The sequence below is a fragment of the Musca autumnalis genome, unplaced genomic scaffold (genome assembly GCF_047663935.1).
Source record: "Musca autumnalis isolate F117 unplaced genomic scaffold, ASM4766393v1 scaffold_5, whole genome shotgun sequence".
NCBI lineage: Eukaryota > Metazoa > Arthropoda > Insecta > Diptera > Muscidae > Musca > Musca autumnalis.
In genome coordinates, this window is record NW_027412088.1 from 61,672,183 (window position 1) to 61,816,361 (window position 144,179).

The window sequence follows — 144,179 nt, forward strand, 5'->3', positions numbered from 1 at the left end:
CATTTTTGTAAATGTCAATGGCTTCTAGATAATGAGTTCTTAGCTTATTTTTGTCAATTTCCTTTTCACCTTCCCCTGGGACATGATCCCTGCATTCTTCATACGCTCTTTTTACATGGTCATAAACCGAATCTAGCTGAACTCTTGATGCCTCTAATCTATGAATATCATCTTCGGTGTTCGCTATACTTAAAAACGCTGCATAATCTTTTAAATCATTAAGACAGTTAACAAATTTTTCACGATTAAGTTTGGCCATCTTTCTTTGTAAATTAGATCTGACTTTAGAACAAATTTGCTGAGTCGCAAGAAATGACAAAGTAGTCCAATCAAAGGGTCAAACCTTTTTGTTATTGGGTAAAAAACAGAGTCAGAAAATTTTGTCTTAGCAAAATTTTGATGTTAATTCCCAAATAAATTCACGACAACTGGATATTTTGTAGAGTAGAGTAAATGTTTTGTGGAGTACGATAAATGTTTTCTCCAATGTGAGTACAGAGAATTAAAATTATTTGATGCCAAATATTTTCATTCAAAGAACGCAAGAAAAAGTTTTGAAAGGTCGAAAAATTTCAATCAAAATCCGAAAAAAATTTCCAAAAATAAGTCGAAGAAAAATGTGTGTTGGGTTATCCAGAAAAAAAGTCCCAAAGAACAGCAAATTGCAGAAATAACAAGGTTGTAATAAAACCCTAGTTAAACAGCAAATTTTATCAGAAAAAGTGAAATGATTTTTTGTACGCAGTTGTTTTTTGAATAATTGTCTAAATCCACAACTATTTTAGTGACGCTTTTGTAAATAAATTGTTGAGAGAATGATTTCGCTTTAAACACAGACGAAAATTTTTTGTTTTTTCCAATAATAATTGGTTTTGGGTGGAAACAAAAATGTCTTAGTAAAGAAACGAGTCAAGCCAGAGCAAAATCCCAGCAAACAATTTCAAAGGTGAATTATTTTGGGTCCAAAAAATCCAAATTGTTAGCGAAAAATGCTTTAGAATGTCGTATTGTTGTTTCAAAATGGTTTAAAATTAAAAATTAATTAATTTAAAATCAAAAATTTTTTCAACAAAATATTGCTTATTTGCAAAAAAGACAAAAATATTTTGTGTCTAAATCAAAAATTTTCATCCAAAAAATTTCAAAGATGCTGTAAAAATGTATGAGTATCAAAAGTTATATAAATTTTCATAAGATAAGAAAAAGTTTAAAGTGTCGAATGTTTAGGTTAGTTAACCTCAAATTTTTGGGCGCTTGTCCACCAAACGCTTATGCTTATGTACGTAAAAGGCGCAAAATGTTTTTTTCCAATTTTTCCCAAAATGGATGTATTGGGAAATCAATATGGCGCTTATGTATAAATTGTTTAATATTGTTGTTTGTGTGTATGTCGCCGTATAAGATTTTTTCCAAAATTTTTGTAAACGTTTGTAATTTTTATGTTAGTAATTTCAGGTTATTTTCCCATAAATTGTGTGTGTTGTATGTGTTTTTGGGTCAATAACCGACAGAAATTATTTAGCTTCCAAAAATAATATGGTTTCCAAGTGACTGATGATTTTCCAAAATATATATCGGGTCAGACTTCCAAAATTTCCAAATTATTGAACGGACGGACAAATATGTATGAGCGAAAAGGTCGACTTTCCACAAGTCTCTCACTAAACTTTCCAATTTTTCCACAAAATTTCTCTTTTTCTTCTTGTATTTAAAAATGCATGAGAAAATTTCCAAAATTGAGAGAATTTTCCAAAAATTCCACTATGTTATGCTTGAACTGTGCATGTATTTGTAAATTGTTAGATTTCCACAAAATGATCTAACCAAATTTACACAAAAATTTACCTTTTTAGAAATTTATGTGGATAAATTGAAAAATCTTTGTTACAAAATCCCAAATTTCACTAGGTTGTATGTGTTTGTGTGTGTATGTGTGGACGTATATGTGTGTTCCCACTTTCGCTGGGTCAACTTCAGTCCGCTTTTCTAGGGTTATGTAAAAAAACTTGGGTCTTTGTATCCAAAGGTGTCAATTTGTGATGTAATAGCGAGTTATCGTATAAAGGGACAGTGTCGGGAGTCAAAATTCGCCGTACCCTGTGTTCCTTTTTTGATGCCACGCTCCAAATCAAAAAACTTATTTGTACTCACTTTGCTCTGTTTGGTTATAGGGTCTAGGTAAGTATATGGGGGGGTTTTAACCTTTTGTCCGTCTGTCCGCCTTTCCAAATCCTCAGCTCCAACTCTCCAACTGATTGTTTGTTGTTGTTTTGTTACGCGTCACCGTATTCGCGTTTAGTTTATATTGGTTTGTTTTGTAGATATTGTTGTGTGTTGTAGAAATTGTATGTTTTAATGTTTAAATGTTCACTTTTGTTTCAATGTAATTTGGGTTTTTTTTTTTTGATATTTATGTTTTTGTATGTGAACTTTTTTGTTTAGTATTTTTAAAACAAATTTAATTTTAATTTTTTCTTTCTTGTAAAATAATTTTTTTGTTTAATCACTTTTTCCACGTCCCACTGTAATATTCCACTGTCTGCGTTCCACTGTATTTGTTTTGTTTTAAGTTTCCACAAATTGTCACTGTTTTGCTTCTTATGTTGTTCTCTTTACAAACTTTATTTTTTTTTTTCAATTTTGTTCACTGCGTTTGTTGTTGTAATTTTTCAATGTCACTAGTTTCACAATTTTGTTGTTGTAAAAAACTCTTCCAAAAAATTCCACTTTTATGTTGTATTTGTTTTTTGAAAATGTTAAGATTTTTCTTAACCACACATATTCGGCTCGACTAGGACCAAATGTTTAGCACTTTACCTTTTTTCACTTTTTTCCATAGAAAAGATTTTATGTTTTTTTTTGTTCAACTTTTAATTCAACTTTATTGATAATTTTGATAGATTTTCAAGGTAAGTATTTACAATGGGTTTCTTTTGCATTTAGGTGTTCACAGATAAGTATTTAGGATTTGGTTTTCAAGGTAAGTATAAATATTTTTCTTTTCACAGGTTTTTCGTGTGTTTCAAAAAAGGTAAGTATTTAGGTATGTATCAAAGGTAAGTAGCAGGTTTATGTACAAAGGTAAGTATAAGGAAATTCACAAGGTAAGTATTTTATGGTTTTTTGTACTATTCAGGTATATGTATGTTTTTAACACGGTAAGTATTATATGTTTTTGTTTCAGGTATAAAATTATAATTACAATATTGTTTATACACATTCGATTATTAGGATTTGATTTTTATGCAAATTCACTTTAATGTTTTAATTATAATATTTTGTAAGTTAACACTTTTGTACTTCTCACTTCGTCACGACGGGGGTGGTGCGTGTTGATCGTTTTGATGCTCAAACTTCGATTGACTTTCTTCTGTTTTGCATCGTCACATAAAACCTGTTTTGCATTCCAATGGTTTTGGAAATGCAGAAACAGAAATGGCAAAATATACAAATTATGTTCTCGCTTGCTTGTAGGTATGTGTGTATGTACTAAAAGCATACCGCTATGCTACAGTAGTGTACCAAATAAATAGCACACTTAATGGGCAACAAAATAGCACACCTTTATAATAAAATTTTTGGACCTTCATGTACATATACTGCATGTGTTTTGAAAACCAACACCCATATTTTCACCACCCTTTTCAAAGAAGTCATAATATTTAATATTTTCTATTGGCACATTGGCAATAAGTTATCAGATCCCAAAGGAATTGTATTGGACGTTGTGTGACAAACCCACAAATGTAATGACACACCTCTATATCAATATCTTGTATTTTTTTGACAGCCTAAAATAAGAAGAAAACACACACCTTAACATTGATATTGGGCGAGGATAAATTTAACAACATTGGAAAAATAGGTTAAGCTTTGTGTTTTTAAGCCCTCCCTCATAATACGGGGGGTATATGAAGTTTTTTTCTGTTTAGAACTCATCGAAATAAAAATTTACAACCCTATAAAGTATATACATTAGAGAATCCGATAGCCGTAGTCGCTAGTGCTTTTAGCTTTAAGTTTATTATAATTATTAATTGTAACAAATATTTAATTAAAAAATTTAATAAATATACTTTAGAGTGACCCAAAAAAACTAAAATTTTTTGATTAGATTTCCTACCATCTAATTTTTTTCCATTTGACCCAAAAACCTTATACATGAAATTTTATGACGATCGAATTTTCGTGAAAATGCATATTTGGCTCCATACAAATTACATACTGTGGAAACAAAGATAGGTGGGTTGGCACGGATTAACGTTAACAGATCGTCATAAAATTTCATATATTAGGTTTTTGGGTCAAATGGAAACAATTTAGGGTGTAGGAAATCCAATAAAAAATTGTTTTCTGTTTTTGTTTTTGGTCACTCTAATATCATACATTCTCGCGAAAAAAAGTTCTTATTGCACTCCATTCCAGAAAGAACTCCATTGGAAAAATTTGGGGACTCAGACCACAAGTCATATTCGGGACTTTTGGTGGCAAGCATTTGGAAATAAGGCACTACTGCCTAAACTATCAAAGGTGCAAAGGCTGCAACAATTCTGGTCATCGGAGTAATAACAAGACTCCCCCACAACAGTTCAAAACATTTCGCTAAAATGGTGCGCACGATAACTCTCGAAGGAAGTAACCGACTTGATCCCTACTTTGCACATCGTGATATTTCTACGTGACATAGTTTAGGACATCCTCTCGAATCGTTTTGATTTTTCTTACAACAGGTTGCACTCAAGGTCCCTATTACTATGGTACAAATTGTTTGAGTAGCAAGTTCATATTTGTTGAGAAAATGACCAGAAAGTTGTAACAAATCCATATGTCCAGCAAGTGTAGTGGCTGGTGAGCACGACAATTCTCGAACCAAATACTGAGTTGGTCTACACTTTGCATATCGTAATATTTATTCGAATATTAGATAATATTCGAAGGTGGTCTTTATAGGTCCACTCCCTCCTGTACCTCCCCCATAAAAGTTCGAAAATATTCGCTAAAATGTTACGCGCGATATCTCATAAACGGAGCACCGAATTGGTCCAAACTTTGAATCTCAAAATATTATGTTCAAACATAGTTTAAGTTCACCCTATCGGTGCACTGCTTGCCCACACAAATGTTCAACATTTTTGTTAAAGTGTTAAAGTTAAGGGTCAGTTCGAGGATACTTTGGAAATTGCTACCGATGGTACTGCTAGTGTCCCTGTTTACAGCGATAATATGTTTTTCGTGGGCAAGTCCATGTTTCCAGATATAATGGTCCAAAAATCTAAATTATATGGTGACTAACTGAACTAGTAGGCGCGACATCTATCGAAAGGGATGTCTCCCAAAATAAGACCCACTTCCAAAATGAACTATTTCGTCCATTCCTTTAGGTACCCCCTCTGCAAAACTTTTGAGCTTTAATCCAAATCCATATTTTTGTAAGCAAGTTAATACGCCCAAAATTCTGAATACATATAATTATTATACCCTCAGTAATTATGCTAACGAGGGTATAACGGTTTTAGACCCCAAGTATGTTTGGAGGAAATCCGTTTCAGACAATTTGAGTCGATTTTGCAAGGTCCGTCTGCCTGTCTGGCTGGCTGGTGCGCCCGATAAATCTAGAACGGGTGAACCAATGTGGTCCAAAATTTGGTTTTGGTAATATTTTGTCCAAACTTAGTTAAGTTCGAAGATGGGCCATATTGGTCCAACAATTCAGGTACCTCTTCCACAAAAGTTCGAAAATGTTCAGAAAAATTGTGCGAACGATAACTCATAATGTTAGTAACCGATTTGGTCCATACTTTACACATTGTAAAATTTCTACTAGACATATATTAGGTTCCAATATGGACTCTATCGTCTCACTCCTTCGGGTACCTCTCACACAAAATGTTCAGTTTAGGACCTGCTCTGGAATCGCTTTGATTTTTGTTGTAACAACTTGTATTCTCTGCCCCTATACGACGGTACAAGTTCCATCAGGGTCAAGTCCATACTTCCTGAAAAAATAGATTGAAAGATGTAGAAAAAACCCTATGACCCCGTGTGTAGTGTAGATCTGCCGATTTTGTCCAAAATTTGGCCTTCGTAATATTTTGTACAAACTCAGTTTAAGTTCGAGGATAAGCCATATCGGTCAACTCCTTCAGATACCTCCCCCACAAAAGTTAAAAACGTTCGGAAAAGTTGTGCGCACGATAACTCTTGAAGAGAGTGACCGGTTTTGTCCATACTTTACACGTCCTGATATATCTACCAGATATATATCAGGTTCAAATATGGACTATTTTGTCCACTCCTGCGGGAACCTCCCACACACAATTTCACTTTAAGAACTACCCTCGAAACACTTTTTTGAAACAACTAGCATTCGCTGCCTCCATTACGACGGTAAAAGCTTTTTCAGGGGTAAATCCATACTTCTTCAGAAAACAGCCCGAAAGATGAAAAAGCTCCATGGCACCATATGTAGTGGCTGGAGAACACGATAACTCTCGAACTGTTCAACCGATTCGGTCCAAAAAATTGGCCTTCGTCATATTTTGTCCAAACTTAGTTTCAGTTCGAAGATGGGCAATACCGGCCACAAAATTCTGAGAACCCCTGACTACATTCGATCTGTCCGTAGATGAAATTTTCAATTCACATAGGCTGAGGGTATATCTCTGTCGGCAAAGCCGACTGATACTTTTTTACTTGTAAGTACATAATTTTTTGGGAATGAACTGTTTTAATTAACACAGCCGACCGATACTTCATTAGTTGCTTCTGTTTCCAAAAAAAATACAAGTCATAATCGGGAAGCTCGATTTTCACGGTAGACGTACGGTCTAGAGAACATTTTTCTCAATACAATCCCAAGACTCAGAAGTAGTATTTTAAATTGGTTTTGGGCAAAATATTGTAAATACATACCAAAAATGAATGTTTCGATGAGCTGAGTCGATCTGGCAATGTGTGTCCGTCCGTCTGTCCATTTAAACCTTGTAAAAACGCTACAGGTCGCAATTGTGATCGGAATTTTGGGGGTTGATGGGGGTCCTGGAGGGGAAGAAGCCTATTGATTTTCGTGATGGTCAGATACTATTCGGGTCGGAATGACCAAAAAAACTAATGTGTAGAAAAATCCAACGATTTGTTCTTATGTCAATGAAGGTTTTGGGGGTTGATGTGGGCCCAGAAAGGAAGAAGGATATTGATTTTAGTGATGGTCATAATTTCTCATGCTAATATCTCCGCATCTAATAGGTGTATTCCAAAAACAAGTATAGCCTTTGTTCACTTATTCTTTTCATAAAAAGTTTTAGTGCGTGGAAATGCATACAAATTTTGGTCCGTGCCTAATTTTTTAGGCACGCGTTCATCTCATGTCAAGTTATCCCAATATTTGATTTTTTGCCTATGGTCATGTTTTCTGTTGTTTTTATTTATTTTGACTAGGTGTAGCTTATGAAATTACCTTGTATACCATTATGCCATCCTTCGCCATAGGCGTAATCGATAACTGTGACTGTTTTCATGTCAATACGTTTTAACGAAGACTTTTAGGTATTTGCTTAGAAATTTAGATGATTCAATGGAATGTCTTACGAATGACGTAACTGGAGCTAAACAATATTGGTTGCTTTTGTCCAATTTTTGTGCACATTTGCCACCTTTTGATGTATTAATATTGGAAAAGTTGATTGGGTATGTCATGTGTGATGTGAAATAAATATCCAAGTTGACAAACAACCGGATGGTGCTGGCAACCTTGTAAGATACGAAGGAGAAAAAAGACGAATGTATACTATTATATAATCGATTCGGCCTAAATTTTTACTTTTTTCTATAATAAATAGTTGGTGGGCCTAAGAGAGGCTACCGAGATAAGGGTTAGGTGAAGAGCAATTGAAGTGTCCACAAATGTCAGCGTTTTTATACCCTCTACCATAATATGGAGGGTATATTAAGTTTGTGTTACTGTTTGTAACACATCGAACTAATCATTTGCGACCATATAAAGTATAAACATTCTTGATCAGGATAAAATTCTAAGACGATCTAGGCATGTCCATCTGCCGTCCATATATTGTAATCACTCTAGCGTCCGGAATAAGTGAGATAGAACTCTTAAATCAGGCACCCCACTGTCTTTTTTCCATACCCCATTCCAATATTTCCATGGGCAGGTTAAGTTAGAAGATGAACTATATAGGTACAAGTTTTGGTATGGTCCCCATATAACGACGTCTCCCGATTTAAGGTATTTTTAGGATTTTAGCTACATTTTCCGCCCAAATGGGATCAAATTTGGCACTTGACACTTTTTGACAAAACTAGGTGAAATTTGACATTTGAGCTTCCAATAGCCGAGAATGTTTTTCACTAAAAATTGTCAAGATGGGTCCTGGTTTTGGTATAGCCTCCATATAATGGTACCTGCCGATTTAAGGTATTTTGTGGATTTTAGCTACATTTTCCGCCAAAATCGGAGTTTGAAGAGGTAACAAAACTTCTGCATCAAAAATGGCGGAGATAGGTCCACGTTTTGGTATAGGCCCCATATAATGGTACCTCCCGATTTAAAAGTATTTTGAGGATTTTAGCTACATTTTCTGACCGAATTAGCTGAAATTTGGCATTTGATGTTCTCAATGACCAATAAACTTCTCCATTAAAAAATACCACGATAGGTCATGGTTTTGAAATAGTCCCCATACAACAGTAACTCCCGATTTAAGGTATTTTGGGAAAATTAGGGACATTTTTTTACTAAACTAGCTGGAATTTGACATTTCAGGTTCTCAGTGGCCCACAAACTTCTCCACTAAAAATCGTCAACATAGGTCCATGTTTTGGTTTTGAGGATGTTAAGCTAAAATTTTTAACCGAACTAGCTGAAATTGTACATTTGTGGTTCTCAGTGCTCTCGAATCTTCTCCGCCAAAAATCCTGCACATATGTAGATTCATATTGTGGTATAGCCCCCATATAACGGTACCCCCGATTTTCGGTATTTTGAGAATTTTAGCTAACATTTTTAACAGAACTAGCTGTAATTAGACACTTGACCGAACTAGCTGTAACTTGATATTTCAGGTTCTCAGGGGTCCCGAAACTTCTCCCCTAAAAATCGTATAGCCTCTATATAACGGTACCGCCTGATTTTCGGAATTTGGGGATTTTTACATACAATTTTTAACCGAACCAGCTGTAATTTGACACTTCAGGTTCTCAGAGGTACGAAACTTCTCCACAAAAAATCTTTAACATAGGTCCGTGTTTTTGGTATAGCGGCCATATAACGATAACCCCCCGATTTTCGGTATTTGGAAGGTTTTAGCTTCAATTTTTGGCCGAATTAGTTGAAATTGGGTATTTCAGGTTCTCAGTGGTTCCGAAACTTCTCCACCAAAAATCGTCAACATAGGTCCATGTTTTGTTATGGCCCACATATTACGGTACCCCCCGATTTTCGGTATTTTGAAGATTTTAGCTACAATTTTTGACCGAACTAGCTGAAATTTGACATTTGAGGTTCTCAGAATTACCGAAACTCCTCCACAAAAAATCATCCATGTACATAGGTCCATGTTTTGGTTTATCCCCCATACAAAGGTGCCAACAGATTGAAAACGTTTTTAAATACAACTTTATACCCTCAGCATAAGGCAAAATGTGCCTCATCGAAATAATGGTTTTAGACCCCAAGTATGTTTGGGCGAAAGCCGTTTCAGACAATTTGGAGTCGATTTAGCCATGTGCGTCCGTCTGTCTCTCTCGCACGATAACTCTCGAACAAATTAACCGATTTGGTCCAACATTTGGCTTTCGTAATATTTTGTCCAAACTTAGTTAAAATTCAAAGATGGGCCATATCGGCCCACTTCCCCACAAAAGTTAAATTTTTTTCGCAAAAATTATGCGCACGATAGCTCTTGAAGGGACTAACAGATTTGGTCCAAACTCGTAGTATTCCTATCAGACATAGACAAAGTTCGAATATGGACTATATTGGTTATTTCCTTTGGGTACCTCCCACACAAAATTTCGGAAAAGTGCAGTTTAAGACCACCTCTCGAATCCTTTTGATTTTTGTTTAACAACTTGTATTCGCTGCCCCCATTACGACGGTGCAAGTTTTTTAGGGACATGTCCATACTTCCTGAGAAAATGGTCTGAAGGCTATAAAACCCCGTTATGGCACCATGTGTTGTGGATGGAGCGCGTGGTAACTCTCGAAAGGATAAACAGATTCGATCCAAAATTTGGCAATTGTAATATTTTGCCTAAAGTTAAATCAAGTTCTAAGACGGGCCACTCCTTTGGGTACCTCTCCCAAAAAATATCAACAATTTTCGCTAAAATTGTGCTCACGATAACTCTCGAAGGCAGTAACCGATTTGGTACATACTTTGGACGAAACATAGAGCAGGTTAGAATATGGATTATATACATATGTCAACTCCTTCGGATACCTCTCACACCAAATTTCGGAAAAGTACAGGTAAGGACCTCCTCTCGAATCGTTTTGATTTTTCTTGCAACAGGTTGCACTCAAGGTCCCTATTACAATGGTACAAGTTTTTTAAGTGGCAAGTCCATACAACATAAAAAATCCTTACGGCCAGAATGTGTTGGGCTGCTGCGCACGACAACTCCATACCCGAATACTGCGTTGGTCCACACTTTGCATACCAAAGTACTTCCCCCACAAATTTGAAAATATTCGCTAAAATGGTAAACGCAATATCTCATAAACGGAGCAACCGATTTGGTCTAAACTTTGGATCTCAAAATATTTTGTCAAAACTTAGTTTATGTTCAAAAGTGGGCCCTATCGATCTATTCCTTAGGGTACCACCCATACAAATTATCAACATTTTTATTTAAGTGTGGTTAAGGGTCTGTGCGAGAATCCTTTTGGAAATTTTTACCGAAGGTACTCCCAGTAGTACTGTTTACAGCGATATGATGTTTTTCGTGGGCAAGTCCACGTTTCCTCATATAATTGTTCAATCGAGAGAAAACACTCCCAAAATAAAACCCACTTCTAAAATGGATTATGTCGGTCCATTCTTTTCGGTATCTCCCCCGCAAAACTTTTGAGCTTTAATCTAAATCCATATCTTTGTCGGCAAATTCATATGCCCGAAATTCTGAAGACCCCCTAAACATATACGTTTTTTGGAAAAATGTGTTTCAATTCACACAGGCTGAGCGTATACCTCTGTCGACAAAGCCGACTGATACTTTTCTACTTGTTACACCCTCCGCCTTTAGGCTAGAATACGACCAAAAATGTGCCTCATCGAAAAAACGGTTTAGACCCCAAGTATATTTGGACGAAATTCGTTTCAGACAATTTGGAGTCGATTAAGCAATGTTCGTCCGTCTGTCTATCCGTCTGTCTGGTTGATCGAACGGATCAACCGATTCGAACCATATTTTGGGTGTCGTAATATTTTGTTCAAACTTAGTATAAATTCGAAGATGGACCATATCGGTTTACTTCTTCGGGTACCTCACCCCAAAAGCTCAAAATTTTTCTCTAAAATGGTGTCAACGATAACTCTCGAAGTGTGCAATCGAGTTGGTCCAAACTTTGCACATCGTATTATTCCTTCTAGATAAAGATCGGGTTCGAATATGGATTATATTGGTCCACTCTTTCGGGTACCTCCCACACAAAATTCGAATAAAGTGAAGTTTAAGAGCTCCTCTCGGACCGTTTTGGTTGTCCTTCAGTTGATTGTCCTTGCAGCTACCTTTACGACGGTATAATTTTTTTCTTGCGCAAGTCCATACTTCCTTACATATTGGCCTAAAAGCTCCAAAACCCTGACGGCACTCACCAAAATGATAAATCCGCAAGATAATTCTCGCAGCAAGTTTCTGATTGGTGCCAACTTTGCATATCGTATTATTTTATCTAGTCATGTATCATGCAATGTGGACTATATCGGTCCACTCCTTCGGGTGCCTCCCACACAAAATTTGGAAAAAGTGAAGTATAAGATCTCCTCAAGCATCGTTTTAATTATTTTCAGTATTTCAGTAGTTTGTTCTAGCGGCCTAATTTACAAGGTAAATTTTTTTCCGGAGTAAGTCAATACTTCCTGAGATAATGGCCCAAAAGGTCCAAAACCCTGCCGGCACATACTAAAATGACTATGATGCAAGATAACTGTAAACATTTTTCAAAAATTTCCTCCAAACTTAGTTTAACGAAATTTAATATTTCGGGTCCTTTATGAAGAAGTTTGGTTACTAAAAATGTTTGGTATATGTCACATTGCGGTACCTACAGATTTTAATGGAAACTCGTGATACAAAATCAATATAATTTATATACGGCATAATTATCGTGTTTGGTTTAGTTTTGTCGTTTTTTTTTTTTTTTTTGTCAGTGGCTGAGGGTATATCTCCGTAAACACAGCTGACTGATACCTTTTTACTTGTTTGACCTAATTTAGACATTTTGGGTTTCCGAGGTCGAACAATTTTTGCACCTAACAGAAAACTAATTATTCCATTTTAGTGCAGAATATTTTATGGTGGAGGGTATAAAAAGTTCGACCCTGCCGAACTTAATGTTTTTTTACTTCTTATTCCTAAATTCATAAAAAAAACCTATAAAAGTAATAACTTAATTGTGCCAAAAATGATTTCATTCATTAAACGGAGCTTCCCCTACCTTTGTTTAACTTCGTCATTGTTTTTCTGCAATAAAACATTCAACAACAACTATGCCAATAACTATTTATTTATTATAGTGTATGTATGTCTACAGTATTTAGAGCCTTTATTTATTTGTAAGTGGTGCTGTCCTACCAATATTTGTATACTTTTTTATCAGCAGAACTTATTAACGACAGGACATTGATGGATTGACAACCAAATGACAGAATAGATAGAAAAAATGAGAAGATCTTAAGAAAAAATGATAAATCGAAATATTTGTTCAATGAGAAAACTATTTCAGCACCTTGGAAATGTAACTGTACAATCCCTGCAATAATTCGTTTTAAATTTGATCTCGAATATACGTTCCCAAATTACTTTAATTCTTGAATTAAACAAATTCCCATTATTCCACTATAACCAATTACAACTCTATTATTATCTCATTAGCAATATGAAGACGGGAATAAGTCATGGTGGCTTAATGCAAATTATATTTAGCCAAATTGAAGTCATAAATTTTGCTTTTATAGATTTAACACTCCTTCGTTTGATGGGCACCATTAAAACTTTATCCTTTGTTTTTGGCTTTTATTGTAATGTCTTAATTTGAGTTATATTCGCACTCTTTATGACCTTTTTTATGAATTGTGTTTCAGTAATTCAGTCTTTTTTATTTTGACAAGTTTTTGCCAGTGATGAACGTGTATTTTATGGCCTTTGGTCAGACTCATTTATTCGCAAAATATGTAAATCACCATCTGAGCAGCAGTCGCATCGGATTTTTGTCATAAAAATGAAGCGGCAGCCCGAAAAGAAGTACCCTGAAGGTTGATTTGTCGCAATGCAGCAGCAGCTACTTGTAAAATGATGAAGTCGCATGTTTTGGAGAGAGATTTCATTACAAATGATATTTAAATTATGCCATCATTCTTCTTTCACTCGATATTGGATTTTTGCACAGAAATCTCATTAGAGTTGTGACAAGAGTGATTCGTTTTGTTATTATTGTTGGTTTTTCTTGATTATTTGGCAAATGCCAAAAAATGCCCGGATAATTTACGTAAATGTTATTTCAGGGAACAATTGAAACGAAATTCCATTAACTTAAAAATTCGTTCAACCCCTAAAGGGATTTGTTATACCCTACACCAGACTGTGGGGGTGATGTAGGGAATGAAAGATACCACACCACGGTCCTGACCATAATGGAAAAGTCCAGGTTAACTACTTTTAACACCCGTTAAAGATAATGAGCTAACATGTGCCACGACGCTGACCTCCCCGTGGTGTCACCTGGGTAATTACCTTTAACATCCGTTAAAGATAATGAGCTAACAACTTGGGTTTTCCTATACAAACAAAAAAAACAGCTTACTATGAAACAAGTAAGAAAGTATCAGTCAGCTGTGCTGACGGAGATATCCCTCAGTCACTGACAAAAAAAAAACGTTAAGTTCGGCCGGGCCGAAATTCGGAAGATACCGTTATATGGGGGTTATACCAAAACATGGACCTATGTTGACGATTTTTGGCACAGAAGTTTTGTGACCAATGACGTCAAATTACAGCTAGTTCGTTTAAATATTTTAGCTAAAATGTTCAAAATACCGAAAATCGGGAGGTACCGTTATATAGGGGCTATACCAAAACATGGACCTATGTTAACGATTTTTTGGTGGCAAAGTTTTATGACCAAATATGAACCTTAAATGTAAAATTGCAGCTAGTTCGCTTAAAAATTATAGCTTAAATGCTCAAAACACCGAAAATCTGGAGGTACCGTTATATGGAGGCAATACCAACACATGGACCTATGTTGACGATTTTTGGTGAAGAAGTTTTGTGAACAATGAGAACCACAAATGTAAAATTACAGCTAGTTCGTTAAAAATTGTAGCTAAAATTCTCAAAATACCGAAATTCGGAAGGTTACCGTTATATGGGGACTATACCAAAACATGGACCTATATTGACGATTTTTGGTGGAGAAGTTTCGTGGCCACCGAGAACTTTAAAGGCCAAATTACAGGTAGTTTGCTTAAAGTGTTTAGCTAAAATCCTTAAAATACCGAAGATCGAGGGGAACCGTTATATGGGGGCTATACCAAAACATGGACCTATATTGACGATTTTTAGTGGAGAAGTTTTGTGACCACTGAGAACATCACATGTCAAATTACAGATAGTACGTTTAAAAATTTTAGCTAAAATTCTCAAAATACCGAAACTCGGGAGTTACCGTTATATGGGGGCTATACCAAAACATTGAGATTTGTTGACGGTTTTTGGTGGAGATGTTTTGTGGCCACTATGAATCTTAAATATTAAATTACGCGTAGTTTGGACAAAAAATGTAGCCAAAATCCTTAAAATACCGAAAATCGAAAGGTGCCGTTATATGGGGGCTATTTCAAAACCTGGACCTATCTTTAAAATTTTTAGTGAAGTAGTTTTTTGACCACTGGGAACCCCAAACGTGGAATATCAGGAAGTTCAGTCAAAATATGTAATTAAAATCCCCAAAATACCGAAAATAGGGAGGTTCCGTTATATAGAGACTATACCTAAACATGGACCAATGTTGACAGTCTTTGGTGGAGTAGTGTTGTGACCCCTAGGAACCCTAAATGTCAAATGACAACTTGTTCGAATAAACATTTTAGCTAACATCCTCAAAATACCGAAAATCGGGAGGTACCGTTATATGGGGGCTGTACCTAAATCTGGAAAAATCCGGGTAGTACCGTTATATGGGGGCTATACCAAAATGTGGGCCGATATAGCCCATATTCGAACTTGACCTGCCTATGGAAAAAAGACACTCGGGTGCAAAAATGCACTCGCTCTAGCTCAATTATTGTGAACGCTAGAGAGATTACAACAGACGGATATATATATATATATATATATATATATATATATATATATATATATATATATATATATTCTTGATCAGGATAAAATTCTGAGTCGACATAGCCATGTCCGTCTGTTGTAATCTAGCGTTCACAATAATTGAGCTAGAGCGAGTGCATTTTTGCACCCGAGGGTCAGAAATGTATATTTCAATGCGTTTCAAACAGAAAACACAAACTTAATATACCCTCCATACTATGGCGGAGGGTATAAAAAACAACAACAAAACCAAACACAATAATTTTGCCGTATACAAAATATATTGATTTTTTTAGCACGAGTTTGCTTTAAAATCTGTAGGTACCGTAATGTGAGGCTATACCAAATAATTGACATATACCAAACATTTTTAGTAGCCAAACTTTTTCATAAAGGAATCGAAATATTAAATTACTTTAAACGAAGTTTGGAAAAAAAATTGAAAAAGTTTTAGAGGTATCTTGCATTATAGCTATTTTAGTATGCTGGAGCTTTTGGGCAATTATCTCAGGAAGTATTGATTTACTCCGGAAAAAATTGTACCATTGTAAATAAGGCGCTAGAACAACCTACTGAAAAAATAATCAAAACGATGCGAGTGGAGCTCTTATACTTCACTTTTTCCGAATTTTGTGTTGGAGGTATCCGAAAGAGAGGACGGAAATAGTCCATAATCCGACCTGATACATGGCTGGATGAAATAATACGATGTGCAAAGTCTGCACCAATCAGAAACTACCTGCGAGAATTATATTGCGGATTTGCGATTTTGTTTGGTGCCGTCAGGGTTTCTTGGAGCTTTTAGGCCAATATCTCAGGAAGCATTGACTTGTATAAGAAAAAATTGTACCGTTGTAAAGGGAGACTCAATGACAACATGCTACAAAAATGTCAACACGATCAGAGAGGAGGTCTTAAACTTCACTTTATGCGAATTTTGTGTGGGAGGTACCCGAAAGATGGGACCAATATTCGAACTCGATCTTTATCTAGAAGGAATAATACAATGTGCAAAGTTTGGACCAAATCTAATGCTCCCGTCGAGAGTTATCGTTCACACCATTTTAAAGAAAAAAATTGAAGTTTTATAGGGCAGGTACCCGAAAGAGTGGCCCAATATGGCCCACTTTCGAACTTAAACTAAGTTTGAACAAAATATTACGATACCCAAAATTTGGTTCGAATCGGTTGATCCATTCGAGAGTTATCGTGCGCAGCCAGATAGACGGACGGACGGACATGGCTAAATCAACTCCAAATTGTCTGAAACGGATTTCGCTTGGGGTCTAAAACCATTATTTCGATGAGGCACTTTTCGCCCTATGAAAGTGTATATACCCTCGTAAGCATAAATGCTGAGGGTATAAAAACGAAAGAAAAGAAAACAACCCCCTCTAAATTTAACGACCCTCGCAAACGTTTTAGGGATCATGATCCGCTAATCTGCACCTGGAATGTTCGCAGTTTACGCATACAGGAAATACGATGGATTGGGAACGGCGTCACAACAACTCCTGAAGCATGAATTTCGTTGCGAATTTGTCGTTGGTCGGAGGTTAAAACATCTCCATCTTCACCCCAGTGAATGAAAGACTTGTAACAATTCCAATAAAAGCAAAATTCTTCAACATCAACTTTATTTGCGCTCATCTGACAATGGTATGAGGCTGACAGACTTCGCAGAGACATTCATAAGGGCACCTGGCTGTCTCCAGATCTGAAAACAAGAAATCAAATTGATGAGGTTGTGATAGATTGATGGATATTCAACATAGGTTGTACATTCGTTCCGAGGAGTAAACCTAGTCTCGGACCACCACATTGTTGCAGCAAAGGTACGTATCCGGTTAAACGTAGCAAATAAAGTACGAACAGACACAACACGAAAGTGTAAGGTAAGCTGCAATCACAACAGATCGCCACAGCATATTCCACTCAACTGACCCAAATGCATATCAGCACAATGGCAAAGTATTGTCCACTTCATGTAAACAACCGCAAAATCCACCAAGGACTCTATGGTATGACCAGGAGTTTCGTACTGCTACCAAGGAGAAAAATGCGTCAATCAGTAGCTCACGAGAGAGGTATCGGAAGATAAGGAGAGAAGAAACGTCTTTTCCGCAGGAAAAAGGTAGAAAAGAGAAAAGAATGAAGTCCGAAAATTCTACCAAAGGCTTCAGTACAGGTACGTTCTCCTGTAGAGACCAGCAAGGTAATTTGGTAATAGTGTGCTCAGGATATGGAAAGAGCATTTTTCCAAACTGTTGGTTAGAGTTATGACTTTTTGAAATTTTGTTCACAATAAAAATATTTGATTTTTCAAAATAGTCTGGCTTAATCCCTTTTGTTGTTTTAATATTTAAAACAACAAGTTTATTAGTGGAGAAGGTTTGGCATTGTTCGCCAAGGGGTAAGGCAAGGAAGACTAGTTTCGATCCACGCCACAGGATCTCATCAGTTCCCTTTGTTTCTTGTTTGTGGATATTCTCCACCGAAGTTATTTTTCAATAACTTCTTCAACAAGAAACTTTTTATACCCAAACATCAATCGTCAGCTCGAAGTATAAACGTAAACAAAGAAAAACATTCAATGAGAAATAAACGCCACCAATGTTCCACAATAAAAATAGGTAAAAAACTTTTTAAGTTAAACGGTTTTATGTTAAACATACATTGCAATGTTTAAGATAAATGTACTAAAAACCAAAAAATAATAAAATAGATACAGTCGTGGGAGTTATAAACATATGCATAGACTAGACTAAAATAAAACCGTGGGGTACGTCAATTGTCGTACAATCGTTGATTAAAATGTTTGTTTTGTAATGTTACACTATAATTAGGCAGTTGTTCAACCGACAACGATGGACGTGTGATAAGTAGGGCTAGAATGTGGAAACAAGCTAGCAAGCTCGATTATAAGCGAGTTTTAGGGTTTCATAGTGGTGAGCGAGTAGTACTTTGTCGATTAAAGACAAACTACGAGCAGTGAAACGATTCCTCGCCAGCCAGCAGTGTGAATTTCCAACGATAAACTAGTTAAAACATCTCTTTTATTTACATGGAGTGTATAACTATTGGAATTTCCATGAGCTAGAAAATAGTAAGTAATTTCCTCACCGTCTGCGGGCCAACTGCCTAACGACGAATTAAACGATTTTTCTATCGCACATTAAGTCGATAATTTGTAGACAATTGACGTGCCCCACGGTTTTATTTTAGTCTAGTCTATGCATATGTTTATAATTCCCACGACTGTATCTATTTTATTATTTTTTGGTTTTTAGTACATTTATCTTAAACATTGCAATGTATGTTTAACATAAAACCGTTTAACTTAAAAGGTTTTTTTACCTATTTTTATTTTCTAGTTTTTATTTCACATTCTGTTTAATTCATTTAGTGCTTCATTATTGCAAGGTTTTTTGCCCGTTAGTTTATTGCAGTCCAACTCCTCTATACGTAGTCCCTGCAAAGATCTTACTCTACTAAGAGCCACATAGGCTTGGCCTTCTTCAAACAGTTTCGCACCTAAGTATACGACTGCGTGATCCACAGTGCTGCCCTGCATTTTATGTATTGTAGAAGCCCATGATAGTATTAAAGGCAACACACATCTGTGTGTATCGCTCCCGTTGTTTTGTTAACCTGGCTTCATATTCTTCAGGCGTTTCTGACGCTATCATCTGTGTGTATTAGAGTGGGGCGATTTGAACACCATCACGGGCGCCTGGAGTTTCTGATTCTTGGGATTGTGCTGAGCAAAAAAGTCAACTAGACCATATGTGTACGGTGAAAATCGAGCCCCCGGATTTTGGCTTGAAGTTATTTTTCAAGGATTTTTGGATATTTTGGCATATAAGAACCAAACCACTGAGATTTTCGATCCAACGCAAAGACAACAATTGTAGCCAAGACAATAATAAAGAACTCTCTAGTACATCGCAAAAGCATTGGAACGCTCCTTCAGGTAGTTATGGCCTCGAGAAGGTGCACATTTTTCGGAAAATATAGTTAAAACCAGTTCCAAAATCGGTTTTAATATCAGAATATCCGATTCAAAAATATAGGTAACCGGATCTATCCTCAAATAAAATTTTTTATTAACGTGTTCGTCATTACAAGAGCTATTTATGGTAAGTATTTCAGAAGCACCACAGACCAATAACGAATATACATAAAAACAAAACATAGTTTTCTGAACAAAAACCGGGTAAATGTCAAAAAGGACCATGAAAACAGGGAAATATAGATTGGTCATCAATGAGAACCGTTCCTAAAATCTTCTGAACAACATTTTTGTAGAATATTTGGATGCTGTAAAATCTCGTCTTGTGTTACTTTTACTACGGTTCAAAAAATAAAGGACGAAAAGGACATGAAAGAAATTGAGTTAGAGGGATGAAATATTCTACAAAAAGATTCACCATTCGATTTGACCGAAGAAATGTAATGTCAAAATGAAGCTACAATAACGCTTTAGAGAGATATGAAGCTATTTTCTCACAAATTAAGGGCCAACATTAAACCATTAATCACGCGATATCTCGGAAACTTGTCCTATGGTGAATATTTCCTTTTGGGTTCTTAGTACACTCACCAAGGGCTTTCATCTCCAAAAGGAATTTTCCACCCACTGACTTTGAGTCCCATTTTGTAGCACAGTGTCATTTATCGATATTTTCCGAAAAATGTGCACCTTCTCGAGGCCATAACTACCTGAAGGAGCGTTCCAATGCTTTTGCGATGTACTAGAGAGTTCTTTATTATTGTCTTGGCTACAATTTTTGTCTTTGTGTTGGATCGAAAATCTCAGTGGTTTGGTTCTTATATGCCAAAATATCCAAAAATCCTTGAAAAATAACTTCAAGTCAAAATCCGGGGGCTCGATTTTCACCGTAGACATATGGTCTAGTTGACTTTTTTGCTCAGTACAATCCCAAGAATCAGAAACTCCAGGCGCCCGATAACACTTTTTTCCTTCCATACAAATCGCCCCGGCCTAGTGTGTATCGCTCACGTTGCTTTGTTAACGTGGCTTCATATTCTTCAGGCGTTTCTGACGCCGTCATATGTGTATATCGCTGACGTTGCTTTTTTAACCTGGCCTCATATTGCTCAGGTGTTTTTGAAGCTAATTGTTCCCGTCGTTTCTGTAATCGACTATTTCTATCGCCGTCACTTTCTTTAGCTCGTTTTGCTTTATACTTTTCTTTCGCTTTTTGAAGCCTTCGTTTACGTTGTGTTGCAGTTTCTGTTTTATTTGTGTTTTTATTTTTTATATTTTTTTACCATTTTGTTCCCACGAGTAATGGACATTTAAACGGTCGACCCCCCAGCGGTCCAATAAGGGGGCAAGGCTATGTACAACAAGATACGCCTGAGTCTTGAAGGGAAAACGCTAACGACATATCATTTTTATCCACCCTAATGCAATACAGTTCTCGGCGCATTTTAACCTTTCACCTTAACTTGGGTGGTGTACCGCTAACGACGTATCATTTTTAGCCACACAGTCCTCAACACGATAAAAAATCTTGACTTGGGTGGTGGATTCAGGCTGGATTAATCAGATACCTAAATTACAGATTCAATTTCTAAATTTAAATCTTAATTATACGCCATTTAGTGGCTGCGCCCATCTTAAATATTGAGGTTGTATAGTGCACTGTATTCTTCTTGTCAAGCCCTTTTATTTGATACCCATGTTGATGGGTTTGATAAAACCTAAGTTATGCGCCATTTTGTAGAGGCCGCCATCTCGGATTTTAATTTTATATAGTACATTGTATTCTACTGGTTGAGCACTTTCATTTGATACCCATATTGATGGGATTGATAAAACCTACGTTATCCGCCATTTTGTAGCTGCCGCCATCTTGGATTTCAATTTTTTATAGTATATTGTATTCTGCTTGTTGAGCCCTTTTATTTGATACCCATATTGATGGGTAAATTTTATCTACGTTATCCTCCATTTTGTAGCGGCCGCCATTTTGGATTTCAATTTTTATAGTATATTGTATTCTGCTTGTTGAGCACTTTCATTTGATACCCATATTGATGGGATTGATAAAACCTACGTTATCCGCCATTTTGTAGCGGCGGCCATCTTGAATTTATAATGATAATGAATAAACATAATTGTATTGTCACCAAAATCCAAAGTGTATACAAAATTTCAGATTAATCGGTTGACAGGAAGAGGGTGAAATTTGAATTACTAAATTTGACCCAAGAATAAATAATAAATAAAACAAACGGGGTGAGCTAAATAAAACCATTTAAAAATGATTTCCTGTAGTGAGAATAAATGAACTTTTGTCTATTAATGCCTAAAATAACATTTATTTCATTTTATTAAAAAAAAGTTCCGCACAAACCACTTTGAAAAAAATTGAAAAAATTAATGAAAAAAAAAATCTCAAAAAATTATTTCCTGTTGCACGAATGAATGGCATTTTGCCTATTAATGACTAAAATAAGTTTTATTCCATTTAAATTTTAAGAAAGGTCCAGCACAAACCACTTTTAATTTTTATTATATATGAAATAAAGTTATATATAATATAAAATGATACAAACGGCATCATTTTGGTTGTGTCGTGTACCGAAAGTCCCGAAAAGTAAAAATTTTAAAAGCTTTTTGTGCAGAATTTTTTTTGTCGAATTTTATGTAGAAACTCATTGCGCTATTATACAGGGATATGAGGTCGTAAAAAAGTCATAACCCTAATAGAAATCATGGGCCGATCAGTAAAAAAAGTAACAGATACCTTTAAGAAGGTCGAAGGAGAATCAGCAAAAGTGGGTCTGGCGGTAAACGGTAAAAAGACAAAGTTGATAGTGTCGACGCGCATTGCGTCCATAGAGCTCGGACCAACTGTTGAATTTGGCTCCTTTATTTTTGAGGTAGTAAAGACTTCGTCTACGTCAGCAACGCCGTAAACACAACAAACAACATCAGTTGTGAAATAAAAAGAAGAATTATATTGGCCTACTTTGACTTTAGTTTAAAAACAAAGCCACATTTCGTCAAACAAAAATGACACTTTACAAAACACTGATCCTTCCCGTGCAAATGTGTGGTTCCGAAGCCTGGGTACTTGCGCAAGCAGATAAGGCAGTGCTTGGTGTGTTTGAGAGAATATCTGTTCGAAAGATCTACGAACCAATCTGCGTTGACGGTGAATATCGACGTCGTATGAACCACCAGCTGTACTCGTATCTGCTGTACAACGACATCAGTACAGTTAAACGTATCGGGATACAAAGATTGCGTTGGCTAGGCCATATCATAATAATGAGCGATGATAAACCCGCTAAAAAGGTGTATAAATACACGCAGAGCTGGCAGGCCAAGGCTTCGATGGAGCAAATAAGTGGAAGAAAAGATGAAAAGACGTGGTATTCCAAAAAAGCAAAGCAACAAACAGAGAGGAATGGAAATCTTTTCTTGGTTCGGCTTATAGAACAAATGTTCTGTAATATGCCAACTAAGTAAAGAAAGTAAGGTGGACCTGATACATAAGCCACGTTTCTGCCTTGTTCTATATACCTTGGCAACAATATAATTCTCTTCACGTCAAAATTAAAAAAAAAAATATCGTAGCATAAGTTTTATATATTTTTATTGGACAAAAATAGATATACACTAAGTTAAGTATAAACTACAACACCACTCTCAATAAAATGCCATCCGCAAAACAAAAACGCTCGGTTTTTGCAAAGAGCCCCAGAAAATCCGGTATATTTGCGGATAACAAATCGAATTCCAAGTTGTCATCCTCTGATGCAACCTCTTTGAGTGATTCTACGGTGACAACATCAGACAAATCTTTTGCGAATTGCGAAGAATCACAACAAGAAAAGAAAGATTTTTTCCTAGAGTTTTATGAAACCGATAGCGAATCTCTAGAAGAAGAGGAAGAAGAACCAGAATATCTAAAACGCCCAACATTGGAAGAAACTACGGAATTTTTAAAAGATTTCTGTTCAATTCCTGAGTTAGACAAAATATCGGAAGATTTTAGCATTCCTCCAATAATTGAAGAAACTAAAGATGATCACTCGATTGAGCAGCAGGCTGATATGGGATATTTTGCGGATCCACTTACCGGAGATAGATTGCGTTCCAAAAATTCATTATCCATAACGAAAGAGCAATCAAGCGATAAATTGGAAAATGAAGAAGAAAGGCAAGAAAGTTTTGAAACATTTTTGGAACTGGAAGAAGCGGATGGGGAGTCAGAAGTTGATGGAGTTGATGAATTGAGTTTGGGTCTTACTCTGGACGAAGATAAAGATCTTACAAAAATAATTCACGATGAAAACACTTTGGAGAGTTTCTTTAAAATGGAAACCCAACAAGAAGCCAGTGATCATGAAATCAATTGGGAGTTAATTTTACAACAGGCAGCATATCGCCACCTTTGTGACAATGTTGCAAAATTAATAGATGAACTTATTGATAAAGTTATTGAGGACGCCGAACATACAACATGCGAAAGTATGCTGCGCAAAAATTTAGATAAACATAAGCTTATGGTGGAGATTTTCAATAAAATCCATGAAAGAAATGTTGAGCAAAGAGTTTGTGAATTTCTTAATCGTAAGGTGGTTGAGTATTTTAAACGTAAAAAAGTTTTCCGCTCAATTATGCCGGACAGTAAAAGATATGTGGAATTGGAAATGCGAAAACACCGACAAGTTGTCCAACATTTGGACAATTTGTTAGCAATGGAAGCCAATGCAAAGTTAATGGCATCAAAAACAAAATTAAAAATGGAGGATAAGTTAAGGGAGGAAAGCGAGAGAAGTCAGCAAGCAATAGTAGATTTTGAAGATGTGGTCAAAAGGAATTTGTTTCATGAAAACCGACCAAAGTGTAATGTGGTAAGATGTGAAAGAAATATAAATGGTATTCTTGATTGAATTTTATATAAAAAGAATATATGAATAGGCGGTATTCTATGATATACAAGCCTCGTTCTATTCTATAGAAGCCTCCTACGGAGGTCTTCTATTCTATAGAAGCCTCCTACGGAGGTCTTCTATTCTATAGAAGCCTCCTACGGAGGTCTTCTATTCTATAGAAGCCTCCTACGGAGGTCTTCTATTCTATAGAAGCCTCCTACGGAGGTCTTCTATTCTATAGAAGCCTCCTACGGAGGTCTTCTATTCTATAGAAGCCTCCTACGGAGGTCTTCTATTCTATAGAAGCCTCCTACGGAGGTCTTCTATTCTATAGAAGCCTCCTACGGAGGTCTTCTATTCTATAGAAGCCTCCTACGGAGGTCTTCTATTCTATAGAAGCCTCCTACGGAGGTCTTCTATTCTATAGAAGCCTCCTACGGAGGTCTTCTATTCTATAGAAGCCTCCTACGGAGGTCTTCTATTCTATAGAAGCCTCCTACGGAGGTCTTCTATTCTATAGAAGCCTCCTACGGAGGTCTTCTATTCTATAGAAGCCTCCTACGGAGGTCTTGTATTCTATAGAAGCCTCCTACGGAGTCCGTGTATTCTATAGAAGCCTCCTACGGAGGTCTTCTATTCTATAGAAGCCTCCTACGGAGGTCTTCTATTCTATAGAAGCCTCCTACGGGGCTCTTCTATTCTATAGAAGCGTCCAGCGGAGGTCTCCTATTCTATGGAAGCCTCCTACTGAGGTCTTCTATTCTATAGAAGCCTCCTATGGAGGTTTTCTATTATATAGAAGCCTCCTACTGAGGTCTTCTATTCTATAGAAGCCTCCTATGGAGGTTTTCTATTATATAGAAGGCTCATACGGAGGTCTTCTATTCTATAGAAGCCTCCTACGGAGGTCGTGTATTCTGGAGAAGCATCCTACGGAGGTCTTCTATTCTTAAGAAGACTCCTAAGGAGGTCGTGTATTCTATAGAAGCCTACTACGGAGGTCGTGTATTCTATAGAAGCCTTCTACGGAGGTCGTGTATTCTATAGAAGCCTCCTACGGAGGTCTTGTATTCTATAGAAGCCTCCTATGGAGGTCGTGTGTTCTACAGAATCCCCCTACGGAGGTCGTGTGTTCTATTCTTCTATTCTACAGAAGCCTTCTACGGAGGTCTTGTATTCTATAGAAGCCTCCTACGGAGGTCTTCTATTCTATAGAAGCTTTCTACGGAGGTCTTGTATTCTATAGAAGCCTCCTACGGAGGTCTTCTATTCTATAGAAGCCTCCTACGGAGGTCTTCTATTCTATAGAAGCCTCCTACGGAGGTCTTCTATTCTATAGAAGCCTCCTACGGAGGTCTTCTATTCTACAGAAGCCTTCTACGGAGGTCTTGTATTCTATAGAAGCCTCCTACGGAGGTCTTCTATTCTATAGAAGCTTTCTACGGAGGTCTTGTATTCTATAGAAGCCTCCTACGGAGGTCTTCTATTCTATAGAAGCCTCCTACGGAGGTCTTCTATTCTATAGAAGCCTCCTACGGAGGTCTTCTATTCTATAGAAGCCTCCTACGGGGCTCTTCTATTCTATAGAAGCGTCCAGCGGAGGTCTCCTATTCTATGGAAGCCTCCTACTGAGGTCTTCTATTCTATAGAAGCCTCCTATGGAGGTTTTCTATTATATAGAAGCCTCCTACTGAGGTCTTCTATTTCTATTATATAGAAGGCTCATACGGAGGTCTTCTATTCTATAGAAGCCTCGTACGGAGGTCGTGTATTCTGGAGAAGCATCCTACGGAGGTCTTCTATTCTTAAGAAGACTCCTAAGGAGGTCGTGTATTCTATAGAAGCCTACTACGGAGGTCGTGTATTCTATAGAAGCCTTCTACGGAGGTCGTGTATTCTATAGAAGCCTCCTACGGAGGTCTTGTATTCTATAGAAGCCTCCTATGGAGGTCGTGTGTTCTACAGAATCCCCCTACGGAGGTCGTGTGTTCTATTCTTCTATTCTATAGAAGCCTCCTACGGAGGTCTTCTATTCTATAGAAGCCTCCTACGGAGGTCTTCTATTCTATAGAAGCCTCCTACGGAGGTCTTCTATTCTATAGAAGCCTCCTACGGAGGTCTTCTATTCTATAGAAGCCTCCTACGGAGGTCTTCTATTCTATAGAAGCCTCCTACGGAGGTCTTCTATTCTATAGAAGCCTCCTACGGAGGTCTTCTATTCTATAGAAGCCTCCTACGGAGGTCTTGTATTCTATAGAAGCCTCCTACGGAGTCCGTGTATTCTATAGAAGCCTCCTACGGAGGTCTTCTATTCTATAGAAGCCTCCTACGGAGGTCTTCTATTCTATAGAAGCCTCCTACGGGGCTCTTCTATTCTATAGAAGCGTCCAGCGGAGGTCTCCTATTCTATGGAAGCCTCCTACTGAGGTGTTCTATTCTATAGAAGCCTCCTATGGAGGTTTTCTATTATATAGAAGCCTCCTACTGAGGTCTTCTATTCTATAGAAGCCTCCTATGGAGGTTTTCTATTATATAGAAGGCTCATACGGAGGTCTTCTATTCTATAGAAGCCTCGTACGGAGGTCGTGTATTCTGGAGAAGCATCCTACGGAGGTCTTCTATTCTTAAGAAGACTCCTAAGGAGGTCGTGTATTCTATAGAAGCCTACTACGGAGGTCGTGTATTCTATAGAAGCCTTCTACGGAGGTCGTGTATTCTATAGAAGCCTCCTACGGAGGTCTTGTATTCTATAGAAGCCTCCTATGGAGGTCGTGTGTTCTACAGAATCCCCCTACGGAGGTCGTGTGTTCTATTCTTCTATTCTACAGAAGCCTTCTACGGAGGTCTTGTATTCTATAGAAGCCTCCTACGGAGGTCTTCTATTCTATAGAAGCTTTCTACGGAGGTCTTGTATTCTATAGAAGCCTCCTACGGAGGTCTTCTATTCTATAGAAGCCTCCTACGGGGCTCTTCTATTCTATAGAAGCCTCCAACGGAGGTCTTCTATTCTATAGAAGCTTCCAGCGGAGGTCTCCTATTCTATAGAAGCCTCCTACTGAGGTCTTCTATTCTATAGAAGCCTCCTATGGAGGTTTTCTATTCTATAGAAGGCTCATACGGAGGTCTTCTATTCTATAGAAGCCTCGTACGGAGGTCGTGTATTCTGGAGAAGCATCCTACGGAGGTCTTCTATTCTTAAGAAGACTCCTAAGGAGGTCGTGTATTCTACTACGGAGGTCGTGTATTCTATAGAAGCCTTCTACGGAGGTCGTGTATTCTATAGAAGCCTCCTACGGAGGTCGTATATTCTATAGAAGCCTTCTAAGGAGGTCGTGTATTCTATAGAAGCCTCCTACGGAGGTCGTGTATTCTATAGAAGCCTACTACGGAGGTCGTATATTCTATAGAAGCCTTCTACGGAGGTCGTGTATTCTATAGAAGCCTCCTATGGAGGTCGTGTGTTCTACAGAATCCCCCTACGGAGGTCGTGTGTTCTATTCTTCTATTCTATAGAAGCCTCCTACGGAGGTTTTCTATTCTACAGAAGCCTTCTACGGAGGTCTTCTATTCTATAGAAGCCTCCTACGGAAGTCTTCTATTTTATAGAAGCCTCCGGCAGAACTCTTCTATTCTATAGAAGCTTTCTACGGAGGTCTTGTATTCTATAGAAGCCTCCTACGGAGGTCGTATATTCTATAGAAGCCTTCTAAGGAGGTCGTGTATTCTATAGAAGCCTCCTACGGAGGTCGTGTATTCTATAGAAGCCTACTACGGAGGTCGTATATTCTATAGAAGCCTTCTACGGAGGTCGTATATTCTATAGAAGCCTCCTACGGAGGTCGTGTATTCTATAGAAGCCTACTACGGAGGTCGTATATTCTATAGAAGCCTTCTACGGAGGTCGTGTATTCTATAGAAGCCTCCTATGGAGGTCGTGTGTTCTACAGAATCCCCCTACGGAGGTCGTGTGTTCTATTCTTCTATTCTATAGAAGCCTCCTACGGAGGTTTTCTATTCTACAGAAGCCTTCTACGGAGGTCTTCTATTCTATAGAAGCCTCCTACGGAAGTCTTCTATTTTATAGAAGCCTCCGGCAGAACTCTTCTATTCTATAGAAGCTTTCTACGGAGGTCTTGTATTCTATAGAAGCCTCCTACGGAGTCCGTGTATTCTATAGAAGCCTCCTACGGAGGTCTTCTATTCTATAGAAGCCTCCTACGAAGGTCTTCTATTCTATAGAAGCCTCCTACGGAGGTCTTCTATTCTATAGAAGCCTCCTACGGAGGTCTTCTATTCTATAGAAGCTTTCTACGGAGGTCTTGTATTCTATAGAAGCCTCCTACGGAGTCCGTGTATTCTATAGAAGCCTCCTACGGAGGTCTTCTATTCTATAGAAGCCTCCTACGGAGGTCTTCTATTCTATAGAAGCCTCCTACGGAGGTCTTCTATTCTATAGAAGCCTCCTACGGAGGTCTTCTATTCTATAGAAGCCTCCTACGGGGCTCTTCTATTCTATAGAAGCCTCCAACGGAGGTCTTCTATTCTATAGAAGCGTCCAGCGGAGGTCTCCTATTCTATGGAAGCCTCCTACTGAGGTCTTCTATTCTATAGAAGCCTCCTATGGAGGTTTTCTATTATATAGAAGGCTCATACGGAGGTCTTCTATTCTATAGAAGCCTCGTACGGAGGTCGTGTATTCTGGAGAAGCATCCTACGGAGGTCTTCTATTCTTAAGAAGACTCCTAAGGAGGTCGTGTATTCTATAGAAGCCTACTACGGAGGTCGTGTATTCTATAGAAGCCTTCTACGGAGGTCGTGTATTCTATAGAAGCCTCCTACGGAGGTCTTGTATTCTATAGAAGCCTCCTATGGAGGTCGTGTGTTCTACAGAAGCCCCCTACGGAGGTCGTGTGTTCTATTCTTCTATTCTACAGAAGCCTTCTACGGAGGTCTTGTATTCTATAGAAGCCTCCTACGGAGGTCTTCTATTCTATAGAAGCTTTCTACGGAGGACTTGTATTCTATAGAAGCCTCCTACGGAGGTCTTCTATTCTATAGAAGCCTCCTACGGGGCTCTTCTATTCTATAGAAGCCTCCAACGGAGGTCTTCTATTCTATAGAAGCGTCCAGCGGAGGTCTCCTATTCTATAGAAGCCTCCTACTGAGGTCTTCTATTCTATAGAAGCCTCCTATGGAGGTTTTCTATTCTATAGAAGGCTCATACGGAGGTCTTCTATTCTATAGAAGCCTCGTACGGAGGTCGTGTATTCTGGAGAAGCATCCTACGGAGGTCTTCTATTCTTAAGAAGACTCCTAAGGAGGTCGTGTATTCTACTACGGAGGTCGTGTATTCTATAGAAGCCTTCTACGGAGGTCGTGTATTCTATAGAAGCCTCCTACGGAGGTCGTATATTCTATAGAAGCCTTCTAAGGAGGTCGTGTATTCTATAGAAGCCTCCTACGGAGGTCGTGTATTCTATAGAAGCCTACTACGGAGGTCGTATATTCTATAGAAGCCTTCTACGGAGGTCGTGTATTCTATAGAAGCCTCCTATGGAGGTCGTGTGTTCTACAGAATCCCCCTACTACGGAGGTCGTATATTCTATAGAAGCCTTCTACGGAGGTCGTGTATTCTATAGAAGCCTCCTATGGAGGTCGTGTGTTCTACAGAATCCCCCTACGGAGGTCGTGTGTTCTATTCTTCTATTCTATAGAAGCCTCCTACGGAGGTTTTCTATTCTACAGAAGCCTTCTACGGAGGTCTTCTATTCTATAGAAGCCTCCTACGGAAGTCTTCTATTTTATAGAAGCCTCCGGCAGAACTCTTCTATTCTATAGAAGCTTTCTACGGAGGTCTTGTATTCTATAGAAGCCCTCTACGGAGGTCGTATATTCTATAGAAGCCTCCTACGGAGGTCTTCTATTCTATAGAAGCCTCCTACGGAGGTCTTCTATTCTATAGAAGCCTCCTACGGAGGTCTTCTATTCTATAGAAGCCTCCTACGGAGGTCTTCTATTCTATAGAAGCCTCCTACGGAGGTCTTCTATTCTATAGAAGCCTCCTACGGAGGTCTTCTATTCTATAGAAGCCTTCTACGGAGTCCGTGTATTCTATAGAAGCCTCCTACGGAAGTCTTCTATTTTATAGAAGCCTCCGGCAGAGGTCTTCTATTCTATAGAAGCCTCCTACGGAGGTCTTCTATTCTATAGAAGCCTCCTACGAAGGTCTTCTATTCTATAGAAGCCTCCTACGAAGGTCTTCTATTCTATAGGAGCCTCCTACGGAGGTCTTCTATTCTATAGAAGCCTCCTACGGAGGTCTTCTATTATATAGAAGCCTTCTACGGAGGTCTATAGAAGCCTGGCTGTTCAAAGATTGTTTTGAATCGTTTATCGAAGGTGGTCCTTATGTTTTTTTATTTTGTGGGCACAGTGACCAACTAAACTGGCTATTCTTGTTCTATTTTCCAGCTTATAGAGAAACTTTTATTGGGAATGGCCAAATGTCGTCAGGAGGTAAATGAAGTACGATTTGAAATGATCCTGAAGCAGCACACAGAGGCTAGTTTAAAAGAGGTAAGAATTTGAGGAAATAAAATAAAACGTAACTAAAAATATAATCCTTTAGAAATTGTCAGAAATCGATCATCTCGGTAACGGTTTAACAATGAAAAGCTTTGAAGGTCTACATAACGAAACACAAATTCTAGATCGAAAGATTGAAGGTGGGTAGAGTCGAAAGCTATCACACTCACAAGTTATCAATAATTTATGTATATATTTCAATCTTAATCCACCCTCGCCCCTTTCTGTTACAGAACGCAATATCGAATTGAGAAAACTTCACGAACGCGTTCAGAGAGATATCCACGCCATGGCTCACTATAAGGAGCAACAGAAAATGCTGCAGAATTCCATGATGGCACAACGTTTGGCCTTAGACGAGCTAAATGATGAAAAGCAACAACTACGCCAAAGAATCCATCAATTGAGGATGAAACGAACAGCGATTAGAAAACAACTAAGGGAGTTAAGTTTTGATAGTGGTCTCTTGGATAAGCCAGCACTGATGTTGGACTATGATAAAACAAATGCTAATGTTGAAGAGCAACGTCGCATAATCGATGTACTAAAGCAGAAGAGCAAGAAACTGGAAAAGAAAATTAAAAGATTAGAGAATTCGCAGCACTTATAAAATAATTTTATTTGTTTTAGTATATTTTGCATATTTTTACGTGCATTTTTTATATTTTGCATGTTTAATTTTAGCACTATGCGGCAATCAAGTTTGTACATATCCTTATTCTTTCCATCTTTTTAATGGGAACATCACATTGTACAATAATTCTTATTAAAATTCTTACAATCGAGAATGAGATTTTCCTATTTAATCGTAGTCCACTTTTTTATAAATTTCCATTGTTCAAATGATCTTTCTGTTTCGAATGCCTTGATTTGTTCCTCACAAATTGCATATTTATCTTCCAACAATTTTCGCCCCAAAAAGGCATTGGATTGTAGTAGCACAGCCTAAAAGTATACTTTGAATTTTATAAATCAAAATCTTATTTAACTCTTATTTACTTATCAGATAAACATTTATATTATAGCACCTTTACATCAGAGTTTGTGACGTAATGTAATGAATGTACTATTTTTCTATTGAGTACTGAGAATTTAGGAAAATTAATAGTAATATTTCTGAGAGAATTTAGGAAATACTTGTAAAGAAATTTCTCAATGAAATAGAAAATGTACTAAAACAAGTAAAAAGGTATCAGTCGGCTTTGCCAACAGAGATCCTCCAAAGGTTCCTCGAACAGATCATTAACCGCACTTAAACAATAATTTTTTCAGTATTATTATATATTTTAAAATTTTACAAGCTTAAAAACACTTTTTAAAAATCAGGGCTTAAGTCCCAATTTACATTAGGCGAGTTTACTTGCGGCAAGTCTCAGTTTGTAGGAGAGACACGTAAGGGGTATGGAAGTGGAAAAAATTGCTCGTACCGGCAATTTTCGGGCAATTCCTTTTATATTTTTCGTAATTGACATTTGGTCTGTTCCTTTACTTCTGAAAATGGTAAAACCCGCAAAAGTAGTAAAAGTTGAAAACTGTTCCCATATGAATTGTATTGTGTCTGAAGTAAAGGAACGCTTTTCGAGTAAAAAGTTGTAAAACTTGCAGATTCTTGAACGTAAAGGAACAGTGCTATTATTTTCATTGTTTTAAAAACCAAACTTGTCGGAAAGGAATTGCCTTTTTTAAATGCAAGAAGCAAGTTTAAAAAGGAACGAGAAAAATTGCCGCAAGTAAACTCGCCTAATGCAAATCGGGACTTAGGCCATGGTAGAACAATAAAAAGGTAACAGCAAAACCCAGCTGACTGAACTGGGCTGTAATGTTAGTATCAAATTCCATACGACATTTTATACATTTATTTCTATATTCGATGTACATTAGGGATATATATGTCCATATTTACATTAGGCAATTTTCCTTGCGGAAATTTTCAGTTTGTCGGTGAGAGAGGTTGTTGCGAGGCAAAGGGTTGCCACATTCCTCACCCCTCTCTCCATCAAACTGACAATTGCCGCAAGGAAAATTGCCTAATGTAAATATAGACTTTTTTGAAGAAAAAATATGTATGTATGTATGTATATTCATCAGAAAAAAAACTACAGTCGGACCTCGATTATCCGTGATGGTCGGGACCGGAGGCATTACGGATAATCGATTTTCCCGGATAATGGAGGCAATACTTTTATGCAGTTTTTGAACATATTTTTAGGTAAAAATAACATATTATTGTACAATAATAATATGAAAATCTGTAATTTTTATTAAATTTGTTACGGTAATCCACCATATTTTAGAAGGATACATAAATGGGCTGTTCCCGTTCTTTATAAAGTGGTAAAAGTTGTAAAAGTCGTAAACGATTTTCATATAAATTTTGTGTACGGGAACGCAAAATGTGTAAAAGTGGTAAAAATTGTAAAAACTTTTTAGTTCTGGAACAAAGCTAAAATATCATCATCATCAGATTCATCTGAATTGAGTTTGTCCCATGGTTTTGTGATACCATAAATACACAAATAGTGTAATACGGGAGAAGTTGCAGTTTCTGTTTGTTTACCTTTTGTTTGCTTAATCAAATTAATTAGAAACTGTGTTTTTAATCCCTGGTAATGAAGTTTATAACGAAAAATAGAAGAAATGCAAAAAAGTCCAACATTTCTTTTCTATCACGGATAATGGAGGTTCCCGGATAATCGAGGTTCAACTGTATTTCCTATAAAGACTTCTTCATATCAATGACATGTAACCTCCTCCAAGTCAGAACGGCGTGCCGCACACTAAAACCCCGCGGTACAACATTTGTTAATATGGTGTGGTATTTTGATAAGTTTGAAAAAAATGAAGCCCTAATAAAAACGTGTTATTTGATTTCAAAAACAAAATATTGAAACGGCTTCTCCTTTTTCAATGAATTTCCAGCGACCTCAAACCTAATTACAAGAATTCTATTTTTTGCGAGAAATTATGCATATAGTGGAATGATATGGAAACATTCAAATTGAAAATATAACGAGTTTCATTTATGTTTTGCAAAATATTCAATCAAATGTGAAAAAATATTAGTTTTTTAAATTCCAATAATTTATAGACATTTCCTTATTTTGTTTACATTTACTGATGACACTAACATTACAAACAATAAAAATAGGTAAAAAACTTTTTAAGTTAAACGGTTTTATAGCCCGTTTCCACGGTACGTCGTTCGTTCTCTATTCGTTGTTCGACCCATAACTACGAATAAATTACTTATTTCCCCACACAAATTTCTATGAACGAACGACGATTTTTCTACGTTGTTCGATTAGAAATACTCTCTGAACGACGAATAAGTATGTCCCATCCCTAACAAATGAGAGAATTTATCGAAAAAATTAATTATGACATGTCTAAATTCAAAATTGAAAAATTTGTTGAAAACACAATAATTTTTAGAAAAAAAGGAAAAAGTTGAATGAAAATTAATGAACTAAACATTTTATATAGATGCTGAAGGAAGATGGTTGTGTTTCCTTCTTAATTCCACACACATTTCTTGTCCATTAGTGCAAAATCGCGTAAAAAATCAGAAACAAAAAAGAAACAAATAACTGAAAGTCTGTATTCATAAATATTGTTTTGACATGTCTCTCTCTCTTTAATTTTGAAAATAGAAACAAATAAAAATATATTGAAAATACAAAACTATTCAGAATTTATAGAAAAAATGAATGAAATGGGTGTATTTAAATATAGTCTCAATTTACATTGGGCGAGTTTACTTGCGGCAATTGTCATTTTGTAGGAGAGAGAGGTGAGGTATATGGTAACCCTTTGCCTCTCAGCGCCCTCTCTCACCTACAAACTGACAATTGCCGCAAGTAAACTCGCCTAATGTAAATTGGGACATAGAAGATACATTTGAAGGAAAGTCTATTGCTTTTCCTATTCATTTAATGTATATTTTATGTGTTTTCGATTCAAATTTTCGTGAAAACAAGGAAACAAAAATGAAGGAAATTTTGTTTATGTTTCTGTTAATTACGAATGGTGTCGTGGAAACGGGTTAATTCGTGTACGTCGTTCGACAGGCGAACAACGTAATTGAAACGCTCGTGTGAACATGACATTATGTTAAGCATACATTGCAATGTTTAAGATAAATGTACTAAAAACCAAAAAATAATAAAATAGATACAGTCGTGGGAATTATAAACATATGCATAGACTAGACTAAAATAAATCCGTGGGACAAGTCAATTGTCTACAATCGTTGATTAAAATGTTTGTTTTGTAATGTTACACTATAATTAGGCAGTTGTTCAACCGACAACGATGGACGTGTGATAAGTAGGGCTATTAAAGGCAACAAACATCTGTGTGTATCGCTCCCGTTGTTTTGTTAACCTGGCTTCATATTCTTCAGGCGTTTCCGACGCTATCATCTGTGTGTATCGCTCACGTTGCTTTGTTAACCTGGCTTCATATTCTTCAGGCGTTTCTGACGCCGTCATTTGTGTATATCGCTGACGTTGCTTTTTTAACCTGGCCTCATATTGCTCAGGTGTTTTTGACGCTAATTGTTCCCGTCGTTTCTGTAATCGACTATTTCTGTCACCTTCACTTTCTTTAGCTCGTTTTGCTTTATACTTTTCTTTCGCTTTTTGAAGCCTTCGTTTACGTTGTGTTGCAGTTTCTGTTTTATAATTCGTGTTTGTATTTTTTATACCCTCAGCCTTTAGGCTAAGGAGGGTATATACACTAGGGATATAACTTTTTGCACTTTTTTGCAGATATCGAAAATACCACCACATAGCCGTGTAGAGCATGAAAAACTATTATGAAATACGGCGTCAATTTTTCTCTATCGCGAAAAAAGTTTCCGCACCAAATGCATTGAAGTTCAGAAATGCATTTTTTAATTTTATCTGTTATAACAACATGTTTGCTTTTCATTAAAATTTTTATTTTTTTGTATTCTAATTTAAAATCATTATCAAAGCGTTCTGGACCAATTTGATCTCAAATCGCGCCATTTCGGAGCATATTAAGAATTTTTGACACTAGCGCAATATTTGGTTTTTCTTTATAAACTCGTGAATTTTATGTTTATATTTTTTGTACCTATCGGACAAGAGAATATGGTGTCATTTGCAACAAATTCGCGAAAGTTTCAGACCGTTTTTAATGAATTTGCCTGTGAGAAATGTTTTTTTGTCTACAAATATTTATTCAAACAAAGCTAATTTAAAATTATAAGTAGAAAAAATACCAAAAGGGTTTTAGTAATTGCGGTCGGTGCTGAAACTTTTTTCATCGAATCGATCTTAGAAACGCGTTTTCATTATTATGACAAAATTCCCCACATGGTACTGGTTTTGTATTTTTGTAGAAAACAAATACAATTCTCAGAGGCAAGGTCAACAAAAACAGCCTGTAACTTTCGCGAATTTGTTGCAAATGACCCCAAATTCTCTTGTCCGATAGGTACAAAAAATATAAACATAAAATTCTCGAGTTTATAAAGAAAAACCAAAAATTGCAATAGTGTCAAAAATTCTTAATATGCTCCGAAATGGCGCGATTTGAGATCAAATTGGTCCAGAACGCTTTGATAATGATTTTAAATTAGATTACAAAAAAATAAAAATTTTCATGAAAAGCAAATATGTTGTTATAACAGATAAAATTAAAAAATGCATTTCTGAACTTCCATGCATTTGGTGCGGAAACTTTTTTCGCGATAGAGAAAAATTGACACCGTATTTCATAATAGTTTTCCATGCTCTACACGGCTATGTGGTGGTATTTTTTTGGTTATAGCCCTAATATACACTTTGATACGATGAAAATGTGCCTCATCGAAATAATGGTTTTAGACCCCAAGTATGTTTGGACGAAATGTGTTTCAGACAATTTGGAGTCGATCTAGCCATGTCCGTCCGTCTGTCTGTCTGTCTGTCTGTCCTGCTGGCTGGAGCGCACGATAACTATCGAACGGATGAACCGATTCGGTTAATATTTTGGCTTTCGTAATATTTTGCCCAAACTTAGTTTAAGTTCGAAGATGAGCTACATCGGTCCACTCCTACCGGTACCTCCCCCACAAAAGTTCGAAAATGTTCGGAAAAATTGTGCGCACGATAACTCTTGAAGGGAGTGACCGATTTGGTCCATACTTTGTGTAGCGTAAACTTTCTACCAGAGTAATATGAGGTTCCATTATGGTCTCAATAGGTCCAATCCTTCGGGTACCTCCCACACAAAATTTCGGAAAAGTTCAGTTTAGGGCCATCTCTCGAATCGCTTTGATTTTTGTTTTAGCAACTTGTATTCACTGCCCTTTATACGACGGTACAAGTTTCATCAGGGGCAAGTCCATACTTCCTGAGCAAATAGCATGAAACTTGCAAAAAACCCCTATGACACCGTGTTAGGTGGTTGGAGCGAAAGATAACTCTTGAACGAATCTGCCGATTCGGTCCAAAATATGGCCTTAGTAATATTTTGTCCAAACATAGTTTAAGTTTGAAGATAAGCCATATCGGTCCACTCCTTTAGGTACCTCCCCCACAAAAGTTCAAAAATGTTCGGAAAAATTGTTCGTACGGTAGCTCTTGAAGGGAGTGGCCGAATTGGTCTACACTTTATACATCCTAATATATCTACCAGATATAGATCAGGTTCAAATATGGACTATATTTGTCAACTCCATCCGGTACCTCCCACACAAAATTTCGGATAAGTTCACTTTAAGACCTGCTCGCGAATCACTTTGATTTTTGTTGAAGCAACTTGCATTCGCTGCCTCAATTACTATGGTAAAAGTTTTTTTAGGGGCAAGTCCATACTTATTGAGCAAGCAGCCCGAATAGTGTAAAAACCCCCTATGGCACCATATGTTGTGGCTGGAGATCCACTTCCATAACGGTCAATGTCGATCCATTCCTTTTAGTATATCCTCCGCAAAACCTTTAATCTTTAATCCTAATCAACATTTTTGTCGGTTCAAACGCTCAAAAGTTTCAAAACCACCTTAATACATACGTATTTTGGGAAAAAAATTGTTTCAATATACACAGGCTGAGGGTATATCTCTGTCGGCAAAGCCGACTGATACTTTTTTACTTGTTATATATTTTTTTACCATTTTGTTTTTTCAAAATAGTCTGGCTTAATCCCATTGTTGTTGTTGTTTTAATATTTAAAAACAACTATTTTATTAGTGGAAAAGATTTGGCATTGTTCGCCAAGGGGTAAGGCAGGGAATACTATAGTTTCGATCCACGCCACTGGATCTCATCAGTTCCCTTGTTTCTTGTTTGTGGATATTCTCCACCGAAGTTATTTTTCAATAACTTCTTCAACAAGAAACTTTTTATACCCAAACATCAATCGTCAGTTCGAAGTATAAAGGTAAGCAAAGAAAAAAGTTCAATGAGAAGTTTTTCCTTGGCAACCTCATACAACTCCGACGAAAGTGTCTGCGAAAACAATTCAAACCTCTTCCACTTGTATGTGTCGTCGAATTTTGACGAATGCACACACAAAATTTCAAACGCTATCCCAATAAAAAAACGCCACAATGCTTCATATTTTTTTACCATTTTGTTCCCACGAGTAATGGACATTTAAACGGTCGAGTCTTGAGGGGAAAACGCTAACGACCCTAATGCCATACAGTTCTCGGCGCGTTTTAACCTTTCACCTTAACTTGGGTGGTGTACCGCTAACGACGTATCATTTTTAGCCACCCTAACGCCACACAGTCCTCAACACGATAAAAAATCTTGACTTGGGTGGCGGATTCAGGCTGGATTAATCAGATACCTAAATTACAGATTCAATTTCTAAATTTAAATCTTAATTATACGCCATTTAGTGGCTGCGCCCATCTTAAATATTGAGGTTGTATAGTGCACTGTATTCTTCTTGTCAAGCCCTTTTATTTGATATCCATATTGGTGGGATTGATAAAAAATTGTTATCAGCCATTTGGTAGCGGCGGCCATCTTAGATTTCAATTTTGCATAGTAAATTGTATTCTACTTGTAGAGACCTTTCATTTGATACCCATGTTGATGGGATTGATAAAACCTAAGTTATCCGCCATTTTGTTGAGACCGCCATCTTGGATTTTAATTTTATATAGTACATTGTATTCTACTGGTTGAGCACTTTCATTTGATACACATATTGATGGGATTGATAAAACCTACGTTATCCGCCATTTTGTAGCGGTCGCCATCTTGGATTTCAATTTTTTATAGTATATTGTATTCTGCTTGTTGAGCCCTTTCATTTGATACCCATATTTATGGGATTGATAAAACCTACGTTATCGGCCATTATGTAGCGGCCGCCATCTTGGATTTCAATTTTTTATAGTATATTGTATTCTGCTTGTTGAGCCCTTTCATTTGATACCCATATTGATGGGATTGATAAAACCTACGTTATCCTCCATTTTGTAGCGGCCGCCATCTTGGATTTCAATTTTTTATAGTATATTGTATTCTGCTTGTTGAGCCCTTTCATTTGATACCCATATTTATGGGATTGATAAAACCTACGTTATCGGCCATTATGTAGCGGCCGCCATCTTGGATTTCAATTTTTTATAGTATATTGTATTCTGCTTGTTGAGCCCTTTCATTTGATACCCATATTGATGGGATTGATAAAACCTACGTTATCCTCCATTTTGTAGCGGCCGCCATTTTGGATTTCAATTTTTATAGTATATTGTATTCTGCTTGTTGAGCACTTTCATTTGATACCCATATTGATGGGATTGATAAAACCTACGTTATCCGCCATTTTGTAGCGGCGGCCATCTTGAATTTATAATGATAATGAATAAACATAATTGTATTGTCACCAAAATCCAAAGTGTATACAAAATTTCAGATTAATCGGTTGACAGGAAGAGGGTGAAATTTGAATTACTAAATTTGACCCAAGAATAAATAAAACAAACGGGGTGAGCTAAATAAAACCATTTAAAAACAAATTTCAATGTGGTTGTTGTTGAGTTGTATTTGTTGTAGTATTTACTTTATCTTGTTTGTTCTACCATGATTGGAGCCGGAAAAATTAATTGTGTTAAGTTACTCTCGAACCCTGCGAAGATTTAAGATATGACCTCAGTCACGTTTGGCGAACTTATGGTGACTGTTCTGAAGCGGTGTGTACGTTTTTTTAATCGACAATTTGTCGAGCACCATTATGGGTGACAGAACGAGGAAAAGAGTAATACATCGCGTTAGATGTCTTCCTGCCCAAGATAATATATCAAAATGTACAATGAATGGGCCCTAAGACCATGTTTATATTATAGCCTTTTGCATGGTTAACCTCCTTTATTTATTTGAAAAATGAGCATTGGAATTGACATTTGAAACCTAGTGGCTTTGTTTAATCCGGTTATATATAAACGTACTATACCAAAATCTCCATGAATCACGAACGTTCCCAACCTGTCGCAAGCCACCCATATAGTGTCCGAAGTCTGGAATGTAGGCAGGTGGTACCACTACTATTACCAGGTCAAGGCTGCCCGGAGAGATAAGTCGTACAGACCAATTTCCCCACCATCGAAAATAACCGATGACCATTATGCAGCACAGATCTACGACAGCGGTGCACAACATCTCCACATATATAGATGACTCTAGAAACAAGCCATGCGAGAGAACTGTATTTTTGTGGCGCCCGACTTATCAAAAGCCTTTGATACTGTCAATCATTTCATTTAGTTTGGGGCCTTTGATCAGACTACCCTCCGGCCAGATTTGAAATCTTGGATAATCAATTATATGATTCAAGAACATGAGGTCGAAACTCAGTAGAGTGAAATAGGGAGTTCCCAGAACTGTCTAACCTCTAACTTTCTTGTATTCCAAAAATAGTTTGCTTTGATTTAATATTCCATAAATATTAAAAAATATACAGAACTAGAAGCACATACATAATTTATTTTGTAGCAATTTTCTTTCTCTCCAAGATAATATCTTGATTTGAATTTCCTCTATCCACTAACCAAACATCCTTCAAATGTCACCCAAAAGAAAAGCGAAATCGAGCAATGAAGTACCAAAGAAACTTGAAAAGAAATCCAATAATGCTAAGGTTAAACAGTCAAAGGTCGCAAAAGCTAAGAAGGAAAAAGAAGTAACATCAGCACCTACTGCCAAAGAAAGCAGCATACCGGCTTCCGCAGATGTTCCTCTGGATAATGGTAGCAGAAAACGATCCAGCGATGAATCTTTACTCTCGGCTAACGATGAAGAACCGTTTAAACCATCTACCCAACCAGCCAAGAAGTTGCGTTTAACCGAAATCAATCCCTTGGAAAAAGCCATTGAAGAGATGGTCATGGCAGGCAGTGATGGTAGTTCAGAATCGAATGCATCTATTTTCAAAGAACCCAGTCCCCTAAGTTCGACTGAGTCATTTATTACAAACGCCGAAAAATTTTTAGAACTTCCCGGGATTTCTGATGAAGAAGATAGTCAAACTTCAAAAGATGAAGAATTGGAATATTTGAAACAACAAGAATTGGAAATTACACCAGACTTTTTTGAAAATTTTCAAAATATGCCTGATGTGGAAGATGTCTCTTTGGATTCAGTTGTGGATGTGACAAAGGTGAAACATGTGGCTGTGGATCACACGGGACCATTGGATTTGGGCAAATTTGTCAATCCTTTGACCGGTGAAATTAGTTCATCCTCCAAAGAATCTTTGAAACCCAAAATTGAAGAACCTAAAGAAGTGGCGATAACAAAGCCAGAAATCCTTGAAGACGGACAAGAGGATGTAGAGGAATCTCTAGAACAGGTGTCAGTAGACATACCCATATTATCAGATCAAGAAACAGAAGATGATGGCAAAAAGTTGGCCGCCGATGAGGAAGACACCTTTAATCAATTTTTAGAACTGGAAACTCAAGGACCCACTGTGACCGACGAAGAAATCGATGTAGAAGCCTTAGCTAGAGCTGAAGCAGAACGTCTTCTACATGCTCAGACATATGAATTTGTTTATGATCTCATTTCACGAGCTGTAGATAAAGCCGAATATGTTGATCCAAAAGTAGTGTTAAGACAAAATCTCGATAAACGTAAACTCCTGAAAGAGTTGCAAGACAAATTATCCCTGCTTGAGATTGAAAAGAGGGGCAAACAATTCTTAAATCGTAAATGTGTGGAATATTTTCGTCGCAAACGTTCCTTCCGACCTATTTTAGATGATAATCCAAAAATGTTAAATCAAGAACTACGAAAATACCAGGCTGCTGTTAGCAATTTGGACAAATGGTTAATTCGTGAACAAGAAGCCAAAACATTAACGGAAAATAATTTGAATTCTCTGCAAGAGCAATTGAATGCGACACAGAAACAATCTACCAATGAAATTGCCAATTTTGAAGAAATTGTACGAAAATCATTGAAAAGGGAAAATTTCGATAAACTCCAGGCGGTTGTGGATAATTCTCTGGCGAAAATTCAAGCAGTGCGAAAAGAAATTTCAAAAGTTCGATTTCAGCTGATACAAAAACAACACGATATGGCAACACTGGTTGAGGTAAGATACAGCATGGTTGATGGCTGTAGATATTTAGTTGGTTTCCATCTATAGAATACTTGTAGATGATCTTCTCTCTATAGATGACCTCATATTCATAAAAGACCTGTATGTGATTTATCTATAAATACCTGTAGTAGGTCATACATCTTTAGAAGATATGTAGATGATCTTCCCTCTATGAAAGATCCCCTATCTATGGATGGGTTTCTATATATAGAAGACATGTAATGTAAGACTGGTAAATGAGCTTCTATCCACAGAAGACCTGTACATAGTCTTCTATCTATAGAAAAATCTAAGGATAGTTTTCTATCTATAGAAGACCAGTAGATGTCTGGTAGAAGACTTCTATCCACAGAAGACCTGTGGTATTCTATCTCTAGAAGATTTGTAAAATGTATTTTATCTTTGATTTCCGTCTATAGAATATACATATATATAGATATTCTTCCTTCTATAGAATTATATTCTATTTACAGAAGGCCTTTAGATGGTCGGGTAGACGGTCCATATATAGAAGACCTATTGTACAATCGTGGACGGTTGGCCGGGAGTGGACTGTAGATAGATTGAAAGAAATAGCGGTGGCAACTCCCACAATCGTAACACCAGTTGATAGACAAAAAAAGGCAATCGTTTAAAAGGTTAAAGTTGAGCGGTTGAGTCAAAGTTTTATTTTTCGTGGTTAATACAATGACTTTCGAAATCCAAGTGAAGTGAAATATAAAGATGAAGCCATTTGCAAACATTTGCTTCTTTTTTAAAAGGTAGCGAAACAAGTGGAATTAAATCTAAGAAATGGTAGCCTTTACAATTGAGTGAAGTTTTTATTTGAGAACAAGGCTACCAGATCGCGTAAACTAGAAATCAGTTACATTTAAAGCGGGAATTAATTTTGTTCTTAACACTAGTTGCTGAACTCGCTTCAACACCTATAGAAGTTCTTCCGCCTATAGAAGGCGCGTATAAAGTCTGTCATACAAAAAAATAATATGTAGACGGTCTTTTCTCTATAGAAGACCACTTCGATGATCTTCTGTAAAAGAACTGTTGAAGAACCTATGTCGATAAAAGACGCGTATAGTGTATTTTTTAAATATGTATCTTCTTTCATCCCTAGCAATTACGTGATCTGGAAGATTTGGGAAATGGTCTAACAATGCGTAATTTTGAGACGATTCAAACTGAAACTCAGGCCTTGGGCAAGAAAATAGAAGGTAAACACTTTTTCTCATTTACAGATCTCTTTTATCTTATGTATGTATATCGGGGAAAATTTTTCGTTCGGCCTTGACAATTCCAGTACTTTTTTAATGATAAAAGTGTCAAAAGAGCAATCTGTTGAAAATGAGTCCAGCACACACATTTTTCCAAAATGTACGGGAACGGAAAAATGGCAGAAACGTCAAAAAACTGGAACAAATGTCAAAGTCGGCGTGTCAGCCAATCGGAAGCCGGCAAACATGTTGCACATTTTTGCTCGCTCAAAATTTGTCATGTAAAAAGTTTCTAAAGAGAGAGAGCCATTCAGCGCCATTTTTGTTCAAAGAGAAGTGAACATTTTGCAACTTTTTTTGCGTATGGGAACGCATTTCGAGGAAAAATGTTCAAAATGTGTTAAATGTGTAAAAACGTTTTAGTTCTGGAACAAAGCGAATGTTTGAATAAATTTTTGCGTTTCAAAACGTATGAGTAACATCATGAAATATAACGTGTGATATTAAGTATACGCAGTTTGTTCAAAGAAAAAATGTGGACCATTGGAACTGCGAAGCGAACAATATAGTTCTATATAGTTCCTTTGGCACAACTCTATTACGAGTTATAGCTCATTTAGATATGACTTCATTAGGCCATGTTTATATTATAGCCTTTTGCAGGGTTATAGCTCATTTAGACTAGCCATAAATCGTCGACTGGATTTAATAAATCCAGTACAAATCTCAGTGCATTCAGACATACATTTTGGAGGATTTAAATGGCAGTCAGCTGATTTTGGGTCATTGCACAATTACCAAGGTAGATGGATCAGCTCATCTGATCGAATTTGAAACGTCAAAAGAATTTTTTGTAAATTGAATTCGTCCCAAAAAACATACGTGAAATTACAAATTTATTGTTTAATACTGAAAATGTTAGCACATTCTGCTACTAATGCTAACTAAACAGCAAATAAAGAATTATTCTATCGCAGTTTGCCCATCTAAAATAAATAAACGAATTATTTTATCGTTTAGACATCGTAAAATTTAGTCTTGGTTGATTAAAATCAACTTTGTACATCAAAACAAATTAGCTCTGTTCCAGAACTAAAAAGTTTTTACAATTTTTACCACTTTTACACATTTTGCGTTCCCGCACACAAAATTTATATGAAAATCATTTACGACTTTTACAACTTTTACGACTTTTACCACTTTATAAAGTACGGGAACAGGCTATTAATTTTTCCGCCTTGTTTACAAATTTTTACATTTTAAATTATTTTTAAGTTGTGTTCCAGAACTAAAAAGTTTTTACAATTTTTACGACTTTTACACATTTTACTCGAAAAAGCGTTCCCGTACACAAAAAAGTTGTAAAATGTTCATTTCTCTTTAAACAAAAAGGCGCTGAATGACGCTCTCTTTAAAAACTTTTTACACGACAAATTTGGGCGAGTAAAAAATAGTAACATGGTTGCCGGCGTCTGATTGGCTGATACGCCGACTTTGACATTTGTTCCAGTTTTTTTGACGTATTTTCCATTTTTCCGTTCCCGAACTATTTCAAAAAACTTGTGTGTAAGAACAAATTTTTTGCAGTTCTCTCTTTTACGAGTTTTACCACTAAAAAGTACGGGAACGAAGCTTTAGTGTAGCAATTCACCGATGCATCTACCTTCTTTCTTGTGCCACCATGCAACTTTTTGTATTTTCTAGCAACATGTTGCAAAAAACAGAGTTGTATACGAGGATTTATGCCAGATTTAAAACAAATCCACTCAATACGTGGATTTATTTTTGTATGGGAAATCTGGTAGATTTTGGCTGGATTTAGCAAATAAAACCTGATAATGTGCTAAATCCGGCTAATGAAGTCATATCTAAATGGGCTATTAACCTTCTTTTTGAGGATTTATTTGACGTATACGCAAAGGAGTTGACATTTAAAACCCAGTGGGTTTGTTGAATCCGGTTATATATAAACGTCCTATTATTCGCGATATTTTTGAGTCGCAAAACTGTAAAGAAACATTTGATGATATTATTTTCGATAAAATTGGTATGGTTGGTAATGAAATGTTTGGGAAAATAAAAATTTTAAAAATAGATTTGCTAGATGGCTCGAAAAAACGATTAGCTGACCAGATCATTAGTCCCAATTTACATTAGGCGAGTTTACTTGCGGCAATTGTCAGTTTGTAGGTGAGAGAGGGTGGTGAGAGGCAAAGGGTTACCATATGCCTCACCTCTCTCTCCTACAAAATGACAGTTGCCGCAAGTAAACTCGCCCAATGTAAATTGGGACTTACTTATTTGAAAGAAACGTGAAAATGCTGATTTGTTTTCCTCTTTTATAGCATAGACAGACGGCAGTTTTAATTTGCATTAACGGCCTTAATTCAAATTTATTTAAACATTATCCCCATTTTAAATGCACAAAATCAAATTGAATTTATAATGAATGTAGCAATTTCAGTATGGCAATGCTGTTGAAAATCAATTGTCTTTTGTCAAATTTCCATGTTTAAGAAAATAAAAAAGGAAAACAAATCAGCAAATTTCGCGTTTCTTTCAAATAAGTAGTTGTCTTTCGCGAATAGAATAGCAGCTAATCGTTTTTCGCGCCTTCTATCAAATCTATTTTTAAAATTTTTATTTTCACAAGCATTTCATTACCCACCATACCAATTCTATCGAAAATAATATCTTCTTCAAATCTTTCTTTACGGTTTTGCGACATTTTTTAATATTAAAAAGACTCAAAAATATCGCGAATAAATTAAATTTATTTTTGCGTTATCGTGGTGAAAATGTCAATTGTAGATAGTGAATTTGTTTCGCATATTTTGGCGAACTTTTGTAAAACTTTATGAAATGGTCTGCTGGGTACAACAAATAAACAACACTAAAGGCCTGCGTACATAAGCTGCCTTGCCTGCTTACCTTGCTTACTTCTGATAAAAGAATAAAGAAGAAAAGGGCAACCCAGTTCGAAATTTCCGCGGCCTTCTTTATTCTTTTATTTTTATTATGCCAAAAATGAAGCAGGAAAGCAAGGCAATCAGGCAGAGCAGCTTATGTACGCAGGCCTTAACAGCAGTTTCATAAATGCAGAAACTATCGTCTGTCAGGGTAAAAAGTTAATTCAAATTAAGGAATTTTTAACATTACCATTAGTCCCGGTCCACACTAGCGTGAATTTCATTAAAAAATTTCATGAAATTAGGTGTTCTTAAATCGAATTCCCCACTACAGCAATTTTATGATTTTACTCTACTATGGACGTCGACCTAGAGACGCATAATTTCATATCAAAATTTGAGTGAAATTACTGTAGTGTGGCCCGGGACTTAAAAAAGTACGGGAACACAATGAAAAATAGCATTGTAACAAAGTAATGTAATATTTTTTCACATTAGTTGTGTCTTTTTACTTTTTCAGTAATAATTATTCAGTAACTTCTTTTCAGAGAGTAAGAGAGATTTTACTCTTTGATACGAAAATAGTGAAAAAAGTAAAAAGACAGCATTTAGCAAACTTTAGCAAGATAACAGTTGATGACCAAAACAAAAACATTGGCGCCAATGCATGAAAGAAAAACTAACTCCAAAGCAATGAAAAAATTCTTCATTTTTAAGCAAAATAAATAAACAATTATTAATATATTAATAAAATAATCAATAAATATAGCTGAATCGTAATATTTATAGAATTTTTCCACAAAAATATATTAAAAACATTGAGCAGCTGACCATTAGCAGATGATTAAAAACAGCTGTTGCTAATTGTTGCTGGGAAAAATTCTTTTAGCAACTTTTAGCAATTTCTCAGCAAACAACTGTCAAAATTGTTCTCTCACTTCGCTCTCTTTTACTGAACGTTTGTGTAAAAAGACAGCATTTAGTAAAATTTCTTAATAATTATTACAAATTATCACCTAAAAAGACACCTATTTATTCAGAGAAAAAGGAATTTCACAACATAATTTTTGCAAGTTTTTTAAACATTTATTTTCACTTTTGTCATCGTTTGAGTATTTTTGTTTTTCTACAACACACACAAACAAACAAAGACATCATAAAACAGTTGCATTTTTTGGTAGTTTATGACAAAAAAGGCTGCATATAATAAATAGTATGGTGTTTTCGTGTGTTGTTTAGAATAACTGAAGCAGCTATCGTCATTTATTTTTGTATGGTAAATGACGCAAAATGTTGCCTGTTTTAGCAAATAAATGACGAAACAGCTACAAATGACGAAAAAGTTGCTAATGTAAATTGGACATTATTTTTTTATCAGATATGACTTCAGCAAGAATGTTACTTCTTATGTTTCGAGGCCTTAACTCCACATGCACATCTTCCAAAATAGTTTGCTGGGTAACTCTGCATTGCACTACTTTCAATTATTTTTGCTGAGTTATGTATGTCCCAATTTACATTAGGCGAGTTTACTTGCGGCAATTGTCAGTTTATGGGTGAGAGAGGGTGTTGGGAGGCAAACTGACAATTGCCGCAAGTAAACTCGCCTAATGTAAATTGGGACTATACCATGAATAAACACTATCAAAGCTCCAATTCTTCATTCTTTTTTCTAAATTTGTTTCTCTTTGTTTTTGTAGAACGCAACACTGAATTGAATAAATTGCGATATCGCTGTCACGGTGATATTCATCGTCAGGCTCACTTAAAGGACAAACAGAAAATGCTCCATGAAACCATTAACTTTCAGCGTCAATATCTCGAAGAACTTCAAGGCGAAAAACAGCGTTTGCGTGAAGTAGTTTTTCAATTGAAAATCGAGCGATCACGCTTACGAAAAGAGTCACAAGATATTAGTTTTCAGTCTGGTCTACTTGATAAACCAAATTTAATGAAAGATTTCGATACGACTGTCGAATATTTGGAAGAATTACGAGAACGGGTAACGCAATCAAAGCTAGATATTGGGCAATTAAATGAGAAAATTGCGTTATTAGAAAAGCAGCAAAGTTCGTAATATAAAGATCTAGGAAGTGGAAAATTAAAACGGTTATATTTTAAAATAAACATTTTCAAAATCTGGGTATTATAGTAAGTTTACATTTACGAAATCGAGTGGATTTCATCTGTCAATTCCTTTGTGTATACGTCAAATGAAATCTCATCTGAAATCCGTTGGATTTCATTTTACGTTTAAGCAATGGAATTGACAGTTGAAATCGAGTGGATTTCGTAAATGTAAACCTAGCACTAGTGTGCAGTAATGTGATTTCTCTTTATCAAAAATTGTTTGGTTTATAATTTTAATAAAATCACGCGTGGAAGAATGTCGAGATGATTAAAAGGGTGGATATTTATTAAGTTGCATTTACATGAAGCGGCTTTTAATAAAACGTGTAATATAATCAGAAATAAGATTTAATTTTTATTAAGAAATAAGATTTTAATAAAAAAATCGCGTTTTCACATTTTCTGCTTCATATCTGTGCAATTGCAATTAACCTTACGTTTACATTTACGAAAATCACTCGATTTGAACAGTCAATTACATTTGGCCTGTTCCCGTACTTTATAAAGTGGTAAAAGTCGTAAAAGTTGTAAAAGTCGTAAACGATTTTCATATAAATTTTGTGTACGGGAACGCAAAATGTGTAAAAGTGGTAAAAATTGTAAAAATTTTTTAGTACTGGAACAGAGCTATTGATTATACGTCAAATGGAATACAACGAATTTCAGATGAGTTTTTATTTGACGTAGTATAAGCAAAAGAAATTAATATCCACTCGATTTCGTAAATGTAAACGTACTAAAATAGAAGATTTGGATAGCAAATTCGTTTCTACAAACTACTTTAAAATCAACAATTAAAGTAAATGATTTTATTTTCCTCAGTGTACGACATTTACTACTTTGTTTATTCACCTCAATCAACATTCCACCTCACTCACTGATGGTTGAAACTTGACAATCTGGCAACATTTGTTTTTGCAAAATCAAACAGCTGTTTATGCCCGCATTAAAAAGTTTGGTTGTGGCTGAAAGTGAAGTACTTTTTCGACGAAATTCTTTTGTGTTTCTTCTAAACAACTAAAAAAGTGAATTTTTTGTTAAACAAATATAAATTTAAAAGGTGACTAATATAGAATGTGTTATTTTCTTTTATATAAGTAAGATATAATAAGATAAAATTACTTGTTATGAGTATCTTTACAAGTTTCAACCGGATAATATTCGGTGCAAAAAATTATGCAGCATGAAACGAAAAGTGCAACATGATATCATCTAGAATGCAATAAAATTAGAAAACAACACGTAATTATATTGTTTGTGTGCTTACATTTTAGTAATAAAATTAATTTTTATTTTAGTTTTAGTTTATTATCTTCGTTCGGTCTCTAGACGTTTCTGGAATGATATGATGATATGCATAAAAACATATTGTTTGTTTGTTGTGTTGTGGTGTCTTTGGGTTACAAATGTACAGTATAGTATAACCTCACTGTGTGAATTGAGTGCTGTGCTGCCTTAAGATACCAATATGGCATATTGTTGAAGTTATTATATTGTTTCATTGAAGAAATGTTTCTAGGTGATGGTTGTTGAGTAGCTATGACCCAATAATTAACTATAAAGGCATATAATTTTAATTGCTGCAAGCATCAGAATGGTACATTAAGGGGCTTATTTCTCGTTTAGGGGCACCTCTCGGATCGGGCTGAAATTTTTGCCATAGGTAGTCCTTGGCATCCTGATCACAACGATATATAGCTTTCCCGGTGGACGTCTGTACTTCCCGAGATATGAGTCTTGACATTTTACATATTCAATAATGGGTATCGTTTTAAAGCTTATGGAGAGTACTGTTGTTCGCGTTCATAGGAGAAAGCCTTAAATAACCGGCCGAAGGCCGGCTACTTAAGAAAATTTACAACTTTGAAGAAAGTTTTGTTAGCGTAGCCCAATTTATATAAATAATGACGGCATTAGAAATTACTCTTCCTGAGCTTTAAAATGATACCCACACTGCATAGGTTAATTAAAAATTGTGAGTAAACAAGTCAAGACCCATATCTCGGGAAGTATGGACTTTCCCCGGGAAAGCTATATATCGTTGTGATCAGGATGTCAAGGACTACCTATGGCCCGATCGGAGAGGTACCCATATACAAGTCAACAGTGCTACAGTACGATATTTCCGAAATGTCAAGACCCATATCTCGGGAAGAATGGACTCCCCCGGGAAAACTTATATGTAGTTGTGATCAGGGTCCCTAGGACTACCTATGGTAAAAATTTCAGCCCGAACCGAAGGGTGCCCCTAAACGAGACTTGTTCCCATTAAAAGTTTTATGGTTTTACCGTTATGGAGATAGAGAAGTTCAAATTGGGACAATGCATTAAATGGTGCACCTTAACTAGCTTTATGTGAAAACTGCTTTCACCTGGGAAGTTTTTGCGGATTTTGAAACCGCGATGTTCATAGGTGAGAAAAATCCAAAAATAAGAAAAAATCAAAGTTCACATTTTTAGGTTATTTTTAGGAACCGCAAGTCCTACCGAAATGGGACTAGGTTTCACCGTTTTAGAGATGTAGAAGTTCAATTTAATCATTTAGATTTTTTCAGGGCTTCAGGATTTAGCTTAAAAGCCGCATGTCCTATCGGATTGGAACTAAAGAAAATGTTGTAGCTGTGAAAATTCTCTACAAGATTGGCCTTCGTATCTTCTTCCTAGGTTATACCATTTTTGAGATATATAAGTTTAAGTTGGAAAATTGCAGTCATGACATTGTTTTATAAGGAGACGATACATTCAGTGCATTGCACAGTGTCCGATATTCCAAAAAACCTGGCCAAAAATCGAAAAAAAAAATATCAATTTACACTAAAAAGGGTCACATATTGTTTATAGGATCCCAGTGCGTGTAGTTATGAAAAAATATATACATTTCTTGTTTAATAAGTGGGTATAAAAGCAGGTCGAAGTGACCCTATTTGGATTTTTTTTCAATATTTAAGTCGTTTATAAATCTAATATGCAAAATAAACAACGGTTATTAAATATTTTCTTTTTGTAATTGTAATGAAAGGTATGTGAAACGTATTTAAGATGTTCAGTGTCGCCAATGAATTGTGTGTTCTTTAATAATTGATGTCCATACTTGTTAATTTTTTTAAAGATCAATTTTCACAATAAATTATGAAAATAGTTGTAAGTAAGATCGAGTTGGGCCGTGTAATTTATCATTTCATAAAAAAGGAAGGGTTTTTTTACCAATTTCCATCGAAACATCCTGCACATATTTGCACTTTTCGTTTTTATGTGATATTTTGTCTTGCAGGTATATGCAGATTTTCTTTCATTTAGCATGTCAGAATATAGTATAGGGTCACTTTCTGGCGTTTGGGCATAATTTAGAGTTTTGATATATTTTAAGACCTATAGTAAAATTTTATGGCGAACAAATTTCTAGTATATTTTGGTCTGATCTGACCACATTTTATAGGAGATTTTAAAGATTTGTGGAAAAAGGGAACAAAAGGACCCCTTTTATGACTCGCACGAGGGTTATTTTTTTAAGACAAGGATTCCAAGTGATCTCAACTCAAATATTTCTAAAACTGTAGAAATTGTGGAAGCTTGCATTCCTATTTTAGTTTCTTGGTTTTTTTGGCAAAATTGATACCGATATTTCCTTGGTATGTAATGCAAATAGAGATTTCATTTCTTTGGTGACTTATAGTGAAATTTAGCTGAGAACATTTTTGTCTTTGACGCCATTCTTCTAAAATGATTCTTTGTATGACAATTTTGCCAAAACTTTGATGAAGTACGACATTAACCCTAAAATGTTTTTTCCAATTTGCATATTTCTGGAGTTAAGGTAAGATATAGAGTTTTGGTGTATTCTAGGACCTATAGTAAAAATTGATGGCGAAGAAATTTGTAGGATAGTTTGATCCGATAAGATCACATTTTATAGGAGGAAGGACCAAAAAGACCCATTAACTGACCGCCTGAGAGTTAAATAATATCAAAAATGTAATCAGCCTCCCGAAAAATTTAAGAACCAAAGGTTAGGGCAAAATCCATTCATTTTTAGAGTTTTGGTCAGGTTTTTCGGAAAATCGGACACTGTGCATTGTCCCAATTTGAACTTCTATATCTTTGGGTGCCACCGTGGTGCAATGGTATGCACATCCGCCTTGCACGCAGAAGGTCGATTCCGCGGCCAGGCAACATCAAAATGTTCAACGGTGACAATATACCCCTCAGTAATGTAGGCGACATTTCCTGAGTATTTCAGCCATGTAAAACTTCTCTATAAAGTGGTGTCGTAAGACACGCCGTTCGGACTCGACTATAAACAGTAGGTCCCGTATCATTGAGCTAATATGAATCGGTGTGCACTCATTGATATGAGAGAAGTTTCCCCTGTCCCGTCTGGGATGTTTGTGGAACAATTATATTATATATTATATATCTCAAAAACGGTAAAACCTACATAAATACCATAAAGGTTAATTTTGTAGAAAAATTTTATAGCTACAACATTTTCTTTTGCCCCATTTCGATAGGACTTGCGGTTGTGAAAACCTTAAAACCTTTAAAAATGCCGATTTAAATCGCGATTTATTTAAAAAGCGCTCCGGCGATTTTTTTTTTAATTTTCCTCATCTATGAACATTGTAGTTTCAGAATCCGCAAAAACTTCCCAGGTGTAAGCACCTTCCATTTAAAGTTGCTTCAAGAGCACCGTGTGGTTTGAGTTCAAGACCATGACATAATGGGGTCTTAGTCATACAACGTAAATATTATTGTAAAGATGGCCGGGTTACGATTTACATGGGTCCGTGGTTATACTTCTTAAATAATCCTTAAGACATGTTACAGCAATAGTACTAAATGTCCGGGATCAGCTGAGCAGTCCGATTTATCTGTTCGGTAATGAGACCAATACTTTGGTCTCTCTGTGTGTCAAACGTGTCCCCTTTAGTAAAGAACAATGATGTTAATAGTGTGTTAAAATATGGATAATTTAATTGAAAATATACTAAAAGGTGAATAATTTTATTAGTGTTCTACCCCACCCAATAAGGATAACAACCATGTATTTGCAAAATATCACACATAACACCACCACCCACCTTCCATCCTTAAAATATTGTCAAAATTCAAAATTCATTACTGAATTGGAAGTCACTACTGTTTTTTCGTACATTTACAGTTCGCAAGCATAATGGAGAGACAACCTAAAAATCTACAGGACCTCTTGAAGTTCGCCATTCGCTATCAGACAGATGAGGATTGTGGTCCATCCAAATATGAACAAATGGATCCAGAGAAAAGGGAATTTTTGGAAAAGGTACTCAAATCGATGACAGTCGATGTTATGGATGAATTGGCAAAAGCAATACAAATCTTAGAGGATTCCTCGTCCACCGATGATGATAAAATCGATGCGCTCGATGTTATTCGTGATTACATTGACAATATTGATTTTGCCAACAGTTTTGTAAAACTTGGAGGTACAGATATACTTATTAAATGCATCAAAAGTGATGTAACCCCGTTGCGAACAAATGCCATAAAAGTGCTGGCTGAAATGTCTCAAAACAATGTATTTTGCCAGAATCATTTTATTGAAAATAAAATTGTTGCACTGCTGATTGAATATTTGCAAGATAAGGATCAAGAAGTGGTCGCAAGTTCCCTATACGCCCTATCATCTTTAATGCAAAATTTTGAACCAGCAACATTAGAATTTACCAAGCATGGTGGTATTGCCGCCGTTCAAAAATGTCTGAGCAGTTTGAATTCAAGAGTTTTTGTAAAATCGTGCTTTTTAATTTCATCAATATCCTCGCAATTTCCCAACATTTGTGATGAATTTGTTAAGGGAAATACATTTGGAAAATTGTGTGAAAATTTAGAAAGTGTTGGGGATTTTGATGTAAAAGTTGAAGCATTACTAAATGCTATGGCCACCCTTACAGATAGTAGCTCTTTTGAGGCGAAAGCTGTTGCTACCAACGATGTCAATGAAGTGCTAAACACCATGTTGAAAAATATCAAAGGACTACCCCAGTGTGAGGAAATGGAAATGTATGCTCGAAAAATCCAGGAGAAGTTAAAATAAATGGGCATTTGCATTTGTCGAATTCTATTTCTAGATTATTTCTAGATATGAAATTTGTTAAGACTATACACATAAAAAACAATAGATGTAGTAATATATGTAAGTGTGACATTATATTATCAAAATCAAGTTATCTTCAATATGCAATAAACTTAAATGTTTTTATAAATAACTAACGAAAAAAATGATTTTTTTCATTACTGGAAGAAAAGTTTGGCTGCTTTTACTCGCGAAGAAGTATTAAACATATATGTATGTGCTCCAGGTGAGCTGTATATTAAAATATTAAATTTATGGTATAATTCTGATACATATCCATACATACATATATACCCAAACATTTGTGACGTAATCACGGAAGGGACAAGAGACTTCTCTCATGTCAATGAGTGCATCCCAATTCATATTAGCTCTGTGATATGGGTCTTTTTTATTAACGAATCCGAATACGATGTTTTAAAACACCACCCACCTGTAGAGTAGTTTAAAATGACTGAAATACTCACTCATGATATTAATGGGCCGATTCCGTACAGCGAGGCGAGTCATGTCGCGTCGTCTATCGTCTCTGTGACAAAATTTAAAAAATGCACTACGTACAGCGATAGAAAATAATCGTCGATAACAAGTTATTTTTATTTTTTTTTATTTTATTTTTATTCGTTAGTAAAAATGTACGGCGACAGCTAATTTGTTGTCGCCGGAAAATGAACATTTCGGCGACAAAATTTGACGACGTCAGGCGATATTGCCATACGGAATCGAAAAATTGCATTCGGCAACGCGACACGACTCGCCTCGCTGTACGGAATCGGCCCATAATACTACACCTTTTTCAGATGTAATTCGAATTATTTTACTTGTAATTCGAGAATTTTATTTGTAATTCGTAACATTTCATTTGTAATTCGAATTATTCCATTTGTAATTCGAATTATTCCATTTGTAAATCGAATTATTCTATTTGTAATTCGAATTATTCTATTTGTAATTCGAATTACAACTAAAATGTTTCGAATTACGTCCGAAAAAGGTGTACTCAGAATTTAAAAATGCCAATAATTTCTAGTAGTTTTTTCCCTCAGCCTTTATGGCTAGAAAGGGTATATCGGCCTTTTTGTAGAAAAATTACTTATGTTGAAACTGAGGTATGGGATATTGTAACTCGCGAATTGTTGTAATATACCATAACTTTTTAACGCATTTAGGTAAAATAAACTGTTTTAGCACGATTCACCGATGGATTTCTTAATGTAAAAAAAAAAAATAGGAAAAAATCTTTGAAGGAAACGAGTTTTTTTAGTCAATTTTCAATTAGTGGCTTTACAATACAATGTAGAGTATAATATTCAAAGAAGAAGTTAAAGAATACACTTCAGAGATGAAGTTTCTAATGTATGATTTTTTTTAATATAACCACTGCATCAATCTCTAACGGATGCTGACATTTTGAAGACTGAGAAATTTGGTGTTTTGAATTTTTTGCTCTAATCGGGACGCGCAACTGTACTCGTTTAAAAATTCATTATGAGATTGTAGTACTCGCGATTACGCATTTTTTGATGTATAACACGGGCGTGTAGCCTTCAAAGGTTCACAACAATCTCAGCTTAAAGTCAAAATTTTTGTGCCTAAATTTTTATAAAAAACTTGTTTTTATACCCTACACCAACTTGTGGTAAGGGGTATTATGTCTTTGTGCATTAGTTTGTAACATGCAAAAGGAAACGAGATAGACCCATAGTTCCTTTTAGGGATATACATAGAATCACTTTCTGAGTCGATTTACGCATGTCCGTCTGTCTGTCCGTCTGACCCTCTGTCCATGTATTTTTGTAAACAAAGTACAGGTCGCATTTGTTGTCCGATTAGCATGAAAATTGGGAAAGATAGTTTTTTTGGAAGAACGCCATTTATTTTGGTAAAAATCGGTTCAGATTTGGATATAGGCCCCATATATATCTTCGCCCGATTTAAGGCTTTCGGTGCAGGAAACACGCTATATATGTCCGATTTCAATGAAATTTGGAATGTGCGACGGTATTTATTCTAGAAATAAGTGTGCCAAATTATATGGAAATCGGTTCAAATTTGGCTATAGCTCCTATATATATTCTCGGTCGATTTTAGGTATTTTATGCACGAAACGCGCTATATATGTACGATTTCAATAAAATTTGGAATGTTTGTCGGGATTTGGCCTAGAAATAAGTGTGTCAAATTATATCGAAATTTGTTCAGATTTGGATATAGCTCTCATATATATTTTAGGCAGATTTGAGGTATTTGACGCACGAAAGACGCTATATACAGTCAACCAAAAAAGGCTACATACACCCTATAAATCTCGAGTTTTAAGGATAAGGAAGCATTTATATGAAAATCCAAGTACATAGTTCTATTTCATATCCCTAATAAACAATATTACATACAACAAAAATATATTCCATAATACGAATAACGGTAATACCCCGTTTATATACAACCGGATTTAACAAACCGACTGGGTTTTAAATGTCAATTCCATTGCTTATATTTCAAACAAATCCTTAAATATTTTGAGATCCTAGTGCGCTTTGAAGTTATTCTTATGGATAATATATACTCTTGAGCTTCGCTAAATATGCGAATTCCTGAGTTTTTCATAAATTTTATAGTTTTTACAGCATTCCAAGGGTCGAATTACAAGCAAGAATCTGGCTACGCTATGCCTTATTAGAAGTGTGTTTTAGCAGCTGTTCGTTTTTTGTTTATTTTTGGCTAGACTGTGCCTTTGAATGTGAATAAATTCTTTAAATATTATTCCGCGAACTTTTTTACTGTTGGATTGAATGAAATTAAATCGATTTTGAATTGGAGTGGACTAATTGTTGAACTTTTTGCAAATTACATTTTTCAATACGTTGTTGTTGTGGCGGCTACTGTATTCTTATTGCTGAATTTGTAACTGTGACTATTTACTTTTGATTCTTTGCTGTCCACCACCTTTTGTTACTATTCTAATATGCCGACTGCAAGAAGTATGAAATGTGGATCCTGTGATCAAGCTATTAACAAATCGGGCAGCATAAATTGCAAAATTTGTTTCACCTGGCTGCATGCTGCATGCGCTAAATTGTCTGAAGCTGATTTTCAAGCCCTTAAGACTTGTGAGCAAAGATGTATTGGGGCGCAAGATGATTCGAATGTGCCTACTGGTATTAGAGATATTAAACGCAAACTCGATACTTTTATTTCTACAAATCAGTCTGAACTAATTTCCATTAAGGATGCGATTCAAGGTATGAAAAGTGAGATGTGTTCCTGTTTGAAGGAGATGAAAACTGAAATTAGTGAATGCAGTAAGCGGATTACTACTGTTGAGTCCAAGAATAATGACAGAATAAAAGGCCTAGAGATGCAGAATCATGTCTTGCACCGAAGACTTAACAGGGCTGACTTTGTGGTCAGTGGTTTGCCTGAAGGACTGACTGATCTGATTGGGACTGTTGTTGCTATTGCTGCTTTTTACAATATTACATTGATGAAGCAAGATGTTAACCATGTGTGTTATATGGGGACACATGTTATATGGGGACACATCTTACTAGGCTTTTGGACCAGTTGCATACTTTTGTTCCAACCGTTAAAAGGAAGATACCTGTAAGGGGCGACAAGTGGATGGACTGTAATGATATACGTTTAGTGAGATCTTTGCGAGATCTGTCATATCGTGCATATCTTGATAATAGAACTCATAGGAATTGGAAGGTGTATACTAGATATAGAAATAAAGCTAAATCTATTATTAGGAGAGAAAAGAGGAAGCATTATGTGAAACACTTTAGTGGAATGGATGCAAATGGAATTTGGAGGGTTCTTAGAAAATCTGGATGTGTTGGTGGTGATGGTCTATTATATAATGGTAACTTGGATGATCTTAATTCTTTTTTCTCCAATACTTTTCTTCCTGGTGATGCTTATGGTGTTGATGTTAGTATGCTCTCGGATTCAAATGGTTCTTTCTCGTTTCGATGTGTCAGTTTTGACGAAGTTGCGCTAGCTCTTAATAAAATAAAGTCAAAGGCTGTGGGCGTGGACAATGTTTCGGTAAAATTTTTAAATGTGATCTTTCCATACATAGCGGACATAATTGTAGATCTAATGAATACAATTCTTACTGCATCAGTTTTTCCTATGGCATGGAAAACAGCAAGGGTAGTTCCTATTAGAGTTGCGTCGTTCATGAACGAACCGGTTCAAAGGAACGATTCCGTGAACAGAACGAACGGATCCGTATCCAGCTCATTCTTTTATATCGTTCATTTAGATCCCCGATGGACGAGTCATTGCTGCTTACAAAATTACCAGCATTGGTTTTGCAGCCAAACTCTAAACAAACGCTGCGTTAGCGCAAGCAGCACAAATATCCACACAAAACAAACAATGATTCAGAGAGCTACTCTCGCTCAGTAACTCACCTCATTCAATAGCACATCTCGGTAATATCTTTCTTTTGCATCATTCGTTCATCTGGTTCTTTCATATCAAAACCACCACCACTACGTTCAGAAACAAAACCACCCCCATTAGCACACAATGTGTCATTCGTGAACGAACATTTTCAAAAGAACGATTCGGTGAAAAGAACGACGGAGTCATATGTAGCAGAGAACGAACGACTTCAAAAGAAAATAATACAGTCAAATGTATTGTTGAACGAAAAAGAGCCAACGAACGAACTAAACGACCCGGATCTTTTTGGTGAACGGAATGAAAAAGATCGATCCGCTCAATGAACGAGATTGCCCAACACTAGTTCCTATACCAAAAACATCTGCTGTGCATTGTCCGAATGATTTAATGTCATGTTCACACGAGCGTTTCAATTACGTTGTTCGCCTGTCGAACGACGTACAGGAATTAACCCGTTTCCACGACACCATTCGTAATTAACAGAAACATGAACAAAATTTCCTTCATTTTTGTTTCCTTGTTTTCACAAAAATCTTAACCGGAAATACATAAAGTATACATTAAATGAATAGGAAAAGCAATAGACTTTCCTTCAAATGTATCTTCTATATTTAACTACACACATTTCATTCATTTTTTCCATAAATTCCGAATAATTTTGTATTTTCAATATATTTTTATATGTTTCTATTTTAAAAATTAAAGAGAGAGTTACATGTCAAAACAATGTTTGTGTATACAGACTTTCAGTTATTTGTTTCCCTTTTGTTTCTGATTTTTTACGCGATTTTGAACTAATGGACAAGAAATGTGTGTGGAGTTAAGACGGAAACACAACCATCTTCCTTCTGCATCTGTATAAAATGTTTATTCCATTAATTTTCATTCATATTTTTCCTTTTTTCTAAAAATTTTTGTGTTTTCAACAAATTTTTCAATTTTGAATTTAGACATGTCATAATTATTTTTTTCGATAAATTCTCTCATTTGTTAGGGATGGGACATACTTATTCGTAGTTCAGAGAGTATTTCTAATCGAACAACGTAGACAAATCGTCGTTCGTTCATAGAATTTTGTGTGGGGAAATAAGTAATTTATTCGTAGTTATGGGTCGAACAACGAATAGAGAACGAACGACGTACCGTGGAAACGGGCTATAAAAGGCCCATTTCGATTTTGCCCGTTTTATCGAAGCTTTGTGAGCACTTGATGAAGGAACAGGTTATGCTACATATTGATGATTGTTTGTTTGAAAATCAACATGCGTTTCGTTAGGGTTACAGTACTACATCTTTATTGCTTCATGTTACTGAATTGGTGAGATACAATGCTAATGCGGGAAGGTTATCTTCATTAGTTTCACTAGACTTGACAAAGGCTTTTAACTGTATCTCTTATGAAATAATGATTAGAAAGCTACATAGTCTGTTCAATTTTTCGAAATCTGCGTGTCGTTTGATCTTGTCATACCTGACTGATAGATCTCAATTTGTGGAGCTGAATGGTGTGAAATCTAATATTGCTTTTTTGACGTCGGGTGTTCCCCAGGGTTCGGTCCTTGGACCGTTGCTATTTGTTATGTACATGAATGATCTGTCGCAGCACTTGGATCCAAATATTTGTACTCCGTTCTTCTTTGCGGACGACATTCTTTTACTTTTTAATGCCAGACAAGATAGTCCTGATGTTTTAGAGGCTAAAATCAATTCTTGTTTAGAAACAACTTTGAATTGGACTAATAACAACTCTTTTACAATTAACCCCTCTAAAACGAAGGCTATTTTGTTTGGCAATAATAATGTTTCCCTGGATGTCTTTTTGGGCCAACATAGGATAGAGTTTGTTGACAGTTATATGTGCTTGGGTATTCATATAGACAGAAACTTGGATTTTGGGTTACATGTTAATCATATATATTCTAAAATATATGGTATTCTGCGTAGAATTTACTCACGTAGCATATATTTTCCGTATTGGGTAAAACTGAGGTTGGCACATGCTCTATTGCTGCCACAAGTCCGTTATGGCCTTGAAATTGTTTCTGGAACTGGGTCTTGTAACATGCTAGGATTAAAAAGGCTAGTAAATACCGTAGTTCGTTTCGTTTATAATATTAAAAGACGAGATCATATTTCTGAACATACAAAGCGTTTTTTGGAAATTTCGTTCATGGATTATGTTGATCGTGGTAACATGCTTTTTTTCCACAAGATGGTTAGAAGTGGAATACCAAATTCTCTTCGACAAATGTTTATATTTTTCCGGTCATTCCGAAATCCGCAGATAAGAATTCCCTTAATATCTTGTTCAACCTTTGAAAGGTCATTTTTAGTTCGTGTTGCGAGGTGTTGGAACCGCATATTTTCTCACTCAAACAATGTGTTTCGAAGAAAAATTACTGATTACTTTCTAAACCCTTTGCGTATACGTCAAATAAATCCTCATTAAGAAGGGTAACCCTGCAAAAGGCTATACAGTAATTTCTGGTTACCTGCATTACTCATAGCTGCATTTTGGCGTTACCTGACCAAAAATCCGCTTATAGGCAACTATTCTCTAGATTCCGTTCAATATATTATGTTTTAGTGCACATCCAATAGCTGCATTTTCGGCATAGCTGCATCAAAATTTTGGCGATTTTACTTCAATTTGGTTGTAAAATGTACATATATCTGCACAAGAAAAATTTGAAATTTTTTTGCGAACTCAAAACAAGGATAGAATTCAACCACTCTGCTATTGTACTGATAAGAAGTGTGTAAAACAAATACAACACAAGAAAAAATAATGAATTGCAAAAAATTGTTACGTTTTCTCTCCCGAACTTGAAATGTCTCTCACTTTAATATTTCAACATTGCTTATAGCTGCACATCATATGCACGTAAGTAATATTGAAGATATCGGCCTTGTTGGCCAGGTAAGCAAATTTAAGCTTCCTGCATTTTGGGGATTCCTGCACAAGAAGTCGTGCAATTTTTGATTGTGCAGGTAAGCAAAAAATACTGTAATATAAACATGGTCTTGGTGTATGTATTCTTTTATAATCTTTGCTTTTTTATTTTCCTTGGTGCTTATTTTAAATGTTATTTCTGATTCGGACTTTTTAACATAAAACAAAACTAATTTATTCAAAAACAAGTAAGCAAAGGCTATAGTCGGACGTGGCCGACCATGTGATACCCTACACCACAACCTGTAGCAATTAGCTATGTGCAACCGCCTTGCACGCTGAATGTCCGGGTTCGATTCCCATCAAATTGTCTACGGTGGCACAATATCCCGTAGTAATGTTGGTGATATTTCCTGAGTATTTCAGACATAAAAACGTTTCTACAAGTGGCAAATATTTGATAATTATTTTTTCAGATTTGTAATTTTAGTTAGAGCTGGCAGGGGTTTTTGGAACTTCTGGACTATTATCTCAGGAAGTATGACTTACCCAGGGAAAGGGACCAGAATAGGGACCGTAAAAAGAACCTTCTCCAAAAAAATAATAATAATCAAATAGATCCGATACGGGTCCTCCAACTGCACTTTTCCCTAATTTTGTATGGGAGGTACTCGAAGAACGGGCCGATATAGTCCATATTCCTACCGGACACATGACTGGATGAAATAATACGATGTGTAAAGTTTCGACCAATCAGAAAATCCCCTTGAGAGTTAACTTGCGGATTTGCGGCACAAGTACAATCTGCTGAAAAAAATTCAAAACGATTCGAGAGGACTCCTAAATTTCCCGTTCCGAATTTTGAGTGGGATGTACCCTAAGGACCGATATAGTCTTATCCGATCTATAACTGGAAGGAATAATAATATATGGAAAGTTTGGAGCAAATCGATTGCTCACTTCGCCAGTTATCGTTCACACAATTTTTCGAAAACATTTTTGAAATTTTTTGGGGGAAGTGTGGGCCGACATAGCCTACATTCGAACTTAAACAAAGTTTGGGCAAAATATTACGAAGTATAAATTTCGTTTCGAGAGTTATTGTGCGCACCAGCCAGCTAGACATTAAAAGAGACAGATGAACGGACAGCGCTAAATAGACTCCAAATTGTCTGAAACGAATTTCGTCCAAATATACTTGGGGTCTAAAACCAATATTTCGATGAGACACATCTTTGGTCGTATTTTGTTTGTATCCCCTTTACCCTAAATCCTGAGGTATAAAATAGGTGGCGAGGCGACCTCATGCTGCAATATTTGCATTAAAATCCAATTTGACAATTGAACTGAAAATGTCTCTGTCATGATAGAGACAATTTGTAGCATGGAAGGAAATTGTGGTTCTCTACACAAAACACATTATATAACAGGCAGTAGGTGCGTTATCTGGCAGACAAATTATTGCAGTTTGCATCAAGGGAAAGATCAGTAGTTATTTTTCCATATGTAGGCTACTTTGCCAGTATATGCCCTCCAGAAATGAAAATATGGACCAACAAAAAATTTGTATATTTTTCATCCAAATATAATGGTCTATGTCAAATAATATCAGATCATCATGCAAAATTATAGGCATTTTCTTTAACCTAAACTCTTACCTCGTGCAAAATGTCGTGACTAGTGAGCTATAATTGCGACCTCTAGCGGGTTTATGATTACACTACAAACAAAAAACTGGATATATTAGGCTGTAACTCTGTTATCTGATCACGTACATCAACATAATTAACATCAATTGATTGGTCAAGAGATCGTCTTCCAAATATTACTCACAAGTGGGGAATGTGTCTTTCAGGAACAAATATATAAGCTGTTTATTAAAAATTTTCACAATTTTCACACAAAAGTTGTGGTCCATTTAACCCTCTAAATATTATCTGATCACCATCTCAACTTGCAAGCTTCTTCTTTGTCATATACTCTTACTTTATTTACTACAAAATCGGATAAAAATTATGTTTTTGGTCCATTTCAAACGCTAAATTTTGATATGAATTTTTGTTTCAGTAACTTGTCCTTGCGGCTCCCTTTACGACGGTATAATTTTTTTCTTGCGCAAGTCCACACTTTCTGAGATATTGTCATGAAAGCTCCAACAAACCCTGACGGCACCAACGCAAGAAATGAAGTTTCTGGTTGGCGCAGGCTTTGTACATCGTATTATTTCATCCAGTCATGTATCAGGTTGGAATATTGACTGTTGGAATATTGACTGTTCGGATAAAGTGAAGTTTAAGAGCTTCTCTCGCATCGTTTTGTTTCTTTTTTCAGACCGGCCTCATTTACAACGGTGCATTTTTTCCGGAGTAAGTCAATACTACCTCAGTAATGTTGGCGACATTTCCTGAGTATTTCAGCCTTGTAAAACTTCTCCACAAGTGGTGTCTTAGACACGCCGTTCGGACTCGGCGATAAACAGTAGGTCCCATATCATTGAGCTTAAATATGAATCGGGGTGCACTCATTGATATGAGAGAAGTCTCGCTTGTCCCGTATGGGATGTTGTGGAACAATGTTTAAGTCAATACTACCTAAGATAATGGCATAATTATTGTATTTGGTTTGGTTTTGTGGTTTTTTGGTTAGTGCCTGAGGGTTTATCTCCGTCAGCACAGCTGACTCATACTTTCTTACTTGTTTTTATACCCTTCACCATAGTATGAAGACTATATTAAGTTGTTTTTCCGTTTGTAACGCATTGAAGTAATAATTTGCGTCCCTATAAAGTATATATCGTCACCTGAAATGCCCAAAGACGTAACCCTCAAAGGGTTACGTTGGATATTTTGGTATAGCCCCCTTATAACGGTGCCTCCCGATTTTCGGTATTTTGAGGATTTTAGCTAAATTTTTTAACGAACTAGCTGTAATTTGGCATTTGAGGTTATCTGTGGTCACAATACTTCTCCACCAAAAATCATCAATCGAGTGAAAATTCTCTTCAACATATTCTTTTGTCCCATTTCCAAGTAATATCCTAAAAACCTAAACACCATAAAAATATGACCTTTGACCGCAATTTATTTAAAAATCCGTCCGGCAATTTTTGAATTTTTCTCATCAATGAAGATTGTAGTTTCACAACTCGCAAACACTTCCCAGGTGTAAGCTTCTTTCATCCACTTCGCTGAACGTGGCTGAAGACCAATCCTCCTTTTTCCCTGGGTTCGAGAGTGACTCCAGCGTTGTCCATGGTTTACTAGTACCGGCTCCAATGTCGATGGTGTAGCCACTATTTTCCGCTTAACCACAAAATAAAAAACATTATTAAGTTTACTCTTGTGAGTTTTTTAAGTTTCCAGCTAAATATTTTTTGCTTGTTCCTAAAGAGTGGTCTTTCGGTTTGATTTCTAGTGTCTTCTTAAATAACGCCTTTATACAAAATTTAATTTCATGTGGTCACCATCAGTCTGTATCGTGAAGCCATGAGAATGAGAGCAATTATTACAAAGAATGTGTAGCTATGCACAGTTTGTTGCCAATTAACTAAAGAAACTGAAAACTGTTTACATATATGAACAAAAAAAATGTTTACAACATGTAAGGCCAAATTCCAAAATTAATTTTTGCCAGGAATATTGAAGGCCGTATGAAATTAAAGCCACATACGCACACAAACACACTTTAAACAAATAAATGCATAGTACAAATACCATGAATAGCCGCCAAACTATTTGTTTAATTTATGTGTATATACACATAAATTCTTATGAATACAAATTTTTATAATTTAATAATAATCTCCTTTGGCTTAGCATGGGTTAAAAATGTTAATTCATTATCGTCGTCATTCATTATAATTAAAAAAAAGATTTATGAATATAAAAGACATCGCTGCTATTAGAAGCTAATTATAGGAGAGAAGTGCGTGAAAACGCGTGGGTATGTCTATGACGATGGTCTGATTGGAGAAAGTGTTATTGACGTATGTACGACGTACCCCATAGCCTGCTACATGGGTTTTTGCTTAAATCAAATCAATTTTCTGGGAGTTGTTGTAATTTTTGAATGTCATTGTGAGGTTAGTCTGGATGAAAAGATTTAGTGAGTGGGAAATTGGGAAAATGTTTGTGGAATAGAGACTAAATACAGGAGTATATTGTTGAAAATATACGCATATATAGAAAAAATTTTGTTTTAAAAATTTGTTGGTCTCAAAAATCTTCAACAGTGGTAATAACGGTGCCGTGACATAACTCTCAAAACGATTTTGGGAGCTATTCCCGACCCCCCTCGCGGATATATCATAATTTTTTAATGCAATTTTTATTCGAAATGTATAAGAAAATTAAAAAAAAATAACTTGAATTTCATATGTATACATTTTTGGTGAATATGTTTTTTAAAACAATCACGCGATTTTATACAAAAATATAAAGTACTGCTACTTTCAATTCAGTAAGCCTATTCTGTAACTTTTAACAACTATCGATATTGTTTAAATTTCTTTTGTTATTGTAACAAAAACAAAACAAACAAATAAATTCTTGTAAAATACACAACGAGTAAAGTTGTTTAATAGTTACAGAATAGGCCTACTGACATAATTTCGTTTTTAAATAGTTTTATGAAATCTGGAGGATTTTGTGGATACTTCGGCATTGTTCGACACTTAAGCATTCTGAAATTAACAATTCTCTTTGCCATTTTGAAATTAAGAACAAATCGTTAGGAGTTATGTCCGGGCACCGTTAATAATAACCAAGCAGGTACGACATCGACAACATCTTGTTGTTCTGATGCACAGGTAAAAACTTCCGCAAGTAGTCTATAATGCTGTTGTGGTGCTGTGGAATCCATGCCGATGATGGACAACTGAAGAACTGCTTCTCATCATGGGGAGGAGTAGTAGGGCCTCTAGAATCATCGCTACTGGCGACACAGAAAGAAATCCACAAGATTTACGATTCAACTGTGTTGGGACATTGCCTGGCTTAAGTATAGGGTTTTCTTTCGCCGGAAATTCCTACTCTTATATACTACATACCCACGGGACGGGAATTCCCGATGAAAAACTCTACTTAAGTAGGACCACCCTGCCAACATTCAAGACTTCTGGTACAATATATGTAGTAGGCACCGAGAGGCCCGGTGTGGGGACGGGGGGAGCTTGCCCAAACACACCCCTTATTGGTGTTTTTAGACATTTTACTTGCCAAAATTCAAATTTCGTCCGCCGGGCTCCCACCCGAAATGGTGTCGAAATACATTTCTGGCTACGCCTAACGACAAATTGCTTCAGCATTACTTTTGAGATTCCAGGATTTCCAATGACAACATCAACATAGCTAATATTAAATTGTGGTGGTATCTCCTCGATTCAGACCCATTTTTACGCTTGAGCTGGCTTGCTCGCCCGTTGACTCTAAGAGTAACGTCGCTCGGACGATATCGTTCTAACTGAACAATATCAAAAAGTGGGCTTATACCGACAATTCGCTGAAGAAATGTTCAAGTTGGGGTACCACCGTGGTGCAATGGTATGCACACCCGCCTTGCACGCTAAAGGTCGTGGGTTCGATTCCGTGGCCAGACAACATCAAATTTTCAACGGCGGGAAAACACCGCTCAGTAATGTTGGCGACATTTTATGAGTATTTCAGCCATATAAAACTTCTCTACAAGTGGTGTCTTAGGACACGCCGTTCGGCCTCGGCGATAAACTGTAGGTCCCATATCACTGAGCTAACATGAATCGGGGTACACTCATTGATATGAGAAAAGTCTCCCTTGTCCCTTCTGGGGTGTTATTTATGTTCAAATTCCAGCTACTTCGGTTCGATAATGTTGCTTAAACCTTCAAAATACCGAAAAGGGAGTGTTTTGTTCTAAGTGGCTATACCGAAAAGTGGACCTATATAAGAGTATGTTTGTCCCTGTAGCGACGACTAAATTCCAAATTGAAGTCATTTTCTTTGAATAATGTGGTCAGAACGTTAAAACTAAAGGAAATGGGGCGGTTAAGTTCTATGGAGCCTACATACGTTTTGCACGGTCAATGAGGACCCTACTACCAGAATTAGCGGATAGTATCACAATTCGCAAGATATAACCATCGTGCCACCTGGTCATGCAAATAACGACACCTGGCAACCCGTCGTTTCTCTTGGGTCAGACCATGTTCATATAATCGTCTCAATCAGCTGAACGCCCCACTTTATTACCTCTGAAAGCCGCACTTTATTAATCATAGGAAAGCGAATTAGCTTAGCATGTTCTCGGACATCATCGCATATACCTGCTGGTAGAATATCCAAAGCGAGACCAAATTTCCCAGCAGAGGCGGCGGTACTAGCAAATGAGAGTAATGAATTTCGTCGAGTGAACCATAGCGACCTTAGAGTTAGGGACCTGAAAGTGGAAGTTAATAGGTTGGTCGGTAAGCACAAGCGGAACAAGTGGCTAGCTCATATGAGGAATTGCAACATTAGAGCTAGAATTAGTGAATTGGAGTGACAGGGCGGAGAGTACTCATCGTATAAGATCTCTTCCTGCCGAGGATGAACTCCTACAATGCACAATGGATGATGTTTGGAACGTTATCATGAATGCAAAATGCATGCAAAGGGTTGGGCCGTGATGGAATCTCCATGGTAATCCTGAAACAGCTGGATGTGCCGGGGGTCGGGTAAATAGATAGAAAAAAAAAGTTCTCATATTGTCGCTAGCCGCCCACATAGATTTCTAATCTGTTCGAAACAGCGCCGCATAATAAATATATGAATTTGAGAATGTATCACGTAATGTATATAGTAAATTCGTAGCCTATTAAGATTAAATTTGAAATCTTTCCATTTATTTCCTGTCAATTTTTCTGAACTATTTTTGAACGACCCCAGTAGTCAAAAATTGTCAATGATAGTTTTGTTCTCATAAAACCATGTTGTGTTTGTAAAATTGTTAGTTGTTGTAATTCACGTAAACACCTTACTTCTTACACCATGGGCTTAACCATGTTTGGGATGGTGCACCGCACAGTGGTTCAGAGTAGTTTTTGTCCTGGTCAAAACTCTGTAACTTTCAAACGGATAGAGATTTTTTCATAATTTTTTTGTTCGACTGATAAAACATTCCACTTTCCAATACATCAAAATCGGTCTAGTAGTTGCAGAGAAATTCAAGGTCAAAATAAGAGCGTTTTTGTGTCTTTCATATATTCCAATTTATTAAAAAAGGTCAAACAACAATGAAAACAAAACATAAAAATACAAAAAATAAAAAAAAACAATCTGATTTTCGTAAATTTTTGTGGGTGTTTAAGAACCTAATAATCTTGTCTTTAAGCGAAACAGAACTTAAAAAAATCTATTTTTAAAAAAAATTGTGAATTAAAAAAATGTATCGTTTTTTGCTAAAAATTCGGGAAAACATTTTAAAAGTAATCTGTCTTGCTTCACCGCAGGCTTTTTATGTATTTAATAAGCTCGCCAAACCCTACGAATACAGTATCGGCCAAAACTAAAGCACCCCCTCAGTAAATTTTTTTGAAATGATAATTTTTTTATGAAAACTAAATTATACATTTATTTTTTATTTTTCTTTTTATTTATTTATATCTTTATAATTGAAAAATACAAAAATAAGGAGATCAGAATTTACTAAACAAAAGTTAAAATTCAAAAAACATTTTAGGTCGCAAATATAAGCGGACAAAACTAAAGCACCCCCCCATTTGAAGTACAGCAAAAACTATTGAAATCAATATTACGTTGCTTATCCTCTATTCTGGATGACACAATCACATCTTTTAGGCATAAAGGATACTAAATTATTAATTACTGCAGGCGAAATAATTGATTTTCGGAAAATTTAGCTTGAATCCTCAAAATACTGAAAATCGGAAGGTACCGTTATATGGAGGCTATACCCAAACGTGGACCCAGGTCCACGATTTTTGGTGGATATGTTTTGTGACCACTAAGAACCCTAAGTACCAAATTACAGCTTATTTAGTAGGAAAATGTGGCTTAAATGTCCGAAATACCGAAGATCGGAAGGTACCGCTATAAGGGGGCTATACCAAAACATTAGCCGATATTGTTCATATTCATCCAAAAATGATGCTAGAGCATTCTCTGGTCAAGTACTAAATCCCTTAGGTTTAAAAATTAGCAAAGGAACGAATTGCAGAAGAACGATAGACGCCGGCTTATTCAGTCGACGAACAGCAAAAAAAAAAAAACCTTTCATATCGACTAAAAATGAAGGAGCCAGACTGGCATTCGCCAAGACCCATTTGAACTGTTTTCCGATGAATCTATGTTTAATTTAAAGTATTCAGATGGTAAAAGGCTTGGACCAACTGGGCAACCGTTAAATCCTAAATATTGCAAAGGCGCTGTAAAACATGGAGGCGGAAGGTTTTTTTGCTGGTCGTCGACTGAATAAGCCGGCGTCTACCGTTCTTTTGCAATTCGTTCTTTTGCTAATTTTTAAACCTAAGGGATTTAGTATTTGACCAGAGAATGCTGTTGCATCATTTTTGGATGAATATGAACAATATCGGCTAATGTTTTGGTATAGCCCCCTTATAGCGGTACCTTCCGATCTTCGGTATTTTGGATATTTAAGCCACATTTTCCTACTAAATCAGCTGTAATTTGGTACTTAGGGTTCTTAGTGGTCACAAAACATATCCACCAAAAATCGTGGACCTGGGTCCACGTTTGGGTATAGCCTCCATATAACGGTACCTTCCGATTTTCAGTATTTTGAGGATTAAGCTAAATTTTCCGAAAATCAATTATTTCGCCTGTAGTAATTAATAATTTAGTATCCTTTATGCCTAAAAGATGTGATTGTGTCATTCAGAATAGAGGATAAGCAACGAAATATTGATTTCAATAGGTTTTGCTGTACCTCAAATGGGGGGGGGGGGGGGGGGGGGGGGGGGGGCGGTGCTTTAGTTTTGTCCGCTTATATTTGCGACCTAAAATGTTTTTTGAATTCTAACTTTTGTTTATTAAATTCTGATCTTCTAATTTTTGTATTTTTCAATTATAAAGATATAAATAAATAAAAAGAAAAATAAAAAATAAATTTATAATTTAGTTTTCATAAAAAATTATTATTTCAAAAAAATTTACTGAGGGGGTGCTTTAGTTTTGGCCGATACTGTATAGGTCAGTTCATTTTCGAGCTATCGTTGCACCGACTTCAAAAATGCCATTTCGAGAAACACGCATTCATAGTTGCTATGCTACATACGAACGGAACTCGAAAAGCTTCTGGCCTAACGATGAAAACGCGAATATTTGCTATAAAACATAGTTTTATAGTTTTGTTGTTTTAGATTAATACACTTTTTCATGCGCTCAAACTATCGTTGAAACACTTTTTCCACTCCGATTGAGACACCTCCAAAACATGGTTTTTGAACGCTTTTACATCATATTCTTGATGTGCTGGAATCAAATGAAGTCAATGGATCCCCAGTCAGGGCTGTACGGCGGATGACCCATCAATTCCACCTTTTGTCCGGTTAAAAAGCCGCTGGTTTGAATCGATGTGTGAGAGCTCACATTGTCATGGTGCGCAATGATTCGTCTTCCCTTGTCCGTTTTTCGAATTTCTCAGAATAGAATTTCTCATTAACCGTTCTCGCACAGCTTAATTTTTTTCTGACACAACGCCCGTTTTTGGGCGACCCTCACGACTTTCATTTTTTTATCGAGTGTCGGCCACTTTTGAATTCATTAAACCAGTTTTTCATAGTGCTACAGGATGGTCCTTTATCAACATACAAAGATTTAATTTGATCGATGCACTCTTGCCGAGATTTTCTGCGTCTAAAGTTGCGAAACATTATCAGACAAAAATGTTCAGAAGTAAATTCAATTTTTTTGCAAAGTGATTTTTTTTTTTCAAGTCACTGTAAACAATACAACACATGATCGAATGACATACTGTCCGGAGTACGTATAGGCTAAAAACAGTCAAACTGTCCAAGAAAAATTCAAATGGATAGTTTTCGTGCAGCCTTCGTATTTCTCCAGAAGCAATCGGTGACGACAAAAAATTGGGGTTTTGGCCAAGAAAATCGATTTCTGAAATGTTGCAACTTTGGACGTCTGGTCTGGAAAACTCTTACCCTGTGCTCAGATTTTTAATTCATTCAACAAGTGTCGTATGAAATCAACTGGCAATTCACAACAAGTAAAAAAGTATCAGTCGGAGACAGAGATATACCCTCATCCTATGTGAATTAAAACTTTTATCTAAGAACAGATCGAATTTTTTTAGTGTCTTCTCAGAAATTTGTGGCCCTTTTTGGACATTTCAACTTGCCTTTGAACTTAGAAGTTAAACTAAATTTGGACTAAATATTAGGAGATCCCAAGTTTGGACCAAATTGGTTTCCCCGTTTAAGATCTATGGTAAATACATACCATTTTAGTGACATTTTTGGACGTGTATTGCCCATCTTCGAACTCAAACTAAGTTTGGACAAAATATTACGAAGGCCAAATTTTGGACCAAATCGGCAGATCCGTTCGAGAGTTATCATGCGCTCCAACCACTACACACGGTGTTATAGGTTTTTTTGCATTTTCTGGCTATTTTCTCAGAAAGTACGGACATGCCACTGATGAAACTTGTACCATCGTATGGTACAAGTATGACAGACGGACGGACATGGCTAAATCAACTCCAAATTGTCTAAAACGGATTTCGTCCAAACATACTTGGGGTCTAAAACCATTATTTCGATGAGGCACATTTTGCCCGTATGAAAGTGTGTATACCCTCGTTAGAATAAATGCTGAGGGTATAATGAAGTTGTTAATGCAATGACAGTACTGCTGGACTGTGTTGCTTATCGGATCCATTTTGATGATCGACAACTTGACAGTTTCCTCTTTCTTCTGAACCACATCAAATGTTCTGTTTGGTTACAAAAGTCTTTAAAAGTTCCCTTTTGTGATTTTTTTTTCTATAAGAAAAATAATCAAAATATTTTCCTTTTTAGATTTTTTAAAACTTGAAAATAAAATAGTTTTATTTTTATGCATTAAAAAGTTGTTGTATTGTTTCGATCTTTATGTTGAAATCTTCTGTTTTCTTAACATGTCCTTGAGACCTGCGCGCTACCAGTTTCCCAATGTTTGGCCACTGCAGCTTCATTTGTTATCTTGTTCCCTTTTCCTTTCGAAATAAAAACACATGTGTAAAGGTTTTGGGTTTTTTGTTAGGTTTTATCAGTTCATTTTTTTGAAACGCGTTTCTTTTTTATTATTATTTTTTAAAATTTAACTAATTTTACAATTTTTTTTTGGTTGGCTTTATATAAATTAACTTAAACATATAAACTTATGTTTACTTTATATAAAATACAAAAAGTTGTTTTTTTTCCACTACATTCTCTCAAACATTAATAATGTGTAGGGTGGGTGTATGTGTGTGTATGTTGTATAAACAGTGTGTATTTGTTTAAGTGTTGGTTTGGTTGTTTGTTGATTGCAAGGAATTCAAATAAAAAAAACTTAACTTAAAATGACTTTGGAGTTTGGAGTACATTTTTGGCTGGAATTTACTTGTTCAACAAGATTTTACGGCTGGCACCGATGTTTTGACCAGATTGGGTGGCACCCTTGTTTTGACCGGCTTGCAAGCCAATGATGGTTTGACCAGCCTTCAATTGTTCTTCGGTGAATTCACGTTTGCATTCATCGGCGGGCTTGGGACCCAAGAAGGGACCAGTGAATTCAGGGTGTTTGTAGCACTGTGGAGAGAAAACAAATATGAGTAAATATTCAAAAACTGCTCCGAAATCTTTTTCTTTTTTTTCAAATACTTACAGCACGGCCCAAAGCGAAGATTGTGTTGGTCACTTGAGCAATATCCTTCTTTTCCCACAAGTCAACAGTTTGGAAGACATCCAAATCGGGTACACCGTAAGCCTTCAAAGCCTTTTGGAAGTTGTTGATGTTTTCCATCATTTTGAATTGACCACCGGAGCTGTTGATCTTGGGAACGGCATTGGGGGACAAAACATTGATCAGTTTGCACAAAACTTGACCGTCCTTGAGGTGTTCTTCGTAATCAACGCCAGCAGGGAATTTCTCACCCAAAATGGCCTCAATCCATTCTTGGGCTTCTTTGTCCATCTGGGGATTGCGCTTGCCGGCAATCTGTAATTAATAATGAACAAACATTTTTCCATATTAGCAAAATAATCCATGCAACTGACACACTTTCACACCATATTTGGTCACTTCACAAAATTTTGTTGTGATTTATTTTTACATTTCACTTTTTTTCATTCTTTCTTTTTGATTCTATAAATATTCAAATTTTTTTTCTGTTCTATTATTCACCTTGGCTTTAATGGCACGTTCAAGAGACATGTTTGGATTTAGTTTTGATTTAGCTAACTTTTGTTCCACACAAGAAGAATATCCAAAGTTGACTGATGCTGATCCTCAGCGTTGCTTGAGTTTATAAATGCCCATGATGGACCGAAAATCACAATTTCACTCAAATCGATTTGTTGCTCAGCAAAATTTCCACATTCTCAATTTGGTGGTCGGTCACTCGTTTTGCTTGGGAAAATTTCTAACATCAACAAGAATTTTCCAAAATATTTGTTTCTCCTTATTTTGAAAAGAAAATGCTCAAGAGAAATTCACCCACCTCACACACACAATAATGCGTGGGTGTTATTTTTCAAATTCAAAATCATTATAATTACGTTATAATGATCATTAGCTGCACAAAATTATAATTATGTTAATGGCAATAATGATATTTATCGTCATTATCATGATTGCTCTCGTCATTTTTACCACCAAGTGCAAAGTTAAGGAAATTTTTGGGGTTTTTGTTGTTATTCATGTTTTTTGTTGTATTTTCCATTTTGTGTCAATGATGAGTGTTCAATTTAAAATTAAACTATACACTTAATAAAACAAGCAGAAACGCTGGCACACGCACCCCCACCCTTTTGATGATGGGGGGCATTGATGTACCTGTGGTGGTGGTCGGAAAATTAGGCCTTTTTGGATTTTTCGAGATATTTCTGAAGGAAGGAATTTTTATGGGAGCCATAAACGTGGATTTTTTAAGATTTTTTTAAGTGACCTTCCGGGAAATTGTTTAAAGAAAATTGTTAAGGGACCCTTAGGGAAAAAGGGTGGATTTTTTAAAGAATATTTCAAAGGGCCATCACTGAAAGAATGTTTATGGGAGCCAAAAACGTGGATTTTTTAAGAGACCTTCCGGGAAAATTTTTAAAGAAAATTGTTAAGGGACCCTTAGCGAAATAGGCTGGATTTTTTAAAGAATATTTCAAAGGAAAAAACTGACTTTTAAAAAATATTTTTAAGGGAACATCAGAGAAAAAAAGCGTTGTTTTTAACTAATATTTTTACGGGAACATCACAGAAATAGGCGTGGATTTTTTAAAGAATATTTTTAAGGGAACATCACAGAAAAAAGCGTGGATTTTTTAAAGAATATTTTAAAGGGAACATTACAGAAAAAAGCGTGGATTTTTTAAAGAATATTTTTAAGGGAACATCACCGAAAAAAGCGTGCATTTTTTATAGAATATTTTTAAGGGAACATCACAGAAAAAGAGCATAGATTTTTTAAAAAATATTTTTAAGGGAACATCACAGAAAAAAGCGTGGATTTTTTAAAGAATATTTTTAAGGGAACATCACAGAAAAAGAGCATAGATTTTTTAAAAAATATTTTTAAGGGAACATCACAGAAAAAAGCGTGGATTTTTTAAAGAATATTTTTACGGGAACATCAGACAAAAAAGCGTGGATTTTTTAAAGATTATTTTTAAGGGAACATCACAGAAAAAAGCGTGGATTTTTTAAAGAATATTTTTAAGGGAACATCACAGAAAAAAGCGTGGATTTTTTAAAGAATATTTTTAAGGAAACATCACAGAAAAAAGCGTGGATTTTTTAAAGAATATTTTTAAGGGAACATCACAGAAAAAAACGTGGATTTTTTAAAGAATATTTTTAAGGGAACATCACAGAAAAAAGCGTGGATTTTTTAAAGAATATTTTTAAGGGAACATCACAGAAAAACGCGTGGATTTTTTAAAGAATATTTTTACGGGAACATCACAGAACAAGCGTGGATTTTTTAAAGAATATTTTTAAGGGAACATCACAAAAAAAAGCGTGGATTTTTTAAAGAATATTTTTAAGGGAACATCACAGAAAAAAGCGTGGATTTTTTAAAGAATATTTTTGAGGGAACATCACAGAAAAAAGCGTGGATTTTTTAAAGAATATTTTTAAGGGAACATCACAGAAAAAAGCGTGGATTTTTTAAAGAATATTTTTGAGGGAACATCACAGAAAAAAGCGTGGATTTTTTAAAGAATATTTTTAAGGGAACATCACAGAAAAAAGCGTGGATTTTTTAAAGAATATTTTTAAGGGAACATCACAGAAAAAAGCGTGGATTTTTTAAAGAATATTTTTAAGGGAACATCACAGAAAAAAGCGTGGATTTTTTAAAGAATATTTTTAAGGGAACATCACAGAAAAAAGCGTGGATTTTTTAAAGAATATTTTTAAGGGAACATCACAGAAAAAAGCGTGGATTTTTTAAAGAATATTTTTAAGGGAACATCACAGAAAAAAGCGTGGATTTTTTAAAGAATATTTTTAAGGGAACATCACAGAAAAAAGCGTGGATTTTTTAAAGAATATTTTTAAGGGAACATCACAGAAAAAAGCGTGGATTTTTTAAAGAATATTTTTAAGGGAACATCACAGAAAAAAGCGTGGATTTTTTAAGGGAACATCACAGAAAAAATCGTGGATTTTTTAAAGAATATTTTTAAGGGAACATCACAGAAAAAAACGTGGATTTTTTAAAGAATATTTTTAAGGGAACATCACAGAAAAAAGCGTGGATTTTTTAAAGAATATTTTTAAGGGAACATCACCGAAAAATGCGTCGATTTTTTAAGGAATATTTTTAAGGGAACATGACAGAAAAAAAAGCGTGGATTTTTAAAGAATATTTTTAAGGGAACATCATAGAAAAAAGCGTGGATTTTTTAAAGAATATTTTTAAGGGAACAACGCAGAAAAAAATCGTGGATTTTTTAAAGAATATTTTAAGGGAACAACGCAGAAAAAATCGTGGATTTTTCAAAGAATATTTTTAAGGGAACATTATAGAAAAAAGCGTGGATTTTTAAAGAATATTTTTAAGGGAACAACGTAGAAAAAAAACGTGGATTTTTTAAAGAATATTTTAAGGGAACAACGCAGAAAAACATCGTGGATTTTTTAAAGAATATTTTTAAGGGAACATTATAGAAAAAAGCGTGGATTTTTTAAAGAATATTTTTAAGGGAACAACGTAGAAAAAAAACGTGGATTTTTTAAAGAATATTTTAAGGGAACAACGCAGAAAAACATCGTGGATTTTTTAAAGAATATTTTTAAGGGAACATTATAGAAAAAAGCGTGGATTTTTTGAAGAATATTTTTAAGGGAACATCACAGAAAAAAGGTTGGATTTTTTAAAGAATATTTTTAAGGGAACATCACAGAAAAAAGCGTGGATTTTTTTTAAAGAATATTTTTAAGGGAACATCACAGAAAAAAGCGTAGATTTTTTAAAGAATATTTTTAAGGGAACATCACAGAAAAAAGCGTGGATTTTTTAAAGAATATTTTTAAGGGAACATCACAGATAAAAGCTTTAATTTTGTAAAGAATATTTTTAAGGGAACATCACAGAAAAAAGCGTGGATTTTTGAAAGAATATTTTTAAGGGAACATCACAGAAAAAAGCGTGGATTTTTTAAAGAATATTTTTAAGGGAACATCACAGAAAAAAGCGTGGATTTTTTAGAGAATATTCTTAAGGGAACATCACAGAAAAAAGCGTGGATTTTTTAAAGAATATTTTTAAGGGAACATCACAGAAAAAAGCGTGGATTTTTTAAAGAATATTTTTAAGGGAACATCACAGAAAAAAGCGTGGATTTTTTAAAGAATATCTTTAAGGGAACATAACAGAAAAAAGCGTGGATATTTTAAAGAATATTTTTAAGGGAACATCACAGAAAAAAGCGTGGATTTTTTAAAAAATATTTTTAAGGGAACATCACAGAAAAAAGCGTGGATTTTTTAAGGAATATTTTTAAGGGAACATCACAGAAAAAAGCGTGGATTTTTTAAGGAATATTTTTAAGGGAACATCACAGAAAAAAGCTTGGATTTTTTAAAGAATATTTTTAAGGGAACATCACAGAAAAAAGCGTGGATTTTTTTAAACAATATTTTTAAGGGAACATCACAGAAAAAAGCGTGGATTTTTTAAAGAATATTTTTACGGGAACATCACAGAAAAAAGCGTGGATTTTTTAAAGAATATTTTTACGGGAACATCACAGAAAAAAGCGTGGATTTTTTAAAGAATATTTTTAAGGGGACATCACAGCAAAAAGGGTGGATTTTTTAAAGAATATTTTTAAGGGAACATCACAGAAAAAAGCGTGGATTTTTTAAAGAATATTTTTAAGGGAACATCACAGAAAAAAGCGTGGATTTTTTAAAGAATATTTTTAAGGGAACATCACAGAAAAAAGCGTGGATTTTTTAAAGAATATTTTTAAGGGAACATCACAGAAAAAAGCGTGGATTTTTTAAAGAATATTTTTAAGGGAACATCACAGAAAAAAGCGTGGATTTTTTAAAGAATATTTTTAAGGGAACATCACAGAAAAAAGCGTGGATTTTTTTAAGAATATTTTTAAGGGAACATCACAGAAAAAAGCGTGGATTTTTTAAAGAATATTTTTAAGGGAACATCACAGAAAAAAGCGTGGATTGTTTAAAGAATATTTTTAAGGGAACATCACAGAAAAAAGCGTGGATTTTTTAAAGAATATTTTTAAGGGAACATCACAGAAAAAAGCGTGGATTTTTTAAAGAATATTTTTAAGGGAACATCACAGAAAAAAGCATGGATTTTTTAAAGAATATTTTTAAGGGAACATCACAGAAAAAAGCGTGGATTTGTTAAAGAATATTTTTAAGGGAACATCACAGAAAAAAGCGTCGATTTTTTAAAGAATATTTTTAAGGGAACATCACAGAAAAAAGCATGGATTTTTTAAAGAATATTTTTAAGGGAACATCACAGAAAAAAACATGGATTTGTTAAAGAATATTTTTAAGGGAACATCACAGAAAAAAGCATGGATTTTTTAAAGAATATTTTTAAGGGAACATCACAGAAAAAAGCATGGATTTTTTAAAGAATATTTTTAGGGTAACATCACAGAAAAAAACGTGGATTTTTTAAAGAATATTTTTAAGGGAACATCATAGAAAAAAGCGTGGATTTGTTAAAGAATATTTTTAAGGGACCATCATACGAAGAAGCGGGGATTTTTTAAAGAATATTTTTAAAGGACCATCAGACAAAAAATCGTGGAGTTTTTAAAGAAAAAGTGTGGATTTTTCAAAGAGTATTTTAAGGGACCATCAGACAAAAAATCGTGGAAAATTTAGAGAATGCTTTAGAGAATACCTCAGTCATGTTTTATAGGAATATAGAATACCACAGTGATTTTCTATCGGAATATAGAATACCTCAGTGATCTTTATATGAATGTTGAAGACATCAATGATCTTCAGTGACCTTCTATAGGAATGCTCAAAAATCCTCCATAGGAATGTTGTAGACCTAGAGGCCTTTTAAAGGAATTTCTATAGGAATGTTGAAGACCTCTGAAGTCCTCTATAGGAATATTGAAAAATCTTATTTATAAGAGCATTTAAGACCTTAGGGGTCTTCCATAGGAATGTTGAAGTCCTTGGGGTCTTCTAAAGAAGAATTGAAGACCTAGAGGTCTTCTATAGAAATGTTGTAGGCCTCAAATATATAGAATACCTCAGTGATCTTTATAGGAATGTTGAAGACATCAATGATCTTCAGTGACCTTCTATAGGAATGCTGAAAGATCCTCCATAGGAATGTTGAAGACCTCAGAGACCTTCTAAAGGAATTTCTACAGGAATGTTGAAGACCTCTGAAGTCCTCTATAGGAATATCGAAAAACCTTATTTATAAGAGTATTTAAGACCTCAGAGGTCTTCCATAGGAATGTTGAAGTCCTCAGGGGTCTTCTAAAGAAGAATTGAAGACCTAGAGGTCTTCTATAGTAATGTTGTTGGCCTCAAAGGTCTTCTAAAGGAGAACTGAAATCTTTAAAGGTCTTTTAAAGGAAAACTGAAGTTCTCGGAGAAATTTATGGTCCAACAGGTGTTGTATTGGGCTATAGAAGACAACAGAGTTCTTCTTGGACGAAATATTGCGATGTGTAATGTTTGAACTAAATCTGCTAATTCAGAAGAAGTAAATGATTGTCCGATATACTCGTAGACCTTGTTATAAATACTATGATTTGCAAAGTTTCAGCTAAATCTGAGGACTTCTACGGTAATATTGTAGAATTGACAGACATTTTTTAAATATTTTGTAAAGGCCTTAAAATTTTGATTTACACCCCACACATCTTCCCTGTTTAATTTGTTCCACGCTTCTTCGATTTTATTACTATTTAATAATTTAACGCCATGTTTTATTTTATTAAAAACAAAAACCAATTGTTTATACAAAAAAAATGTTTTCTTTTTGTTTGTTTTGCAATCATCCAAACTTGAGTGCATATTTCTGTGGCATTTTCCCAGACTTTCTATTTTTCTCATATTGGAAAAAGATTACGAAATTTTTAAAATTCAATGTACATTGTTTATTACCAAGAATATTTTGCAACTGCACTCTGAAATATGTCTTGGATCAGTCATCGAATTAAATTTAAAACGAAAAGCCAACCCACCCCATTAAAAGTGTGAAATATTTTTTCGTTTTTATTTCTATTTTCTATAAAAAGTATGTGTTTGTATGTGCTTTTTGACTGAGAATATTGATCATTATCGAAATAAGAAGTGGCAGAAAATTTGATTGAAAATCCACCCATCCATAATTTTTTGATTTGAGTGTTTGTGTTGGCCGCTAATTACATTAAGTATACAAAAGTATGAGCGTTTGGTTGAAGGCAATATTTTTCTGCTTGGTTTTCCCAACTTGACTTACAAACATATGTATGTATGTACATACATATGTGCATATGCATGATGTCTGACAATAATTCAATAAATAAACATTTAATTTGTAATCAATTATCATTGCGGCCTCATAAGTGAAATATGAATTCCTTTGAAATGGGAATTTCAAAAGAATATTCGAGCACAATTTTGAAATATTTATTTTCTCGTCAGATGTTGAAAATCCTAAAAATATGAAGGAAATATTTTAAAAACAAGTACAAAAGAATCAGCCGCTGAGGGGTATTTTTATCAACGTTAAAAATGTCATCTTTCGAACCCGGGCATTCAGTCGGCAAGGGACTATACCATTGCAGCAGTGGTGCCTTAGGACAAACACTACCTGATTAAAAAAGCTCGCAATCCAAAAATGTCCTTTAAATGAAGTTAACCCAACATTTTTGAACTTTTATTGGGGATTGGCCAAAATTGCACGGTAGTCATTTTATTTGGTGGCCCCAGAGGATTTTGGTGGCCCCACTTTATTATTCTGAAGGTCCATGGAAAAATATTGTTTAAAAAATCCACTTTATTATTCTGAAGGTCCATGAAAAAATATTGTTTAAAAAATCCACTTTATTATTCTGAAGGTCCATGAAAAAATATTGTTTAAAAAATCCACTTTATTATTCTTTATTATTCCACGAAAAAATATTGTTTAAAAAATCCACTTTATTATTCTTTATTATTCCACGAAAAAATATTCTTTAAAAAATCCACGTTTATTGGTCTGAAGGTCCATGAAAAAATATTCTTTAAAAAATCCACGTTTATTGGTCTGAAGGTCCATGAAAAAATATTCTTTAAAAAATCCACGTTTATTGGTCTGAAGGTCCATGAAAAAATATTCTTTAAAAAATCCACGTTTATTGGTCTGAAGGTCCATGAAAAAATATTCTTTAAAAAATCCACGTTTATTGGTCTGAAGGTCCATGAAAAAATATTCTTTAAAAAATCCACGTTTATTGGTCTGAAGGTCCATGAAAAAATATTCTTTAAAAAATCCACGTTTATTGGTCTGAAGGTCCATGAAAAAATATTCTTTAAAAAATCCACGTTTATTGGTCTGAAGGTCCATGAAAAAATATTCTTTAAAAAATCCACGTTTATTGGTCTGAAGGTCCATGAAAAAATATTCTTTAAAAAATCCACGTTTATTGGTCTGAAGGTCCATGAAAAAATATTCTTTAAAAAATCCACGTTTATTGGTCTGAAGGTCCATGAAAAAATATTCTTTAAAAAATCCACGTTTATTGGTCTAAAGGTCCATGAAAAAATATTCTTTAAAAAATCCACGTTTATTGGTCTGAAGGTCCATGAAAAAATATTCTCTAAAAAATCCACGTTAATTGGACTGAAGGTCCATGAAAAAATATTCTTTAAAAAATCCACGTTTATTGGTCTGAAGGTCCATGAAAAAATATTCTCTAAAAAATCCACGTTTATTGGTCTGAAGGTCCATGAAAAAATATTCTCTAAAAAATCCACGTTTATTGGTCTGAAGGTCCATGAAAAAATATTCTCTAAAAAATCCACGTTAATTGGACTGAAGGTCCATGAAAAAATATTCTTTAAAAAATCCACGTTTATTGGTCTGAAGGTCCATGAAAAAATGTTCTTTAAAAAATCCACGTTTATCGGTCTGAAGGTCCATGAAAAAATGTTCTTTAAAAAATCCACGTTTATTGGTCTGAAGGTCCATGAAAAAATATTCTTTAAAAAATTCACGTTTATTGGTCTGAAGGTCCATGAAAAAATATTCTCTAAAAAATCCACTTTAATTGGACTGAAGGTCCATGAAAAAATATTCTTTAAAAAATCCACGTTTATTGGTCTGAAGGTCCATGAAAAAATATTCTTTAAAAAATCCACGTTTATTGGTCTGAAGGTCCATGAAAAAATATTCTTTAAAAAATCCACGTTTATTGGTCTGAAGGTCCATGAAAAAATATTCTTTAAAAAATCCACGTTTATTGGTCTGAAGGTCCATGAAAAAATATTCTTTAAAAAATCCACGTTTATTGGTCTGAAGGTCCATGAAAAAATATTCTTTAAAAAATCCACGCTTATTGGTCTGAAGGTCCATGAAAAATATTCTTTAAAAAATCCACGTTTATTGGTCTGAAGTTCCATGAAAATATATTCTTTAAAAAATCCACGTTTATTGGTCTGAAGGTCCATGAAAAAATATTCTTTAAAAAATCCACGTTTATTGGTCTGAAGGTCCATGAAAAAATATTCTTTAAAAAATCCACGTTTATTGGTCTGAAGGTCCATGAAAAAATATTCTTTAAAAAATCCACGTTTATTGGTCTGAAGGTCCATGAAAAAATATTCTTTAAAAAATCCACGTTTATTGGTCTGAAGGTCCATGAAAAAATATTCTTTAAAAAATCCACGTTTATTGGTCTGAAGGTCCATGAAAAAATATTCTTTAAAAAATCCACGTTTATTGGTCTGAAGGTCTATGAAAAAATATTCTTTAAAAAAATCCACGTTTATTGGTCCATGAAAAAATATTCTTTAAAAAATCCACGTTTATTGGTCTGAAGGTCCATGAAAAAATATTCTTTAAAAAATCCACGTTTATTGGTCTGAAGGTCCATGAAAAAATATTCTTCAAAAAATCCAAGTTTATTAGTCTGAAAGTCCATGAAAAAATATTCTTTAAAAAATCCACGTTTATTGGTCTGAAGGTCCATGAAAAAATATTCTTTAAAAAATCCACGTTTATTGGTCTGAAGGTCCATGAAAAAATATTCTTTAAAAAATCCACGTTTATTGGTCTGAAGGTCCATGAAAAAATATTCTTTAAAAAATCCACGTTTATTGGTCTGAAGGTCCATGAAAAAATATTCTTTAAAAAATCCACGTTTATTGGTCTGAAGGTCCATGAAAAAATATTCTTTAAAAAATCCACGTTTATTGGTCTGAAGGTCCATGAAAAAATATTCTTTAAAAAATCCACGTTTATTGGTCTGAAGGTCCATGAAAAAATATTCTTTAAAAAATCCACGTTTATTGGTCTGAAGGTCCATGAAAAAATATTCTTTAAAAAATCCACGTTTATTGGTCTGAAGGTCCATGAAAAAATATTCTTTAAAAAATCCACGTTTATTGGTCTGAAGGTCCATGAAAAAATATTCTTTAAAAAATCCACGTTTATTGGTCTGAAGGTCCATGAAAAAATATTCTTTAAAAAATCCACGTTTATTGGTCTGAAGGTCCATGAAAAAATATTCTTTAAAAAATCCACGTTTATTGGTCTGAAGGTCCATGAAAAAATATTCTTTAAAAAATCCTCGTTTATTGGGCTGAAGGTCCATGAAAAAATATTCTTTAAAAAATCCAAGTTTATTGGTCTGAAGGTCCATGAAAAAATATTTTTCAAAAAAAAATCCACGTTTATGGGTCTGAAGGTCCATGAAAAAATGTTCTTTAAAAAATCCACGTTTATTGGTCTGAAGGTCCATGAAAAAATGTTCTTTAAAAAATCCACGTTTATTGGTCTGAAGGTCCATGAAAAAATGTTCTTTAAAAAATCCACGTTTATTGGTCTGAAGGTCCATGAAAAAATATTCTTTAAAAAATCCACGTTTATTGGTCTGAAGGTCCATGAAAAAATATTCTTTAAAAAATCCACGTTTATTAATCTGAAGGTCCATGAAAAAATATTCTTTAAAAAATCCACGTTTATTGGTCTGAAGGTCCATGAAAAAATATTCTTTAAAAAATCCACGTTTATTAATCTGAAGGTCCATGAAAAAATATTCTTTAAAAAATCCACGTTTATTGGTATGAAGGTCCATGAAAAAAATCCACGTTTATTGGTCTGAAGGTCCATGAAAAAAAATTCTTAAAAAAAATAACGTTTATTGGTCTGAAGGTCCATGAAAAAATATTCTTTAAAAAATCCACGTTTATTGGTCTGAAGATCCAAGAAAAAATATTCTTTAAAAAATCCACGTTTATTGGTCTGAAGGTCCATGAAAAAATATTCTTTAAAAAATCCACGTTTATTGGTCTGAAGGTCCATGAAAAAAAATTCTTAAAAAAAATAACGTTTATTGGTCTGAAGGTCCATGAAAAAATATTCTTTAAAAAATCCACGTTTATTGGTCTGAAGATCCAAGAAAAAATATTCTTTAAAAAATCCACGTTTATTGATCTGAAGGTCCATGAAAAAATATTCTTTAAAAAATTAACGTTTATTGGTCTGAAGGTCCATGAAAAAATATTCTTTAAAAAATCCACGTTTATTGGTCTGAAGATCCAAGAAAAAATATTCTTTAAAAAATCCACGTTTATTGGTCTGAAGGTCCATGAAAAAATATTCTTTAAAAAATCCACGTTTATTGGTCTGAAGGTCCATGAAAAATATTCTTTAAAAAATCCACGTTTATTGGTCTGAAGGTCCATGAAAAAATATTGTTTAAAAAATCCACGTTAATTGGACTGAAGGTCCATGAAAAAAAATTCTTAAAAAAAATCAACGTTTGTTGGTCTATAGGTCCATGAAAAATATTCTTTAAAAAATCCACTTTTATATGTCGGAAGGTCCATGAAAAATGTTCTTTAAAAAATCCACTTTTATATGTCTGAAGGTCCATGAAAAATGTACTTTAAAAAATCCACGTTTATTGGTCTGAAGGTCCATGAAAAAATATTCTTTAAAAAATCCACGTTTATTGGTCTGAAGGTCCATGAAAAATATTATTTAAAAAAATCCATGTTTTTTGGTCTATGGAAAATATTTTTTATGTTCCTGTATGTTTATGCTCAGAGGTCATGTTGGAGTGTGAATCACAAGGACTACCTTCGGTAAAAATTCTAAAAATATTCTCGAAGAGACAGCATTTATTCCGAAATATTTGATCTTTGGTGGATGGGGTACCCGAAGAACCTTCTTGGGACATGATGTAGGTTTATAAGAAATATTACGATCTACAGTGTTTCGGCCAAATCAGGTACTCAATTCGTAAGTTATCGTGTACATCAGTCATTTTAGTTGGTTCCGGCAAGGTTTTTATAGCTTTTGGCCATTATCTCAAGAAGTATGGACTTGCTTACAAAAAACTATGTCGTTTTCATCAGTGTCAGAAGAGCTAACCTCGAACAGGTCTTAAGCTGCACTTTCAACTATTGTGGAGAAGAACCCGAAGGCCATGTTGACCCATCTTCAAACTTCATCTGAATTTTGACATAATTAAAGGAATATCGAATGTAAAGAATTTATTTAATTTTTGCATATAGAACTTATGTTTAACAGTACACCGTTACCGGTTCCTGACAACTATCATCATGATCATACAATATTAATTAAATATTCGTATCTTTAATTTTTCTTTTCCACAGATTCCCTCCACCAAAAAGCATTTTCCAGTCACAAAACTTCTTCCGCTTATGCTTGGAATTTAATAAGACAATTTTGAATGCAAATAACCGGTTTACCCAGAGTTGCCCAGAACTTATCAACACTCCTTAGACGGCATTTTTCTGTAAGTCTTAAAGCTAGCATCAACGCCGCCACAATGACTGCCGATACCACTGCCAATTTGATAGGTTCTGAAACGAAAATTTCCCCCTTAAAATATCCGGTGGCACGCAAAGATGAAAGTGTTGTAGAAACGCATCATGGTGTTGAACTCAAAGATGTCTATCGTTGGCTTGAGGATCCCGATTCGGAGGAGACACAAAAATATGTTGAGGAACAAAATAAGATTAGTCAGCCCTTCCTTGAGGGTTGCGAGGCGTGGAAGAAAATCAACGAGAAATTGACCAAGTTGTGGAATTACGAAAAATATGGTTGTCCCATGAAGCATGGAAAGTATTATTATTTCTATAAGAATTCGGGGCTACAGAATCAGAGTGTCATGTACCAACAGGACACTTTGGATGGCGAACCACGTCTGTTTTTCGATCCCAATGCCCTCTCCTCGGATGGTACCATTGCCTTGGCCCAAAAATCATTTTCCGAAGATGGCAAATACATGGCCTACGGGTTGAGTGCCAGTGGTTCGGATTGGATTAAAATTTATATACGTGATGTTGAGACGGGTAAAGATCTCGAAGAGGTCTTGGAAAAGGTTAAATTTTCGGAAATTTCTTGGACAAAAGACAATAAGGGTTTCTTTTATGGACGCTATCCTGACCAGGAGGGTAAAACTGATGGTTCAGAAACTAAATCAAATGAAAATCAAAAATTGTACTATCACTATGTGGGTCAACCTCAGGAAAAGGACATTCTAATTGCTGAATTCCCCGAAGAGCCAACGTGGCGTATTCAATCGGTGGTCTCCGATTGCGGTAAATATCTCATCTTGGCCATTGTCAAGGATTGCCGTGACAATATTGTGTACTACGCCGATTTGGAACCGGGGGCAGAGATAACCACAAAATTGCAAGTTAAGAAAATTGTTGAAAAATTTGAATCCGATTACGATTATATTACCAATACTGGATCCAAAGTGTACTTCCGCACCAATAAAGATGCCTCAAATTATCGCGTCATAATGATTGACTTTGAAAACCCAGCCCAGGAGAATTGGCAAACCCTTATACCTGAACATGCCACAGATGTTTTGGATTGGGTCCACTGTGTCAATGAAGATAAATTGGTCTTGGGCTATATACAGGATGTGAAGAGTGTGTTGCAGGTCAACTCCCTTCAAACCGGAGAATTGATACACAAATTTGACTTGGACATTGGTACCATTGTGGCCTTATCGGGGAAAAAGAAGGAATCGGAATTGTTCTATAACTTTTCTTCCTTCCTAACACCGGGAACCATTTACCACTATGACTTCAAGTGGGAGAACTTTACACCGAAAGTGTTGCGGGAAATAAAGCTGAACTTGGAAGGATTTTCGCCTTCAAACTATAAAGTGGAGCAGGTATTCTATGAGAGCAAGGATTCCACCAAGATACCCATGTTTATTGTATACAAAGACTCTGGTGCGGAAAAGAGGACACCGCGTCCCTGCTTCTTGTACGGTTATGGTGGTTTTAACATCAGCATGCAGCCCTCTTTCGGTATTACCGGCCTTATGTTCATTGACACATTTGATGGTGTTATTGCCTACCCGAACTTGCGTGGTGGCGGAGAATATGGTGAAAAGTGGCACAACGCTGGCCGTCTGTTGAACAAACAAAACGTCTTCAATGACTTCCAAGCAGCTGCTGAATACTTAGTGGCCAACAACTATACCACCAAGGATCGTTTGGTAATACAAGGTGGTTCCAATGGAGGCCTATTGGTTGGTGCCTGCATCAATCAACGTCCTGATCTCTTTGGTGCCGCCGTTGCCCAGGTGGGTGTCATGGATATGTTACGTTTCCACAAATTCACCATTGGTCATGCCTGGTGCTCAGACTACGGTAATCCCGATGAAAAGGAACATTTCGACAATCTCATCAAATATTCACCTCTGCACAATGTCCATACACCAAAATCGCCGGAAGAAGAATATCCCTCAACTTTGGTACTCACTGCCGACCATGATGATCGTGTTAGTCCATTGCATTCGTTGAAATTTATTGCTGCCCTCCAGGAGGCTGTACGTAATTCGGAATATCAAAAAAATCCCATATTGTTGCGTGTCTATAGCAAAGCTGGTCATGGTGCTGGTAAACCCACATCTAAGCGCATTGAAGAAGCTACCGATGTATTGACCTTTATGCTGCGCAGCCTTAACATTGATAAGGTCAATTTGTAAGTCTTTTGTCGTTTGAAGGATAAACGGAAATCATGGATATGAAATAAATCAAAATAACATTCATTTAAATTGAAATCTTAAGAGTTGTATATTTTTCTTATTCTACTTCTTCCACTTCTTCTTATATTATATTTATCTTCTGCTATATTAACTTTTAATAATAAAATTTAATTAATCGAAAACAAAATTAATTGGCATTGTGTTATTTGTAGGGCGGGGGGGAGATTTTCAAAATCGAAATATTATGGTATCTAATGAACATAACGAACTTGTCGGTAGCCACCCTCATCGTTTTCGAAGTCTAGAGAATGGACAGTCGGTGAATATAGGCTCTTACAGTCATGCAATAATATCACAGTTTCATCGCCATTACCAAAGATCCTTGAGACTTTACTCCTTCTCAGCATCACATATAAACATCACGTTCCAGATTCTCAGAGTGAATCCCGTAAACAGCACAGTACAACAACAACGCAAAGATAACCTTAGGCGACAAAATACCAATACAAATACAAAATACCAAAAACCCCATCCAAGACATCAGCGGCCTTCTGCAGGCAATACTTCGAGCACCCATTTACACCAGACTGTGATAGTAGAAGACTACGCCGAATATCCGGTGTCATAGGATCAAATGCCAGAAAGACTAAACAGGAACAGATCACACAAAAGAACCACATTAGTGATGCTGGACTTGTCGAAAGCCTCGACACAGTAAAACACACCATTCTCCTGAGGGACACTATGGATACCTCTCGCCCTAACCACCTCAAAAGATGTTTGGTGAACTACATGGCAGGAAGACAGTTCTATGTAGAAATCCGTTGTCACAAATCTCCTCTCAGGAAGAACAAACAGGGAGTACCCCAAGAGACCAGTAATCTGCTTCATGTATCAAAGACCACCAATCTACCGGACAACTTGCATCCAATATGGTACCCAGGAATTAGCGATACACAATAGAGCAATTTCTAGAGGGTTTAGAATACTGTACTGCGAATCGCTTCCGGGTGCCACTCCAAGGGTTCCGAAGAACATCACCACGAAGCTAAGCAATTCCCGGTGAAATTACACTGCACGTTACTAACGAGGCAAAATACAATAATAATGGAAGTTGCACCAGATCCCCCTCCGAAAGAATGGCCCAGTCAGGAACGAATTTCTTAAGGAGCTCCAATATATCTCTCAAAACCCTTTGAATGATGACATAAAAATACCCTGAAGCAGACACATACAAAAGTTGGTAGATGATTACGCCTCATCGAACGCGAGCAGCTCTGCGGAACACCCCATCCATAAGCGACGATGAAATGGTCCTATCAAGACAGACCAAATCGGTAATATACCAACTTCGCTCTAGCAACTCTAGGTACTTAAATAGTTATCTCTGCTTCCTAAATCCAGAGATCTGAGACACTCGCTCAAAATGTGGCCAATCACTACACATCACAGAACATCCTTTTAAATGACCTGACTTACTATGGACACATCCACTCATAGCGGACTGAATGTGGATGATTACATGTCCACTTATTAATTTTAAATATTCTTTCTTTTCTTCTATCTATACATACACCGATACAACGCCAGCGACTCAACCTAGATCTAGCTGCGCATGCAAAACGTTAATGGCGCTTGGCCTACCAAAATCCATTAAACAATTTCCTATAAATATCCCAAAAGGGACAAGGGTATACATTTCGCAATACCAATAACGGATCTTCTTACCGCCAAGCCCGAAGCTTGTATCATAGTTCAGAATTGTATTTCACTGGGTAAAATTCTGTTCTGAGGTAGCATCTTAAGGGATTTCAACCAGTATAAAGGTCTGTCCGTCCTTAACTATGCTGATCCAGTCTGGACTTCGTTCCTTAGTGACACACCATGCAGAAATTTGCAATAATTCCAAAGCAATGCGCTCCGAATTGCAACGGGTTTTGTCCAAACGTCCAGTGCGGATCACCTGTATGAGGAGACCATGGCGCTGTCAGTCAGGCAACAGCTCATGCTGGCGCCCTATCCACCGTGAAATCCCTGGCATCGTACTGTGAAGAAAGATCCGCTTTCCCAACACATCCGCAAGGATTTTAGGTATTATCGAGATTTCATTCTATCAGACGTCAACCGACTGTCGATAGAGAACTCCACGAAAACCGTGTACATTACAGTTATTTTAATCGACACTTAGTGGAGCATCCCCGGAGTGACAGGGCGAAAAGAAGAGTACTACGTCGCTACAGATCTCTTCTTGCCGATGAAAATAGCTGAATCTACCGAGGGTCAAGAATCTCACTAAAGTTCTCAAACTGTCGCAATGTCTAGAAAATGGGCAGGGTGGTCCCGCTACTGAAGCCAGACAAGGATGTCAGCAAAGGTGAATCATACAGACCGATTTAGCTTTTGTCGCCCGTAGCAGAGACCCTGACCCTTTAATTCTCCCCAGCGTTAGAAATGTCTATGCAGTTGTCGATCATCAGCATGTGTGGTCGAAAGTCGTACGTGCAACAAGTTCAAGCACCATAGGGTGAAACAGGGAGTTCCCCAACGTGGGGTGATATATTCGAAAGTGTTTAAGCTCTACCTCTCCTGCATTCCATCCCCTCCTGATGGCATTGAGATAGTAACGTATGCGGATGATTGTAGCAATTTCCCTTATGTCATTTGTGAAATGCCGAACTCCTATTTGACTGATCTTACCGCATTTTTCCACGCGAGCAATGTGCAATAATCCGCCACTAAATCTACGGTCACACAGTTCACCACATGGATGGCAGAGGTGAGTATCGAGTTGAATGTCATGGTCGATGGTAGCAGAATTCCGACCACCAACTAGCCCAAGATTCTAGAAGCCACATTCGACAGCATGTTCACGTCGTCCGCGCATGCCAAAGCTATCTGCGACAAGCTGAGATGTAGGAACAAGGTCCGCAAGACTCGAGCCGGCAGCATTTGGGATGCAGATAAAAAACTTGGTCGGTATGTGTTAAGCTATGCGGCGTTAGTGTGGTCCGCGAATATAAGTGCAACGCGATGGAAAAAATATTCAAACCTGTCAGAATGCCGCCCTGAGTGGATCATTTGCAGGAGGCGGAAAGACAACACTCACGGGGAATTTTCGTTCAGAATAACCCCCATAAATTGTTTCTGACAGGTCAGGAGGGATCTTCATGATCTAGAAAGAGAGGTCCAACGTTACAAGAGAGAAACCCTAGATTAACAAATTTTAAATAGCATTCACACGGATGCAGTCGCACATGCCATAAACAATTATCGTGTGAATGCGGAGCTTCAGCTGCCACCACAAGGAGAGTAGTCTTGGCTCAACTACATCACATTAACTGATCCCAAGAGGTGCGCTTTCGCTGCAGTATCTTCTTGGGTGTTACTGTGGAAGTCAGGAAGGATCCTCATTATATAGAAGAGGAGGACCAACGCTGCAAGAGAGAACCCCTAGATAAACAAACCTATCGGGCAGAATTGAATCGCATTCACACATGGAGTCGCTGATGCCATAACAAAACTATTGTGTGAATGCCGTTCCTGGAGTACATCCTCTATCTATCGCAGTTTAAGTGGTTTATTTCATCGACAGACATCTTCCATACGAAACGCCGCACCTTTTCGACTATCCAACCACACCTACTCAACTAACCCAATAAGCCTTGTGGTTGTAGCCCGTTGAACCAATCACATGTTTTAGCTACATTTTCCGCCCAAATTGGCTCCAATTTGGCACTTGGAATTTCAAGAGTTAAAAAAACTTCTGCACCAAAAATGGTGGAGATAGGTCCACGTTTTAGTATATGCCCCACATAATGGTACCTCCCGGTTTGAAGTACTTTAGCTAATTTTTTTTACCGAATTAGCTGAAATTTGACATTTGAAATTCTCAATGCCCAAAAAACTTCTCCACTAAAAATTGCCAAGGTAGGTCCATGTTCTGGTATAGCCCCCATATAACGGTACCTCCCGGTTTAAAGTATTTTGAGGCTTTTAGATACATTTTCTGACCGAATTTGCTGAAATTTGACATTTGAAGTTCTCAGAGGTCCCGAAACTTCTCCACCAAAAATCGTCAATATATGTAGGTCCATGCTTTGGTATAGCTCCCCTATAACGGTACAAATAGGCTCCGATTTCCGCCCAAATAGGCTCCGATTTGGACTTGGAGTTTCAAGAGGTCTGCAACAAAAATGGTGGATAAAGGTCCACGTTTTGGTATAAGCCCCTTATAACGGTACCTCCCGATTTAAGGTATTTAAGGCTTTTAGCAATATTTTCTGACCGAATTAGCTGAAATTTATCACGTGATGTTCCCTATGAACAAAAAACTTCTCTACAAAAATTATCAATATTGGTCCACGTTTTAGTATAGCCCCCATATACCTGTACCTTCCGATTTTCTGTATTTCGAAGATTTTAGCAGCAATTTTTAACCAAAATTGCTTAAGCAAAATTCACATTTTAGGTTCTCAATGGTCACAGCACTTCTCCACCAAAAATTCTTTATACAGGTCTATGCTTTGGCCCCATATAACCGTACCTCCCGATTTTCGGTATTTTAAGAGTTTTGGTTAAATTTTTAACAGAAGTAGCTGTAATTTGACATTTGATATTCTCTCCAAAACTCCTCCACCAAAAATTTTTAATATTGGCCCATGTTTTGAAATAGCCCCCATATAAGGGTATCACCCGGTTTTCGTCATTTTGAGGACTTTAGCAACAATTTTTAACAGAACTAACTGTATTTTGACACTTGAGTTTTTCAGCGGTCACGAAACTTCTCCATCAAAATTGTCAACATAGGTCCATGTTTTGATATAGTCCCCACATAACGGTACCTCCCAATTTTCGGTATTTTGAGGGTCTTAGCTACAATATTTAACCGAACTAGCTGTAAGTTGGCATTTGAGGTTCTTTGTGGTCACAAAACTTCTTTACCAAAAATCCTTTACATAGGTCTATGTTTTTTTATAGCCCCCATGTAATGGTACCTCCCGATTTTTGGTATTTTGACCGAACTAGCTGTAACATAGTATTTGAAACTCCTCCAACAAAAACAGTCCCGAAACTCTTCCACAAAAATTTTTCAATATTGGTCCATGTTTTAAAATGGCCCCCATATAAGGGTATTCCCCCGGTTTCCGTTATTTTGAGGGTTGTAGGCATTTGAGGTATGCGTTTTGATATAGCCCCCATATAGGTCCCTTGGTATAGTCCCCTAATAACTGTACCTTCCGATTTTCGCTTTTTTGAGGGTTTTAGCTACAATTGTTAACTAAACTAGCTGTAAGTTGGAATTTGAGGTTTTCTGTGGTCACGAAACTTCTCTATCAAAAATGGTCAACATAGGTTCATGTTTTGATATATCCCCATATTACGGTACCTCCCGATTTTCGGTATTTTAAGAGTTTTAGCTACAATTTTTAACCGAACTAATTGTAATGCGACATTTGAGATTCTATGTGGTCACGAAACTTCTCCACGGAAAATCGTTAACGTAGGTCCATGTTTTGATATAGCTACTATATAACGGTACCTCCGGATTTTAGTTAACATTTGTAACCGAACTAGGTGTAATTTGACATTTGTGGTTCTCAATGTTCACGATACTTAATCACTACAAATCTTCAACATAGGTATTTTTTTTTTTTTTTGGCATAGCCCCTATCAGGAGCGAACACAGAAATTCATTTCGGGGGAGGGGCCACTGGAACAAATCTGATATTTTTGAAGGAGAATGTTAAAAAAATTTATTAAAAATTTTTAATTAAGGGGGTTGGTGTCAAACCCCCATGACAACGCCCGTCCCCCCCCCCCCCCCCACCCCCTTGCGTACGTCCCTTGCCCCCTATAACGATACCTCCCGATTTTCGGTATTTTGAGGATTTTACCTAAAGCTGTAATTTGGGGTTCTCAGTTCTACCTCCTGATTTTTGGTATTTTGATGCTCTTACCATAATTTGCCATTTGAGGTTCCTTGCAGTTACAAAATTTTCCACCAAAAATTTTCATCAAAGGTCCACTTATTGATATATGTAGACCCGATATAAAGATACCACCTTATTGAACACATTTTTAGATACGTTTAGAAAATTTAGGCATTTAGGATATCAGTGGTCCAAAAAGTATTGCACCCAAAAGTGTGAACAGGAAAAGAAAGTAACTATTCCATTTTTGTTAGGAATATTTTATGATGGAGGGTATAAAAAGTTCGACCCTGCCGAACTTAACGATTTTTACTTGTTCTAACTCAGTACAATCCCAAGAATCTGAAATGCAAAGCGTCCATTAACAATTTTTCCTTCCATACTAATCTTCCCAACCTAATGTTTATACAACCGAACAAATTGGCAGTTGGTATCCAAATAATTTAAATTTTCCCCATCACTTGTTGCTAATACATACATATATTTTCAGATTCCCTACGGCTAATTACACCCCTTTTCTCTACAACATTGTCTATCTTTATTGCAGATCGTATAAAGACAATACAGCCCCTATAGGCTTCAAAATCAAGCTGACTGACACCACTAACCATGACTACCATGATGACCACTGGCACGTTGATAGGATGTGATAAGAACATTTCTCCGCTCAAATATCCTGTGGCTCGTAAAGATGAAAGTGTTGTAGAAACTCTTCATGGTGTTGAAATTAAAGACCCCTATAGTTGGCTTGAAGATCCCGATTCCGAAGAAACCCAGCAATATGTTGAGGAACAAAATAAAATAAGTAAGCCCTATCTTGAGGAATGTCCTGACTGGAAGAAAATCAATGAGAAATTTACCAAACTCTGGAACTATGAAACTTACGATTGTCCCATGAAACATGGCGAGTATTATTATTTTGAAAAGAACACCGGTCTCCAAAATCAGAATGTTATGTACCGACAAAGCACCTTACAGGCAGAACCTCAATTATTTTTCGATCCCAATGCTCTTTCTGCCGATGGTACCATTGCATTGGTCCAGTATTCGTTTTCCGAAGATGGTAAATACATGGCCTATGGTTTGAGTGAAAATGGTTCGGATTGGGTTAAGATTTACATACGTGACACCGAAACGGGTAATGATCTTGAAGAGGTTTTGGAAAAGGTAAAATTTTCCTGCATTTCTTGGACCAAGAACAATAAGGGATTCTTTTATGCTTGCTATCCGGAGCAAGAGGGTACGACTGATGGTTCCGAGACACAAATGAATGAAAATCAAAAATTATATTATCACTATGTGGGTCAGGCACAGGAAAAGGATGTACTTGTTGCTGAATTTCCTGAAGAGCCAACATGGCAATTTGAAACTGAGGTCTCTGACTGTGGAAGATATCTAATAATGATGATATCTAAAGATTGTCGTGACAATATGGTATACTATGCGGAATTGGAAGCTGAGGCGGACATAACCTCAAAATTGAAAGTGAAGAAAATTATTGAAAAATTTGAATACGAGTATGCATACATTTGCAACAATGCAGGCAAAATGTATTTCCGTACCAATAAAAATGCCTCTAATTATCGTATAATAATAATTGACTTTGAGCATCCGGCTGAAGAATATTGGCACACCCTTATACCCGAACACAACACCGATGTTATGGATACAGTGCAATGTGTCGACGAAGATAAGCTGATGATACACTATTTACATGATGTAAAAAGTGTTTTGCAGTTACATTCCTTGCAAAGCGGTGAAGTGATCTTTAGCTTCAACTTGGACATGGGTTGTATTGGGGATATAACAGGAAAAAGGAAACAATCTGAGGTGTTCTATAAATTTTCTTCATTTCTAACACCGGGAATAATTTATCATTACGACTTCAAATGGAATAACATGCAACCGAAAGTCTTCAGGGAAATCAAATTGAATTTGGAAAGCTTTGAGCCCTCTAACTACACCGTGGAGCAGGTCTTCTATGAAAGCAAAGATTCCACCAAGATACCCATGTTTATTGTGTACTGCAAAAACTCTGCTGCGCAAAAGATAACACCACGTCCATGCTTTTTGTATGGTTATGGTGGTTTTAATTCCAGCATTTATCCCTCGTTTGGTGTTAAGGACGTAATGTTCCTAGACACTTTCGATGGTGTTATTGCCTATCCCAACTTGCGTGGTGGTGGTGAATATGGTGAAAAGTGGCACAATGCTGGTCGTTTGTTGAACAAACAAAATGTTTTCAATGATTTCCAGGCAGCTGCCGAATATTTAATTGCCCACAATTACACCACCAAGGATCGTCTTGTCATACAAGGTGCTTCCAATGGTGGTCTTTTGATTGGAGCCTGCATTAATCAGCGTCCTGATCTATTTGGAGCTGCTGTCGCCGAGGTTGGTGTCATGGATATGTTACGTTTCCACAAATTCACCATTGGTTATTGTTGGTGTTCGGATTATGGAAATCCCGATGAAAAGGAATATTTTGAAAATATCCTCAAATATTCGCCACTACATAATGTCCACACCCCAAAATCGGTGGAAGAAGAATATCCATCTACATTGGTTCTTACGGCCGATCACGATGATCGTGTTAGTCCTTTGCATTCATTGAAATTTGTTGCTGCTCTCCATGAGGCTGTACGCAATTCGGAATATCAAAAGAATCCAATTTTATTGCGTGTCTATAGCAATGCAGGCCATGGCAATGGTAAACCAACAACGAAAATTATCGAAGAAGCTACCGATATCTTTACCTTTATGTTGAGGACACTTAATATTGATAAGGTTAATTTGTAGAAAATTTTGCATTTTTGTATTATATTTTTTGGTGTTGGGAAAAAAGTATTTATTTAAAAATAATAATAAATGAAGAATTATGAAGAAATCCGTTGATGTATTTTATTCTGTGGGTCAGTAAGAAAAAAAAAGCGACCAGATACTGTGGTTTATTGCTGTAATAAGAAATACCACAAAATTGGTTATGTATGGAGATTTTTTTAAAAATAGAATTTTTGTCGAGTTGTTCCATATCCACACTTATAACACAAATGCAAAACATTGTAACTCACATGGAACAAAGGGACAAATATATTTCCCCATCTTTGTCTTAAAAAATTCAAATCTTCTAAATTGAAAATTAAAGTTCTGATTTTTGAAACGTGTTTTTATACCCTCAGCATTTATGCTAACAAGGGTATATACACTTTCATACCGGCAAAATGTGCCTCATCGAAATAATGGTATTAGACCCCAAGTATGTTTCGGACGGATGAACCGATTTGGCCCAAAAGTTGGCCTTCGTACTATTTTGTCCAAACCTAGTTTAATTCTCAGAAGAGCCATATCGGTCCACTCATTCAGGTACTTCCCCCACAAAAGTTCGAAAATGTTCGAAAAAATTGTGCGCACGATAACTCTTGAAGGGAGTAACCGATCTGGTTCATACTTTGTACGTCGTAAAATTTCACCAGGCTTAGATAAGGTTCCAATATGGAATCTATCGGTCCACCTTCGGGTACATCCCCCACAAAATTTCGGAAAAGTTCAGTTTAGGACTTGCTCTCGAATCGTTGTGATTTTTGTTGTAAGAACTTGTATTCACTGTCCTCCATACGACGGTATAAGTTTCATCAGGGCAAGTCCATACTTTCTGAGAAAATTGACTGAAAGTTGCAAAAAAACCATATAACACCGTGTGTTGTGGTTGGAGCGCAAGATAACTTTCGAACGGATCTGCCGATTTGGTCCCTAATATGGCATTCGTAATAATTTGTCCAAACTTAGTTTAAGTTCGAAGGTGGGTTATATCGGTCCATTCCTTCCGGTACCTACCCCACACAAGTTCGAAAATGTTCGGAAAAATTGTGCGCACTATAACTCTTGAGGGGAGTGACCCGATTTGGTCCATACTTTACACATCCTAAAACATCTACCAGATATAGATCAGGTTCGAATATGGACTATATTTGCCCACTCCTTCGGGTACCTCCCACACAACATTTCGGATAAGTTCACTTTAAGACCTGGGCCCTATTCCACGAATCATCGCATCGCTTTTCACTTAGCACTTATCAAAACATAGCTATTTTGAAAAGTGATCAATTTTTTGTTCCACAAAATTACTTTTCAGTTTCTCTTTGTACTTAGCAAAATTTGACTATCACTGTTCACTTTCGCTGTGCTCTCTTGCTTAATTTTTCCGCCATCTTGCTAAGTCTCTCCGTTCTCTTGCAAAGTGTGGATGCTATTTGTTCCATAGAACATTTTATCATCTTTGCATTATTTTCTACTTGTCAATGATAAATAAGACATGTAAAAATGGGACGCGAGAACAAAAGTTAAAAGAAACTGGTGTTATTAAAAGTGAGTAATAAAAGAGAAAAAAGTAAACTAAAAATAAAATGAAAATAAAATAAGAAAAACAAGTAAAAAAACGTTAAGTTCGGCCGGGCCGAATTTTTTATACCCTCCACCATAAAATAGTCTTAATTAAAATGGAATAATTAGGGTCCTTTCACAATTTTAGGTGTAACAACTTTTCGACAATGGATAGACTCCAACTGCCTCCCACTATTGCTTAAATTACACTGTGAACTCAAATGTTGGGGCAGAGATAATTCCTTTTGGAGATGAATGCCCTTGGTGTGTGTATTTGTTTGTTGTTTTTGTAGAGCACTTAAGCAACAGTGAACAAAGATATATCGCTAATTCCTGATGGCCCACAGGGTCTCTAACAAAAATTTCATCACGCCATAACGCGGAAGTTCGACTCACGGCGCATCTGTCCTTCGGGGTTCATAATATACTCACCAAGGCCTTTCTTCCCCAAGAGGAATTTTCCGTGCCCCAGACTTTCACCTCCATTTTGTTGCACAGTGTTATCTAATCTAATCTAAAAAAATGTGTTCAGCTAGGTGAAAGGTACCACCTATATAGCTGCAGGGAACTTCAAGAGTCAAATTGAGGGTAGTTTCATCAAAACAATGTAGACCCTCAAAAATGGACCCATGTTGACGAATTATAGTGCAGAAATTCCGTGACCACTGAAAATTCCCGAAAATCGGGAGGTACAGTTATATGGGGGATATACCAAAACATGGACCTATATTGACGATTATTTTTGATTAGACAAAATTGTAGCTAAAATTCTCAAAATACCGATCATTACAGCTAGTTCTGTTAAAAATTGCATCTAAAATTCTCAACATACCGAAAATCGGGAGATGTCGCTATATGGGGGCTATACCAAAACATGAACCTATGTTGACAATGTTTGGTGGAGATGTATCATGACCACTGAGAACCTCAAATGACAAATTACAGCCAGTTCGATTAAAAATTGTAGCTAAAATTCTCAAAATACCGAAAATCGGGAGGTACGGTTATAAGGGGGCCATACCAAAACATGGACCTATGTTGACGATGTTTGGTGGAGATGTTTCATGACCACTGAGAACTTCAAATGTCAAATTACAGCTATTTCTGTTAAAAACTGTAGCTAAAATTCTCAAAATACCGAAAATCGGGAGGTACCGCTATATGGGGGCTATACCAAAACAAGGACCTATGTTGACGATGTTTGGTGGAGATGTTTTATGACCACTGGGAACATCAAATAGCAAATTACAGCTAGTTCGATTAAAAATTGTAGCTAAAATTCTTAAAATACCGAAAATCGGGAGGTACGGTTATAAGGTGGCCATACCAAAACATGGACCTATGTTGACGATGTTTGGTGGAGATGTTTCATGACCACTGAGAACCTCAAATGTCAAATTGCAGATAGTTCGGTTACAAATTGTGGCTATAATTCTCAAAATACCGAAAATCGGGAGGTACCGTTATATGGTGGCTATACCAAAACATGGACCTATGTTGACGATGTGTGGTGGAGATATTTCATGACCACTGAGAACCTCAAATGGCAAATTACAGCTAGTTCGGTTTAAAATTGTAGCTATCATTCTCAAAATACCGAAAATCGGGAGGTACCGATATATGGGGGCTATACCAAAACATGGACCTATGTTGACGATGTTTGGTGGAGATGTTTCACGATCACTGAGAACCTCAAATGTCAAATTGCAGATAGTTCGGTTAAAAATTGTGGCTAAAATTCTCAAAATAACGAGAATCGGGAGGTACCGTTATATGGGGACTATACCAAAACATGGACCAATGCCCATATCCTTTGGGAAATAAGTTTGTTGATCACTAGGAACTCTAAGTGCCAAGTTATAGCTAATTCAGTCTGCAAATGTGGCGAAGAACGTCAAAATACCTCAAATCCGGAGATACCGTTATATGGGGGCTTTACCAAAGAGTGGACCGATATAGCCCATCTTCGAACTTGACCTGCCTATGGAAAAAAGACCCTCGGGTGCAAAATTTCAGCACTCTATCTCAATTATTGCGGACGCTAGAGTGATTACAACAGACGGACAGACGGACGGACATGGCTAGATCGTCTTAGAATTTTATCCTGATCAAGAATATATATACTTTATAGGGTCGCAAATGATTAGTTCGATGTGTTACAAACGGAATGACAAAGTTCGGCCGGGCCGAACTTTTTATACCCTCCACCACGAAATGTATTGAAGTGGCTTCCAAAAATTCCGAAAATTGCGAGACATCGTCCTATGGGGCTATATGAGGGCGTTGACCTATACCGATAAATTTCAGGTGCGATGTTGTATACCCTTAGCGAAGACAAACTATCAAATTTCAGTCATTTCGGTGGAATATTGAGGTCACGAAGACTAAATACCAAATTTCAGTCACTTCGGTGGGATATTGAGGTCACAAGCTTCAAAATACCGAAAATCGGGAGGTAAGTTCTATGGGGGCTATGTAAAGGCGTGTACCTATACCAACAAATTTCATATGGAACGTTTAGTACCCCAAATGAAGACCAAATACAAAATTTCAGCCATTTCGGTAGATTAATGTGGCCACAACCTTCAAAATACCGAAAATCTGGAGGAACCGTTCTATGGGGGCTATATGAGGGCGTGGACCTATACCTACAAATTTCTGGGGGAAAGTTTTGTACCCCCAACGAAGATTAAATACCAAATTTCAGCAATTTCTGTGTGATAATGAGGTTAAAACCTTCAAAATATCGAAAATCGGGAGGTATCGTCCTATGGGGACTATATCAAAACGTGGAGCAACGGTCTTGACCGGCTTTAACATGGCAAAGCCCAGGATTTATCTTGGTCCCTCTTTCATCTCAAGTGGACACTGACCTCCCCGTGGTGTCACCTGGGGAACTGCCTTTAACACCCGTTAAAGGTAGTGAGCTAACATGTGCCGCGCGTTCACCCATAAGAACGTTAAAAACTTGGGTTTGGGCGTCGGGTTAGTAACCCTCTCCTAGATAAACATCCTACTATGAAAAAACGAAAGAAAAGAAAAACAAAGCCCTCTAAAGTTGACGAACCCCGCAAACGTTTTAAGGACCATGATCTGCGAATCTGCACCTGGAATGTTCGCACTCTTTATAGAGAAGGTGCAGTCTTCGCATTGGCAGACGTACTTGAAAAGTACAAGGCCGATATTACTGCCATACAGGAAATACGATGGATTGGGAAAGGCGTCACAACAACACCTAAAGGTGACGCACTGTATTATAGCTGCCATGACGTAAAGCATGAGTTTGGTTGCGGATTCGTAGTTAGTCGGAGACTAAAACATCTGGTATCCAGCTTCACCCCAGTGAATGAAAGACTTGCTGCAATTCGAATAAAAGCTAAATTCTTCAACATCAGCTTTATTTGCGCTCATGCTCCCACTGAAGAAAAGGACGAACAGACCAAAGATATATTTTACGAGCGCTTAGAAGAAACATATGACCGTTGCCCTGCACATGACATTAAAATCATTCTAGGCGATTTTAATGCCAAAATTGGAAAGGAGAATATCTTTGGCCCAACAGTCGGGAAATTCAGTCTCCACAGTGAAACATCTGACAATGGTATGAGGCTGATTGACTTTGCAGCTGCAAAAAACATGGTAGTTAGCAGTACCAGATTTAATCATCTCGATATCCATAAGGGCACCTGGCTGTCTCCAGATCAAAGAACAAGTAATCAAATTGATCATGTTGTAATAGATGGAAGACATTCATCCAGCGTGTTGGATGTACGATCGTTCCGAGGCGCAAACATTGATTCGGACCACTACCTTGTTGCAGCAAAGGTACGTACCCGTCTAAACGTTGCAAATAAAGCACGAACAGACACAACGTGGAAGTTGGACATCGATAGGCTGCAAACACAACAGATAGCCACAGCATATTCCACTCAACTAGCCCAATTGCTTAACGCGAGCACTCCTTGTCCCGATAACATAACAACACAATGGCAACATATTGCCCACTCCATGCAAACAGCCGCAAAATCTAAACTTGGATTCCAGAGACCTCCACAAAGGAATTCATGGTATGACCAGGAGTGTCGTGCTGCTACCGAAGAGAAAAATACGGCATATAGAGCTACTTTACAATCAGTAGCAACGCGTAGCGCACGAGAGAGATATCGGGAGAAAAGGAGAGAAGAGAAACGTCTTTTCCGCAAGAAAAAGAGAGAAATGGAAAAGCGGGAGTGTGAAAAAATCGAGATGTACAGGAGCCAGAATGAAGACCGAAAATTCTACCAAAGAGTCAAGCATCAAACTGATGGATTTGGTACAGGCACATCCTCCTGTAGAGACCAGCAAGGTAATTTGGTAACTGATACAGATAGTGTACTCAGGATATGGAAAGAACATTTTTCAAAACTGTTGGTATCCAATAGCAGCGAAGACGACGAAGATACCACAGTCCCAATCCCAGAAGATGGTATTGAATGTATACCGCCCAGCCAAGATGAGGTAAAGACAGCAATAAATCGGCTGAAGAATAATTAGGCAGCAGGAGCCGATGGCTTACCAGCCGAGCTGTTCAAAACCGGAGGCGACACGCTGATAAGGTGTATTCATCAGCTAGTTAGCACCATCTGGCAGGAAGAACGAGTACCCGACAATTGGAACCTGAGTATCCTGTGCCCCGTCCACAAGAAGGGAGATAAGACTGTATGCTCTAACTATAGGGGCATAAGTCTACTCCCTATTGCCTACAAGATCGTGTCAGGGATATTGTGCGAACGACTAAAGCCTATGGTCAACGAGATAATTGGACCATACCAATGCGGCTTTAGACCTGGCAAGTCCACCATTGACCATTGACATAATTACCCTGCGGCAAATCCTGGAGAAGACCCAAGAGATGCAGATCGACACCTACCACCTTTTTGTCGATTATAAAGCAGCCTTCGACAGCCCGCTGCGTTCAAAGGTATTCCAAGCCATGTCTGAATTTGGTATCCCCGCAAAGCTCATCCGTCTTTGCAAAATGACTTTAACTGACACGAGGTCCTCAGTTAAAATAGGAAAGAACCTCTCCGAAGAGTTTGGTACCAAAAGAGCTTTCAGATAAGGAGACAGCCTTTCGTGTGATCTCTTTAACATCCTGCTGGAAAAGGTTATACGAGTGGCAAACGTCAAAAGAAGTGTCACAATCTACACCAATAGTCACATGTTACTTGCTTATGCTGATGATATAGACATCATAGGCCGATCAGTAAAAGAAGTAACTGATACCTTTATGAAGGTCGAAGGAGAATCTGCTAAAGTGGGTCTGGCGGTAAACGGTGAGAAGACCAAGTTGATGGTGTCGACGCGCAATGCGTCCATTGAGCTCGGACCGACTGTGGAAGTTGGTTCCTATAATATTGAGGTAGTTAAAGACTTCGTCTACCTCGGCACCTCCGTAAACACAACAAACGACATCAGTTGTGAAATAAAAAGAAGAATTATATTGGCCAACAGATGCTACTTTGGTTTAAGTAAGCAGTTCAAAAACAAAGCCACATCTCGTCAAACAAAAATAACGCTCTACAAAACACTGATACTACCCGTGCTGATGTATGGCTCCGAAGCCTGGGTACTTGCGCAAGCAGACATGGCAGTGCTTGGTGTGTTTGAGAGAAAAATTCTTCGAAAGATCTACGGACCAATCTGCGTTGACGGTGAATATCGACGTCGCATGAACCACGAGCTATATAAGCTATAGAAAGACGTGAATATAGTTAAACGTATCGAGATGCAACGATTGCGTTGGCTAGGCCATATCATGTGAATGAGCGATGATGAACCCGCTAAAAAGACGTATGAATACATGCCACATGGCGGTGCACGCAGAATCGGCAGGCCTAAGCTTCGATGGAGCAAACAAGTGGATGAAGAAATGGAAACGGGCGGTATTCCAAAAAGTCAAGCGAAAAACAGAGAGGAATGGAGATCTTTTCTTAGTTCGGTCTATGGAACAAATATTCTGTAATGGGCCAACTAAGTAAGTAAGTAGTGTGATTGCACAAAAAATGGAAAACGGATGCATTACCGACTATTCCGATATCTCTGTTGTTTGACCACCTAGGACACACAAAAAACCTATAACTGAATTTCTCACAATTTTCAAAATAAATATTGAACAAATTAAAAAATTATGAGAAATTCAGTTATAGGTTTTTTTGTGGGCTTTTTCAGACATAAACCACTATAACATAGCCATTTGTTAACCGATTTAAAACAATAATAGCTTATTCAAAAGATATTATTCACCCCTTTAAAACGAAGAAGGATTAAAAGAAATCCGTTGTGGAATAAATAAAATATGCCCGTTTAAATTTGAAAATATAAAAAACCCAGATTTTCACTACTTTTACCGTTATAAAAGAATAAAACGAAGTGACCCAAACGAACAAAAGACATTTTCGTTCTCCATGGATCCCAACACGATGGAATTTTGCATCAGAACGCTTGAATATTTTTCTGGTCAACTTTTGTATCACAGTGTCATTTATCGGCATCTTGCGAAAAGTTTGCACCTTCTTAAGACCAAAACTGCCTGAAAAAGCGTTCCAATGCTTTTGCGATGTATTGGAGAGTTCTTAATTACTATCTTGGCTACAATTTTTGTCTTTGTGTTGGCTCGAAAATCTCAAGGGTTTGGCTGTTATATGACAAGATGTAAAAAAAACGTAGATAAAAACATAAAGTCAAAATCGGGAGGCTTTTTTGCTCAGTTCAATCCCAGGAATCAGAAACGCGAAGGGCCTATTAAAGTTTTTTTCCTTCCACACAAATCGCCCCGGCCTATTGTGCATATTTATTTGAAGAAATTTTTACCACCACCGGTATGTGCCCCATCGTGCCTCTTATCACTATATTCACCAGCACCACATAGGTTGGCAATGACACCGTCAAAGCTGTTAATACATAAATATATAATCCACAATACTGAATATAGGTGCCATTATTGTATTAAAGCCTACGTAGCCAATTAAATAACAAGGGTGTGGTATTCTCTGTCCTGGGTGGACTTCTTATATGCAATTAACGTGGGAATTAACATGGTCATCATTGAGGAATTCTTAGTTTCATAAAATATTTGTTCGACTTGGTAATTGGACTGGGAACATATAAGTTAAGCTTATATCCATGTTAAATTTTTGGTGTAAAATGATTCCAGTTAAAATTCCAAAAATAAAGAAAAAAAAAAGAAAATTACGCACATAGGTCATGAATGCTGGCAATATCCAAATCGAATCTATGCAGTTTCTAGGGAATTTATTTGCAAAACGACTTTGCTTTCTTTTGACGGTCACTGTATATGTGTCCGTATTTCTAACAACTGTGAAGAGGTAATTTATGTTAGAACTATTGTTACCACTGCAATTCCAATCACTAGTGCTGATAAACACTTTGTGACAATTACAATCACCAATGTATTACTGACCACCGCAAATTTATATTCCCACAGTCAAAGAACGCAGAAATATGCTATCAGCACCAAAGCTTTTATCAGAGTAGCGCAAATGCAGGTATATAAATGCATTTAAAAGATGAACTTGAACTTCAGTCTTAATTAGATTTCAAAAGCGCAAAGTGAAGTTGTAAACTACATTCAGTATTTTCACATTTTAAAATCTCCTGTGGAAAAAGTGTTTTTAGTTAAAAGAAAATTTTCTTTTTGGTGTTCTTCATTACAGATAGGAGAATAAGCCCCAAGACCTTAAACAGTTTTTGGACTTTAACGTAACATATCGTTTAAACTTTTGCTTTATTTTCGGCAGATTCCTCCAACTCCTACTCCGGTTTGGATTATAGAGACTCGAAAAACGTAAACGTAAAATATTCGAATTTCATCAAACGTTCGTCGGCGGCATTAATTGTATAAGAATAAAGGCTAATACCAGTAACACCAATATGGCTACCGCAACTACCACCCCTGACAAAATTGGCTGTCAAAATGACAAAATGTCACCCCTGAAATACCCAGTGGCCCGCAAAGATGATACTATTGTGGAGATGTATCATGGTACAGAAATTAAAGATCCCTATCGTTGGCTTGAGACACCCGACTCCGAAGAAACACAAAACTTTATTGAAGAACAGAATAAGCTCAGCCAACCCTTTCTGGAACAGAGTGAAGTCCGTGAAAAGATCAAAGAACAACTTACTAAACTAACGAACCATGAGAGTTATACATGTCCCATCAAACATGGCAACTATTATTATTTCCTGATGAATACTGGTCTGCAGAATCATAAGGCTATGTACCAACAGGATAGCTTAGAGGGAGAACCACGTTTATTTTTCGATCCTAATGTCCTGTCTAGCGACGGAACCATTGCATTGCATGCAACATCCTTTTCACCCGATGGCAAATTCATGGCTTATTCACTGAGTGCCAAAGGTTCGGATTGGGTTAAGATTTATGTACGTGATGTGGAGGCGAATAAAGATTTGGATGAAATATTAAATAATGTTAACTATACCACCATGTCATGGACCAAGGATAATAAAGGTTTTTTCTATTCGTGCTATCCCCATCGAGAGGGCTCCACAGATGGTTCTAAAACTGAATCCAATGAAAATGAGAAATTGTTTTACCATTATGTTGGACAACCTCAGGGCAAGGATATACTTGTTGCTGAATTCCCCGAAGAGCCTGCTTGGCATTTTACAACCAAAGTCTCCGATGACGGTAAATTCTTGATTGTGTGCGCGTATAAAGATATGGATTTTAGTACCATATACTATGCTGATTTGGAGGCCCAGACTGAGATAAACACCAAATTGAAATTGGAGAAAGTTATTGACAAATCCCAAGCCCATTATAACTACATAACCAACAACGGTTCCAAGGCATATTTCCACACGAACAAAAATGCCACCAATTATTGTGTGTTAATAATAGATTTCGAAAATCCAGCAGAAGAGAATTGGCAGGTCCTGATACCAGAACATCCAACCGATGTTTTGCATGGTGTATGTTGTGTGGACAATACTAAACTGGTGCTTCACTACTTTCACGATGTCAAAGCTGTTTTGCAAATAAATTCCCTTGAAACTGGTAAATTGTTGCATAGATTCGATTTGGATATTGGTAATATACTTGACCTAAAAGCCGAAAAGACACACTCAGAATTGTTTTATCAATTTTCTTCGTTTCTCGTTCCCGGGATTATATATCATTATGACTTTAAGTGGAATAATTTTACACCAAAAGTTTGGCGGGAAACTAAGCCCAATATTGAGGGATATTCCCCGTCCAATTACCAAGTGGAACAGATATTTTATGAAAGTAAAGACTCTACCAAGATTCCCATGTTTATTGCCTACAAAAAACCCCACGCAGGTCAGAGAACACCACGACCTTGTTGGTTATATGGATATGGAGGCTTTAACATCATAATAACTCCTAACTTTATACCTGCGAATTTTATATTCATTAACAGCTTTGATGGTGTCATTGCATATCCCAGCTTGCGTGGTGGTAAAGAATATGGTGAAAAGTGGCACGATGCTGGCCGTCTGTTGAACAAACAAAATGTTTTCAATGATTTTCAGGCTGCTGCTGAATACTTAGTGGCCAATAAGTATACCACCAAGGATCGTTTAGTAATACACGGTGGCTCAAATGGAGGCCTTTTGGTTGGTGCCTGCATCAATCAACGTCCTGATCTCTTTGGTGCCGCGGTTGCCAGTGTGGGCGTTATGGATATGTTACGTTATCACAAATTTACCCGTGGTCATGTATGGTTATCGGAATATGGAAATCCCGATGATAAGCAACATTTCGAAAATCTTTTGAAATATTCCCCGCTGCATAATGTCCATACGCCAAATTCATTGGCGGAAGAATATCCCACAACTTTAATTACCACTGCCGATCATGATGATCGTGTCAGTCCTTTACATTCGTTGAAATTTACTGCTGCTCTTCAAGAGGTTGTTCGCAATTCGGTGTATCAGAAAAATCCAATACTCTTACGTGTCTATACGAATACTGGTCATGGCGATGGTAAACCAATTCATAAACGGATTGAAGAGTATACTGATATATTGTGCTTTTTCCTGCGTAGCCTTAACATAGATAAGGTTAATTTTTAAAACAAATTGAAACGATTAGATTTTGGAATTGAAAATATGTTTTAATAACCCAAACTGTACCCTCAAAAATATTTGAATAAATATTGACTATAATAAACGTAAAAACAGCCTAGTATTATTTTAAATGTACGTAAATATACAATATTTTGGCCCTAGCAATCCATCAAAAATATTCGTATATATGGTAAATTTCAAATTTCTTTTGCAATTCCATTGGAAGAAATGTTAAAAAATTTTTTGCGAGCACATCCGCAATTTTTGGAACATAGATTAAGAAAAAAGTCGTGGTTTGAAATCTGTTCGCGTTCACAAAATTGGATGCTGCGCTCCAAAGTTATGGGGGGTTTTATTCCCTTATAAAGAACAAATATTTAAAAATTCAATTTTTGCTGTAATAAGAAAATGTATATGGTAACATGGGGCGCCTTCGCCACTGGGGCGGCTACGCCAGCGCCGATTTTCTCGCAAACTACAAGTGCTAGAAAAAATCCGTTAAAGGCAAAATTGTGAGTTTAATGAAGATCTATCATCTCCCAAAAGTTGGCAGTTGTGTCACAGGTATGATAGCGGACGCACGCGGTTTTGTGTTTTCATGGTATTGGGAAAAATAATTATGGTGGGTATTTTTTGTGATATCTTCGTTACCTTTTGTGATATCAAAAACATATTTTATACCATTAGAAGACAACTACTGAAGAATATAAATCCCAATAATTCGCATGAAAAAAGCAATTGCAAATGTCAATATATTAATTTTATGAAATATGTAAGGGGTGGGGCGCATACGCCATGATAGGGGCGTGGTGGGTTAATGTTAGAAATTTGCCATGTTTAACTTAAATTCTTTATACCATATATAACCACACTGTAATATGAAGTTAAAATCAAATATTATCCTAAACCTATCTTGTCTTAGTTATATTATGATTTTTGTACCTAAATTCAAGGCACCTACATCAATTAACCGCTAGAATCGGTTACTTTTTGTGAATTTTAAAATAATTTTTGATTATTCAATAGAAAACATGTTCCTTATTTGCATAATGTTGATATTTAAGGAAGAAGTATGGTAAATTACAGTTTTAGAGTCCGTTGGAGAATGTTCAATATCGATGGCGAAGCTGCCCCATGGGTGGGGAGGCTTCGCCACTTTTTACACATTTTGTAAATTCTCAAAAATAATATTTTAAAAACAAAATTATAACCATTTATATATCAAAACTTATAGTCAAGATATGCTAATATTTGTACCAAAAATAATATTTGAAAAAACTTTAACGGTGTCGGTATGAGCACATTTTGAACAAAAACGTGGCGAAGGCGCCCCATGTTACCATATATAAAGCGTTAACACCATTTAATATCTATCCGTAGATGCCTAAATATTTACTAAATGTATTTCTATTTTCGCGGAAAATCAAGAAATATTGAAAAAATCTTGGAGTAAATTTAATTTATTCTAATTTAGAGTCCAAATAAAATTCGAAAAAAATAAATTAAAAATACGTACAGATTCTAGACAACGCGTAGAAAAATATGAGACCAAAATTTTAACGATAGGATTTATAACTGCCATATTACAGCAACAACAAAAGACGAAAACTTATTGTTGGAAATTATTTCAAAAATATATTTTTTGTTTAATACGAAAAATAGAAAAAACATTTTTGGGTGTTATTGTACTATTTCGCTAAATTTCGATGCAAGGACTAACGGACTTCGCTGAAACTTCTTCAGGGAAAATGCGATGACAAACCCGAAAGTGTGTTTGCTTACTTTGATAAACAATAGGATTTGAAATAGAAAGTAATATTGAAATTACAACCAAAGAAAAAACATAAAAGTTAAAAAACCTATAATTCGCGAATTCGTTAAAATCACTTAAGGCGCATGCGCTTTTCAGATACAGCGAGTGCATCTCTATCAATATGTAGCGATTTTTCCACTTTTCATTCAGCGGCCAAAGTGTGCCGTCAGCTGCATCTTACTGTTCAAAAAACCTTTATGTGGGTAAAAATTGCGCGATGTACACAAGATTATAAGGCGCATCCGATTTCAGTGACCGCCTATAAAAAATACGTCATTATAACAAATTTTAAACAAATTCGTCAAGAACCGCGGATGTGCTACCAAATTCTATTTTATACGAAATACGAATATTACTCCCGAATCTCGGTAATTTATGCCACACGGTTTTGGAAAATAATATAATCGTGTATAAAGGATTCCATTTATGTAAAAATAACCAAAGAAAATCGCGTTTCAATGCGCGGAATCATCAAAATATAATTTTGCAGAATTTCCTACTTTCAAGGTATCGATAACCGCCGTTTTAGTGGATGGATTTGAAAGCGGAAGGGTTCATTGGATCACGCGGGGTTCAAGGGTAACTGAGTCACAGTTGTAACTTTTGAAGCCAAAAAATAGGTTTTTAAAGAAAATTTACGCATCAAAATTTGGTCTCCTATTACTAGGGTGCTGTATGAAGCACACTCATGAGATATACATCAAACGACGTGGAATCACGAGTTCTACAATCCAATAAACAGTTTGGGTAATTATCTGGTTGCGCCCTCCAATTATAAGAAAAATTCAAAAAACCCAGATTTCAAAACTTCAAAATGTCAGCATCGATTTTAGGGGGATGCAGTGTATATATCGAAAAGTCATACATTAGAAACATGTTGCCCAAGGGGTATTCTTCAATTCTTTCTTTGAGCTCAGGTCTGAATTTTCCGTGGTTTGGCCAGAAATCAGGAAAGAACACAAAAATACTTGTAAACTTCAACACATTTTTACCCATTTTTTAATAAAACCACCAACACAGCTTCCACATAAATTATTTTTTATGGTTCATTTTATGCGAGCCCGGCTAAAACAATTCAATTAATATAAATATATTCATATTGTATAAAATATATTGACAGTTCGCGACTTATTAAATGGTGAACCCCAACTTCAACGATTGTAAAACATTTTTGAATATTACCATATACACTTTTAAGATCAAGGTGATGGAGTTGTGCCGAGGATCTGAATGGCCGACAAGTGTCTAAAGAAGTCTGGTCGCTAGCAACTCCCCCTCGACACCAGGGCACGGGTCGGGGGTACTTATAATTAGCCTAGTCTGCGCAAGCCGTCACTGCGTACGATGGTCCATCCCCTTACGGCACACTCGTGGGAACAATCTATGGAAAAAAATACTAAAAAAACAAACAAAAACCAAAACAAAACTACCCCTCGGCTGCAGTGTGGCAACTCATCCGAGGATGAACTTTTAGCCTCCAGCCAGGAGCTGGCAGCTAGCCAACCAAGTGTAGTCAGCACTGCAAACAGCTCTGACTCACTTCAGCAACATAAAACTAATACACAAACTCTAACCGTCACTGAAGATGGTCAGTCTAACAAAAAGAAAAAAGCCCGTCCGACGTTCGTAAGGCCCTGTACCAGAAGGCAAAGTATATTCTCAGCAAAATTGCTAAGAATGCTGCAGAAGGTACAGTCCATGAACGGGATGAAGAAGACAAGATTACCTACACTAAAATCGTAGAGGAATACGAAAAAGCTAAAGCCTCTAAAAATGATCAACCAACATCCTCCAAGCGTGAACGCTCTCGCACAGAGGACAATAAGCCCGCAAAGAGGAAAAAGTTAAAGCATTACACCACTGCCTCTTCAACAATAAAACGCCCATTCAACGAAGTCGTTAAGGATAACCTGATGGTTGCCGTGGCCAACGACAAGAATAACAAGCTGTCCCCTATCACAACAGCGGAATGGAGCATGGTAGAAACAAAGTTGTCAGAACAAGTTATGGAACATGTTTTCGCAAACGACGATTCTCCTGTGCCCCATTTCGACTCTAGCGAGGTACACCGTGGTTATAGGGTAATCAAATGCATGGACGAGTTCTCAAAAGGATTCTTGGAGAAATGTATCGGAAAGATCAGCGATGCTTGGGAAGACATCAGCCTGCGGCTGATACCAGCCCAAGATATCCCTATGAGACCTCGAGCCAGAGTTTGGTTGCCCAAGATAGACTGCGACGGCCCCAAATTACTGCAAGGTCTGGCGAAAATGAACAAAGACGTTCCAATGGACGAATGGTCTGTAATCGCCATGGAACCACCCAATAATAATAGTATGAGCTTGGTTCTCTCGATAACAGAGGCCGGAGCAGAGGCACTGGAGAGACTATGCAACAAACTGTTCTTTGGCGTAAGGGAAGCCAAAGTAAAGATACTACGCCCACTTGGCCCGAACGGAGAAGACGATGGTGTTGACGTCGACGATGCCGAAAAGCTGCTCGATAATATGCAGCTAGAGGGACCATCCACATCATCCCCCCATTAAAACTATGCTTAAGGTCGTTCAGATCAATCTGAAGCACTCTAGGGTAGCTTCAGATAACCTGAGGATACTTCTGGTGGAGGAGGATCTAGACATAGGCATTATACAAGAACCATACGTCTTTGAGAATGAAGTAAAGGGACTTGATAGCAGAGAATACAATACATTATACATGAAGGATAAAGGTAAGCCAAGATCATGTCTAATTGTTAAAAGAAACATAAATGCATTTCTGTGTCCTCAGTTTAGTACAGCGGACTTCACCGTGGCAAGAGTGGAACTGAAAAATGGTAAACAGTTCTTTATCGCATCCTGTTATATGGCTCACTCAGGGGAAGCACCACCAAGCGAGGTCTTGGACACCTTGGGAGCTATACACACACACAACACCGTTATCATTGGCTGCGACGCAAACGCAAGACATACCCTGTGGGGTCCCAACGACAGAGGTGAGTCAGTTTTAGATTTCATTAATACTAACAATCTCACTATATGCAATAGAGGTACTAACCCAACATTTGTATTTCCAAGCTCGGATAACTTTAGGGGATGGCAAGATGTCATTGATCTAACCTTAGTATCCGATAAACGACATATTGAAATTGCTAACTGGATGGTATCCGATAAGAATTCTTTCTCAGATCACAATTGGATACTATTTAATATATCTGAAAAAGAAACGCCAACAAATTGCTTTCGCAACCCCAAAAGAACAAACTGGGAGAAATTTAATAGGGTTTTAAAAGATAAACTTCCCAGCTCTCCTCAAAAAGGCGACACTACAACATGTATTGACAAAGCTGTATCTATTCTGGAGAAATCACTAGACACAGCCTTTAAAGTATCCTGTCCAATGACACGATCGAAAAAACACTATCCACCATGGTGGACATCCGAACTCTCTAAACTGCGTAAAGAGTCACGGAAAGCTTTCAACGCCAGCTACCAAAGCGGATCCTGGCAGTCATACAAGGATAAGCTAAAGGAGTACAAAAAAGCCATAGCCAAAGCAATCATGGGTTGATTTTTGCGGATCGCTAGAAAATACCAAAGATACAGAAAGACTAAGTAAAGTTATGGCAAAAGGTCATTCGAATCCTACCTATATAAAGAGAAACAACGGCACCTGGTCCGAAAACTCAGCCGAATCCTTCTTACCACGCACTTCCCCGGCTGCTCGGACAGTACCGAAGAAATGCGACCCACTACAGCTGTAGATAATAACAACAGTGAAGTTGATAAGATAATAAGTCCGAATAAAGTCACATGGGCTATAAACAGCTTCTCTCCCTACAAATCTCCAGGACCAGATGGAATCATACCAAAAATGCTACAATGTGCAGAGGAAATAATAAATCCCTGGCTAGTATACATCTATAGTAGATGTATATCCCTTAACTACGTTGCAACGAGTTGGAGACAGGTAAAGGTTGTCTTCTTACCCAAAGCAGGAAAACGTAGTCACGAAAATGCTAAAGACTTCAGACCAATAAGCCTTTCATCATTTCTACTTAAGACGCTCGAAAGACTCATCGACGTGTATATTCGAGAAAAGATGGACAACTCAAACATCATGGGTCTCATGCATAAAACGTGAGCTTGAGCTCGGACTCGATTTTTTGAGTAAAAGGTGATTGTCGTATGCATAATAAAATTTGATGTATTTGCTTTTACTCACTGCTCACGTTTGATCTCTTCTTGCTCAGTTTGAACTTAGAAGTTGAAGTTAGATGAGATTTTACTCATTTTCATATGCATAAAAACAAGGTTTTGCTTACTTTTGTGAGCTCTTGCTTAAATTTTGTGGAGCATGCCTTTTAGTTGACTCGCGTACACTAAAAAGGAATCATGGCTGAATATTTTGTACCACAAATAAATAAAAAATGTAATCAACAGCGTAAGACAAATTTAGCAAGTGAGGATAAAAAATTATACAGGTTTGTAATCTTAATTATTATTTTTTATATAATTAATAATAAAATGATAAATACATAGATTTGATGGTAGTAGCATTTGCTGGTTAGCGAATTATTTTTTTGAGGAGTCAGAAGAAAGACGTGGTGGTGTCCTCAGCAGCATTGATAAAATTCGACTCTATTTATGATTCTGTGCAGATCCTGAATTCCAAAATGGTATAGCCACAGATATTGGAGTCCATCAATCAACTGTGTCGCGAACAATTGCGGAAGTTGCAAAACTTATATCTGCCAAAGCAAGCGAATGGATACAATTCCCGAAAGGTGCAGATCAAATAAAAGATTGTCAAAGGAAATGGCAGGCATTTCTTCTTCTTCATTTCTTTGACGCATGTTTCTATTGTTTCTTTTTTCTTATTTTTAATGCTTGGTAACTGACTTTTTTCAAATAAATATTTATTTTCTTTCATTTTTTGTACTAAAACTTTAGATATATCGTCAGTTTCTATTTTATTATTATTATTTGCTTCTACTTCTACTTCAATTCCATTTGACGACATGTTTGCACTTCAATAACAATTAGACGTTTGATCTCAATTTACTCAAGTAATTGCAGTTGGTTCGAACTCATTTTTATGCATACGAAATTGAGCAAAAGCTGTTGCTGTTCGATCTAACTCAACTTACGAGCAATTGCTTACTTGACTCAGCTCATCGCTTTTACTCGTTTTTATGCATGAGACCCCATATCTTCTAGCCAACATGCTTATATTAAAGGGCGCTCGACGGATACAGCCCTACATGAAGTCGTTAGGACTATAGAGAAGTCCTTAGAACACAAACAATTTACTTTAGCTGCTTTCCTACACGCAGAAAAATTTATGTTAGAAATATGTTTGGATCCAAACAAATATATGTTTGGGACTGGTTGCAAACAAATTAATGTTTGGATCCAAACATAATATGTTTGGGTCCAAACAAATATATGTTTGCAACATTTTGTAACATATCTCAATTTGATATGTTTGGGAACCAACATATTTTTTATGTTAGAACATTTTTTTCATGGGTGGAGAGAGGATGTTTATCAACGAGAGTAATAACAGTGCTCTCGCGGCTGTGCATTGCTGTTTTATAATGAAGAGTTGTGTGTATTGTATAATAGAAGACGTGGAAGCGAAGAAGGGGGCTTTGGTGGCGTGTATGCGACAAAACGTGTGTTTCTTGTTTTGTTGTTGTTAACCAACTTAGGAGGAGAAGAAGAAAAGAAGAAATGATATGAATTATATTTTATTTCTTTCTTCAGTGTTTTAGATGCCTTTGTAGAGTCAAGACGGTAAAGTGAGTGAATAAATCAGTGTTTTGTGTTTTCTTAAAGAAATTGTGCTTTTTAGTAAATTAAATGCCCAATACATTTTATAATTGAATCGGAAAGCTGAATGGAATTATTTTATTGGACAAGGCAGAAATCGCATTTAATATTGGTAATTACATACATACTTATGTATATTTGAAATATGGCATATCCATATTTATTTATTACATTACATAATCATTTGATTCTAGATGCCGATTCCCCGCTGATGATTTCAACTATGAGGACAATTTGTTTTATTTCACAACAAAGGAGAAGCGTTCAACTACGTTTCTATATATTTTTTCTTTTTAAAAGTGTGACTATTTACAAATTATTTCAATCAGTTTTTCTTTTATTAAATTGTGTTATGTATTTCTTTGGAATTTTGTATGTACCTATGTGTTTGTTGTTCTTTTGCCTTCCAATAAACAACCTCAACATTTGTGTGTATACTATGGAGATAGCCAGTGAGTTCTTACTGAGAGCAAGTGAGCACACATTTTAAAGTGTTTTACATTGAATTTTACGCTCCCTTGCTCTTAGTAAGCGCTCACTGGTGCATGTGTTTGTTTTTTTTTGTGCCTTTTGGGTTTGTATTTTTTTGCACCCAAACATATAAAATGTTTGCACCCAAACATAAAATTGTTTCCACCCAAACATAAAATTGTTTGCACCCAAACATAAATATCTTTGCACCCAAACATATATATGTTTGCACCCAAACATATATTTGTTTCCACCCAAACATATATTTGTTTGCAGACCCAAACATATATTATGTTTGGGACTGTTGCAAACATATATATGTTTGCTGCAAAATATGTTTGGGACATATGTTAGAGAGGCCGAGTTTTTTTTGCGTGTAGACATAGAAGGTGCCTTTAACAACGTCAGTACATCAGCTATAAAACAAGCACTAGATAACTTCGGCGTGGAACCACTCATCAGTAGTTGGATTACCACCATGCTGCAAAGCAGAGTTATTAATGCCACACTGGGAAACAGTACACTGTCAAAGCACGTGAACAGAGGAACTCCACAGGGGGGAGTTATCTCGCCATTACTTTGGCTCCTTGTCATCAATGAAATTCTCAATAAACTTGACCACATGGGGATTAAGGTGGTTGCCTATGCGGACGATGTGGTAATACTCGTCTCTGGTTTGTTTCCGACCGTAATAAGTGACATTATGAGCGGAGCCCTGAGATCGCTAGATACTTGGGCCACAAGATGTGGTCTGGGAGTGAATCCAGGGAAAACTGAGATGGTGCTATTCACCACAAAGACCAAATATGCAATACCTAATCTACCAAGACTGCGAGGTCAGGAAATACCCCTATCAGATCATGCCAAGTACCTAGGAATCATCCTAGATTCAAAACTATCATGGAAACGTAACGTGGAACACCGAGCTCACAAAGCAACTGTTGCATATTACGCATGTCGCAAATTGTTTGGAAGCCGATGGGGCCTCAAACCCAAAATGGTGTTATGGATGTACACCAGCATAATCAGACCAATTCTCACATATGGAGCACTAGTGTGGTGGCCAGCAGTTGACAAGAAAACAACACAGAAAAAACTATACAGCATACAAAGATCTGCATGCATCGGGGCAACAGGGGCGATGCGAACGTGTCCGGCCGAAGCCCTCAATATAGTGATGCACATTTTGCCAATTGATTTACACATCAAAGCAACAGCAACATGTAATGCGGTAAGACTCCGAGCTCTAGGAATGTGGAGAGACAGAGCTTACGGACATGCGTGCATGCTTCAAAAACTTCCGAAAGAAATAACAACCACTGCTGATTACTGCGTACCTACATTGAATTTTGATCAGCCTTTTGTAATCAAATTTCCAAGCAGAAGAGAATGGAGTAATGGATCACCATTGATAGCATATGACACTAAGGTATACACGGACGGCTCCAAGATGAAATGTGGAGTCGGATCCGGTGTGTTTTCGGAAGAAGCAAACATATACACATCTACAAAGCTACCTGAGTACTGTACTGTCTTTCAAGCGGAGATACTGGCAATAAAGGAGGCCTGTACTGAACTTTTACAGCATCACACAGCAAACTCAATAGGAATCTTCGTCGACAGTCAAGCGGCGCTCCTAGCACTAAAATCCAACGCTGTCACATCAAAGCTAGTGAAAGATTGTAAAGAAGAACTTGCCAAACTAGGGCGTCTGTCAAGAGTAGTTCTCACTTGGATCCCGGGCCACAAGGGACTTGCTGGGAACGAAAAAGCAGACGAGTTAGCTAGAGCAGGATCCGCCTCTAACGAACTCCCAAAGGCGTCAGTCGCAATTCCAATGGGAGTAGTTAAAGGGGATATCTTCAAACACTATCTATCACTGGCTGAAAGTAGATGGGACAAAACGGCAACATGCAAGATATCAAAATTAACGTGGCCTCAATACAACGCCAAACGAACTAAGTTCCTAATCAATCAAACGCGACGGAACCTTGAAAGACTTATTGCAGTGTTAACCGGTCACTGGGCAATTGGTAACCATGCAAAACGTTTAAATCTACCGCACAATGACCACTGCCGTAGCTGCGGGAATGAAGAAGAGGAGGAAACTGTTGAGCACCTCCTCTGTTCCTGCCCTGCACAAATGCAACGACGATTCAAAGCTCTAAGACAACCGTTCCTTCGTGATATCACAGAGATAACAGAAGTAGGTCTGGGAGACCTTCTGCGATTCCTTAACTCATCAGGCTGGATTTAACTGCCAACATGCAACAACGAAATAGCAATCTCTGAACGAGTGGTGTGGTTTTTCAAAACGGTATCTCTTACATACTAATTGAGGCTATAATGTATAGCCACCACGTAAACCAACCAACCATAGCCCTGACAGTCCCTTAAAAATATTCTTATAAAAATCCACGATTATAGACCTGGCAGTCCCTCAAAAATATTCTTATAAATATCCACGATTATAGCCCTGGCAGTCCCTCAAAAAAATCTTATAAATATCCACGATTATAGCCCTGGCAGTCCCTCAAAAATATTCTTATAAATATCCATGATTATAGACCTAGCAGTCCCTCAGAAATATTATTATAACTATCCACATATATGGCCCTGACAGTCTCTCAAAACTATTCTCATAAATATCTACGATTATAGCCCTGGCCCTCAAGAATATTCTTATAAATATCCACGATTATAGACCTGGGAGTCCCTCAAAAATATTCTTATAAATATCCACGATTATAGCCCTGACAGTCCCTCAAAAATATTCTTATAAATATCCACGATTATAGACCTGGGAGTCCCTCAAAAATATTCTTATAAATATCCACGATTATAGCCCTGACAGTCCCTCAAAAATATTCTTATAAATATCCACGATTATAGACCTGGGAGTCCCACAAAAATATTCTTATAAATATCCACGATTATAGCCCTGACAGTCCCTCAAATATATTCTTATAAATATCCACGATTATAGCCCTGACAGTCCCTCACAAATATTCTTATAAATATCCACGATTTTAGCCCTGACAGTCCCTCAAAAATATTCTTATAAATATCCACGATTATAGACCTGGCAGTCCCTCAAAAATATTCTTATAAATATCCACGATTATAGCCCTGACAGTCCCTCAAAAATATTTTCATAAATATCCACGATTATAGCCATGACAGTCCCTCCAAAATATTCTTATAAATATCCATGATCATAGCCCTGGCCGTCAAAAAAATTCTTTTCAATATCCACGATTATAGCCCCGACAGTCCCTCAAAAATATTCTTATAAATATCCACTATTATAGCCCTGACAGTCCCTCAAAAATATTTTTATAAATATCCACGATTATAGCCCTAACAGTCCCTCAAAAATATTCTTGTAAATATCCACGATTATAGCCCTGACAGTCCCTCAAAAATATTCTTATAAATATCCACGATTATAGACCTGGCAGTCCCTCAAAAATATTCTTATAAATATCCACGATTATAGCCCTGACAGTCCCTCAAACAAATCTTATAAATATCCACGATTATAGCCCTGGCAGTCCCTCAAAAATATTCTTATAAATATCCACGATTATAGCTCTAACAGTCCCTCAAAAAAATTCTTATAAATATCCACGATTATAGACCTGGCAGTCCCTCAAAAATATTCTTATAAATATCCACGATTATAGACCCGGCAGTCCCTCAAAAATATTCTTATAAATATCCACGATTATAGCCCTGACAGTCCCTCAAAAATATTATTATAAATATCCACGATTATAGCCCTGACAGTCCCTCAAAAATATTCTTATAAATATCCACTATTATAGACCTGGAAGTCCCTCAAAAATATTCTTATAAATATCCACGATTATAGACCTGGCAGTCCCTCAAAAATATTCTTATAAATATCCACGATTATAGCCCTGACAGTCCCTCACAAATATTCTTATAAATATCCACGATTATAGCCCTGACAGTCCCTCAAAAATATTCTTATAAATATCCACGATTATAGCCCTGACAGTCCCTCAAAAATATTTTCATAAATATCCACGATTATAGCCATGACAGTCCCTCCAAAATATTCTTATAAATATCCATGATCATAGCCCTGGCCGTCAAAAAAATTCTTTTCAATATCCACGATTATAGCCCCGACAGTCCCTCAAAAATATTCTTATAAATATCCACTATTATAGCCCTGACAGTCCCTCAAAAATATTTTTATAAATATCCACGATTATAGCCCTAACAGTCCCTCAAAAATATTCTTGTAAATATCCACGATTATAGCCCTGACAGTCCCTCAAAAATATTCTTATAAATATCCACGATTATAGACCTGGCAGTCCCTCAAAAATATTCTTATAAATATCCACGATTATAGCCCTGACAGTCCCTCAAACAAATCTTATAAATATCCACGATTATAGCCCTGGCAGTCCCTCAAAAATATTCTTATAAATATCCACGATTATAGCTCTAACAGTCCCTCAAAAAAATTCTTATAAATATCCACGATTATAGACCTGGCAGTCCCTCAAAAATATTCTTATAAATATCCACGATTATAGACCTGGCAGTCCCTCAAAAATATTCTTATAAATATCCACGATTATAGCCCTGACAGTCCCTCAAAAATATTATTATAAATATCCACGATTATAGCCCTGACAGTCCCTCAAAAATATTCTTATAAATATCCACGATTATAGCCCTGACAGTCCCTCAAAAATATTATTATAAATATCCACTATTATAGACCTGGAAGTCCCTCAAAAATATTCTTATAAATATCCACGATTATAGCCCTGACAGTCCCTCAAAAATATTATTATAAATATCCACGATTATAGCCCTGACAGTCCCTCAAAAATATTCTTATAAATATCCACGATTATAGCCCTGACAGTCCCTCAAAAATATTATTATAAATATCCACTATTATAGACCTGGAAGTCCCTCAAAAATATTCTTATAAATATCCACGATTATAGCCCTGACAGTCCCTCACAAATATTCTTATAAATATCCACGATTATAGACCTGGCAGTCCCTCAAAAATATTCTTATAAATATCCACGATTATAGCCCTGACAGTCCCTCAAAAATATTATTATAAATATCCACGATTATAGCCCTGACAGTCCCTCAAAAATATTCTTATAAATATCCACGATTATAGACCTGGCAGTCCCTTTAAAATATTCTTATAAATATCCACGACTATAGCCCTGGCAGTCCCTCAAAAATATTCTTATAAATATCCACGATTATAGCCCTGGCAGTCCCTCAAAAATATTCTTATAAATATCCACGATTATAGACCTGGCAGTCCCTCAAAAATATTTTCATAAATATCCACGATTATAGCCCTGACAGTCCCTCAAAAATATTCTTATAAATATCCACGATTATAGACCTGGCAGTCCCTCAAAAATATTCATATAAATATTCACGATTATAGCCCTGGCAGTCCCTCAAAAATATTCTTATAAATATCCACGATTATAGCCCTGGCAGTCCCTCAAAAATATTCATATAAATATTCACGATTATAGCCCTGACAGTCCCTCAAAAATATTCTTATAAATATCCACGATTATAGCAATGACAGTCCCTCAAAACTATTCTCATAAATATCTACGATTATAGCCCTGTCCCTCAAAAATATTCATATAAATATTCACGATTATAGCCCTGGCAGTCCCTCAAAAATATTCTTATAAATATCCACGATTATAGCCCTGGCAGTCCCTCAAAAATATTCATATAAATATTCACGATTATAGCCCTGACAGTCCCTCAAAAATATTCTTATAAATATCCACGATTATAGCAATGACAGTCCCTCAAAACTATTCTCATAAATATCTACGATTATAGCCCTGGCCCTCAAGAATATTCTTATAAATATCCACGATTATAGCCCTGGCAGCCCCTCAAAAATATTCATATAAATATTCACGATTATAGCTCTGAAAGTCCCTCACAAATATTCTTATAAATATCCACGACTATAGCCCTGACAGTCCCTCAAAAACATTCTTATAAATATCCACGATTATAGCCCTGGTAGTTCCTCAAAAAAATTCTTATAAATATCCACGATTATAGCTCTGAAAGTCCCTCACAAATATTCTTATAAATATCCATGATTATAGACCTGGCAGTCCCTCAAAAATATTTTCATAAATATCCACGATTATAGCCCTGACAGTCCCTCAAAAATATTCTTATAAATATCCACGATTATAGACCTGGCAGTCCCTCAAAAATATTCTTATAAAAATCCACGATTACAGCCCTGACAGTCCCTCAAAAATGTTCTTATAAATATCCACGACTATAGCCCTGACAGTCCCTTTAAAATATTCTTATAAATATCCACGACTATAGCCCTGGCAGTCCCTCAAAAATATTCATATAAATATTCACGATTATAGCCCTGGCAGTCCCTCAAAAATATTCTTATAAATATCCACGATTATAGCCCTGGCAGTCCCTCAAAAATATTCTTATAAATATCCACGATTATAGACCTGACAGTCCCTCAAAAATATTCTTATAAATATCCACGATTATAGACCTGGCAGTCCCTCAAAAATATTCATATAAATATTCACGATTATAGCCCTGGCAGTCCCTCAAAAATATTCTTATAAATATCCACGATTATAGCCCTGGCAGTCCCTCAAAAATATTCATATAAATATTCACGATTATAGCCCTGACAGTCCCTCAAAAATATTCTTATAAATATCCACGATTATAGCAATGACAGTCCCTCAAAACTATTCTCATAAATATCTACGATTATAGCCCTGGCCCTCAAGAATATTCTTATAAATATCCACGATTATAGCCCTGGCAGCCCCTCAAAAATATTCATATAAATATTCACGATTATAGCTCTGAAAGTCCCTCACAAATATTCTTATAAATATCCACGACTATAGCCCTGACAGTCCCTCAAAAACATTCTTATAAATATCCACGATTATAGCCCTGGTAGTCCCTCAAAAAAATTCTTATAAATATCCACGATTATAGCTCTGAAAGTCCCTCACAAATATTCTTATAAATATCCATGATTATAGACCTGGCAGTCCCTCAAAAATATTTTCATAAATATCCACGATTATAGCCCTGACAGTCCCTCAAAAATATTCTTATAAATACCCACGATTATAGCCCTGACAGTCCCTCAAAAAAATCTTATAAATATCCACGATTATAACCCTGGCAGTCCCTCAAAAATATTCTTATAAATATCCCTGATTATAGACCTGGCAGTCCCTCAAAAATATTTTCATAAATATCCACGATTATAGCCCTGACAGTCCCTCAAAAATATTCTTATAAATATCCACGATTATAGACCTGGCAGTCCCTCAAAAATATTCTTATAAAAATCCACGATTACAGCCCTGACAGTCCCTCAAACATGTTCTGACAGTCCCTTTAAAATATTCTTATAAATATCCACGACTATAGCCCTGGCAGTCCCTCAAAAATATTCTTATAAATATCCACGATTATAGCCCTGGCAGTCCTCCAAAAATATTCATATAAATATTCACGATTATAGCCCTGACAGTCCCTCAAAAATATTCTTATAAATATCCACGATTATAGCAATGACAGTCCCTCAAAACTATTCTCATAAATATCTACGATTATAGCCCTGGCCCACAAGAATATTCTTATAAATATCCACGATTATAGCCCTGGCAGCCCCTCAAAAATATTCATATAAATATTCACGATTATAGCTCTGAAAGTCCCTCACAAATATTCTTATAAATATCCACGACTATTGTCCTGACAGTCCCTCAAAAACATTCTTATAAATATCCACGATTATAGCCCTGGTAGTCCCTCAAAAATATTCTTATAAATATCCACGATTATAGACCTGGCAGTCCCTCAAAAATATTTTCATAAATATCCACGATTATAAAAAATATTCTTATAAATACCCACGATTATAGCCCTGACAGTCCCTCAAAAAAATCTTATAAATATCCACGATTATAACCCTGGCAGTCCCTCAAAAATATTCTTATAAATATTCAGAATTATAGCCCTGACAGTCCATCAAAAATATTCTTATAATTACATGATCATAGCCCTGGCCCTCAAGAATATTTTTATAAATATCCACGATTATAGCCCTGGCAGTCCCTCAAAAATATTCATATAAATATCCACGATTATAGCCCTGACAGTCCCTCAAAAAAATTCTTATAAATATCCACGATTATAGCTCTGAAAGTCCCTCACAAATATTCTTATAAATATCCATGATTATAGACCTGGCAGTCCCTCAAAAATATTTTCATAAATATCCACGATTCTAGCCCTGACAGTCCCTCAAAAATATTCTTATAAATACCCACGATTATAGCCCTGACAGTCCCTCAAAAAAATCTTATAAATATCCACGATTATAACCCTGGCAGTCCCTCAAAAATATTCTTATAAATATCCCTGATTATAGACCTGGCAGTCCCTCAAAAATATTTTCATAAATATCCACGATTATAGCCCTGACAGTCCCTTGAAGATATTCTTAAAAATATTCACGACAGTCCCTCAAAAATATTCATGTAAATATCCACGATTATAGCCCTGATAATCCCTCAAAAATATCCTTAGAAATATCCACGATTATGACACTGACAGTCACTCAAAAATATTCGTATAAATCCACTTAAATATTATAGTTTTTGGAACAGCTGCTACTTTTGACTTCCATTGTATGTGTGTAATCATTTCTAACCACTGTCAAGAGGGAAATATACGTTAGAACTATTGTTACAACTGCAGCAGTAATCGCTTGTGCTGATAATCGCTTTGTCACAATTGCAATCAGCAACAATTACTGACCACCGCAAATTTACATTCCCACAGTTCATAGCACATAAGTATACTTTCAGCGCCAACGGTTTTATCAGAGTAGCGCCAATTAAGTTGCGTTTATATGCATTTAAAACATGGACTTGAGCTTCAGTTTTAATTACAACTCAAAAGCGTTAAGTGCCTTACAGCTCAGCTACATTCGATTTTTAATAGCAGATTTCAAAGTTTCCTGTTAAAGTGAAAATTTGATTTTCTACATCACACCAGGTACATAGGAGAATAAGTCTTAAGACCTTAATCAGCCTCTGGATTTGAAGTTACAAAAACTCATCGCTTTGTTTTTTTTTTCTTTGGCAGATTACTTTACCTCCGATTTTGATTACAATAGATCCAGAAAATATAACTAAAAAAATATTCAAAATTCACCACAAATCCTGAGACGCTATTTATTCCATAAATCTAAAGAATAAATCCAGTTATTTCAAATATGAATACCTCAACTGCCACCTCAATTGCCTGTGAAAGTGCCAAAATGTCACCCCTGAAATACCCAGTGGCCCGCAAAGATGAAACCATTGTGGAGATGCATCATGGCATAGAAATTAAAGATCCCTATCGTTGGCTTGAGGAGCCCGACTCGGAAGAAACCAAAAAATTTATTGAAGAACAGAATAAGCTCAGCGAACACTTTCTGGAACATTGTGCAGGTCGTGAAAAAATCAAAGAAAAACTTACCAAACTATGGAACTATGAATCGTACAGCTGTCCCATGAAACATGGTACATATTATTACTTTGAGATGAATACTGGTCTGCAGAATCAGAAGGCGATGTACCAACAGGATAGATTGGAGGGAGAAGCACGTATATTTTTCGATCCCAATACTCTGTCCAGAGATGGTTCTATTGCATTGGAGGACACATCTTTTTCCCCCGATGGTAAATTCATGGCTTATTCCCTGAGTTCAAATGGGTCAGATTGGGTTAAGATTTATATACGTGATGTGGAGGCGAATAAAGATTTGGATGACATATTAAATAATGTTAAATTTACCAACATTTCATGGACCAAGGATAATAAAGGCTTCTTTTACTCATGCTATCCCCAACGAGAGGGTTCTGCAGATGGTTCTGAAACTGATGCCAATGAAAATCAGAAATTGTTTTACCACTATGTTGGACAGCCGCAGGAAAAGGATGTACTTGTTGTTGAATTCCCCGAAGAACCTGCTTGGCAATTTATAACCAATGTTTTTGATGACGGTAAATACTTGATGGTGGGTGTGTATAAAGATATGGATTATGATATGGTATACTATGCTGATTTGGAGGCCCAGGCGGAGATAAACTCCAAATTGAAATTGAAAAAAATTATTGGCACATTTGAAGCGCGTTATAAATACATAACCAACAACGGTTCCAAGGCGTATTTCCTCACGAATAGCAATGCCACGAATTATTGTGTCCTAGTAATAGATTTCGATAGTCCCGCAGAAGACAATTGGCAGATACTGATACCAGAACATCCCACCGATGTTTTGGATAACGCATATTGTGTGGACAATAGTAAACTGGTGCTCCACTACATTCATGATGTCAAAGCTGTATTGCAAATAAATTCCCTAGAAACTGGTAAATTGCTACATACATTTGATTTGGATATTGGTAGCATAGATGACCTGCAGGCCGAAAAGACACACTCAGATTTGTTTTACAAATTTTCTTCGTTTCTTGTTCCTGGAATCATATATCATTACGACTTTAAGTGGAATAATTTTACACCAAAAGTTTGGCGGGAGACTAAGCCTAACATTGAGGGATACAATCCAGCCAATTATCAAGTGGAACAGATATTTTATGAAAGTAAGGACTCCTCTAAGGTTCCCATGTTTATTGCATATAAAAAGCCCCACTCGGGTCAAAGAACACCACGTCCTTGTTGGTTAAATGGCTACGGTGGCTTTAATACCATAGTGGCACCTACATTTAGTATTGTCGATTATATATTTATTAACAGCTTTGATGGTGTCGTAGCCTATCCCAACTTGCGTGGTGGCGGTGAGTATGGTGAGAAGTGGCACGATGCTGGCCGCCTTCTGAACAAACAAAATGTTTTCAATGATTTCCAGGCAGCTGCTGAATATTTGCTGGCCAACAATTACACCAGCAAGGATCGTCTCGTGATTGAAGGTACATCTAATGGTGGCCTCTTGGTGGCTGCTTGCATCAACCAGCGGCCAGATCTGTGTGGATCAGCTATAGTCAATGTGGGTGTAATGGATATGTTACGTTATGACAAATTTACCATTGGTTATCTATGGTATTCCGAATATGGCAATCCAGATGAAAAGCAACATTTTGAAAACCTTTTAACATATTCACCGTTACATAATGTCCATATACCAACGGCAACGGCTGAAGAATATCCCACAACATTGATAATCACTGCTGATCATGATGATCGTGTCAGTCCTTTGCATTCATTGAAATTTACTGCTGCTCTTCAAGAGGCAGTTCGCAATTCGGAACATCAGAAAAATCCCATACTCCTACGGGTCTATACAAATACTGGTCATGGTGATGGTAAACCAACATCTAAAAAGATTGAAGAGTGTACTGATATGTTTTGCTTTTTCATGCGCAGCCTTAATTTGGACAAGGCTAATTTTTGAAACATATTTTAAAGAGTTTTATTTTGTTTTTGGAATTAAAAAAGTGTTTTAATATCCTAACATCAAAAATATTTGAATAAATGGTAACCATTATGGATATAAAAAGCCAGCAATGAGTGTCTTTTATTTTTATTTTTTCAAATAAATGTTAACCATGCCTTGATTAACCCTCAATTTATAGCTCCCAAAATGTTGGTATAAATATCCACGATTATAGCAATCCACGGTCCTCTTCAAAATATTCATAGTAATATCCATGATTACAGGCCTGGTAGTCCCTCAAAATTATTCTTACAAACATCCACGACTATGACTCTGACAGGCCTCAAAAATATTCTTATAAATATCAACGATTATGTCTCTGACAGTCACTTAAATATATTCTTATAAAATCCACGATTATGACCCTAAGAGTCCCTTAAAATATTCTTATAAATATCCAAGGTTATAGTTCTGACAGTCCCTGAAAAAAATTAAATATTCACGACTATGGTAAGAATATTTTTGAGGTACTGTCAGCCCTCAAAAATATTCTTATAAATATCCACGATGATACCCATGACACTCCGTCGAAATAATTCTTATAAATATCCACGATTATGAAACTGCCAGTGCCCCAAAAATATTCTTGCAAAATATCAAAAATAATGACCCTAACAGTCCTTCGAAAATTTTCTTATAAATATTTACTGTTATGGCCCTGACAGTCCCTCAAAAATATTCTTATATATATCCACGATTATGGCCCTGAAGTCCCTCAAAAATTAACTTTTAAAAGTCCATAATTATTGACCTGACAATTTCTCCAAAATATGGATTGTGGCCATAACAGTTCCTCTAAAATATTCTTATAAAAATCTAGGATTTTGGCCATATTCCTTGCATTTTAGGTCTGTGGCAATAAAATATTATTGTAAAATCCACAATTATGGCCCTGGCGGTCACTCAAAAATATTCGTTAAAATATTCTTATAAATATCCACAATAATGGATCTGACAGTCCCTCAAAAAAAAAAAAAAAAAAAATCCCGTAAATATCCACGATTATGGTACTCAAAGACCCTAAAAATATTCTTACGAATATCCACCATTATGGCCCTGACAGCCCCTCAAAAATATTTAAAAAAAAAATATTCTTATAAAAATCTATGATTATGGCCCTAACAGTCCCCGTAACATATTCTTTTAAATATCCACCGATTTTACCCAAACGGTCCCACCAAAATATTCTCATAAATAACCACGATAATGGTCCCAACAGTAACTGTAAACTATTGTTGTAAATATCCACGATTATAGCCCCGGAAGTCCTCCAAATATATTCTTATAAATATCCGCAATTACAGCCAAAGAAATTATTATAAACATCCATGATAATGGCCCTGGCTGGCCCTCCAAAATATTTTAATAAATATCCACGATTATGGGTTCAGCAGTAACTCTAAGGTGTTAGTTTAAGTATCCACGATTATGGCCCTGGAAGTCAACCAAAAATATTCTTAATAATATCCACGACTTGGATCCTAACAGTTCCTCAAAATTATTGTTATGAGTATCCACGATTATTGCCCTGAAAGTCCTCCAAATATATTCTTATAAATATCCACGATTATGGCCCTGAGAGTCCCTCAAAAATATACCTATAAAATCCACGCGCGAACAGTCCCTCGAAAATATTCTTGTAAATATCCACGATTGTGACACTGACAGTCCCTCTTATAAATATTAGCGATTATGGCCGTAGTAGTTCTTCTAAAATATCTACCATTATACGATTATAAATATCTACGATTATAACCCTGATAGCCCTTCAAAATTTTTCTCATAAATATCCACTTTTATAGCCCTGTCATTCCTGAAATTTATTTATATAAATATCCAAGATTATGGTCCTGACAGTCCCTCAAAAATTTTTTATAAATTTCCATGACCATAGTCCTGACATTCCCTCCAAAATGTTCACATAAATATCTACTTTTATTGTCCTGCCCGTCCCTCTGAAATATTATTTTCAACATCAGCTATAATGGAAATTCTCGATTATGACCTAAAAGTCCCTATTAAATATTCACGATTATTGCCCTAGCAGTCCCTTCAAAATGTTCTTGTAAATATCCCCGATAAAAGTCCTGACAGTCCCTCACTAATATTAGTAAAAAATCGTTTAAATGTCCTTTAAAAATATTCTTCTAAAATTTTCTTTCCGTCAAAAATATTCTCAAAAATTATTTATTTCAAATATTTCCGACTAGCGCAATGTCCGCTACTTCGTATGCGGAAAAGGAATAATCTTATTACACAGTGCAACAAAATTGAACTTTTTTTAAAGTTACAAGAAACCCCGCACAGATTATGAAAGTTATGAAGTAACCTAAATAGGCGTGGCAAGTTCCGCTCATTTATACAGGTTTTGAAATATTCGACATCAGATTCCTTGAAATCCTTGCATTTTAGGTCTGTGGCAATATTACTGACAACAATGCGGGATATCTTTTTATGATAAAAATTATCCCTCATGCGAGTCACTAAACGGGTCTTTTTGGACCTTTTTCAAAACTTTTAAAAACTCCTTTAAAATTTGATCGTATCAGATCAAAATATTCTACAAAATTATATGTCGTAAAATTTTACTATAGGTCCCCGAATACACTAAAACTGTTAATCGTACCTATACGCCAGGAATCTGCCAATAGTAAAATCACGTTTTAGGGTTAATGTTGTACTTTATCTGAATTTATTAAGTTTTGTCCCACAAAACTTCATTCTAAAAAAAAAAAATATTCTCCATCAAATTTCAATATAAGTCACCGAATAAATTAAATATGTATTTCCAAGAAAATATATACATCAAATTCGATAACAAAACACCCAAATATTTTTTTAATAAATTTGTTTTGATCCTTTTTCGAATTAATGGATGAAAGTAACGTGACATTTAGTTTTAGACGAAAGGAGAAATACTCTACAAGAAGAAATATTCTACACAAAATTTCACTGTAAGTCCCAGAACAAACTAGATACCTTAGTAAAATACTTTGTTAAGAAAATGACGTTACAAAATTAGATATTATAGGTAGAAATAATTTGTTAAAGTTTTAGACTCTCAATTAAAATGTATTCCATACTTAGTCAAAATCTCCTATAATACTACACTTTTTGGGGATTGTGTCAGCAGTAGAAATGTTCCAAATCAAAATTCATTATGAGTCTCTGAACAAAATAAATTTGTAGTTATAATATTTAACATCTCCAGAAGCTTTCGCTTTTTGTATATGATTTAGGACCATATTCTACCGTTTTTATTCACATTTTCGATGAGTGAGTGACTAACTGACATATCATCGCCCAGACGAAATTAGTATTTTCGTACGATCAGTACACGCAGAAAAATATATGTTAGAAATATGTTCAGTCCCAAACAAATATATGTTTGGATCCAAACATAATTTGTTTGTGCCCAAAAAATATATGTTTGCAACATTTTGTAAAATATCTCAATTTTATTTGTTTGGGTACCAACATATTTTTTATGTTAGAACATATTTTGTACTCGCTCATTTCGGATTTGACCACATTATTATAATTTTTATACCCTCCACCATAGTATGGAGGGTATATTAAGTTTGTCATTCCGTTTGTAACACATCGAACTAATCATTTGCGACCCTATAAAGTCTATATATTCTTGATCAGGATAAAATTCTAAGACGATCTAGCCATGTCCGTCTGTCCGTCTGTTGTAATCACTCTAGCGTCCGCAATAATTGAGATAGAGTGCTGAAATTTTGCACGCGAGGGTCTTTTCTTCATAGGCAGGTCAAGATCGAAGATGGGCTATATCGGTCCACTCTTTGGTATAGCCCCCATATAACGGTACCTCCGGATTTGAGGTATTTTGACGTTCTTCGCCACATTTGCAGACCGAATTAGCTATAATTTGGCACTTAGGGTTCCTAGTGATCAACAAACTTATATCCCAAAGGATATGGGCATAGGTCCATGGTTTGGTATAGTCGCCATATAACGGTACCTCCCGATTTTCGGTATTTTGAGAATTTTAGCCACAATTTTTAACCGAACTATCTGAAATTTGACATTTGAAGTTCTCAGTGGTCATGCAATATCTCCACGAAACATAGTCAACATAGGTCCAAGTTTTGGTAGCCCCCATATATCGGTACCTCCCGATTTTCGGTATATGGAGAATTTTAGCTACAATTTTTAACCGAACTAGCTGTAATTTGCCATTTGAGGTTCTCGGTGGTCGTAAAATATCTCCACCAAACATCGTCAACATAGGTCCATGATTTGGTATAGCCCCCATATAACTGTACCTCCCGATTTTCGGTATTTTGAGAATTTTAGCCACAATTAGTAACCGAACTATCTGCAATTTGACATTTGAGGTTGTCATGGTCATAAAACATCTCCACAAAACATCGTCAACATAGGTCCATGTTTTGGTATAGCCCCCATATATTGGTAACTCCCGATTTTCGGTACTTTGAGAATTTTAGCTACAATTTTTAACCGAACTATCTGTAATTTGCCATTTCAGGTTCTCAGTGGTCATGAAACATCTCCACCAAATATCGTCAACATAGGTCCATGTTTTGGTGTAGCCCCTATATAACGGTACCTCCCGATTTTCGGTATTTTGAGAATTTTAGCTACAGTTTTTAACCGAAATAGCTGTAATTTGACATTTGAAGTTCTCAGTGGTCATAAAACATGTCCAACGTAACATCGTTAACATAAGTCCATGTTTTGGTATAGCCCCCTTATAACGGTATCTCCCGATTTTCGGTATTTTGAGAATTTTAGCTGAATTTTTTAACCGTACTAGCTGTAATGATCGGTATTTTGAGAATTTTAGCTACAATTTTGTCTATTCAAAAATAATCGTCAATATAGATCCATGTTTTGATATATGCCCCCATATAATTGTACCTCCCGATTTTCGGGAATTTTCAGTGGTCACGAAATTTCTTCACTAAAATTCGTCAAGATGGGCCCATTTTTGAGGGTCTACATTGTTTTTATGAAACTGCCCTCAATTTGACTCTTGAAGTTCCCTGCAGCTATAAAACTTTTCCGCCAAAAAATGTAAAGATAAATTGACTCTTTGATATAGCCCCGTATGTGGTACCTTTCAACTAGCTGAACACATTTTTTTAGATTAGATTAGATAACACTGTGCAACAAAGTGGAGGTGAAAGTCTGGGGCACGGAAAATTCCTCTTGGGGAAGAAAGGCCTTGGTGAGTATATTATGAACCCCATAGGATAGATCAGGCGTGAGTCGAACTTCCGCGTTATGGCGTGATGAAATTTTTGTCAGAGACCCTGTGGGTCATCAGGAATTAGCGTTATATCTTTGTTCACTGTTGCTTAAGTGTTCTACAAAAACAACAAACAAAGATATAATGCTAATTCATGATGGCTTACAGGGTCTCTTGCAAAAACTTCATCACGCCATAATGCGGAAGTTCGAATCACGGCGCATCTGTCCTTCGGGGTTTTTAATATACACACACCAAGGGCTTTTATCTCCAAAAGGAATTATGTCTGCCCCAACTGTAAATGTAATTTAAGCAATAGTGGGAGGCAGCAGGAGTCTATCCATTGTCGAAAAGTTGTTCCACCTAAAATTGTGAAAGGACCCTAATTATTCCATTTTAATTAAGACTATTTTATGGTGGAGGGTATAAAAACTTCGGCCCGGCCGAACTTAACGACATTTTACTTGTTATTAAATTAAATCGTTGAAAAATGTACTGAAAACAACCGGATAGAGGCATTTTAAAACAATGACATGCTCTGCTCTGAGTTGTGCATTACATTCCAGGGAATATTTTTCCAAAAGAAAATATTCAGAAAAAATTAACAGTTTTGGAAATACGGTGCGAAAATGTATAAAAATTATGGAATTTTTGCATACATTTTGAAATTTGAGGCAATAGGTGTAGTTTTTCGAGTTCATTATTTCTCCAAATATTTTATTCTTGTTCTAATCTACAAATTTGCTTCAGAGGTCAGAAGAAGATTCGTATTGGTTTCAGAGATATAGCCCCGATTTTTTTAAAAAACTCAATATTTAACCATGTTTAGATGGGACCATAAAATCCGAGCTGGATCTGACACAAAAAACCCAAATAGTGTTTCTTGTCGTTTGGGTCTGTACTTTCAAAAAGTCCTCAGTTCGAATTGTTTGCACAAGATTACCTTCAAAATGTTGCACAGTGTAATAAAGAGCTGTTTGTATGGTGTAATACAGGAGGAGGCATTGTGACTCACAAGAGAGCCCATGTGCTCTAAGTGAGCGTAAATTTGTTATCGCTCACAGCCTGTGTAGATGCTAACACGTTGTGAACAACAACAAATTTACACTGTAATAGGAGACGCAGAAGCTTTGGTTGTGTGTATGCGGCCACACACGTGTGTTTCGTGCTTTGTTGTTGTTAACCAACATAGCAAGCGAAGAAGAAAAGAAAAAAATGGTAATAACTATGTTGTTCTTTTTTCCTCAGTTTTCTAAATACAATCGGTGAGTAAAGACGGTAAAGTGAGTAAATAAATCAGTGTTTTGTGTTTTCTTAAATAAATGATGCTTTTTAGTAAATTAAATGCCCAATACATTTTATAATTGAATCAAAAAGGTGAATGAAGATATTTTTTTGGAAAAGGATTCTTCCTTTCATTTAAGGTTGGTAATAACATTAATACATTTTTCATATACATGCATATATTTGAAATATGGATGTACCTAATTATTACATTATATAATCATTTGATTCCAGATGCCGATTTCCCGCTGGTGATTTCAACTTTGAGGAAAATGTGTTCTATTTCACAACTAAGGAGAAGCGTTCAACGATGTGTTTTACATTCCCAGGAAAATGTTCGATGACAAATCATGAGTTGAATCATAGGTGCAAGTGACATGTCATAGGTGAAAATTTAGGTGAATCACCAATGACATTTACAAGGGAGTGACACATGATTTCACGAATTCATTGTCATAGCATTTTGCACCAGTTCATTGTCATAGCATCTTGCACCAGTTCATCGTCATAGAATCTTGCACCAGTTCATTGTCATAGCATCTTGCACCAGTTCATTGTCTTGGCTTCTTGCACCAGTTCATTGTCATGGCTTCTTGCACCAATGCTTTGGATCCGGATTTTCGCCAATCAGAAATAAAATTCGCAATACAATTATGTCATTTGTTGAATTAATGAATGCAATGCGCAGATGATTTGTATCGCCAGATGTTATTTTTCTTTATTTTGTATGTTATTTTCAAAATTATATATTATATTAATCTGATATTATTTACATATCTCTTCCGATGGTTGCAAGATACTTCTTTCAACTTGGGGGGTTCCGTTTTTCCAATATTCGATAAATTATGTGTCAATCTCTGAACCAAGCTCATCGTTTGGGAAATCTAGTATAAATTTGAATTCTTTTATTTTATTTCTTTTATATTTATTTTACCGATCTTCTACTTTGCTTCTCTAACTTTGCATGCCATATTTTGTGATATCGTGATCATTCCATTGGAGTTTTGTTCCCTCGGGTCGCATAACGTCAAATGGCTCGTATTCATATGCCGGTGGCACCTTTATCCATCCTGTTAACATGGCCCAACCAACCCAATAATTGCAGCTCGATATGTTTTACTATATCGGTCTTGGTCGGCTGGGGAAGCTCGTGGTTTATAGGCCGGGTCTTTTTCATACTTCTTTTTAATATCCACAAAACGAAACAGGTTTCCAAACACAAAATATATTTTTCTTTTGTTTTATATCAATTTACATTGTATTTTTAATTAAAATATATAAATTTTGCCACTATCGACCACTTTCATCTGACTTTTATTTTCATTTTAACAATTATTTTTGCAAGTACACAATTATTCTGGTATATGAGTATTTGATAATTTATTGTGCGGTTACTTATCAATTTATTTGAACTCATGACAATATTATGACAAAGATCGGATCTTTCACCACTTCAATTTCACTCATGAAAATTCGATGAAAACGATCGGATCTTTCACGACTTAAATTGCACTCATGAAAGTTCGATGAAAAAGATCGAATCTTTCACAACTCCTTTCGCACTCATGCAAAAGAACCAGTGAAATCATGATTTCACGTGGAATCACTTCCATTTAATTTTGCTGGGTTGGAATTTACGCTCTCTTGCTATCAGAAAGTGTTTTTTTTTTTTGTGGATTTTGGGTTTGTATTTGTTTGCACCCAAAGAAATATTTGTTTGCAGTCAAACATATAATTTGTTTGCACTCGAACATATATTTGTTTGCAGAACCCAAACAAATGTTATGTTGGGACTGATTGCAAACAAATATATGTTTGGGACATATGTTAGAGAGGCGTTTTTTCCTCCGTGTATGGATTTCTAAAGTTTACACGGAAATCCCAAACGACGGGCCAGCAACGCGAAACCGCGTCCGCTAGTTCTACGAATAACGTAGTTACAATTGTTTGAAATTTCAAAATTATACAAAAATCCGATGTCTAGTTATAAATATCCGCGATTATGGCCCTAACAGTTCTTCTAAAATATTCTTTTAAACATCCGCTAGAATTGCCCTCAATGCTCCTCAAAAATATTCTTATAAATATCCACGATTATGGCAGAAGCGTTTCTTGTAAAATATTCTTTTAAACATCCGCTATAATTGACCTGACCGTTCCATAAAATATTCTTATAAATATGCACGATTGTGGCCCTTACAGTCCCTCAAAAATATTCCGATAAATATCGAAAATTTTCAAATTTTTCTTTAAAAAAATCGACAACAATTGTTTTGTATATTTTTATTAATTAAAAAAACACATTTGTTATGCATAATATTGAAAAACATTATCTTCCTACAATTAGCCATAATTATAATTTATTAATAATATTTAATAAGTATGCATACGTATAAATAAATTATGAAAAAAATTTAATTCATGTTCTAAATAAAAATGTCAATTAGAGAGATTTAATATACACAGATTATAAAATACGAAATTTATTTGATTGCAGTATAAAAAATAAACAAATAAACAAAAAAATCAAGGTTAAGGAGAAAATTAATTAAAACAAAACATATAATGTTTATATATACATTGGAAATGTTTATTTCTTTCATTATAAACATAAAAATACATTGTGCAATATTGTGTGTCGGTGAACACATTCACTAGCGAAGAGGCACTCTGTTATTTCTTGCCACTCTGTGAGTTCAGAATTTATAAAAAAATTTTGTTTTTTAACTAAAACAACTTAAAAGAAATTGAATACAATTTTCTTTACATTTTACGCTTATATATGCATATTTCAAATATTTAAAATACAAAAATTACAAAAGCTCATCAAAACATAATACAGGAGTGGTCCACTCTTCTGTCTAGATGACGCACAGTGGAAAAAGAACCGATTTAGCGCGCCAAAAGTAAAAGTCTATGTTTTATTGTATGTTTGTCCATAAATTCGATATGAACAGCTATAAATTGACAATTTTACTTCATTTATTAATATATTTGGTAAATTTGTATTTTTACCGTAGAATGGTACCTATAGATTTTCGGTATTTTAAAGATTTCTACCACATTATCCAACCGAAACGGCTAGGATTTGGTTTTTAGTCTCCGTGGGGGTTATGCATACACTCCTATAAACATTTTCGGTATAGGACCATGTTTTCATATAGCCCCCAAAGGCCGGTACCACCGATTTCGGTAATTTTTGAGGTTTTAGCCATATTATCCAACCGATATAGCTGAAAGTTGACATTTAGTCTTCGTTGGTGGTATAAAATATTCCGACCGAGAATTTTCGGCACAGGTACACGCATGGATTTGGCCCCCATAGAAAGGTACCGCTCTAATTTCAGCATTTTTACATAAGAAATGATGTTAATAAAAATAGTAATAAAATAAAATGTTGCAGTTTGTTGCAGCTAAAATTTTACAAATTAGTTAAGAACTATGTGTACTAAAAATAAAATAAAAAAACTACGCGCCATCCCGCGACACTCCTTAATAATAGCTTTAACAAAGTGCCCAATTTGGAAAAAAATCGGATGTCACATGTTTTAAGTGTAAAATCCGAGTTGCAATAAATAACATCTTATATTCAACATTTTTTAAATCACCTGCTTCACAAAATGTTAAATTCAATAAAGCTTTAAAATTACTTTGTAGGAAGAGTGCATGCGACGATCACAAATTTACTACTAAACTATATTATGAAAACTAGTTAAAAAAAATGTCAACCAAAAACGGACCGTTATTCCGCTTAGACTGATGCAAAACAAATTATTTTAAATGCCGTTGCATTCTGTGGACACCTTAGATTAATACTGCAACAATCATTTTTAAATTGGCGTATGTGATTTTTTTGACTTTTGGCGCGCTAGATCGGTATTTTTTTCCACTGTGTGACGGTCCAAGCTCCATCATAATATTTCCTCCAAACTAACTAACTGACTAGGTTCGAAGATGGACGACATCTGTCTACATTTTGGTATGCCTGACACATAACGGTAACTTAGGTTTTGAGGATTTTCTCCCCATTTTCCATTCTCTATGAAACAATAGTCTGCTATCCTCAAATTGTTGGCGTTGATCAATCTTTTGGTAAAGCCCCCATGATTTTCTTTTTTTAAGTTTTAGCCACATTTTCCAAGTGAATTGCCTGTAAATTCTCATTTCATTTCTTGTTGGACAGGAATCATCTGTGCCAAAAATGATTGATATAGACAATATATTTGTGTAACACGCGAGCTTTTAGAGTACGTTGTGGACAGGTAATCTCGTTTAAAAGATTGTTGTTATTGGTCCATATTTTTGTATAATTTGGACAGGATATATCCATGATAAATGTATTTGCAATGGCCCACTTTTATTTGTAACGTTCACAATTGCTAAAAAACAGCACACAAAAGTTCCAAAAAGTCTGGCATTTTTGTGGGAATGTTCATACTTTCTGCAAAAGGCCGCAATGTTCTGAAAAAATATATAGTTTTTGTGGAAAACAATTTAGGTTGTGCAGCCGGTATTCGATATGTCCATTGAAGAAAGTCTCAATTCACACATGCTGAGGGCATATTTCTGTGGGCAAAGACGACTGATACTTTTCACTTGTTTTTTGTTTTTTTTTTTACTTTCACAGACAGTCGTACATTTAGTCCGGGACTCTCTACACCAGATCCAATGAATTTTACGGTGTTGTCTATTTAATTCGAAGTTTCATAGTAACGGTTCTTACAGGTGAACGTGCCAATAAAATGTTCAAGGAGCTCTAAAATCTTGCCAGGTCAACATAGAGATCATAAACACTACCACGGCGACCGGTTCTATGCTCGAGGAATCTTTGGCCAGGGGCCGTCACTTCAACAATTGTTTGTGTTCGTGTATTTTTTTCACCATGGGAGCGGCAATTTATCCCGGAATGCCCGCCAGCATAGATCTGTTCCCAATCCACCATCGGTCAGTATCGGTAAGATATAATGGATGTAGGGAATGGGTGCATTTCCGAAGGCGCTCTGGTCTTAGTCGCACACGGGATTACAGCGATAGGTTTGTTGCTGTTTTCTGCACCAGAACATTGCCCAGTGTGTCTTCAACTTCGTCGTTCGACTCTTCGTCGTCGTCGGAATACTAGACCCCCTCCAGTCTGTTCATTAACTACAAAGGCAGCATTTAACATCACAAACATTTGTTTAACGGCCAGGAAATGCATCATTCTTGCAATTCAATTGCAACGGTCTCCCCAATAAGGTCAGCGATATTGTTGACTGTATGAGTCAGAAAAACATCATGATCGCCGCGATCCAGGAAACAAAACTCTCCACCACCTGCAGCTTGCAACGTTGTGATCATTACAATGTTTTGCGGAAGGTTCACACAAGAACCGGAGGAGGAGGACTTGCCTTTCTAATACACCAGTCTGTCCAGTACAGACCTTTCTCGCTTAAGCTTGACTCTAGGGACCCATACATGGAATGTATGAGGGTAGCAGTAGAACTGCTTAATACCGATGTAGAGTTGCTTAATGTGTACATACCGCCGATGAATAGCTGTGCCCTGTGTTATATATTATATTCGTTTTAATTCGTTTTTAGAGGGCATAACCGTCCGTTGCTAGTGGACTTCAATGTTCATCATGAGCTTTGGCATTCCGTTCTCGGTAATGACCAGAGGGGTACAGCGCTGGCCGAGCAAATTGATAGCTCCAGGTCTGATAAATGACGTATCCTGGCAATCCGTCATTTCCCTTAGCTCAGGCCACCTTCCTAACATCGTCTCCGGAAATAGACCTCCCGATTTCATAACCCCTGAACGTCGTACTTTCCTGAACCATGGGAAAGCTGATTGGTAATGGATCAGAGATTTTACCAATCACCGCTTTAGAGAGCCATCCATTCCTCAGACCCTCGGGTAGCTGAGACAACTTTCTGGAACATCATCACTGCAGCAGCCGTTCTCTATATACCTGATGGTCGAATACCCGAAATAAGACCAAGTTTTCCGGCAGAGGCGACGGGACTAGCACTTGAGCGTGGTGGGCTTCGTCGTACGAATTCTGAAGACCCGAGAGTTAGAGAGTTCACTTTTGAGGTCAACAGGCTAGTATGCGAACATAAGCGGAAAAAGTGGCTAGACCACCTGAATCAATGCAACATTTGTACAGGATTAGGTAAATTGTAGGCAAGGGCTAAATCGCTCTCGAATTCGTAAAAGAAGGATGACAGAGCGGCTGTTACTTTCAACGGCGTGACTGACTGAAAGAGGTGTGCGTGTTATTTTAACCGGCAGTTCATAAAACACCCCGAGAGTGATAGGGCGAAGAGGAGTGTGCTACGCCATATAAGATGAGCCGTATAAGATGAGCCTTCACAGCCGAGGAGGTACCACCACAATTTACGATGGGCGATGCCATTCGAAACGCGAAATCATCCATTCGGGTCAACACCGAATATCAACGGTAATGCTTAAGTAACTTCATGAACCCGGAGTTGAGTATGTAACAAGTATCCTTAACCTATCGTTAGCCATTCATATTGTACCAGAAGCCTGGAAAGTTAGCAGGATGTTCCCGCTACTGAAGCCTGGCAAGGATGCCAACAGAAGTGAATCGTAGAGGCCGATTTCACTCCTGTCGCCAGTAGCAAAGATCCTAGAGGCACTACTCCTCCCCACGATGGGTAGCAGTTTTGCAGTGGCCTAACATCAACATGGATTTCGGAAAATGCATAATACTACAGCAGCATAAGACGCCATATCCACACATATCAGTAGAGTCATGGTGGCGCTTGACCTTCGATACCGTAAACCATGCCAAGCTGTTCGAGGATATAGAGAATACCACTCTCCAGCCATGTTTGAAACGTTGGGTGAACAACTGTATGTGCGGGCGCCAGTCATTTGTGGCATTCAGAAACAAGAAGTCCAGAGTGACACAAGGAGTTTTCTCGAAAAGTTTAACCTCTATCACGGTGCTCTTGAATCAAATTTAAATGGAAGGTGCTTACACCTAGGAAGTTTTTGCGGATTTTGAAACTACAATGTTCATATATGAGAAAAATCAAAAAACTAAAAAAATCGGCGGAGCGCTTTTTAAATAAATCGCGATTCAAGTTTTCATTTTAGGGGTTGTATAGGTTTTTGCGATTTTGCTTGGAAACCGCAAGTCCTATCAAAATGGGAATAAAGAGCATGTTGTAGCTATCAAAATTCTTCACAAGAATGACCTCAATGATATTTTCGTAGGTTTTACAACTTTTGAGTTAGAGATGTTGAAATTGGGACAATTCAAATTCAATTCAATTCCGTATCGTCTCCTTATAAAACAATGTCATGACTGCAATTTCCCAACTTAAACTTATATATCTAAAAAATGGTACAACCTAAGAAAAATTACATAAGCCAGTTTTGTAGAGAATTTTCACAGCTTTAAGATTTTCTTAGGTCCCATGCCGATAAGACTTGCCGTATTTAAGCAAAATCGCGAAACCCTAACAAAAAAACCTAAAAATGTAAACTGAGCTTCTTTATCTCAAAAATGGTACAGCCTGAGAACAAATCATAAACATCAATCCTGTAGAGAATTTTCACAGCTACAACATTTTCTTTAGCTACATTTCGATTGGACTTGCGGTTTCCAAGCAAAATCGTGAAAACCTAAAATACACCTAAAAATGTGAATTTTTACGGCGGTTTATTTAAAACTCCCTACAGCGATTTTTTCTTGTTTTTGGATTTTTCCCCTCTATGAACATTGCTGTTTCAGAATTCACAAAAACTTCCCCTGTGTAAGCGGTTTTCATTAAAAGTTAATTAAGGCGCACCCTTCATGACATTGTTTTATAAGGGGGCGATACAGTCAGTGCATTGTCCCAATTTGAACTTCAATATCTCAAAAATGGTAAAACCTACGAAAATACCGTATAGGTCAGTTTTGTAGAGAATTTCCATAGCTACATCATTTTCTTTGGTCTCGTTTTGATAGGACTTGCGGTTTCTAAGCAAAATCGTGAAACCCTAAACAACCCCTAAAAATGTCAAATTGAATCGCGATTTATTTAAAAAGCGCTCCGGCGATTTTTTTAGTTTTTTGATTTTTCTCATCTATGAACATTGTAGTTTCAGAATCCGCAAAAACTTCCCAGGTGTAAGCACCTTCCATTTAAATTTGATTCAAGAGCACCGTGCTATCTTTCTGAAATTCCACACCCTCTAGACGGCATCGAGATCGTAATGTATGCGGATGATTGCACGAGCTTGTCGTCGGGTCCTATCGTCAATGAGATATGTGATAGGTTAAATGTCTACAAAGCTAGTACAGTTCTTCCATCTGAGGAATATGAAAATGTCCGCTGGTAAATCAACTG

The 144,179-nt window shown here is 36.3% G+C and overlaps 5 protein-coding genes and 3 pseudogenes across 5 annotated transcripts; 7 read left to right on the forward strand and 1 right to left on the reverse strand.

Moving 5' to 3' along the window:
* The first annotated feature begins 23,148 nt into the window (after positions 1–23,148).
* On the forward strand, positions 23,149–31,872 carry LOC141405821 (uncharacterized). The gene is made up of 4 exons (XM_073990555.1): positions 23,149–24,459; positions 30,953–31,057; positions 31,110–31,206; positions 31,300–31,872. The coding sequence occupies exons 1-4, from the start codon at positions 23,257–23,259 to the stop codon at positions 31,674–31,676; spliced, it is 1,782 nt and encodes a 593-aa protein (XP_073846656.1). The 5' UTR covers positions 23,149–23,256; the 3' UTR covers positions 31,677–31,872.
* A 9,097-nt stretch (positions 31,873–40,969) lies between these two features.
* Positions 40,970–49,164, forward strand: LOC141387062 (uncharacterized). Its single transcript, XM_073956180.1, has 3 exons — positions 40,970–42,631; positions 43,755–43,851; positions 48,461–49,164. The coding sequence occupies exons 1-3, from the start codon at positions 41,099–41,101 to the stop codon at positions 48,835–48,837; spliced, it is 2,007 nt and encodes a 668-aa protein (XP_073812281.1). The 5' UTR covers positions 40,970–41,098; the 3' UTR covers positions 48,838–49,164.
* A 650-nt stretch (positions 49,165–49,814) lies between these two features.
* LOC141387065 (uncharacterized) lies at positions 49,815–55,145 on the forward strand. Its single transcript, XM_073956182.1, has 2 exons — positions 49,815–49,950; positions 54,049–55,145. Exon 2 carries the CDS (start codon positions 54,061–54,063, stop codon positions 54,958–54,960), a length of 900 nt encoding a protein of 299 aa, XP_073812283.1. The 5' UTR covers positions 49,815–49,950; positions 54,049–54,060; the 3' UTR covers positions 54,961–55,145.
* LOC141387063 (prolyl endopeptidase pseudogene) lies at positions 49,848–98,006 on the forward strand (annotated as a pseudogene).
* Positions 73,543–74,925, reverse strand: Mp20 (muscle-specific protein 20 transgelin). The gene is made up of 3 exons (XM_073957461.1): positions 74,686–74,925; positions 74,167–74,499; positions 73,543–74,090 (listed from the first exon to the last, which is right to left on the reverse strand). Exons 1-3 carry the CDS (start codon positions 74,713–74,715, stop codon positions 73,899–73,901), a joined length of 555 nt encoding a protein of 184 aa, XP_073813562.1. The 5' UTR covers positions 74,716–74,925; the 3' UTR covers positions 73,543–73,898.
* On the forward strand, positions 86,907–89,376 carry LOC141387064 (prolyl endopeptidase). Its single transcript, XM_073956181.1, has one exon. It carries the CDS (start codon positions 86,907–86,909, stop codon positions 89,187–89,189), a length of 2,283 nt encoding a protein of 760 aa, XP_073812282.1. The 3' UTR covers positions 89,190–89,376.
* A 9,075-nt stretch (positions 98,007–107,081) lies between the features above and the next one.
* Positions 107,082–109,726, forward strand: LOC141387066 (prolyl endopeptidase pseudogene; annotated as a pseudogene).
* Positions 109,727–127,103: 17,377 nt separating this feature from the next.
* LOC141405521 (prolyl endopeptidase pseudogene) lies at positions 127,104–129,311 on the forward strand (annotated as a pseudogene).
* Positions 129,312–144,179: the final 14,868 nt, after the last annotated feature.

Excerpts from the sequence above, each read along its gene's own strand:
- LOC141405821 (XM_073990555.1), top strand. The coding sequence starts at position 23,257 with ATGCCATCCGCAAAACAAAAACGCTCGGTTTTTGCAAAGAGCCCCAGA. Across the intron at positions 24,460-30,952 it reads ACCGACCAAAGTGTAATGTG|CTTATAGAGAAACTTTTATT; the intron begins GTAAGATGTGAA and ends TCTATTTTCCAG. Across the intron at positions 31,058-31,109 it reads CAGAGGCTAGTTTAAAAGAG|AAATTGTCAGAAATCGATCA; the intron begins GTAAGAATTTGA and ends ATAATCCTTTAG.
- LOC141387062 (XM_073956180.1), top strand. The coding sequence starts at position 41,099 with ATGTCACCCAAAAGAAAAGCGAAATCGAGCAATGAAGTACCAAAGAAA. Across the intron at positions 42,632-43,754 it reads ATATGGCAACACTGGTTGAG|CAATTACGTGATCTGGAAGA; the intron begins GTAAGATACAGC and ends TTTCATCCCTAG. Across the intron at positions 43,852-48,460 it reads CTTGGGCAAGAAAATAGAAG|AACGCAACACTGAATTGAAT; the intron begins GTAAACACTTTT and ends TTGTTTTTGTAG.
- LOC141387065 (XM_073956182.1), top strand. The coding sequence starts at position 54,061 with ATGGAGAGACAACCTAAAAATCTACAGGACCTCTTGAAGTTCGCCATT.
- Mp20 (XM_073957461.1), bottom strand. The coding sequence starts at position 74,715 with ATGTCTCTTGAACGTGCCATTAAAGCCAAG. Across the intron at positions 74,500-74,685 it reads AACGTGCCATTAAAGCCAAG|ATTGCCGGCAAGCGCAATCC; the intron begins GTGAATAATAGA and ends TATTAATTACAG. Across the intron at positions 74,091-74,166 it reads TCTTCGCTTTGGGCCGTGCT|TGCTACAAACACCCTGAATT; the intron begins GTAAGTATTTGA and ends TTCTCTCCACAG.
- LOC141387064 (XM_073956181.1), top strand. The coding sequence starts at position 86,907 with ATGCAAATAACCGGTTTACCCAGAGTTGCCCAGAACTTATCAACACTC.